Below are 135,910 nucleotides of genomic sequence, written 5' to 3' on the forward strand. Positions count from 1 at the left end.
TGATGTCTTGGAGACTCTGATAGTGCACCTGGATCAGAAAGAGCCCTAAATAAAAGCATACAAGTGAAGCTGTTGGGGAGAAGAGAGGAAAGAGAAAGGCAGGCAGTGCTTTCCTGCTTGCATTCGTCCTCTGGGCAGCAAACCTCCAACTAATTAATTATGTTAGGATGCAGAGAACCATGAATAGAGGCTTTTACTCTTTTAAAGCTAAAGACACAGACATGTGGATGGCTGCCATGTGGCAATCTCATCTCCTCACTCTAGTTTGGGGACAGGAGGTGGTGGCTGACCCAGGATGGACAAGGAGGATGACCACCAGGGAGACTTGGCATATTCTCTGGTGCTGCTGCTGCACCACAGTGCTGTGCATGTGCAGAGCCTCAGGCAGAGGTGACCTGCAGAGGACAGGTCAGTGTGTTCACATGGCAGGAAGGGTGCCCGCAGCAATGGGCTGTCATAACCATGTCAGCTCTCCAGCCCTGCTTGTGCTCACATAAGGTTTTCCCCTGCTCTGAGCCATTACCAGCCAACTTGCCCTCTCTTGCTGCCCTCTTGCTGGGAGGAGGCAGATAGGATCACCAATTCTGAGTGGTTTGGTCTCTGGAGGAACAACTAAGTTTCAGCATGGCTGCCACTTGAGCTACAGCAGCGCTCGAGACCACCACCAGTGCTATGGCTCCTGGTTACTGCTCTCTGCTACCTCTCATGTGCCAGAGGCATGTAGATACAGAGAAGATCATCTTCCACAGCCATGTGGTACAGCTAAATGTGGACAGCAGCCTGACCCTCTGCAGCAACAGTAACCCCCAGCCCACCTCTTCTCTAGCAGCTCCTCTGCTTGGCTTTGAAGGAAAATATCAACTTGCAAGCTGTTGCCCCAGTGCTGGTCCCTTCATCTCCACTGCTCTGAGTTCCTCCAGGTTCTCACACAGCCCAGCTGCCTTGGGCCTTGCCACTGGTGCTGGCTGGAGATGCTACCCTTGTGGAAAGAGGTGCTGACCTCAAGTGAGTGGTCAGTGTGGAGGTGTGCAAGAAGAACACAGTGCTGTGGCTTTGCAGTCTGAGCTTTGACAGGCAAGGGAGTGATGAAATACTTGATGTGCTCTCCAGACGGTGTTATTTATGTCCATCACTAGTTCTGAGCAGGGTGCAGGGCAGTGTCTCTTTCAGGAGCCCAACACCAGTGTCCCTGAAGCAGCTCTGATGCTTGGGTGGATGTGCTGTGCTGCTCCTTGCTCTGCCTGCTCCTGTAAACACCAGTGCTCAGTCACCACCTCACAGCCCAGTGTGCCTTCCCCAGACTCAACACTTCCTTGCAAGCCAAGAAAACTTGGAGGAAAGCATGCCAAGAAAACTTGGAGTCCCAGCCCCAACTGCCATTGCTGCAGCTGGATAATTGGAAGAGATCAGCATGGAGCTGGATACTGCAGACTCAAAGGACTGAATTCTTGAAGGAGGAGACAAATTCAGTGAGGAGTGCCAGGGCAGCTGCACATGGGATAAACTGGAGTGACTTTGCAGCAGGCTGCAGAGAACAGGCTGTTTAAACCATTGAAAAAGAGCTATCACATTTTAAAGAGAAGGTTTACAGCTGTTTGTTAAATACACACTGGGGGGGGGTGTGCAAAAAATACCCAAAGGACAAACACAAAATGACTTCAAAAATTCCCAGCTGTGCAAAGAGCAGCAGTTGTGTAACATTTGGAACTATTCCTCCAAGGTATTTTTGTATTGGAGGTCTTTGCCTGGTTTCTTGGCCTGTGTGTGTAGCTCTGAGCAGGTTAAGCAGAATCTTTGGGAGCTCTCATGGTGTGTTTGTTGTGAGCACAGATGTATGTACTAAGCTGGTGAAGGGCCTTGAAGATATCTTGCAAGGAACAGCTGAGTGAATTGGGGTGGTTTAGAGGACACAGTCTCAAGCTGCAACAAGGGAAGTTTAGACTCAAGGTGAGGAGAAAGTTCTTCACAGAAAGAATAATTGACCATTGGGATGTGCTGCCCAGGGAGGTGGTGGAGTCCCTGTCCCTGGAGGTGTTCAAAAAAGGCTTGGATGTGGCACTTGAAGCCATGGTTTAGTTGTCAGGAGGTATTGGGTATTAGGTAACAGGTTGGACTTGATGATCTCTGAGGTCTTTTCCAACCTGCTTGATTCTGTGATTGTGTGAGTTCTGTGACTCTGTTTAGTCTTGAGAAGAGGAGGCTGTGGGGAGACCTCATTGCCCTCTACAACTACCTGAAAGGAGGTTGGAGTGAGGTAGGGGTTGGTTTCTTCTCACATGCAACAAGAGGAAATGGCCTCAAGTTGTGCCAGGGGAGGTTCAGGTTGGATATTAGGAGAAATTTCTTCACAGGAAGGATTCTCATGCATTGGAACAGGCTGCCCAGGGAAGTAGTGGAGTTACCACACCTGCAGAGATTTAAAAGGGGTCTGGATGTGGTGCTGAGGGATGTGGGTTAGTTGTTGTGGCTTAGCAGCAGTGGTGGGGTCGTGAGCTCTAGGTGAGCAGCTGGGCTGATTATCTCAAAGGTTTCTTCCAACCTCAATAGTTCTGTGATCCTGTTAGCTGGCCAAGGTGGGAATATGGCACTGTGCTGCTCTGGGAAAGCTGAGGAGGTGAAATGTGTTGTGGAAAACTGAGCAAGCCATGTGCTGGCCTGAGCACATCCTGCAGGAGCAGGATGGGACCTTGGTGCTGTCACAGCTCAAAGTGGCTCCTGACTGTCACAGTGAGTCAGTGCAGCCACCCTGTCACTGTACAGAAGGAAAGAAAGGGGATTGGAAAATACTGGGGTTAGGGGACAGCCCCTGCAAGCAGGGTGTTAGTGGCTGCTGCTTTGGCTCCCAGTCCTTCAGGCTCAGGGCTGCCATGGGGGGAATGCCCTTCAGGACCTGGACCATAAATCCTTCATGGATGGCCTTGCCAAGGAGAAATGCCACTGTCAGCAGATTGTTTCAGGATGGGAGACATGGGAACTCCAGTTTATTGTTTTCCCCCACTCTTCTTTTCCCTTTGCAGCAGTTCCTCTAATACTGTTCCCTCCCACAGCTGGAAGTATGTGCCTGGGGTTCCACAGGAGCTTCTGTGAGAGACCTGGAGAGAGATCCTGAAAGTTGCTGTGTGGGGCTTTCTTGAACCCCTTATTCTTGCTGTCTTTACATAACAGGAAAATACATCTGTCTCTATATATAGCCTTGCTTTTTTTCCCCTCCCCAGATTTGGAGGCTCTCATCCTTTCCTCAGACTAACCTGTCATCTGATTTCCTTATCCCCTGGGACTTCTAGTCCCTCTTGTCATTCCCAAGCAGCTCAGCAATTAGTCACTGAAAACTTTCCACTTCCATAAGTTACCTGCTGTACTGCACTGCTAAATAAGTAGGTGGCTCAGCTACTGCAGGCAAAACTCCATCCTTCTGGCTTGCTGCTGGGGAGGAAGGACAGTGTGTTAACCACTGCCTTCCTGGAGGATGGGAAAGCTGCATGGCTTGTCCCATGATCTGGGCTGCCAAGGTAAGTGCATCACAGAATCATAGAATTGTTAGGGTTGGAAAGGACCTCAAGGCTCAGCCAGCTCCAACCCCCCTGCCATGGGCAGGGACACCTCACACTACAGCAGGTTGCTCACAGCCACAGCCAGCCTGGCCTTCAAAACCTCCAAGGGTGAGGCTTCCACCACCTCCCTGGGCAACCTGTGCCAGTCTCTCACCACCCTCATGGGGAAGAACTTCTTCCTAACATCCAATCTGAACCTACACATTTCTAGTTTTTTTCCATTCCCCTCAGTCCTGTCACCCCCTGACACCGTCAAAAGTCCCTCCCCAGCTTTCTTGTAGCCCCCTTAAGATACTGTAAGGCCACAATAAGGTCTCCTCAGAGCATTCACTTCTCCAGACTGAACAGCCCTAACTCCCTCAGTCTGTTCTCATAGCAGAGGAGCTCCAACCCTCTGCTCATCCTCACCACCCTTCTCTGGAGATGCTCCAGCACCTCCAGATCCTTCCTGTGATGGAGACTCCAGAACTGGATGCAGTACTCCTGGTGGGGTCTTGCTAGAGCGGAGCAGAGGGGGACTTATGAGGGACAGAACTTGGTGTACCACCTGTTCCTGAAGGCAATGAGTCCTTTGGGAAAGCTGATAGAACCTGCAAGCTCTGTGGACCACCCTGTGTAGGCTGAGTGATGCAGAAAACAGGCAGGTATGGGTGCCAGAGGCTGCTAGCACTGATCCTTTGGGTTCACCCCAGCTTCAGGAGATGATCACCTGAGCGCTGCTGCCCTTGTGTCTTTACTTGGCTGAGATGGGAGTGGTGCTAGCTCAGCACCTTGTGTCATTTTCCTTCTTAGCATGCAAGCAATCAGATGCTTGGCAAGAGGAGGAGGAATTAAAATAAGATCCTTAAGTCTGGAGACCTTTAGAGGTTACAGCCATAAAGTCCCAAGCCTGCATTGCAGATGGTTTGGCCCTGAAGTTTCTGTGGCTGCCTGGGAGGAGAGGACTGTCAGTGGCAATGAGGCGATGTTCTGGTTCTTGTGCTACCTCTTGTCCTGCTGGCTAACTCAGAGCAGTTTGTTGCTGGTTTATTTACACAGGAGGAATCACCCCAGCACTTGGGCTGTATTTAGTCTCCAGACTTTGCAAGGGTGGCTTTGAGATCCCTCCTCTTGGCCTGTGCTCTTCTCTTTGGCTTAGACCTGAATGCTGGCAGCGAGGCAGGGAGGCTGGGAAGATGAGGGAATGCAGCGGGGTGCCTGTGAGGAGGACTCATCTTGGGAGATTGCTGTGGGGGCAGATGAAGGATGGAAGTGGTGGTAGAGAGAGCTGCAGGGGCTGGTCTCTGCTCTGCTTGGATCCAGATGTGACTGAGTTGGCAAGCAGCCCTTCTGAACACAAATGCTTCTGATGAACAGAAAAGGTGTCCCCACTTATCCCCAGCTCAGACTCTCTAATTTTGGCTTGTTGATTTTCTTGGGGTTTGACTGCATGTACAGCCTGTGCTCAGGGCATGATGCAACTGTAGCCACATCACTGGCTCTCAGTGGCTGGCAAAAGGTTCACCATTGCTGGATTCTGTTTTTGAGGCTTAGAGAGACAGATTCTCCAGCCCATGGAAGATGTGAGGCTGTGGCTGAACCAAAGCAGTACTGACATCTACTCATGCTTAAAAAGCACTAGGGATAGCCATGCTACTGTGTGATCTAAGCTCCATTTTTACCACTTTCCTCAAACCAGAAAGCCTTAGAATCATAGAATAACTGTTAGGGTTGGCAGGGACCTCAAGGATCATCTAGTCCCAACCCCCCCTGTCATGGGCAGGGACACCTCACACTAGATCAGGTTGTGCAGAGCCTTCCTAGAGGGAACATCATAGGAATGAAACACTTCACAGGACACCACTACAGCTTCCATGTCACTGCTGAGTCCTGGCTGGGATTTGAGTCTCTGCTTCAACGTGCCAAGGTATCTTGGTGCAATGCCTTGAACCACGCAGGTTTACAGCTTGCTAGGAAACAGGTAAAGCAATCCGAAAGGCACCAACTTCATTTGAATGAGGCTGGGCAAGCCTTGAGACTGGGGACCAGATCTTGCTGCCTCCGAGGCATGTGGTGGATGCAGTCAGTTGTTGTGGGCACTTCAGAGGGAAACAAAGAGCAATTTGGGCTTATTTTCTTGGGAAACTGAGTGACTTCAGCAAGGAAGGCAAAGCTCTGTGAAGGAGGGGGAAGAAAGTAACAGGTGCTCAGAGTGGAGCTGGAGGCATGGTTTCCTCTGTGGTGCCAAAATGGTTAATTACTGTACTCATCAGAGAGCTCCCAGTTAAGCCATCTGTTGCTTAGCAAACAGTTTTGGATGTAAATGTAATAAATATTTGATGATGCTGTGAAATGACGATAAAGACTCAGCAACCAACTGCTTCACAGAGGAACCTTCACTGCTCTCCAAGCTTGGGTTGGTTTGGTTTTTGTTGTTGTTGTTGTTGTTGTTTGTTTTCTGCCACCCCTCAGCTCCTAAGGAGCAGTCTTTGGGCCTGTGCTTTTGTCCTCTGCCTTGCTGGCACTGCTGCCAGGCGTGGGTTTCTGTGCGACCCTGGGCTGCTGGTGTGCCAATCCTTTGGGTGATGCCAGCCTGCCACTGCCTCTGTCACTGTGCTGTGCTGAGCATCTTGCTCCGTGCTTCCATCCCCCCAACCCCCACCTCCAAACCAACTTCTTCATGGCTGTGCTGTCACCAAAGACCTCTGGAGGCTGCTAGGGCTGTAGTGTGAAGGCACAGTTGTCTGTGGACAAAGTCTAGCACTGTCCTTCGTGATGCTTTGTGCAGCATGCAAATTAATTACGGTTGTAATTATCCTGTAGGACCTTTCCAGTTGGCTGATTTTAGTTAAAGCCTTCTCCATCTCTCCTCCTGAGTTGGTGCAAGCCTGTGCAGCCTCCATTCATACAGGAGGCTGCAAACCCCACAGCTGGGCTTTGTGTTTGGTCTGTGTTTTCCCCATAGTCCTCTCTATGCTCAAAGGTGGAGTCTGTCCCCAGCATCAATCCATCATCTGGAGGTGTTTATGCTGCTGGGACAGAGCTGGGAACCTGGCCTGCAGTGGGAAGGTGCTTTCATTGTTGTGAGCCAGTTGTGCCGTGCCAGCACTGACTCATGAACCTGACACCAGGGACAGCATTGGGCTAAAAAAATCAATTGGTCCCACATTGTTCAACACTCCCCATGTTCAGCTGTAGCTCTGCTGCTCCTTGGCCTGCATCCTGCCCCTGGCCCAGTGCCCAGGCCCCTTGTGAGGCATGGGAAGACGTGAGCCATGGGAAGACGTCACCCAGAGATGTGAATTTCTGACCATTCAAAGGCTGCACTGTTTATTCAGCTGACAGCTCCCTCTCTGTGCTGTGCTCTGCCCTGCCTTACTTTGAACGTTGTGTTTCAGAGCACAGAGCCCAGGGTCCTGCTATTGATACTTCCTGTGCACTGAGAAACTGGGGTTAGAAAACAGCTGCAACAGTCCCTGGAGGATGGGGGAGTTGGTTATCATTCCTTCACGGGCTTCTGCCCTGCAGCTGAAGTTGTGTAAACTTCAAACCATGACATAACGTCCTGGAGTGTTTGATGGTGGGCAGAGGCACTGCAGCCTCTGGGTTCCTGCTGACAGTCAGCTGGCTGAAGCAGATCTGTGGCTGCACCCTGCCTATGGTGCACCCTGCCTAATAGTGCACCCTGCCTAATAGTGCACCCTGCCTATGGTGCACCCTGCCTATAGTGCGCCCTGCCTATAGTGCACCCTGCCTAATAGTGCGCCCTGCCTATAGTGCGCCCTGCCTATGGTGCACCCTGCCTAATAGTGCACCCTGCCTATGGTGCACCCTGCCTAATAGTGCACCCTGCCTATGGTGCACCCTGCCTATAGTGCACCCTGCCTATAGTGCACCCTGCCTAATAGTGCACCCTGCCTATAGTGCGCCCTGCCTATGGTGCACCCTGCCTATAGTGCACCCTGCCTATAGTGCACCCTGCCTAATAGTGCGCCCTGCCTATAGTGCGCCCTGCCTATGGTGCACCCTGCCTAATAGTGCACCTTGCCTATGGTGCACCCTGCCTATAGTGCGCCCTGCCTATGGTGCACCCTGCCTATAGTGCACCCTGCCTATAGTGCACCCTGCCTAATAGTGCACCCTGCCTATAGTGCACCCTGCCTAATAGTGCACCCTGCCTATGGTGCACCCTGCCTATGGTGCACCCTGCCTAATAGTGCACCCTGCCTATAGTGCACCCTGCCTAATAGTGCACCCTGCCTATGGTGCACCCTGCCAGAGGGGTGAGGGTTTAGGTGGGAATGGTTTTTACCTATGCATTGCCAAATCAGTTCAGCTCATTCCTGTGCCACCAGCCTGAAATGGGACTTCTGCCCATTATTTACTTTCTGAGTGTTGACTCAATATATTAAGATAAGCAAAATGAAATTAAAAGCCCCAAATGCCCACAGCCACCAACTGTGCTTCCTTAGGATAAATGCTACACAGAACCAGTGCAAATGTAGGGACAGTTGCCTCAAAACAAATCACACATGAAAATGTTTATCCCCTAACAAGGCTCTTTTTACTGTTTGAAACTTGCCCTTGATATATTCCCCCCCCCCCCTCCTGTTTTTATAGCTGATGGCAAAAATCTCCAGAAGTAATTAGGTGACTTAGAAGCTGAAGATTCCCTTTGAATTTGGAGCTTGGATAGCAAAAGCTTTTGAGAGATGCCTTCAGCATCTTCAGCTCTGCAACACATCATTTCTGATGTATTAATTTCAAACTAGTGTGCCTGCAAACTCTACCTGTGACCACTCTGAGGTGGAAGCACTGTCATAACCACCCCTGTTTGATTCTGTCTGCAGCAAGTTTTCTGGGGAACCACCTTCCTTGGGGGTGTAACACACATTTTTTTTTTTACCCTCCTGGTGCTCAGGACAGATCTGGCTTCCCTGCCTCTATCCCTTGGATTTCAACTTTCCACAGCCAGAAGAATGGTTTGGAACAGTGGAGCTGAGATTTCCACAGAGGTGCCACTGCAGGACGTGGCAGTGGCTTTGCCAAGCCAGCGGGAGTCTTGAGGGGAGGTATCCCACCCTCCTGTACCCGTGATTTGCCCCCGTTTCTTTTTTCTCCGCATCTCCCTGCTCCGCCATCCCTGGCAGCTTGCGGGGTGCTCCCCATCCTTACCCTGCTCCAGGTCCTGCTGATCGTACCAGGGCTCCTCTTCCTCGCTCTGAAACTCCTCCATCCTGTCGGCGCTCAGCATTTAGCACCAGCGGCCCGGGGAGACGCGGAGCATCCGCCAGCGGGGACCCCGCCGCCGCCGAGAGCGCGGAGCGGGGCTGGATGCGGGGATGCGGGCAGGGATGCGGGCGGAGATGCGGCCTCGGTGCCCCGGCAGGGAGGCTAGGGGCGGGTGACACGACGTGGCACCCGGCTCTTCACTGCTGCCCCGGCTCTGCCTGCCCAAGGAGGCCTCTTCCTCCTGCCTCCAGGACCGGAGGAGGCTCCGTGGGGAATGAAGCGGGGACGTGGCGGTCGGGGAGGAGGGGACACGGCTTGCACAGAGCTGGGGGATGCACAAAGGAAGGAAGAGGGCCCGGCGCAGCCCGGCAGATCCTCTCTCCGCAGCTCGGTGGAGACCTCTAGCATGGAAATGCTGCAAGGAAACGGGCGAGAGGGAAGGGGGAGGCGAGGAGAAGCCGGCCTCCTTCTTCTCCTCCTCCTCCTCTCCGCCCAGCCCTCCCGCGGAGCTGCAGAGAGCGAGGTTTGGAGCCGACAAGGTGGGGGTGACCTGCATGGAGGAGTGAGCTGCTCCGCAGACCTCCCCCCCACCATTATGACGGGTTCCTGCATCCCCGGAACCAAGGCTTGCTCCAGCACCGGCGGGTGTCCTGGCTTTGCTGTGGGCTTCTCGGTGACTTTGGGCAAGTCTCAAGATCCTTTGGTGGGGATGTCGGTTTCTTGGTGGGTTTGGATGGATTACTCTTCAAGATGGGTGTGTTTCTAAGCTCCCTAGCTGGGGCTATGAGAGTGCAACCCCGTATAAACTTTCCCACATCATTACCTTGGTGGTGTGTCTTGCTTAGCTCTTACTCTGACTCTATGCTCTCCTATCTTTTGCACCCTGATGAGAAATCTAGTGCAGGTTCCTTTTGAGGACAAACTCTCGTGGCTTTCTGAAGGGTGGAAGGTGCTTAAAATGGGAGAATGAGGGTTTGCAGTGTTGTGGGGGTGAGATGTCAGTTACACATTCAGAATAGACTCAGAATTCTGATAGTTGCTCTTCAGTTTAAGGGAATAAGGGTTAAAGAAGGTGGCCTTTCTCCTACTTTGTAGTGTGGAGCTTGATCCAAGGAGGTTTATCTGTCCTTGTCAGCCCTGCAATCCATCAGAGATGCTCAGGTCCAAATGAACCCATGTGACAGTGGGTGTAGACGAAGGGTATTTTTGCCACCTTGGTGGTGGAACTCCCTGGATTTACACTTGATTGCATTACCTTGCAGTGGCGCCTACAGAAAAGGCAATATAAGGTGTTAATGCAAGAGCAGCAGACTGTGCATCCTGAAAAGATGGGATCTGTGTTGGAAAATTCTGGCAGTGACAGGCAGCTGAGAGCCCCTGGGTGATTAAAGTGATGGGCAGTATTCAGCTCCAGTGTACAGCAGCAGGGAGATAAACAGGGAATGAGAAATTGTAGGTGGTTCCTTTTCCCTTCTCCCCTCACAGACCTCTCTCTACACATCTACAGGCTCCCAAATTTCAGTGACCACCTGGAAAGTCTTCTGCCTTAATGCAGCTGCAGACCAGAGTGGAAGGGTCTCTTTTAACCTGGCACTTAAGACTCAGCAAAGTTAGCCTGGGAGAAATTCAGATTGGTCTGACTTATTTTATTGTCTTCTGAGCAATTTTAACGTGGAAATTGGAAGATATTAACTGTGGGGGAAAAAAAATGCCTGTGAAAAGCATTCTGTTCCTAACAATGCCAGCATTTATCTGTACATAGAGCCACGCTGAGTGCTGGGATGCAAAGCCCCGGGCTGTTGGCAGCAGAATCCAGGTGACACACGATTCTATGGACAGATCTTGTCCTCTGTAGTTTTTGCAAGAGTGCCTGAGATCTGACCTGTCACTCGATATAATCAAATGCTGCTGGTGTCTGAACAGGTTATATGCCAACAAACGAGCACTTCCAGAGCCTGCCCCAGCTGGGGAGTCAGCACATTGCTTTCTTTTGCCGAACGAGTAGAATTACCTCATTTCCTCTGAAGAAAGGAGGTTTACAGAGCTGAGCATGTGAAATGTAACTCAGTGACACCGAGAAGACCCGCTTGCAGTTCGCTGAGCTGCTCAGCGCAGAGAACAGTGACAATAGCTTCAAAGGCTACACTGAATTGCCTTGAACAGTTGTTTTGAGGCGTTCCTTGGGGGCCAAATCCTGAATTCCCAGTCCCTGGGGTTATAAAACATCTCCTTGCAGGAGGGTAGAACTGCACTAGGGTTAATGGGCCATCACAGGCGATGAGCTCGTTATAGGGTGTTTGCGCGCTGGTTACCAGCCTGCTCACTCCTGTCCCACTTCAGCTCAGGACTACGATGAAGCTGGAGCTAGACACTGGCATCCCCCAGCACCTCTGGACCATCTATCTGGGCTTGGGGCCAGGCTGCTCAGAGCAGCTGAGCTCGGTGCTGGTGACCAGAGCGAGCGGTCATGGAGCTTGTGCCTGAGAGCAAAAGAGGTTCAGGAGACAAAGGTTGTGGGCAGAGAGGGGGAAGAAGGCAAAGATCAGGGCAGGTGAGGAGCAAAGAGGGTGGAGAGAGCCCAGGCCAGAGGGGAGAAGGAGGAAGGGTTGGAGGGTGAAGCTGAAGAAAGGAAAGCCGTGCAGAGCAGAAGAGGGAGGATGCAGGAGGAGCCCGGCCATGGGGAGCGAAGTGTGGGCAGAAAGGGGATGGAGGGAGGGAGGGAAGGGGCTGCTAGGAGGAGGATGAGAGAGGAGTGAGATGGGGAAGGGGTGGCAGGCGGAGATGGGAAAGGAAGAGAGGTTGGGAACGAGGAGGAAGGCGCCGGCGGAGAAGGATGGAGGCAGGGCTGTGGGAGGAGGAGCCACGGCCGTGGGCGGAGGAGGGGCGGGCGGCCGGGACCTGCGAGGCCGGGTTTGACAGCAGGGAGGGAGGGAAGGAGCGAGACAGCGAGAGCCGCCGGCACAGGGGCGAGGGGATGGCGGCAGCGGCGATCCGAGGAGGGGAGGCGCGATCGGCGGCGTGAGGGGACGGCCCTGCCCGGCCCTGCCCGGCTCTGCCCGCCGCGCCTGGCAGGCCGCAGCCCCCCCGCGCCGGGCCGCACCATGGGCAGCGCTGACTCCAAGCTCAACTTCAGGAAAGCGGTGATCCAGCTCACCACCAAGACCCAGGTGAGGGGCCCGCCATGTCGGGCGGTGGGTGAGGTGAGACGAGGTGAGGCGGGGGCGCAGTCTCGGGAGCCTCCCGTGTGCCCCGAGGCGCGGCCCTGAGGTGGCCGCCGCCGCCGCTCGGAGGCAGCCGGGGTGGGAGCCGACAGGTCGCTCTCCCCCGGCCCTGCCGCGCCCCGAAGCACCCCCGGTGCTGAGAGAAGGGGGCGCCCGGGCTGCTGCCCCCACAGCCCCGCGCCGGTGAGGGAGGCCTGGTGCCCAGGGACCGGGCTGCACAGCACCGCCGGGGGGCCCGCGGGGCTCGGGGCCGCGCTGACAGCACCGCCGGGGGGCCCGCGGGGCTCGGGGCCGCGCTGACAGCACCGCCGGGGCTCCGGCCGCGGGGCTCGGGGCCGCGCTGACAGCACCGCCGGGGCTCCGGCCGCGGGGCTCGGGGCCGCGCTGACAGCACCGCCGGGGCTCCGGCCGCGGGGCTCGGGGCCGCGCTGACAGCACCGCCGGGGCTCCGGCCGCGGCTGGCGGCGGTCCGAGCGCTCACGCTGTAGGCCTGGGCTGAAGGTTGAGGAGCAGATGTGGGGGGGGATCTGGAAGAGATGATCCCACCCTCCGTGTGGCTGCTCTGTGGAGGGGCAGGAGTAACGCCATAAGGCCGTGCTCCGCCTCGGGGCACCAGCTGGTTCTTGGGAACAGCCGTCAGGGCTGCATCACAGCTCTCGCCGCCTCTGACATCTTGTGCTTTGCCTCCTGTGGCAGCCATAAAGGATGTCCACAGCTCCCAGCGTATTCAGCTGCAGGTTTACATCACCACAAGGTTTGCCAGGCCCCACTTCTCTGTATCTTTTTTGTTTCCCTGAGTAATTGGTGGAACACCTTGCCGGGTTTCTGGGTAACAGCTGATTGAAAGGGCTGATGGCCAGCCGTGCTCTTGGGAGAGCTTTTTGCAGCAGAAGCAGCTTCCATCTGTGGCCTGTGAAATGATGATTTGTTTCTGCAGGCTGTAGAGGAGAAAGAATTGGTAGAAAGTCAGGATGGTGTACAGGGAGGGTGGTTGCCTCGAAGTCCAACAGATGTTGCACCTGTCCTGGGACTTAGCTTAGTTCTTAGATTGAGAGCCTGGTAGCACACTGGCAGAAAATTGGTAGACTGTCCTTCTGTCTAAAAAGAGGGATTTTGCCCTAGTGGAGAAAACACATCTCAGGTTCTTCTGAGCTGCAATTGAGAACTGCTGCTATGGTCCACGTTTGGCAGCAAGGGAATAACAGCTGCTAAGAAAACTTGGGGGTGAGGGCAGAATGATATTTAATGGTGGGGAATGAATTCAGAAGAAAAGAGTCTGGATGCTAAAGGGTAATTGAAGATCTGTGAAAACTCAAAGAGACAAAGGCTAGAACTGGGAAATGAATCACAGACAGGAAGGCTGGAAGAGCCCTTGAGAAACCATATGGATACTTTCTAAAGCAGTATCACTTCTCAGGAATGGCTTTTGTGAGCACATTCTTAAAAAACCTCCAATTGTGGCTGTTCCACAACATCCCTAGGCAAAAAGAGAAGTGGATGAATGAATATTCTTAAGGGATTCTTCCAAAGTCTCTTCTGGGTGCCAAGTAGTTAAGAGTGCCTGCAGCTTTGGTCTGGCCTTCCTCCACTGGGAAACGTGCTCATAAAGTGAGATTAGGGGTGGAAATCAGGCTAATGGGGATCTTCTCAGCCTGCTGCTCACAAAGAGAATCCTGTATGAGGCAATCCTTCGTGTTGCCAGCCAAGAAGAGCGTGCTTCCCTCCCCTGGTTTATTGACGTGTGTAATGAGAGAAGGCTCCCTGGGGCCCTGGTCAAAGGGAGGAGAAAAGGCTTCGTTCTTGGCTGGATTCATTTCACGTCAGTGTGGTCTAGGTGAGACTAACGGCCATGTGGAAAAAGGGTGGGGTGTGGGCGCTCCCATATTGACATACCTTGGAAGGGCACCAGTGTTTGCTTGTGCAGGATGCATGACTGGACTCTCCTGGAACCTGCTGAGCTCCTACCAGCAGCAGCCTCCACGTAACCTGCTGGTCCATGAGATCCTGGATTCCAAACCCGGCTACAGTAATGGGCAGAGTCAAATCCTTCCTTTGCTTTCTCAGCAGTGTGTCTCCTCTTTTTGCAGCCTTTTCCTTTAGAGAGCTGGACAAACATTTCTGTCAAATCACTGGTAACATGAAACTGTGAGCTTGGTAGAGCTCTATGCAGTGTTTCCTCAGTGCTGATGGGAGGAAGTAGTGGAGCAGAAAGCGCTGTTCACTGACTGGTAAAGGTTCAGAGTTGGCACTGAAGTTATATCCTTCTTAACAGTAAGTTCTTATGATATTCACTAATTAAGGCATGTGAGTGTTTCTGTGTGAGCATTAACAAAAACTAAAGAAACCTATAAGGAACATAACACTTGAATGCTTGTAGCACGTGTGGAGCCAAGCACTGGAAGGTTGAATCAAGTCCAGACAAGAATAGAATAGAATAGAATAGACAAGGTTGGAAGAGAACTTCAAGATCATTGTGTCCAACCTATCATCCAACACCACCTAATCAACTAAACCATGCTACCAAGCACCCTGTCAAGTCTCTTCCTAAACACCTCCAGTGATGGTGAGTCCACCACCTCCCCAGGCAGCACATTCCAATGGGCAATCATTCTCTCTGTGTAGAACTTCTTCCTAACCTCCAGCCTAAACCTCCCCTGGCACAGCTTGAGACTGTGTCCTCTTGTTCTGGTGCTGGTTGCCTGGGAGAAGAGACCAACCTCCGCCTGGCTACAACCTCCCTTCAGGTAGTTGTAGAGAGCAATAAGGTCTCCCCTGAGCCTCCTCTTCTCCAGGCTAAGCAGCCCCAGCTCCCTCAGCCTCTTCTCATAGGGCTTGTGTTCCAAACCCCTCCCCAGCTTTGTTGCCCTTCTCTGGACACCTTCCAGCAAGTCAATATCCTTTCCAAACTGAGGAGCCCAGAACTGGACACAGGACTCAAGGTGTGGCCTAACCAGAGCTGAGCACAGACTTAACTGATTTTTAATTTCTTGGTTTTTAATTGTCAGAGAGAAACTCTGAAGGCATAACAGCATTAAGAAAAGAAAAATCACTTCAGGGTGATTTCAGTGGTTAAAAAAAAAATGAAAGGGCAGTGGCAGCAGAAGGAAGGAATGAAGCTTGTGCTGCAGATGTGTATTTGTAATCACACATGGAGAGACAGGCTCTAGGTTTTTTATTAGACACAGATACTACATTCCACTGTGCACCTTCCAATTGATAGGCCCTTTAATGATATACCAGATGTGCTTTCTGCCCCAATTGCCCATAAAAATGCTGTCTGCTTAAGAGGGAAAAAGGAGGCTGTGAGCATGACAGCTAGTCAGTGGCAGAGCAGGGAACTGAAGCTGGGAGTCTCAACGGCTGGGGACACACTTTGTTTTCTCAGCCAGTTGGTGATTAACTGTAAGCAACTGACTGGAAGATAAGACATTTTAATCTTGTGAACTGGTTTGTTAGATTTTAATGCTGGCTATGCCTTTGCTGTTAAGGAGAGAGGAAGGATCAAACACTAGGGACAAGCTCTAGTCCTTCCATTTTCCCCGGTTTGGGAATGCAGCAGCACAGCAGGCTGTGAATCTGAGCTTGATAGAAGTATGCCTGGTGCTTAGAGAGAGACTGGTTTCTAGTAGCCTGTTGCTGGCAGTATTCAAGCTTGACTTGAGTGCCCAAATGCCTCAAGTTGATCAAAAGCAAAGTTGTCCTAAAAGCAAAGCTGTAGCCAGCACTTCACACAGCTGACTTTTGTCCTGGTCTTACCCTGACAGACTTCCACAAATCCTATTTTCCAGTTTCCTTTGCAGCACTGCCTGTGGAAGCAGAGAGCTGGCAGCAGACTCGTGTGGAGTCTCTCCTTAATTCTGCTCTGCTGATTGCAATGATCCTATAGAACAAAAAACCCATTACTTAGTCCTCTGAAACCTGTGTGGAGCTGCTGTCCTTGGCAGCAGGGATGAAACCTTGCTTGTTATTAATGTTTTGAAAGATCTGTCCTCAGGCTTTCCTTTTGCACAGTGGCTCAAACAGCTGTCACATAAGGTGTGTGAGTTGCCTTGTGCTAATCTACTGGCCCTGCAGGGTTGCCTCATCTCCTTCAAGTGCTGCATGAGTGGCTCTTTGCTCGTGACACTCCACAGTTCTGCCTCATTTGGAGTGGAAGGGAGCATGCTGCAGTTGCAGGTTATCTGAGCCAGAAACCGTGGGCAGGGATTCTGCTGTCCAGCCTCTGCCTCAGGCAGCTCACTACGTTTGCTGGTGTGGTGCTGGGCTGATGTGTTGGCACAAAGAGAATATAGTGATTGGGATTAGTGGTTGCTTGCCCCCTTGATGCTCTGCTGGTGGTTTGCAGCTACCTCAGAACTGGTTTAAGGACAGTCCTCCAGCAGGGAGCCGTTGGAGGAATTGTTTGGAACAGGCATTTGCTGCAAAGGTGTGAGTGCAGATTGGGAGGAGGGTGCAGACACTCACCCTGCCCGAGTTTGTGAGGGGCTGTGTCTGAAAGAGACAGCAAAGGTGGTGCTGTGGCAGCGATGAATGGGGGGAGGCTGTGCCTTGGGACCTTTTCCTGTTTATGGGACATGGTTCAGCTCCACTCTCCTTTCCTGTTCTCCATGATGTATCCTGTTTGCTGGGGGGTTGCCTGCTCAGGGCTGTGATTCTCTGAGCAGTAACCAGCAAGGTGCTTGCAAACCGAATGCCTTCCTCTTCCGACTCCCACAGTATGTGTGGTGTGCTGTAAGGAACCTGAAATGTTTATAACTCTTGGGAAAGAAAGGCTGCAGGTGTCCTGTAGGACTGGTTCCACCCTCATGTAGGTAGGTGGGGGGCCTTACACCTTGCCTGGGGGAACTGAAGGCAAAAATCTCTCTCCTTGGCTGCTCCGAGATGTCACATCACCTCAGCTCTGCCCACTGTGTTCTCAGCAACCACTCTGAGCTACAGTCATCTCACCCCTTTAGTGTGGAGACCTTGGTTCAGGCAGCAGCTCCTCTCTCTGCTGGTCACCTCTGTAACTTCAGCAGTCTCTGTGGGGGGTGCATGGCAAATCCTTTGCTCTCCAGATGTGCCAGTCATGTTTCCAGAGCAGAGCTGAGCTGCTGATCCCTCACTTCTGCCAACAGTGAAGTTTTCAGTCTCATTGAGCTGCTGGTGCAGAGCTGGTTCTCTGCTCTGTGCTGGAGGAACATCACTTCTTCCTTACCTGTTCTGCAGCTTCCTGCCCAAAAGACAACAGATCTGTGCTGGTCTGGAGGATCCAGAGTGGCCCCAGCTCACAGCATTGCTAGTGAGTGCTTAACTGATGGTGAAAGCACTGCCAAGGTTCACTGTGCTGCTGACGTTTGTTACTGCAGCCTGTGCTGTACCAACCCTTGTAACTGAAGCTTGACATTTCCAAATGCAGATACCCATGGCTGGCGAGCAGGGACTGTTCTAGGTCTCTGTGTTTCCCCTCTCTGTGAGCTAGATACAGGCTGCTGGGTGAGCTCAGCAGGAGGAAATGCCTATTTAGATCCCCAGAGATGGCGTGTGCAGAATACAATCAGCTTAAAAACATCCAGTAGTGTTCTATCAAGGAGATTAATATTATGTGGATCCAGCAGCTTCATGATGCCAGGCTGTTAATTCAAAGGGGGGGGGGGGGGGCTGTGGGGTTGTGAGTGACTCAGTGCTGAATCCCTGCCCCAGGATTGTACACGGGATACCATCTGTTGATGAGGAGCTGACTGGCTGCAGCTATGGAAGAGGAAAGACATGGTGCTGTAGTGTAATCTGCTTGCCAAGATGGCAGCCATGACATCAGTGTAGCTGCAGCACCCAACGTTGCAGCTTGGGTAATTGCTGCTTCTCTTCTTCCACCTCCTTTCAGTCACAGACCATGTTCTTCCATCCATTGTAGCTGTCGTGCTACCATCTGTGAAACAGTGCCCGTGTGCAGCCTCCGAGGGGGGCCTGGGGCTAGCAGGAGGTAAAGGAAAGGGATCTGTGCCTGCTGGAGGGAAATGGTTTTCTGCCTCCCCTCTGAATGAGAGGGAAGCCATTATTTATGCATGATCTCCAATTAGCAGCAATTGCTGCTCGCTGTTGGTGGTGGGAGTGGCTGTGGCAGGCAGCCAGGAGGTACATGTGGCAAATTATACATGTGGTTGTGGCAAGATGGTTTGAAAGGAGGTGGAGGAAGTGTAGGATGTTCCCTGCCTCACATAGATTTAGTTTCCAAATACTTGGCTCTTTTTGAGGAGTGCAATTAGAGCTGCAATTGGCAAAGCAGCTTTGCTTCCATTTAAGCATTTCATGCCCAGGTTACAAAGGCCACAGATCCTTTACATGCTCAGGAAGCTGAAAATCAGGCTGTAAACTCTTGGCTGTTCCTGAAGATGCCCTTTGAGGAGCTGTGACCTTGAGCCATTTGGAAAAAAGTTGCCCTTGCCATGGGGAAAAGGTTTGGTGAGAGCTCACTTTGGTGGCCAGGTAATGAAGTGAAGAGAATTTCAGTGCTAGAAGAGGATGGAAGAAGATGCTTAAACATGTGGGGTGTTTCAGGCTTTGTTTTTAGAGACTGGAGAGTTGCTTGTGCTGATTCACTGCATGGCTGGAAGGATCAGCGCAAGCAATAAGCAGCCTGTGGAGCGTTAAGGCAGAGAGCTGCAGGGCAGTAACCTGTTATACTGGTTATGACTGCTATCTCAGCTTGTTGGAGGCCAGCTGCCTGCCCCTCTCACTTTTTGGCCTTTGGGTGGTAGTGACACCTCACCTGCTCACGGACTGGGGCTGCTAATGCAGAAGGTGATAGCAAAGGGAAGCCCAGAGCACTTCTTGGCAAGCTGTTCTCCCCGAGGCATGGTTTAGCTTTGTTTAGCAGCAGTGTGGAACTGGGCAAGTTCTCCTGCAGCAGAGCTGGGAGAGGGCAGGGCCAGCTGAGCTTAAACACAGGCTCAGATTTTTGCCTCTTTCCCATCTGGCATGGCAGACCCACCCATGGCACTGATGACTGTAGTTAGCAAGAGCTGCTGTTTGCTCTGGAGCGAGGGCACATGACAGGCAGGAGGCTTCCCCTTGTCCCAAGCCAAGGGCTGCTCGGGTGGTTCTGCCAAATGTGCCACCGTGCCTTGGCGTGGCTGGGGGACTTACTTGGGAAAACTTCCCATTTTCCTCTTCAGGCTAGAAGGAAGAGGACCCATCCATCTCTTCACACTTAGAATAGACAGGCATTTATCCCACCCCTGCAGCAAGGCCACTGGGCTAGGTGAGCGCTCCCAGCCTTGTTGGGACAGTGCCTGTCTCTAGGCAAGTACAACCCCTCCCTGCCCGTGGTGGTGGGGGCTGGAACTAGATGATCTTTAAAGTCCCTTCCAATCCAGGCCATTCTGTGATTATCATTTAGATGTGTAGAGCTGTGCTCACTTTTACAAAGGTTATCTTTGCTGGCTATTCAGAGCTCTCAGGCTTTTGGATGTCTGAGGTGTCGTGCAATGGAGATGTGCTCTTGTTGAGCAGACAGTGCTGGCATTTTCACCTCTTGAGGAGCATCAGGTCATCAAAGTGCTTTGCTTCTGCAGCTTCCCTGTGTGCCTGAGTACCTTCTTCACCCTGAATGACCAGCACTGCCCTCTGGCTCTACAAAGCCATAAAGGGCAAAGCAAGACCCACTTTGCTTTGTTCAGCCACATATAACCTGACACCCAGGTGGTCATCGTGGTTTTGATTTCTAAGTAGGTGCCGTGGTGAGAGGAGGAAGCTGGAGGAGATAACACTGGGACTCTGCAGCCAGCTGAAGTCTGGCAGGCAGACAAACCTTATGGCCAGTGTCCCTTGCAGTGGGATTCCAGGGTGGGCTCAAGGAGAATAATTATTCTCTCACTGTGAAAAGGGAGCAACAGTGCTGATAAAAGAGGAGGAGGTTGTCTGCACCTTCAGAGCCAGAAAAGGTAATAGGAAGAAGTGTGCTGCCAGGTGTGAGGAGGAGGGTGGGTTTCTCAGGCTGTAGGTCTGAAATGGATTGCTTTTTCTGGTGCATCACTTTCCTCCTTCCATCGTCCTCTTTGAATTGCACACTTAGTGCTTTTTAAGAACAAAGCCTTGGCAGCCACCAGATGCACTGCATCCCCTTCCCTATAAATATTTGATTTGGAGTGATCAATTCTCTTGCATCTGTAAGTGCTTCAAGGTGGGTCCCTCAGATCTGTGAGTCTGTGTGTGTCCTGATGTGAGAAGTCTCTGGCTGCTTCCTCAGGAACTTAGTTACAATAGAAGTAATCACAGTGCCTGCTTAGGGCGTCCTTGGGATGCTCTGAAAGTGACAGAGCTCATCAGAGCAGCCTGGCCCATAGTGAAGACATTGCAGTACACATGCTGGGCTGCAGACAAACAGGAGGTCTCATGTGTGCTGGGATTCCATCAAAGGCTTGAGGAATTGCAGTCTGCTGCAGCTGATCACATCAATGCCTTGTTGCTCACCCTCTTGCTGAGGGAATGCTTTGGGAGGTCAGATCGGCCAAAGTCCTGGCAGCAAAGAGGTCGAGGTACGAAACCAGCTCTAGTCTTGTTGAACCTCTTCTGTGCCTGCTCCCATCCCCAAGCCTAATTGCTGATGTGTGGACCTCATGGAATGGTAGTTCTGCATCTGTGACCATGTTTGTCTCTCCACAGCCTGTGGAGGCAACAGATGATGCCTTTTGGGACCAGTTCTGGGCAGACACAGCCACCTCGGTGCAGGATGTCTTTGCCCTGGTACCAGCTGCGGAGATCCGAGCAGTGAGGGAAGAATCACCTTCAAACTTGGCCACTCTCTGCTACAAGGTAAGGCTGGGGCTCTCTGTTCCTTGGTGCTGTGCTAGCAGGGGGTATCCCTGGATCAGCAGCTCAATGGCTCCCAAGGGGTGGCAGGTACCATATTATTTCCTCGTACCACCTTGCTTGTCCCTTTTTGCTCCTGATGGGAAATCTCAGTTGTTCCTCTCTTGGTTTAGCACAGATCACTGCTGCTATTTGCTAACTTCAGAGATTTCTTTCCCTCTTGTCCCCTCCCTGTGTTTCACTCTGCCCTTTTTGGGTCTTGGTGCTGTATAAGCCACTTCCTGTCTGGGGAGCTGTGTATCCAGGCTGCATATTTGTGTTGAGGCTGGTACATCCAATTCCTTGTCTGCATCTAATTGCTCCTCACCATGCATCAATCTGGCTTCAGGCTGAGAGGTGTGAACATTGTCACTGTACAAGAGCCTGGATGAAGTTTGAGGGAGATCTTAAGACTTTTCTTTCTTCTGCTGTGACATCAGAGCCTCCCTGATGCTGCTTCTGGTACTGCCACGTCCTTGTGTGGAGCACAAGGGACATTGACTCATATTTCCTACCCTGCCAGGTCTGGCAAATGGATCAAGCTGGTGAGCAGCAGCCTGAGGCTTGTTCTGCCTGGGAAAGTGCAGGTGTTAATAATGCTCCTGTTTTGAGCTGTGCAAAGAGCAACCTTGAGTTGGTAGTATTGGGAATGTTTGGAATGGCATTTTCCCAGTTTTAAGTGGTTGTTGCCATCCTGTTTTTCTTTCCTGCTCTACAAAATGGGGGTGAGACCTTCTGAATCACACTGAAGGTACCTCTGACTGGGAGTCATGCTTCAGACAGATGACTGCAGTGGATATTTGAGAAAGAATACAAAAAGGAGGAAAACTTGAATGGCTCTTCCACAGTGCTGTCTCCTGAGTGCTGGCAGTCAGCAGCTTGGGCATCCAGGAGGGCTGAGGGGACCTGTACTGACCACACTAACTTTGTGTCCTCTTTCCCCCCAAAACCAAGACTAAAGTATGGGCTACTGAAAAAAAGATGTGTTGGGAGACCTGGTGATTGCAGGGCTGTTTGTCCAGGAGCTGTAGATTTGGGGATATCAGGACCAGAGGAGCCTGCAGTGCTGCAGCCTGCAGTGCTGCAGCCAGGCTGAGGGCCCTGCTCTGTGCCCAGCACAGCGAGCTACTGGAGTAAGCAATGCTGCATGTCCCTTGAGAGCACGACAGCATGGCTGAAGTGCTATTTGCAGTCATGGCTGGAGAGTCAGAGTGTTCAGAGTCACAAATGTGCCTGAAAGAGTGGTTGAGCTCAGCCACAGAGCAGTGTGTGGCCTGGGACTGCACCAACAGTGTTTAAATGGCCATTAATGCAGTGAGGCAGGCAGGCAGAGGCAGTGACCCAGACAATCTGCTGGGGGAATAAGCAGGGCCACATGACCTCATGAATTAAAAAGCAGCAAGGTGAATCCTTGGAAAGTGCTTTGGCTTTCACTCCCTGATCCCATGGGGAAACAAAAGGGGAATAAGAGCAAGTGGGTGCAGCTGCTGGGGGAAGGAGCTTCCCTTATCTGTGGGTAGAACCTCCTGAAAGATATTAGATGTTAGGATCTGATAGGTATTAGGAAGAAATTCTTTGGAGTGAGGGTGGTGAGGCACTGGAACAGGTTGGCTGGGGAGGTTGTCTGTGTGCCCCCTTCCTGGAGGTATTCAAGGCCAGACTGGATGAGGCCTCAAGCAGCCTGGTCTAGTGGAAGGTGTCCCTGCCTATGGCAGGGGGCTGGAACTAGATGAGCTGTAAGGTTGCTTCCAACCCAAACCATTCTATGAAGGAGAGGCTGAGGTAGCTGCCTGGCAAGACCCACATCCTGTCCTGGACAACCCAGGGATGTTCTCCAGTGTCAGTGTCAGCAGGGGGCTGCAGGGACCCAGGCCAGAAGTTCTTTCCAGAGCAGTAGCCCTCTTCACAGGGTCACTCAATAGTCACAGGCAGCCGCTTAGCTTCCACCTCCTGAGTCAGGCAAGGTCCTGCTGTAACCACCACAGCACATGAAGATCTGTCAGACTGAGTACTGTGTCCAGTTCTGGGCCCCTCAGTTTAAGAAGGACATTGAGACTCTTGAATGTGTCCAGAGAAGGGCAACAAGGCTGGGGAGAGGCCTTGAGCACAGCCCTGTGAGGAGAGGCTGAGGGAGCTGGGGTTGGTTAGCCTGGAGAAGAGGAGGCTCAGGGGTGACCTCATTGCTCTCTACAACTACCTGAAAGGTGGTTGTAGCCAGGAGGGGGTTGGTCTCTTTTCCCAGGCAACCAGCACCAGAACAAGAGGACACAGTCTCAAGCTGTGCCAGGGGAGGTTTAGACTCGAGGTGAGGAGGAAGTTCTTCACCGAGCGAGTCATTCGTCATTGGGATGTGCTGCCCAGGGAGGTGGTGGAGTCCCCATCCCTGGAGGTGTTCAAGAGGGGATTTGATATGGCACTTGGTGCCATGGTCTAGTCATGAGGTCTGTGGTGACAGGTTGGACTGGATGATCCTCGAGGTCTCTTCCAACCTCAGTGATACTGTGATACTGTGTTGTCTGTGCAGGCTTCCCCTGCCAGCACCTCACACCTCACAGCACAGTGCTGCTGCTTTGCTTCTGTCTCTGTCTCCTGTGCTTGATGCAGCTGATTAACCTGATCTGCTCTGTGCAGTGTGTGCTGTCATGGAGCAGTGCTGGAAGGAGCCTGCTGGTGTTGGAAGTGGCAGTCTCACATGGCACAACACGTGTGCTGCATGGATTAGCCCTGCCTTGTGAAGTCTCTTGCAGTGGGACTGTAGAAATGGAGGCAGGTCTGGTTAGGATCATTAACTGTAGTGTTTCAAGCAGCAGGAGCTGCAATGGCATCCTGGCCTGCATTAAGAACAGTGTGGCCAGCAGGAGCAGGAAGGTCATTCTGCCCCTGTACACTGCACTGGTTAGGCCACACCTCGAGTCCTGTGTCCAGTTCTGGGCCCCTCAGTTTAGGAAGGAGCTTGACTTGCTGGAACAAGTCCAGAGAAGGGCAACGAAGTTAGTGAGGGGCTTGGAACACAGCCCTGTGAGGAGAGGCTGAGGGAGCTGGGGCTGCTTAGCCTGGAGAGGAGGAGACTCAGGGGTGACCTTGTTGCTCTCTACAATTACCTGAAGGGGGGTTGTAAACAGGCAGAGGTTGGCCTCTTCTCCCAGGCAGGCAGCACCAGAACAAGAGGACACAGTCTCAGGCTGTGCCAGGGGAAGTTCAGGCTGGAGGTCAGGAGGAAGTTTTACACAGAGAGAGTGATTGCCCACTGGAATGGGCTGCCCGGGGAGGTGGTGGAGTCGCCATCACTGGAGCTGTTCAGGAGGAGACTTGACAGGGTGCTTGGTGCTATGGCTTAGTTGATTAGGTGGTGTTGGATGATAGGTTGGACTCGATGATCTTGAAGGTTTCTTCCAACCTGGTCTGGTCTGGTCTATTCTATTCTATTCTATTCTATTCACCTGTACCACTGAACTCGGAGACAATGGGCTCTGAGAACTTCTCATATCCCTGTGTGAGGGAATCACCAGTAGGACAGACCTGCCCAGCTCTTTCTGACTTGTGTCCTGCTAACACTACCTGCCTTGGTTTTGTTTCCTGCAGGCTGTGGAGAAGCTGGTGCAGGGAGCAGAGAGTGGCTGCCACACGGAGAAGGAGAGGCAAATCGTCTTGAACTGCTGCCGGCTCCTCACCCGTATCCTGCCTTACATCTTTGAGGACCCAGACTGGAGAGGTTTCTTCTGGTCAACTGTCCCTGGAGCTGGCAGAGGAGGGGTCTGTCTCTTGAGGCTTGTTCCTCTTTTGGAGGCTGGAAGGGAGGCTGGAGCAGAGAGACTTCCTATACTTTTGGGGGGCAACTTCATTCCAGTTATTTCTGGTGCAGTCAGCAATTAGGTGACATCTTCTAAGTTCTTTTCTTTGATCCTTGCTGTTCTTCCTCTCCCCCTCAGCTGCTTTGTTTAGCACAGGTTGCTGCATCATCTGAATATTTCACTTGGCTGTGTAGCTGTAGGAGAGCACTGGTGTGTTAGGGAAGGCTTCTCCAATGTTCCTGAAGGTGTGAATCAAGGTGAAGGTGAGGGTGGTACTAAAGGCTGTGTGACTCTCTTAAACCAAAATCCCCTTATTTCATTACCTAATATTAATTCCAGAGTCAAGTCAAACTGAAATAGGTTGTCACTTCCACTGACCATTTGTGTCACAAGTGGTGCCATAGAAGCTCTTGGCATCCTGACTTGATACCCTGCTTCTGAGCTGAGGGGTACAGTTTTAACTAGGGGCCTAGCATGATAGGTGAAGCCCACAACTGAACAAGAGTGGCTGAAGAATTAGGGTTCAAGAATTAAGATTAAAGAGTTAGGGACTGATTCTGGCTCTGTCAGTGATGTGTATAACCTCAGGGGAGTCTCTGAACCTCCCTACATTTCTCTGTCTGGAGAGCAGGCACAGTAGTCCTCTTCTGTGTCTCAGAGGAACAGAGTGAAAGTGCTTTAGGATCTCCTGCAAACACAAACAGCATTGCAAACCCAGCTGAGTTAGGCCAGGAATGCACATTTGCCTGCTTGTTCCCTTAGCAGCACTCTGCTATGACTCTCTGAATCAGGTCAGCATGGCTGTGCTGAGGCGTGGCTTGCCCTGAGCCTTCAGGGTACTGCAGTGGTTTTGGGAAGGTTATGAAGGGTTGGCAGCAGTTGGCAGAGCACAAAGCCTGCACCTTGTGCTGTCCCTGCCTGTCACCTCTAATCTGTTTTGCCTGATGTACTTGGAGGGGAAGTTCTGGGTGGTGGAGAGGGAAGGCTTTGCTATCCCTCCTGTGTTATGTCATCTGTGTGATTGGGAGGGTGGTGGTTTTCCATCCTTTCATCCCTGCAGGGGCTAGGGAGTTCTGGAGAGGCTTAACAATAGAGGAGCTTGTTTTGGGAAGGAACACACAGGGTGCTCAGTGTTCTGATTCAGCTAGGCTGCTGTTAGGGCTTTTTCCACCTTGTTTAGTACCTAGAAGAAAGAGTTTCTGAGCCTTGGAGTAGTGGGATCACCCCAGTGTGATGCAGCCCAGTGCAGCTGTGCTGGGTTTGGGAAGCCCTCCTGCCGTTTGGCCTCCTGAATGTCAGTGGAGCTGTTGTGGTTCAGTGTGCTCCATCACTTAACCATGGGCAGAAGCAGCTGTAAGGCTGATTGAGTTGCCTGGCAGAGTCTGACAAATAAAGCCCTGAGTTTTTAGGGAAGGCCTCATCTAATGTGGGAGCAAAGGCTTTGTCTGGTGGCTGATTTCTCTGTGGGAACTGGAAGGGAAGATGATGATACGCCTAGACCATTAGTAAGCATGTTTCATGATACAGTGATGGATGGCAGTGCTCCTGGAGCCTGGTGCCTTCCTCCTGTAAGGCAGCCTGTATTGTGTACAGATCTGTAGGTTTGCTGTGTGCTGCCCATTTGGGATGTGATGGCACCCAGAGCCTGCAGGGCCTTCTTCTGGCAGCTGAGGCGATGGTAGCAAAGATCATCCTTGGAAAAGAAATCTCTTTGTACCCTAATGGCTGTCATTTGATCTCTGACTGAGAGCTCAGGTATCAGCAGCTTTGCTGTGCTGGTCCATCTGTGCTGTCTGGGCCTGGCCTTCCATCCAGGAGCTGATGACAGTGTCTCTGCTGTCACCCGGAGCCACACAGGCCATTATCTCAGTTAGCTGTGATTGAGGAGCCCTGTGTCGTGTGCAGGCTTGACAGAGGCCTGGCCAAGTTAGATAAGCTCCTTCCATTCCTGCTCCCTGCTTTTCCTCCCAGCACTGGAGTGTGGTGGGAAGGCCTCCCATCCCCAGTGCTCCTTGACAGGCAGGATCTGGCAAGGTTTCCCCTGGCAACGGCTGCAGAAGAGTAGCCATGCATGATTCCAGTGATTGCTTTGAATGCTGGATATGGCAAAATCCCCTCTGCTGTCGTGTTCACTCTGCCCTGGCAGGCTGAGGCAGCCCCTTGTATGGTGCATGCAGCCTCTTTGGTTCTGTCACCTCCATTTCTGGGCAGCCCTTGCAGGGCTCTGAGAGGTTTTACACCTTATGGCTGCTGGCTGGCTTCTTCCTATTGCAGTCTCTGTGCCAAATCTTCCTCCTTCTTGACTGTCAAACCCTCTTTGTGGATGATTCTCTTTCCTTTTGTCTTCAGTAAGTCAGGCATCTCCACATGGCAAGGGCCAGTGCTGCTCTTCTCTTTCCCCAGCATCTCTAGGCCTTTGTCCAGTTTGGTGTCATTAGCTTGTTCCTGTTTAGTCAGCACCTTCCTGAGGGAATTCCTTCCCTGTCCTGGCTGGGGTTTGTGTGTTTCTCCCTCTTCTTCCTTTGGAATTTCTTGTCTCTCTGCATGTTCTCAGGGAGTGTATCTCCTAGCATGAGAAGAAATGGCCTCAAGCTGCACATTTAGGTTGGATAATAGAAAGAACTTCTTCACTGAAAGGGTTCTCAAACACTGGAAGCACCCAGGTTGAATCTCCATCCCTGGGGATGCTTAAAAGACACAGAGGTGTGGTGCTGAGAGACATGGTTTAACACCAGCCTTGGTAGAGTTAGAGAATGCTTGGACTCAAGGAGCTTAAAGGTCTTTTCCCACCAAAACAAGTCTCTGATCCTCTTGCTGTGTCCCACTACTGTGTTGCTGTGTGTTCCTTGCTCCCCCTGGGCTGACAACTCTCTTCCACATGTCTCATTTCCAGGGAGAGGAAGATGATGACAATGCCAGGCCCCTGGCCGAGTCACTGCTCCTCGCTGTTGCAGATCTGCTCTTCTGCCCTGACTTCACCGTGCAGAGCCACCGGAGGAGCACGGTGGTGAGTGAGCCAAGAGATGATCTGCCTGTGCAGATAGATGAGCTGCATGGAGGTGGGGGGGCTGGAAAACCCCAGCAGGGCCCTGCAGACTTCCAGACAGGACAGCATGGAGTCATTGAGCTTGAACCTGGACGTGCTGGAGTGTATTCAGAGAAGGGCCATGAGGATGAGCAGAGGGCTGGAGCTCCTCTCCTATGAGGACAGACTGAGGGAGTTGGGGTTGTTCAGTCTGGAGAAGTGAAGGCTCCAAGGAGACCTTATCATGGCCTTAGAGTATCTTAAAGAGGCTACAAGAAAGTAGGGGAGGGACTTTTGAGGGTGTCAGGGAGTGATAGGACTGGGGGGAGTGGAAAAAAACTAGAAATGGGTAGATTGAGATTGGATGTGAGGAAGAAGTTGTTCCCCAGGAGGGTGGTGAGAGACTGGCACAGGTTGCCCAGGGAGGTGGTGGAAGCCTCCTGCCTGGAGGTGTTTGCAGCCAGGCTGGATGTGGCTGTGAGCAACCTGCTGTAGTGTGAGGTGTCCCTGCCCATGGTGAGGGTGGTTGGAGCTGGCTGAGCCTTGAGATCCCTTCCAACCCTGACTGTTCTGATTCTAACCCACAGTAACTAATACTGGGCAACATTTTGAGTTCACTGTGTGGTGTTTGTACACAGCTGGATGTGTCTCAAATGGAGTGATTGACATTTACCCTGTACTGCAGCTCACCCCTCAGGAAAAGGTGGTTGTGCTGGCAAACAGTTGGTCTGTGGTTGCCAGCAAAGCAGAGACCTTTAGCACCTTGTTCCTTCCACTGGCAATTTGGTGCAATCTGGGGCAGGAAGCAGCTGTTTGCCTGATGGCAGGTGCAGTGACTTGAATGGGAGGGGGATGGTTTTTACTGTGTCTTTCTGCCTCCTCTCCCTCTTTGTGTCCTTGCAGCAAAGACAGATGTGTTTTGATCCTTGTGGTGACTGTCTTCAGGGGAGTTCCCTGAAGCAGGCATCTCCTACCAGCTGAGCTAATGACAGATTTTGGTCCATCTCCCTCCTTCTGTCTTTCTGTTCCTACCAGTGATGGGGTCTGATTGCAGGTTAAGAACAGAGATATGGGTAGGGCCACCTCAATCCCATGGCAGAACAGCTGTGGCCCCAGAGATGCAGAGATGGTAGCAGAACAGCTGTGGCCCCAGAGATGCAGAGATGGTAGAAAGCTGCTGAAGCAGTGTTGGGTAAAGGGGAAGAGCTGGGAGGAAAATGGGCAAAAGAGCCCCTGAAGTCAGCCATACTCTGCTGTTTGTCTTCCTAATGAAGTCAGCTGAATTATGACTAGAAACTAGGGCTGCCTGTGGCATGCACAGTGCCTGCACCTGTGTTTTGTCAGGTAGTTGCCAAGGCTGAACTCTTTGAAGACATCAGCACCTGCCTGTTCAAGCCTGGGGAACTGCTGTAGTGATGGTTAGTGACAAGCTGTCTCCTCCTGGTTCTCCTGCTTAGTCACACATGATAGAAGCAGCTTTGTGGCTATAACTGCATTCCTTGCTGTGAAACCTGTTTTTGGCAGGAGATGTTCAAGATTTGGTTGTGGAGGGAGGTCTTGGGCTCTCCAGCCTCAGCAAAAGGTGTTTTGAGGAGAGGAACTTGACAGCAGGTGAGCTCTGGCTTATTTGTAGGAAGGGAGTAGCAATGCAGAAGCCCAGAGTGTGGAGGAAGCTGCAGTTGCTTCTGTGTCAGCAGTAGCTGCTGTCAACATGCTGGTTTTGGGGAGTCATGGTTGGGGTGGGTAAGTGCACTCTGGCTGCCCTCACACCCTGCTGTCCTGAGATCAGTGCCTGCTTGAGGAGAGGTTATGCAGTGGGAACCAAGAGTGGTTGGAAACAGTCCTCTCATCTGCCTTCCCCAAGTGCAGAGAAAGACAAGGAGCAGAATTTGCTTACTTAACCCTCAGAAAAGAGACAGCCAAAGTGTACCAAGTGCACTTGAGGCAAATGCAGCCATCTGGGCCCTTGCTCCTGGTCTTTCCTGGAGGGTCAGCAGGTGGTTTTCAATGGCTCCTTGTCTCTGCAAAGCTCCTTCAACTCTCCCTGGCCATGACAAGGAAGGGCAAACTGCTGTGGCTCATCTGCTCAGGTTGCAAAGCAAGAGTTTGGGAGTCCTGCCAGCAGCTGCCAAGGGGCTGGGAGGTTTCTCACTAGGGGAAATCACGGTTTTGCAGTCACCTTCTTGCTTTACCCTCTGAAAAAACATAAGGCATGTCACAGCCATACCTGCTTTTATTTTAAATGAGGCTTAATTTGCTGCTTCTCCTGCCCTTGGGATGCTGCCACTGGGAGTCACCATTATGTGGCTACACTCAATGTGATGTGCTCTGAAAGAGGGTCAGAGTGTCGAGCAAGACTGACCTCCTGTGGGGTGCTCTGCACCTGCAGAAGAAAGCCCTGACCTGGGCTGGGTTTCAGGAGGTGTGGAGGAAGGGAGAGGAGATGGTGATGATTCCAGCAGTGAGGACAGAGTGTGGTTTGGGTCCTTTGGCAGTGGTGACCCTTCCTGGTGGAGTTGGCTAGCATTGCACCTTAGCATGCTAGAGGAAGGGCCTCATTCTGCATGGATGATGTTCAGTAGCAGCTGGAGATGAGAGGCCCTCTGTCAGAGGTGCTCCCTGGGTGGGACTGAGTGTTTGGATGATTCCTTGCTGTTTTCTTTGCTGCTGCTTAAAGACAGCAGCTGAACTGCCCTGGGTGCCACAAGTGCTGTCAACTCTTGCTCCTGCCTTCTGTGCTCCAACCTCTTCTTCCTCCCCACAGGACACAGCAGAAGATATCCACTCCATTGACAGCTGTGAGTACATCTGGGAGGCAGGAGTGGGCTTTGCCCATTCTCCACAGCCTAACTACATCCATGACTTGAATAGGTAAGAGGCTCTGCAAAGGCAGAATGGAGAGAAACTGGGCTCAGGAGAGGGGGTGGGGGATGGGCTCTCCTTGCCTTCTCTGCTATTTGCAGTTCCCAAGGGGCTCTTTGCTTGCTCCTTTCTGAGCTAACAGGACTGGCAACATGGTAAAAAAAACCCCAAACCCAAAATCAAAACAGCTGGCTTTTTGATGTGGGAGTCAGAGTATCTGCAACAGGAGGTAGCAGGACATTGCTGCTTTGCAAACATCTGGGAGCTCTGCTCTGTGTTTGTGTTCCATAAGGCAGCACTTCTGCTGAGCTTGGGGCCAGCCACATGGCTTATGAGGTGAAATGGGCTTAGCCCCATATAGGGAGGGCTTTCTAGATGAGGCTGAGCCTTCCTCAGGTCTTGTTGTGGTGATTGTGCCTCCTGTGTCTAGTTCCTACTCCTGAATAACTCCAGACCTTGGTTGTTTCTTTCCACCTTTCAGGACAGAGTTGCTGAAGCTGCTGCTGACCTGTTTCTCTGAGGCCATGTATCTGCCTCCCTCCTCAGACAGCAGCAACACCAACCCCTGGGTACAGTTCTTCTGCTCTACAGAGAACAGGTGAGGGCTGGGGCCTTCGTACCAGGGGGAGAAATACCTTCAAATCTCTTCCATGGGGTGTGTTGGTAATAAGGGATCAAGGAGGGGCTCTTGTCCTTTTTCTTTGTCCCTGTCTTGCATGTACTTCATTAGCATCTCTGCTTAGTCAGAGTTGTTCCTCAGCATCTAAAGGAGAGGCTGAGCGTGGTGCTCGCTGAGTTTGATGCAGGACTGATCGCTGGCCTGTGGGAAATGGCAGATCCTGTTCCCGGCTCCAGATCCTGTTCCCAGCTGCAGAGCCAGTTCCCTGCTGGGGATGGTGGCGCGGCCCTGCGGTGGCGGGTTTGTGGTGCCGGATGAATGCTGCCCTCTAGTGACATTGTCTCCTCCGGGACTTGAAGCCTCTCAGGTGACAACTGCTCATCTTGAAGAGCAGATGCCTGGGTGAAGGCTGACAGCTTTCTCTTTCCAGAGTCTGCAGAGCTTTGAGGTCCTGTCCTCTTTTTCCCATGGCTGCAGAGAATTCCTCTGGGAGGCCACCTGGCCTTTTTCACCTCCCTTTCCCTCATAGCTGTGTTCCAGGAGACAGGCTGAGAGCTGGAGAGTCAGCTCTTCTCTCTGGGCTGCTCAGTCATGGGACACTGTCACAAGTTAAAGATGATTGTCTTTAGTGTTGACCTGAGTACTGCCTTCAGTTTTGGGGCCATCACTACAATAAAGACATTGAGGTGCTGGAGTGGGCCCAGGGAAGGGCAACAAAGATGAAGGGCAACAAAGGGGTTGGGAGAGCAGGTCTGGTGAGGAGCAGCTGAGGCAACTAGGGTTCTTTAGTCTGGAGCAGAGGAGGCTGAGGGGAGACCTTCTTGCTCTCTGCAGCTCCCTGAAAGGAGATTGGAGACAGGTTGGGGTTGATCTCTGCTCCTAAGTAATAAGTGATTAGGATGAGAGGAAACAGCCTCAGGATGCACCAAGGGAGGTTTAGGTTGGACATTAGAAGAAACTTCACTGAAAGGGTTCTCCAAGAGTGGAACAGGCTACCCAGGGAGGTGGTTGAATCCTTATTCCTGGAGATGTTTGAAAGCTGCAGAGATGTGGTGCTGAGGGGCATGATTTAGCAGCAGCCTTGGCTGAGTTAGGTGACGGTTGGACTCAGTGATCTTGAAGGTCTCTTCCAGCCGGAGCAGTTCTATTACTCCAAACTCCTGGAGAGGGGGAATGCCAGTCCCTCTCCAAGGCAACAATTGGTGCTTCCTGTTTCTGCCTCCTGACAATGTTTTCTCCTCCCCAGACATGCTCTGCCACTCTTCACCTCCCTCCTGAACGTGGTGTGTGCCTATGACCCGGTGGGCTATGGCATCCCTTACAACCACCTGCTCTTCTCTGACTACCGCGAGCCGCTGGTGGAGGAAGCAGCCCAGGTGCTGATTGTCACTCTGGACTATGACAGCTCCACCAGCTCCAGTCCCACTGTGGATGGCATGACCACTGGAACAGCCATGGATGATGTGGATGTGAGTGACACTGGGATCTGTATTTGCTGCTCTCCTGAACTCTCTGTGCTTCTCTTGCACCAGCTTGCCTTGAACGTAGCTGAGAGAGCTGGGGTTGTTCAGCCTGGAGAAGAGGAGACTTAGAGGGGACCTTGGTATCATAGTATCAGTCAGGGTTGGAAGGGACCACAAGGATCATCTAGTTCCAACCCCCCTGCCATGGGCAGGGACACCCCACACTAGATCAGCCTGGCCAGAGCCTCGTCCAGCCTGGGCTTAAACACCACCAGGGACAGGGCCTCAACCACCTCCCTGGACAACCCATTCCAGGGCTTCACCACTCTCATGGTGAAGAACTTCCTCCTCACCTCCAGCCTGAATCTCCCCACCTCCAGCTTCATTCCATTCCCCCTAGTCACCTTATCACTCTCTACAACTACCTAAAAGGAAGTTGCAGTCAGGTGAGGGTCAGGCTCTTCTCCCAGGCAACCAGTGACAGGACAAGAGGGTATGGTATGAAGCTGTGCCAGGGGAGGGTTAGGTTAGATATTAGGAAGCCTCACAGAAAGGCTGATTGGGCACTGAGATGCACTGCCCAGGGAGGTGGTGGAGTCACCATCACTGGAGGTCTTTAAGAAAAGATTGAATGTGGCACTTGGTGGCATGGTTCAGCTGATGTGGTGGTGTTAGGTCATAGGTTGGACTTGATAATCTTAGAGGTCTTTTCCAGCCTCAATAATTCTGTGGTTCTATGACCTGTAGGGCTCAGGAGCACTCCTTTCCTTGCTGGCTACTATCTCTGGTCCAGTCCTGCTTGTTTCCTGGAGGTCACTAAACAGCTGTAGATGACCAAACCACTAGGGTTTGGTCACTGACTTGAATCAGGAGCAAGGAAGTGAAAAGCCCCTGATTTCACTCTTGCCTGAGGTGTTCTGTCTCCTGGTGTTTAAAATTGGATTAGAGAGGAAAGCTGAAGTGGGAGGCATTAGCCCCCAGAGGCAGTGGTTACCCTTTGACTTCCTGTGTGAGCTTTGTTGGCAGTAAACATTTCACTGGTTTTCTTTGGCAGCCTCCTGGACCAGACAATCTGTTTGTGAATTACCTCTCAAGAATACACCGAGAGGAGGTAAAGTGCTGCTCTCCTGAGCCATTTCCTGGCTGACTTTGTGCTGACTGCCTGAGCCCTGGGCCCATCACAGTCTCTTTCCTGGTCTGTTGGCAGGATTTCCAGTTCATCCTGAAGGGAGTGGCCCGCTTGTTATCAAACCCACTGGTCCAGACCTACCTGCCCAACTCTGCCAAGAAGATCCAATTCCATCAGGAACTCCTTGTCCTCTTCTGGAAACTCTGTGACTTCAACAAGGTGTGGATCTGCTTCTTGCTGAGATTTACCCCACTTTGCATGTTGCCCAGAGCCTTGTGTGGCCCTGGCTGGCCCAAGCCCTGCTGAAGAGCTGTGGGCAGATAGCAGTGACCCTGTTGTACGCTGCTCAGCAGCACAAGCCCCGTGGGGTGGGGTGGGGAGGTGGTCTGGCTCCAGAGAGAGCTTGTGAGAGAGGTGGCAGCTCCTGAGGGTCAGAGCTTGGGGCAAATGCAGGACCAGGTGTTAGAATAACTACAAATAACACTGGAGTTGAAGAGCTACTCTACACACCAGCCTTACAACATTCTTCAGAGAGTAATTAGCTTGAGGCTAGCTGGCCTGAGTCCTCCAGGATGGTGCAGGAAACCAAATATGCTTTTGATTGTCTGAAATCCTCCCCTTTCTTCCAGAAATTCCTCTTCTTTGTGCTGAAGAGCAGTGATGTTCTGGACATCCTTGTCCCCATCTTGTATTTTCTCAATGATGCCAGAGCAGACCAGTGTAAGTTGGCTGTTTCAGTATCTGGGATGATCTGTGCTTGGCACTTCAGCTAGAATGGTTTCAAAAGGCTTCCTCGCTAGCACTGAGATGTGATAGCATCTTGGGTGCCTGTTCCTGGCCTTCTGCTGGCATGGAGTAGAGTGGTTCAGTTAGCAGGGTGTTCATGTTTGCAATGGATTAGAAGCAGGACAGGGTTGATATCACAACACAGAGGAGGGAGACCCTTAGCATCTGTTAGCTCATTTTGAGTCCTTGATGCCGTGTGTCCCTGATCCCATGAACAGGGGGAAATGAGCCTTGGCTGTGAATCAGGCCTAACTCCATCACTAGGGAGCAGAGAGAGTAAGTTCTTCCCTGCTGCAGTGAAGAGTTCACAGCAGTCACATAATGAAGAGAACCATGATCTGTCCAAGCCTTTAACCACTGCCCTGGCCCATGGATGTGCTTGTGGAGGACACTGGAAGGAGCTCTCCGTGGGGTGCCTCTCACCAGAATGAGCTGCTCTGTGCATTTCTCTCTCAGTCCCATAGTGTTTCTCCTCTGTCCTCACTGCTCTTCTGACTTCAGGAGTCCACTGTCCTCACTCTGACGTGTGGTTTGTTGGGTTTTGGATGTGTTTTTCCCCCCTGCAGCACGAGTGGGCTTGATGCACATTGGGGTCTTTATCCTCCTGCTTCTCAGTGGGGAGCGCAACTTCGGGGTCCGCCTGAACAAGCCCTACTCTGTCCGAGTGCCTATGGACATCCCTGTCTTCACAGGGACACATGCAGACCTGCTCATCATAGTGAGTACAGCTCCAGCAGCTCTTGTCTGTCCCTCCTAACTCCTCTTTTATACCTCCACAAATAATTGTCCTGCCTCCTCTGATACACGCTCATCCTTTCCAGATTGCCAGCCCACCGAGGAGCTGGGATCTGGCCAAGCACTGGTGGGACACACTGGGGGCATGCTGTTAACCTGAGGTGACAGGGCTGGCAGGGTGCATGTGCATGAGATACCATGGAATCTACAGGAGATGATCCTGAAGAACAGGATCCTGGGTGGTGCTGGACTGGTGTCTAGAGGACTCTGGGACTGGCGTGAGTAGGATGGGTGTATGGTCTCTACCAGACATGATTGCAGGTGCTGGAGCAGGTCCAAAGAAGGGCCACAAAGCTGGTGAAGGGGCTAGAGAACAAGTCCTCTGAGGAGCAGCTGAGGGAACTGAGGTTCCTGCACAGAGAAGGGCAAGAAAGCTGGGGAGAGGTCTGGAGCACAAGCCCTGTGAGGAGAAGCTGAGGGACCTGGGGTTGCTTAGCCTGGAGGAGAGAAGGCTCAGAGGAGACCTTATTGCTGTCTACAACTACCTGAATGGAGGTTGTAGCCAGGTGGGGGTTGGTCTATTCTCCCAGGCAACCAGCACCAGAACAAGAGGACACAGTCTCAAGCTGCACCAGGGGAGGTTTAGGCTGGATGTTAGGAAGAAATTCTTCACAGACAGAGAGATTGGCCATTGGAGTGTGCTGCCCAGGGAGGTGGTGGAGTCACCACTGGAGGTGTTTAAGAAGAGGCTGGATGGAGTGCTTGGTGCCATGGTTTAGTTGATCAGATGGTGTTGGGTGATAGGTTGGACTTGATGATCTCCAAGGTCTGGTCTATTCTATTCTATTCTATTCTATTCTATTCTATTCTATTCTATTCTATTCTATTCTATTCTATTCTATTCTATTCTATTCTATTCTATTCTATTCTATTCTATTCTATTCTATTCCTGAGGGGAGACATTCTCACTCTCTACCCTGAAAGAAGGTTGGAGCAAGGTGAGTTTTGGTTTTTTTCTCCCAGGTAGCAAGTGATAGGAAGAGAGGAAATGACCTGAGGTTGTGCTATGGGAGGTTTAGATTGGACATGAGAAAAACCTCTTCTCTGGAGGGTTGTCAAGCCTTGGAACAGGCTGCCCAGGTTGAATCATCATCCCTGGGAGGATTTAAAAGATGCAGAGATGTGGTGCTGAAGGCCATGGTTTAGCAGCAGACCTGGTAGTGTTAGGCTAACATTTGGAATTGATCTTAGAGGTCTTGTCCAGCCAAAACAGTTCTGTGATTCTAAGGCAGGAGATCTGACTGCATTGCTGGCTCTGCCCCAAGTAACAAGAGCTGTGTGGAGCATGTCAGACCAGTGCTACCAAGCTCAACCCCACAGCTTTGGGCTGCTGCAAGGTTTTGTTCACCTATCAGTCTGTAGTGCTGCGGGCACAGCGCTGCCTACAAAGAGCTGTGCATTTCACAGTACCAGCCTCAGGTTCCCCTTCTGGCATGTTCACCAGAGAAGAACCTTTCAGCAGCTTCCAACAGGAGATTCCCACCAGAAGGAGCAGGAGGAAATGTGCCCACCAGAACTGTTCTTGCTGCTTTGTGTTTTCCTATGGCATTCCATTCACTTGAGATCACTGCTGTATTTTCATTATGCTGCAGGTCTTCTCTACAGGCGTACCAGCTAGAGTGGGGATGTCTGAACTGGTTGTGAAGCTGTTGAGTCTTTCCATGGCTGAGGCTATAGCTAAGAACAGTAGGGCAAACATTGGAGTTAGAAGCTTGCACTAAAATCAAGTGTGAAATGTTTGGTTCTGTGGTGTTTCAGGCAGATGTCATTGGGGTTCAGAGTCAAAATCCAATGGAGGTGGAGGTGTTTCTCACTTCCTGGTGGTTTATTCTCTGTCTCAGGCTGCCTGTGGGTTTTGGAAGAGCCGAGAGTCAGTTTCTGTTTGCAGTGTTGTGGAGCCCTAATCACATCCCCAAAGCATTCCTTGTGCTCCTGGAGCGCGAGGCTGCAGCCGGGGCAGCCTTCCCCACCTGTGTAATTGTGCAGCGTGCAGGGCCCTGCCTAGGCAGGAATGGTGTCAGGAAGCGATTAGTGTGGGGGTGGCACTGGTTTTGGTTGAGAAGGTGCTTTCAGTAAGCTGCTGCCTTGCTCAAGACCTCCTTCCTCCCCACAGGTCTTTCACAAGATCATAACCAGCGGGCACCAGCGGCTGCAGCCTCTCTTTGACTGCCTGCTGACCATCGTCGTGAACGGTGAGCACTGTGTGAAACCACAGCACGCAGAGGGGGCAGCTCTGGCTGCTCTTCCTTCCCTCTCCCTGCATTCCTACCTGTGCCCCCTAACCCTGACCAGTGCTGCTGGAAATGCATCCTTCCCAGTCTGTGCTGGAGGTGCCAGCTGCAGATTGGACCTGCCTGCAGGGCTGTGAGCCTGTGCTCAGTCAGATGGGGCAGAGTCCCTGGAGCGCTTCTGGGGTGGCGGAGTGGCATGTGCCAGAAGGCCTGGGGAAGATGGTTGGCACTGCTATCCCTTTCCAGCAGGGAGTGCCACCTCCTCGTGGTGGCAGTGGCTTCCCATGGGCTTAGTGAGTGTGCAGATGGTGCCAGTGGTGTAAGCTTTGCAGAAGATGTGTAGTTTCACACCAGTAACATCTCTGACATAAGAGCCCCTGGAAGTAGGAGTGTCTGCTTTTGTTAGGGAATATCTTTTGTTAGGGAATATCTTTTGTTAGGGAATATCTTTTGTTAAGGAATATCTCACCTCTGTTTGGAAATGCTTCTGTGAAACCCTGCTGGGCTCAGCTGTGCCATGAGACTGTCCCAGAAGTGCAGGGTGGGGAGGTGGTAAGAGAGCCATTTCTAGTGGTGTATTTAAGTGGCTCTTTCCAGTTTTCATGTTTGCCTTCCGCAGTGTCTCCCTACCTGAAGTCTCTCTCCATGGTGGCTGCTAACAAGCTGCTGCACCTCCTGGAGGCTTTTTCCACCACCTGGTTCCTGTTCTCTGCTGTCCAGAACCACCATCTCGTTTTCTTCTTGCTGGAAGTTTTCAACAACATCATTCAGTACCAGTTTGATGGTAAGAGGCTGTCTGCTGTATTTAGTGGGTTTGCACTGGTTTGGTCCAAGGGAACCTGAGATGGAGATTCAGAGAGAGATTCCAAACAGATGGGAGAAGGGGAGAAGTGCAGATACCAGCTGTGTGGAGCCTCGCCTAGGATTGAGAAGTTGGGTTAGTAAGTAATCAATGTTGTGTCCTGACCCAGGGAGGTTGGATTAGAGCTAAATGAGATGGCAGCTGATTATCAGCATAACTTCAGCCTTCTGTAGAGCATAAGGTGAGATGGGCAAGGAGAAGGGAAAGTATAGTGCTGCAGTTATCATAGTATCAGTCAGGGTTGGAAGGGACCACAAGGATCATCTAGTTCCAACCCCCCTGCCATGGGCAGGGACACCCCACACTAGATCAGCCTGGCCACAGCCTCATCCAGCCTGGGCTTAAACACCTCCAGGGACGGTGCCCCAACCACCTCCCTGGACAACCCATTCCAGGGCTTCACCACTGTCATGGGGAAGAACTTCCTCCTCAGTGATGGGCTGGACATTGCTGTGACACTCAGCAGTGTAAGTGAGGGACAGAACCACTTCCATCTCCCTTGAACGTTTAAAAGTGCCTCAGATCTGCTCTGGCAGGTCACTGGAACTGAAGACCAAACAGCTCCATCCAGACCAAGTTATGGCACTTCCTACCTTTCCAGGAATGACCCTGTGCTTTGACAGCCTTTTCCCTCAAGGGAGCAATCGAGTGAGGTGCCTTAAGCTGCTCAAGACTTCATGGTTTGCTATCAAACTGCAAAGCAGGAGTGACTGTTCTGCTTCCTTCTTGGAGACTGTGTGAGCGGTGGTCACCAGATCCTGAAGCAGCTTTTGTGGCTGTGATTTGTGGTTTCTTTTAGGAGATGGTTTCATTCTCTTCTCTGCCACCTTGCAAACAACAGCAGTTTGGCTTTGGTCTTCCAAGCCTGTTTCTCCTCAGACGGAATGCTCCTGGTCTGTCTTGTGAACTCTTTGGAAGGTGGAGAAATGTTGACTCTTGACTAACAACCTTTTCCTTCCAAAACAGGGCCTAGGATGTGCTTCACACTGTCCCTTTTCTATAAAACTAGAAATGGGGAGATTGAGATTGGATGTGAGGAAGAAGTTGTTCCCCAGGAGGGTGGTGAGAGCCTGGCACAGGTTGCCCAGGGAGGTGGTGGAAGCCTCCTGCCTGGAGGTGTTTGCAGCCAGGCTGGATGTGGCTGTGGGCAACCTGCTGTAGTGTGAGGTGTCCCTGCCCATGGCAGGGGGTGGAACTGGCTGATCCTTGAGGTCCCTTCCAACCCTAACAATTCCATGATCCTTTTCAGCTGATGGAATGTCAGTTTCTAAGCCACTTCTTGTCAGCCTTCCAACCCAGGCAGGACTTTGCTGCCTTTCCTGTACCGCTTTCTACCGGATAAGAGGCTATCAAGCTCTGCTCTTTGCTCTTGTGCCGCTGCCTCTCTGGGTGGTAGCACAGCTGGAGGGCAGAGCTCTTTGAGTCTCACCTCCCTGCTGGTTTTGTTGCTGTGTTTCCCAGGGAACTCCAACTTGGTGTACGCGGTGATCCGCAAGCGGAACGTCTTTCACCAGCTGGCCAACCTGCCCACGGACTCCCAGGCCATCCAGAAGGGGCTGCAGCGCAAGAAGAAGACTCCTGAGCCCATTTCTCGCACCAACTCCCAGGATGGGGTCTCCATGGAAGGGTCACGTCCCGCTGCCCCTGCTGAACCAGGCACCCTGAAGACCAGTTTGGTGGCTACTCCGGGTGAGCTGTGGTTCAGCTGGGTGGCGGGAGAGCGGTTTGTTTGCCCTGCCAGATACGGGCTGGACTCACCCTTTCACTGGGTGTGGGAGAGATTAAGAGTTTACATCTGTCAGTGCTTTGCTGCTTTCCACTCTGAGTTTGCCCAAGCTGATCACCAGCAAGTCAAAGTAAACTGCCTTGAGTTTCTCTTCGCTGGGACTTGGTGTCCGTGTGGATGCTGCGTTGCCATAGTGGAGCTGCAAGGGCATCAAATGTTGCCACTCGCTGGGTCACAGCGTGGTTATGGTGAATGGGGGCCTGGTGGCTTTGTTCTGTCCTAGGGACTTCCCATGGGGGTGTCCAGCTTGCCAGGCTTCTTGTTTGTTTGATCCCTTCTCAAGTCTTTGTTACAGTGGAGAGAGCATGTGTTCTTGGTGGCCATGATTGCTGTCTCTGTCTTTGTTTAGACAGGCTGAGGAAGCTGGGGTTGTTCAGCCTAGAGAAGACTCTGGGAGGACCTTAGAGCTGCCTTTCAGTACCTACAGGAAGGCTGCAGAGGGACTTTTCATGAGGGTGTCCAGCAACAAGGACAAGGGGGAATGGTTTGAAGCTGAGGGAGAGCAGGGTTAGACTGGATCTTAGGAAGAAGTTCTTGAGTAGGAGGGTGGTGAGACCCTGGAATATGCTGCTCAGGGATGTTGTGGATGCCTCCTCCCTGGGAGTGTTCAAGGCCAGGCTGGATGAGGCTGAGTCTAGTTGAAAGGTGTCCCTGCTCACATCAGGGAGGTTATCCCTGTGAACCTGTGTTCCTCTTACACCAGGTAGCATTATCCTAGAGACAAACCTTTGGGGGGAGTGAAATCCTGGCTAGATCTTGCTTCTCCATCTTTGGAGGCTTTCAAAACCTGTCTGGATGCATTCCTGTGCATCCTCCCCTAGGTGATCCTGTTTTATCAGGGGGGTTGGACTCAGTGATCTCTGGAGGTCTCTTCCAACCCCTGCCATGCTGTGATTCTCCCCTTGGAAGGAGAGCTTTCCAGTTGTCAGCTGCTGCACAAGGTGTCTGTACCTGTAGGGAGGGTAGAGAAGAACCCCCTGCTTTTAGGCATGTTGAATTCACTTGTGTTTCTTGTTCCTGAGCCTTTTCTGCTTTGAATGCAGGAATTGACAAGCTCACAGAGAAGTCACAGGTGTCAGAGGATGGGACCATGCGTTCTCTGGAGCCTGAGTCTTCACAGCCTCCTCCAGAGGGGAACCCACCCTCAGCTGGGAGCGATGGGGAGCCCTGGAGTGGGGTAAGGCCAGACACTGGTGTGCAGGGAGGCTCTGGGGTGTGAAATGAACTAAAGGGGACTGGAAGGACATCAAATATTGCCACTCACTGGGTCAAACCAAATGGTTTTGGTGAATGGGGGCCTGGTGGCTTTGTTCTGTCCTAGGGACAGGCTGAGCTATCTTTTCCAGCAGTGCTCTGGAAAAGCTGTGGGGAAAGTGAGCAGCAAATGGGTTGTTTTTCTTGCTCTTCAGTGTGGTTTGCTTTGGTTTGCTTGGTTGTGTTGTCTGTCTCTTCAGAAGTAATCTTTCTTGACAGGAGGCCTCACAGCCCCGACGGGATCGAAGGCGTCTCTCCAGCGCATCCTCCATTGGACAGTGGACCCCAACTCCTGACTGGGTAAGGGAATCTGGACAGAGGAAAGAAATAATGAGGGGGCACTGTGGCAGAAATGTCACACAACACACAGCCCCCCCCTTCCCTTGCCAGCAGAGACTCCCCTAGGGAATCATCTCCTCCTAAGGGATGTCTCTGACACGTGGCCAGAGCTCCAGATGTTGACTGCCACCTGCAGAGGAGGCTTCTTTTACCTATTTTAAACTACCCTGCCACTAGTTTCCTTGAGTGGCTCTTAATTGTGGTGCTCCAGGATTGATGGCATTGCTGTTGTGCACTCAGTTCATCCACCACCTCCATGATTTTGGCAAACCCCATTCATTGTGGAGGTAACTGTAGAAAAGCTGCTACTGCAGAGCACTGATTTCCCTGTGGGCTTTCCTACTTCTAGGTGATGTCTTGGAAGTCAAAGCTTCCCCTGCAGACAATCATGAGGCTCTTGCAGGTGCTGGTCCCTCAGGTGGAGAAGATCTGCATTGACAAGTAAGCACATGTCTGGAGAGAAAGGGCTGTGCAGTGTGAGAGGAGCTCTGTGAGGCTGGCACTTTGGATTTGAAGGGTCTCCAGGAGACTCCTTGTAAAGTATAACTGAAAGCACTGGGGGCTCAGCAGAGGAGATGTTATTTTGTTTGCCAGGCTTCCTGTTTGTTTGATCCTTTCTCAAGTCTTTGTTACAGTGGAGAGAGCATGTGTTCTTGGTGGCCATGATTGCTCTCTCTGTCTTTGTTTAGACAGGCTGAGGGAGCTGGGGTTGTTCAGCCTAGAGAAGACTCTGGGAGGACCTTAGAGCTGCCTCTCAGTACCTACAGGAAGGCTGCAGAGGGACTTTTCATGAGGGTGTCCAGTGACAGGACAAGGGGCAATGGTTTGAAGCTGAAGGAGAGCAGGGTTAGTCTGGATCTTAGGAAGAAGTTCTTCAGTAGGAGGGTGGTGAGACCCTGGAATATGCTGCTCAGGGATGTTGTGGATGCCTCCTCCCTGGGAGTGTTGGATGAGGCTGAGTCTAGTTGAAAGGTGTCCCTGCTCACATCAGGGAGGTTGGAGCAGATGACCTCTAAGCTCCCTTCCAGCCCAAGCCATTTAAGAATTCTGTGTTGCTTCGTGCTGCAGGAGCTCTGGGGATGTCTGTGGGACATGCTAAGGCTCTTCCTGATCTCTCTTTCTGCAGGGGTCTCACTGATGAGTCGGAGATCCTCAAGTTCTTGCAGCACGGCACCCTGGTGGGGCTGCTGCCCGTGCCTCACCCCATCCTCATCCGCAAGTACCAGGCTAACTCGGGCACTGCCATGTGGTTCCGGACCTACATGTGGGGAGTTATTTATTTGAGGTAAACCAGCTGGGTGCAGCCTGGCTTGGGCTTGCCCAAAGACCCTTTTTGGGGCCTGTGGGGAGAATTGCATGCACTTGGCTGGCTTTAGATTGCCTCGTCGTTAGAGGGTAGAAAGGTGGCACTGCCTGGGCCAAACCAGCTGCTCCAATCCTTTTGCTTGAGAGGTGATGTGGCAGGAGTTGGTCTGGCAGTACTGCTTGTTTGGGAACTGGCAGCAGCAGGGAATAGCAAAGCTGCCTAGAGGAGTGCCAGCTCATGTAAACCACACTATCACCTGGAAGGGTTGGACCAGATGATCCTTGGGGTCCTTTCCAACCTGGCACTCTGTGATGTGTGAGCTGGTGCAGAGACTTCCTGCAAAGCTCTGGCTCTGGGGGATGCTGTAGTTGCTGTTGTCCCTTTCAGGTGCATTGGCTTTCCACCAGTGATTTCCTCATTTGCAAAGCTGATGGCATTCTGTGTAGCCAGCTCCTGTAATCTTGGCTGTGATTTGAATTCCATGTGCCTAGCCACAGAGTAAAGTGGCTTTTCTCTTTCTCCCTCAGGAATGTGGATCCCCCTATCTGGTATGACACAGATGTGAAGCTGTTTGAAATTCAACGGGTCTAAGAGAGCACTTACCTCTACAGAGAGAAATACACTGGATCTGAGGACTGCTGTGTGCTGCTTCATCACAGCTATTCCTGCATTTCACATCCAGCTGAGAGACCAAAAGGACAATCACTTCATTTACCTCCCTGTCATTTAAAGCTTTAATTGGGACCTGCTTGGACATCCCTCCCCCTAGCTCACTTCTCTTCCCTCACCCTTCACCTTGAACCTTGAGTGAAAGATGTCTAAGGGATTGTCCATCGTTGTGGTTGCACTAGAAATCAGAGTTCTTAGCTCTTCTGTAACTCTTTTGCTCCTGGATGTGGTTTGGAAACCAATCTGACCCTGTCCTTGCCCTGCTCAGAGTCAGCATGTAACTGGAAAAGAAGAGCTGTAAACTGGGTGCAAGGGGGAAGCTGCTACTCCTGCAGGAGATGGGGGTTGGAAACTGCACTTACTTTCATGTGGCTCCATGAAGTTTCCAGGGCATCCCTTCTGGCTGCAGGTATCTCCCTGGTGTCTCAGCTGCATAGTGGCAGGGAAACCTTTCCCATCCAAATGAAAAGGAGAAGATGCTGAAAGAAAACATTGTGTCTCAGTTCTGTCTCAATCTCTCTACTCCTTTCCTGGAAAGCTGCTTAAGAAGTTTTGTAGTGGCCAGTGCTTTGGTATCAGGCATGAGGAGTTTTACCTCAGCTTCCAGGCCCAGCAGCTTGTCCTTCATAGGGGGCTGTGGCAGTGGAGTGTTTGTCACTTTGGAAAGCCCTGCTTAAGCCATGTGAGCGCACAGGGAGGAAGGGACTGGCTCAGCAAGAGCAAGAAGAGGCATGACTGTTACATCCTTTCAGTCTTCTCCTGATGGCTGAAGGGACAGTGCCACCTGGGGCCGAATGGAGCCATATCCTTCTGTCTTTGCCTGGCAGGCTGATGGAATGCAAGGAGCAGAAGGGTCTTTTGCACACTACTGTCTAAGGCAGGGGATTGAGGGAGGCACTCAGGGAAGTTGTGTGAGGAATTTGGAAGTTGTAGGAGGAAAAGCATCTCCATGTCAGTAGGGAGTGGAGAGTGCTGAAGCAAAGTGCAGGTCTTCAGGGCATTTTGCTAGTGACCAAGATACCAGATCTTGAATGTATTGGGTCCCAAGCACATGGAGTTTGGGAAGCCAGAATGAGAGTTGGTGGGAAAGCTGCTGTTGCTGGCTAGGCTCAGCAGCATGGGGCTGCACATTGGTAGGTGGAGACAGCCTGGGGGTTTGAATCCAATTTGATGTCCTGCTGGGAGGGTCTGCTGTCATAGAGCTGGGTGGTCTTTAGACAATGAAATGTGAGGGGTCCTGTCATGAGCTGAAACCTTTCCCTCGCCACCAAAACTTAGCCCTTTGGGCTCTTGGGAGGATCCCTGGCTGTGAGCTGTTTGCCACAGCTTGGAACCAGTGAGATCAGAAAAGTGCTCTCACACATGAAGAGAGGGGACAGGTATGGCACAGACTTGTGTGTCTCCTTAACCCTTGCCTAAGGTTGAAGCTCAAGTGATAGCAGTGTGACCATTCTCTCCTGGAGACAAGCTGCTCCAGGCTCCTGCTGGCTCCTGCTGGCTGGCAGTCAGGTGGCTTCCTCCTCTGGGCACTGAAAGTGGACCAAAGTCCCAGGCCAGTAGAAAGCTGCCACAAAACCTGGCTGGTTTTCTGAAGGATAAGAAGTATGTGAATTAGAGAGAAGTTATTCCCCCACCCATCTCCAACCCACTTTGCCTTCTAGCACTGCTCCCGTTCTGACCTCATCTCTGTTCCAATGTACACAGGGTGAGGTCTCTGTTTCACTTGGAATCTCTTTTAGTGTGTAAGAATATGATGTGGTGGGGCAGCCTCTGATTGTGCGGCACGTGCACCTCGCAGCTGGAAAGGGGCATCCCTGTGTCCCACGTGCTCGCCCCTCTCCTCCCATGGATCTGCTGGTTCTCATGATCTCTTCCATCCTCTCTTTTCTGCTTTGTTTCTTTGTGAGTTTCTCTGGAAACCTTTCTTTTTTTCCTCTTTTTTTTTTTTGGTTGCTGTTTTGTTTCTTGGTGTTTGGAGTCTGATCCTTGTCCTGTGGAAATCAACTTGCACTGTAAACTATTTGCTTACTTACAGAGAGAAAGATAAAGATTATCTGAAACATGCACTTGGTTGCTTATTTATTTCCCTGAGAGAGGTTTCTAATCTTGTTTGCCTTGTGCTGGGGTGATTTGTGCTACCAGGAGACCAGGTGCTGGCTTCCTCTGCAGAGTGAGCCTGGACTCTGTGGGTTTGGCTGTTTCTGCCTTTGCAGCACGAGACGCCTTCAGATGTAACTGCCTCAGAGGGTACAGAAAGGGAGCTAGACCAAGCAGGATCAGGTGTCTGTGGAGGGGCTGGAGAAGCAGGTTGTAGGAGTGGCTGAGGGAACTGGGGTTGTTCAGCCTGGAGCAAAGGAGGTTGGGAACTGGCTGGAGGGCCGAGCCCAGAGAGTGGTGGTGAATGGTGCCACAGCCAGCTGGCGGCCAGGCACCAGTGGTGTCCCCCAGGGATCAGTGCTGGGCCCTGTGCTCTTTAACATCTTCATTGATGATCTGGATGAGGGGATTGAGTCCTTCATCAGCAAGTTTGCAGATGACACCAAGTTAGGAGCAGATGTTGGTCAGTTAGAGGGTAGGAAGGCTCTGCAGAGGGACCTTGACTGACTGGACAGATGGGCAGAGTCCAACAGGATGGCATTCAACAAATCCAAGTGCCAGGTGCTGCACTTTGGCCACAGCAACCCCATGCAGAGCTACAGGCTGGGGTCAGAGTGGCTGGAGAGCTCCCAAACAGAGAGGGACCTGGGGGTACTGATCAACAGCCACCTGAACATGAGCCAGCAGTGTGCCCAGGTGGCCAAGAGGGCCAATGGCATCCTGGCCTGCATTAGGAATAGTGTGGCCAGCAGGAGCAGGGAAGTCATTGTGCCCCTGTACCCAGCACTGGTTAGGTCACACCTTGAGTCCTGTGTCCAGTTCTGGGCTCCTCAGTTTAAGAAGGACATCGAAACACTTGAAGGTGTCCAGAGAAGGGCAACAAGGCTGGGGAGAGGCCTTGAGCACAGCCCTGTGAGGAGAGGCTGAGGGAGCTGGGATTATTTAGCCTGGAGAAGAGGAGGCTCAGGGGTGACCTCATTGCTCTCTACAACTGCCTGAAAGGTGGTTGTAGCCAGGAAGGGGTTGGTCTCTTCTCCCAGGTAACCAGCACCAGAACAAGGGGACACAGTCTCAAGCTGCACCAGGGGAGGTTTAGACTCGAGGTGAGGAGGAAGTTCTTCACCGAGCGAGTCGTTCGTCATTGGAATGTGCTGCCCAGGGAGGTGGTGGAGTCACCATCCCTGGAGGTGTTCAAGAGGGGATTGGACATGGCACTTGTTGCCATGGTCTAGTCATGAGGTCTGTGGTGACAGATTGGACTTGATGATCCTCGAGGTCCCTTCCAACCTTAGTTATACTGTGATACTGTGACACTGTAATGGTATCACCTTCATCATCATCATCTGAGGCTAAGGGGACGCCTTCTCCCTCTACACCACAAGAGGTTTAGGTTGGCTGTTAGAAGGAATTTCTTCACTGGAAAGGTTCTCAAGCACTGGAACAGTCTCTCCAGGGACATGGCTGAATCCCCACCCCTGGAGGTGTGTAGAAGTTGCAGAGATGTGTTGAGGGACATGCTAGAGTTGTAGAACATTTGGACTTGATGATCTTGAAGGCCTTTTCCAACCAAAAGGATGCTCTAAGTCTCCTGACTTTGTGAGCTGTGTGCTAACACCTTTGTGCAGTGTGGACCCACAAAACAAGGCATGATGGCAAAAGATGGGGGAGCAGATGACACAGGAGCAGGTGGGCCACTGACCTGTCATGGCTGTGGTAGGTGCAGGAGTCATGCTCACTCCTCCCTAGGCTTTTAGATTCCTGTGCCCCAGCCCTGCTGTCAGTCTTCAGTTTTAATCACATGCAAACTGTCTTCATGGTTTTACCCTCCTGGAGGTACACACAAATTGGTCCAGAGGCAGAACCCTCCTAAGTGAAAGGGCTGAAACCTTGGCCCCCGCCTTTCCCCTTGGCCCCCGCCGTTCCCCTTGGCCCCCGCCGTTCCCCTTGGCCCCCGCCTTTCCCCTTGGCCCCCGCCTTTCCCCTTGGCCCCCGCCGTTCCCCTTGGCCCCCGCCTTTCCCCTTGGCCCCCGCCGTTCCCCTTGGCCCCCGCCGTTCCCCTTGGCCCCCGCCGTTCCCCTTGGCCCCCGCCGTTCCCCTTGGCCCCCGCCTTTCCCCTTGGCCCCCGCCTTTCCCCTTGGCCTCTGCCTTTCCCCTTGGCCTCTGCCTTTCCCCTTCGCCCCTGCCTTTCCCCTTGGCCTGGAAGAACGCTTTTACTGTGGCCTGGTGGGGGATTTCTTTCCTTCATCTGCAGTATTAGAACTGGGTGTGTTAGGAAAGGACCTAGAGGACACTTGCCTGATCTATAGTGCCTGTGGGTAAGAGGTGGAGCCTATGGGCTTCACTCCTGCTCATGCTAATCAAGTATTCAGATATTCCATCTGTCCACCAGCAAGAAATCACCAGCTGGCCTCTCCTACAGCCCACCCTTGCACACAGTACCTACAGGACTTGGTGTTTATAGCTCCAAAGGCACCTGCTCACTGGAGTCTCAGTCACTTGGAGTGGTTCATCCATGACACTGCAGATAAACTCCATCACCTGGATTTGCCCATGAAGAGCATCATTGCTTGTCCATGACTAGGAACAAGCTTTGAGGTGTTTATCATCTGAAAGGGCCAGAGCTTAGCACGTCCAAACTGTGACATCAGAATACTAATTCACTTTATTGGAGCCTAATTTATCCAGCTGTTCTTTCTCATGTCAGAGTTCTCTTGACACAGGCCTAAGTAAAAACACGTGTGGGGCAAAGTTCATGCTCCTGGAGGGGTTCTCAGTGAGTCAATGCTGAATCCTGAGGGGAATGAGGGGTGTGTGGTCAGGAATGTCTTAACTGTCATCACTCTTCCTGTTGTGGGAGAATTTGCTTTTCTAGCTCACAGAACACTCCATACCCAGGCTCTGCTCCTAAAGCCTGGGGTTGATTTACAGAGGAACAGAAGCAATAACCCAGATGCCTTTTGCACTCTGCCACTTTGGCCTTGGTTGAGTCCTGAAGGATTTTGCTTGTAAAACAAGGCCTGCCCTTACGTCTCACATAACCTCTGCTTCCAAGAGCTGTGTCACTGTGTGCTGGCTTTGAGTGCAGAGCAGACCCAGAGAGCTCACAAGATGCACATGAAAACTCAATCTCTCTTTATTTCCATTCACCAGGCTCTGGCTGTGGGACCCACAGCCGGAAGCTCTTTTGCTCTCCCTTGGGCTTTCAAATCCAACAGCTGTGGAATGAGTGCTAAGAGTCTTTGGTCAGTCACTGCAGGGTGCAGCTGCCTTCCCTCCCACATCACCCCCCTCCTGAAATGTTGGTGGATGTGCAAAGCTGTGCTGCTCTGAGGAGCAGGGAGGGATTCACAGTAGGGTTGGCGCTAGCTCTACGGGCAAGGGTGAGACGTTTGCTAGGACATCATGCACAAGGAGCATCAAGTAGAGATCAGATTGTCTTCTGCTTCTCACCTGAGGCTCTGAGTGATGTGTGGAGCAATGGTGTTCATTCCCAGTAAGGCAAAGTACTGTTCTAGCTTCTGGTTTTGGTAACAGGAAAAGATGCACTGAGCCAGTGCAGGGCTGAAGGCCTGTCCTGCTCCTTGGTACCCAGCCCTGCCAGAGCCTGGCCCCCTTGGGACAGGGTCCTATGGGACTCACACAAGTTGGTGTGCCAGCTGTCAGCACCAAGAACAAGCAGAACTAGTCCCTGTGCTGAAAACTGAAGCAGCTGCCAGCACCTCTTTGGAAATGACACCCAAACCCTGCATGTTTGGTTCATTTCTGAATGGCTGTGGCTGGGAGTGCTCCTGGGTGTGACTGCTGCTGCCAGGGCACTCTGCTGCGGGAGGGTGGGTGAGTTGGTGAGCAGTGGTGGGGCTGGGGATCCTGCAGGGTGGATTTTTGAAGTCCTTTGGGGATTAGGTCAGTCTCTGTTGCTTCTGTTGAAGGCTGCTCTTGCATTCTTCTGTCTGGAAGATTTCAAGAGGAGCTGATGATGTCCTGCTTGCTGCCGTGCAGCACCCCTGGCAGACTACCAGCAGGCATGGCTCCACAGAGCAGTAAGACAGGGCCTGTTATGGGCCTTGAGTCTATTCTCTATGGAGAGAAAAAAAAATGCTAATGCAAACCACCCTCCTGTTCTCCTGAAACTCCTGGAGACGTTGTGCAAGGAGGAGCGAAGGCAGAAGCTGGAGGGGGAAGGTTTGCAAGCTTCCATGTGCATATGCGTTGCTTCCTGCCCCTTTGTTCAGCACTGTGGGTTCACCCCAGCCTCTGGAGTGTGGAGACTCAGCTTGGTTCAGGCTGTGACGTAGATCTCCAGGAGCCCCCCGACAGAGTGCATTCGGTAGAAGACCCCCAGGGGGAGCCCGAAGTTGACGATCACAAACCAGGTGGAGTAGCCATAAAACGACTTTTCCAGTCCGTTCTCAAAGGCAGGGTGAGCCCCGAAGGTGGGCATCACCCACAGCTAGAGAGGGGGGAGGGAAAGAGAGAGGTCAGAGGAGGACAAACTGCCTACTACCTCCACTCTAATCTCAGCACTGGCTCAGGGGCTGGAGGAATATTTCAGGAGTATCAGAGGAGTCTCCCTGCCAGCAAAGACCCTGGAACAGGTTGCCCAGGGACGTGGTGGAAGCCACATCCCTGGAGGTTCACAGAATCACCAAGGTTGGAAGAGACCTCAAAGATCATCAAGTCCAACCTGTCACCACAGACCTCATGACTAAACCATGGCACCAAGTGCTACATCCAATCCCCTCTTGAACACCTCCAGAGATGGTGACTCCACCACCTCCCTGGGCAGCACATTCCAATGGCTAATGACTCTCTCAGTGAAGAACTTTCTCCTCACCTCAAGCCTAAACTTCCCCTGGCACAGCTTGAGACTGTGTCCTCTTGTTCTGGTGCTGGTTGCCTGGCTACCACCTCCTTTCAGGTAGTTGTATACAGCAATAATATCTCCCCTGAGCCTCCTCTCCTCCGGGCTAAACACCCCCAGCTCCCTCAGCCTCTCCTCGTAGGGCTTGTGCTCGAGGCCTCTCACCAGCCCTGTTGCCCTTCTCTGGACATGTTCCTAAGGATGTGGCTCTGGATGCTGGATGTGGCTCTGAGCAACCTGATCTAGTGTGAGGTGTCCCTGCCCATGACAGGGGGTTGGACCTGGATGATCCTTGAGGTCCCTTCCAACCCCAGCGATTGTAGAGGGAAAATGCTCTGCTCATGCTGCTGACTCCTTGCTGCAAGTCAGATACTGCTCAATTCCTGGAAACCTAACCATGGCCAGCTTCAGCTTTCCACAGAATTTCACTGTTTGCTTGGTCAGGCTGTTTTCACTGGCCTGCAGGGGAGATGTGTGTTGATTCAAGTGCCCAGAGCACAGTGTACTTTGTTGGGTGAGTTTCAACCCTGGAGGTTCATGTTTACAAAGACTTACTGCCGCTGCCTCATGCTTCTCTGCTTATCTCCTGGAACACCCTTAATGACTTTGCTGACCTTTCCAGAGCTTAAAAGTTTGCTGCATAAAGATTTATTCAGAGAATCACAGAATGGTTTGGGTTAGAAGGGATCTTAAAGATCACCCAGTTCCAACCCCCTTGCCATGGGTAAGGGACACTTTCCTCTAGACCTGGTTGATCAAGGCCTCCAGCCTGGCCTTGAACACCTCCAGGGAGGGGGCATCCATGACCTCCCTGGGCAACCTGTCCCAGTGTCTCACCACCCTCAGTGTAAAGAACTTATTTCTAATCTCCTGTCTAAGTCTGACCTCCTCAAACTTCCATCCATTCTCTCTCACCCTATCACTACAAGCCCTCACAAGAAGTCCTTCCCCAGCTTTCTTGTTGCCCCCTTCAGGTCCTGGAAAGCTGCTCTGAGGTCTCCCTGGAACCTTCTCTTCTCCAGGCTGAACGGCCCCAACTCTCATAGCCTGTAGGGGAGGTGCTCCAGCCCTCTGATCATGTCATGGTAAGATCATCATCCTATCAGTTGTCTTCTTCCTGCACCCAGGAAGCCCAGCCAGCTTTCACTCTTGGCTTAATCAAAAGAGACCTTACCATGATGGGAGTGGGGGGGCTGACAGCACAAATGGGCTTGGCTTGCCTCACCAGCAGATTTAAACTTGGTGGGCAAAGGTTTCTTGCATAGAAAAGCAGCCCAAGAGAAAGACAAGGAGAGCATGTTTGTGTCACAGATCATCATGACAAGGCTCTGACCTAGTGGAAGATGTCCCTGCTCGCTGCAGGGGGGGTTGGACTAGAGGACCTTTGGAGGTCCCTTCCCACCCAAGCTCTTGTATGATTCTGTGATCATGACTCAGCTGGGCTGTGATGTGGAAGGCAGAGCAATACTCACTATGATGTTGCACAAAACCAAGAAGAAGGAGATCTCCCTTAATGCTCTTCTCTTCCAGGTCAGGACTGAGTAGCTGTGGATGTAGGACAGAGAAACCTTCCGGAGCTCCTGTCCCAGCTCTATCACACTCACTCGTCTCTGGTCACAGCCTTCATGATTCTGCTCTTCTTTCATGTCTTCCTCGTTGCTAGATGATGTCTGTGTCTCCTCCTGTTTGCTGCCTGCCATGGTTTCCTCTTCACTAGGTAGCTCTGAAGCGTGTTGCCCATTGTGCCCTGGGTGTTTGGCCTCCACTGCTGCTACAATGTGCTGCCGGTGGAGCCCATCAATGATGAAGACATTCTGGGTGATGTTCTGGAAGATGAGGAGGACAGAATAGGACAGGATCAGACTATTCAACAAGTCCACGGGGTCAGTGGCCACAAGGGCAACAATGGAGAAGTAGCACATGCCGATCTGGCCGAGGGCTGCCCCCATCAGCAGGATCACGTCCAGGCTGCGGGTCGGGTTCTTCAGCGTGTCCAGCTCCCTTTTCTCCAAGGCGTGGATGATTGTCCCAACCACTGCCCCCACGCTCATCAGGGGCAGCAGCACAATGTAGTAGGAGTAATACATCACAAAGACCTGGCGGTCTGGGACCGAGCCCGTGGCCTGGATCTGGTACAGCATGAAGACGCAGGTCCCGGTGATCACCGCAACGGCGCCCAGCAGCGGCCCAAACACCACCCCCTGGAGCCTGAACTTGGGCTTGGCTTGGGAGATGTCGGCGTGGCTGATGCGTCTGCCCACGTTCTTCCACATGACGTACAGCACTGAGCAGCAGACCAGGCAGTACTCGGTGTTGAAGGGGTAGAGCAGGATGTAGCCCTTCTGGAAGACTTTGCAGATGGTGGTGTTTGGGCATGTGCAGGAGGTAGTCTCATTGCCTGCACCGCGAGGAGAGAGAGGCAACAATTAAGAGGGAGCTGGCCTGAGTCCTGTGTCCAGTTCTGGGCTTCTCAGTTTAAGAAGGACATTGAGACATTTGAAGGTGTCCAGGGAAGGGCAACAGAGCTGGGGAGGGGTCTGGAGCACAGCCCTGTGAGGAGAGGCTGAGGGAGCTGGGGTTGTTTAGCCTGGAGAAGAGGAGGCTCAGGGGAGACCTTATTGCTGTCTACAACTACCTGAAAGGAGGTTGTACACAGGTGGGGGTTGGTCTCTTCTCCCAGCAAGCAGCACCAGAACAAGAGGACACAGTTTCAAGCTGTGCCAGGGGAAGTTTAGGCTGGAGGTGAGGAGAATGTTCTTCCCAGAACTGGCCATTAGGATGTGCTGCCCAGGGGGGTGGTGGAGTCCCCATCCCTGGAGGTGTTCAAGAGGGGATTGGATGTGGCACTTGGAGCCATGGTTTAGTTGTCAGGAGGTGTTAGGTATTAGGTACTAGGTTGGACTTGATGATCTCTGAGGTCTTTTCCAACCTGGTTGGTTCTATGATTCTGTGATTTCATGGCTGTTTTGGGGAGTTTCTTGTGTGCAGGCACAACCTCTGTCTCTGTGTACCTCAGAAACAGTGATGAGCAGCAAGTTAAGGGATTGCCACTCGGTCCTCAAGCTGCCAGGGTTCAGAATAGCAGTTTAGCAAATGTCTTTTCCTACATTTGTAGTGCTCCTCCTGGTCAACACTATAGGTACTGGGCCACAGAGACACCTTTTCTTCACAGTGAAGCCTGCTCTATCTCTACCCCTGGAGTATTACAGAATCACAGGATGTTAGGGGCTGGAAGGGACCCTGAGAGATCATCCAGTCCAACCCCCCTGCCAGAGCAGGAGCACCTAGAGCAGATCACACAGGAACTTTCTATTTCCTGTGTCCTCAGAAAGACAAGCACAGCACATCATAGAACCACAGAAGGGTTTGGGTTGGAAGGGACCTTAAAGATCATCTGCTTCCAACTGCCTCTCCTACCATGGGCAGGGGCACCTTCCACTAGCCCAGGTTGCTCAAGGCTGTCTCCAACCTGGTCTTGAATACCTCCAGGGACCAGAGAATCAATAAGGTTGGAAAAGACCTCAAAGATCATCAAGTCCAACCTGTCACAGAATCACAAAATCACAGTATCACCAAGGTTGGAAGAGACCTCAAAGACCACCAAGTTCAACCTGTCACCACAGACCCCATGACTAAACCATGGCACCAAGTGTTACATCCAATCCCTTCTTGAACACCTCCAGGGATGGGGACTCCACCACCTCCCTGGGCAGCACATCCCAATGGCCAACAACTCTTTCTGGGAAGAACTTTCTCCTCACCTCCAGCCTAAACTTCCCCTGGTGCAGTTTGAGACTGTATCCTCTGTGCCCTGGGGCATCTGTGGCCTTCCTGGGTGAGTGTGTGAGTCTCTTTCAATCTGGCAATCTTTTGCTTGCAGAGGAGAGGTAAATATGAGGGAAAATGCTCGTTTATCATGAGCTTTCCCTTTCCTGGCCCTCAGTTCCAGGCTTACACAGCAAATCCCCCCCAGACAGATGGAGATGTTCTCTCCTTGTAGCCCATCTCTTCAAAACAACTTCCAATGATAGGGTAGCTGCAGCATTTGGGGGAACTGGTTGTTACAGAATCACACAGAATCAAACAGATTGGAAGAGACCTCCAAGATCATCAAGTCCAACCTGTCATCCAGCCCTAACTAATCAACTAGACACTGAGTGCCTCATCCAATCTCTTCTGAAACACCTCCAGGTATGTTGACCCCACCACCTCCCTGGGCAGCCCATTCCACTGGGCAGTCTCTCTGTCTGTGAACACCTTGGTAGCTGAACAGCTGAGATTAAGAGCTGTTGCCTCCCCAGAAGCCAGCCATGGCAGCTCACACCAAACAGGGAGGTGAGAAAGGAGCCTTGCCTGCAAATCGCTGCTCCACCTCCCGCAGCTGAGACTCGATCTCCATGTGAATGGTGTCGTTGGTCACTGCCAAGAGCCAGAGGAGGAGGTTGGTGGCTATGGTCAGCATCAGCCCACACCTAGGAGAAGAGAAAGGCACTTCCTCAGGATGTGACCTGTGGAGATTGTTCCTGACCTCTGTGTCCATGTGCCACGTCATGCTGCCCTTTGCTTCTTGCCTACCTGAGCAAGCATGTGTGTGCACACCCCGGCGTATGCACCCCCCAGTGTGCCTGGGGATTTCCCCATTGGTGCCTGCTCTGGGACTTTTTACACCCAAATATGCCTGAGGATGTTCCCATGTGAGCATTTGCAAAGGAGCAGGGCAGGTACTGGCCTGGATTGAGGAAGGTAAGGCTGAGACAGCTTCCAGTGACAGGAACGGGGAGGCCACCCCCACCTCATCCTCCAGTAAATGGACTGCTCCCAAAGCCAGGCCAGCAGGAAGGTGTTTGGGGGTAGGAGGAAGCAACAAGCAGCTATTCAAGGCATGAGTGAAAAGGAAAGGTAGCTGGGGAGCCCAGGAAGGAGGATGGGTCTGGTCAGGTCATAGCTCATGTGTGGTGCAGGATTTAGAGAGTGTGCAAAATCAGCTGAAGACAGTTCTGGCAGGAGTAAAGGACAGCATAAGCAGAAGGAAAGGAAGAGTTTAGAGGAGCTGAGGGCTGGGATGTTGGGGTTTTTTCCCCCTTTATCATACCTGGTCAAGTTGTGCTGGACTTGAATGCAGTCCTTAGAGTGATGCCACAGGAAAAGAGCCTGCAAGAGGATACCAAGAATGAGGTGAGCAGGGCAAAGCAGGCAGCTGGCCAGGCACATGGTGGAATTGGGGCAGGCAGGCAAGCAGACACGTGTCCCACAGGAGCAAACCTGCCTGGGAGCAGTGGCGCAGGGCATGTGTGAGCCTGCAGCTCAGTGCTGAGCTGTGTGCTGGCATCCCTGGGTGACTGCAGCACGTGTGAGCCTGCTCCCAGTGGGCATGGAGAGGGACTTTTTACAAGGGCCTGTGGGGACAGGACGAGGAGTGGCGGTCTGAGACTGGAGCAGAGCAGACTTAGATTGGATATTAGGAAGAAGTTCTTTACTATGAAGGTGTTGACACACTGGAACAGGCTGCCCAGAGAAGAACCTGTGGATGCTTCATCCCTGGATGTGTTCAAGGCCAGGTTGGATGAGGCTTTGAGCTATCTGGTACAGTGGGAGGTGTCCCTGCCCATGGAGCTAGATGACCTTTAAAGCCTCCTCCAGCTCAAACCATTCTGTGGTTCTGTGATCTGGGAGTTCTGCTTTCCTCTGATGCTGTGTACAGAGGTATTTGCTGCTGAGATGGGAGCTAGTTTACTTTTCAGATATGGCTTTGGATGTGGAAAGAAGAGGGCTAGTATAAGAGGAACCAGCTGCCAGACAGCTGCTTTTGGTGAGGTGTTTTTTGTGCCCCGAAGGGCTTTGCTGGGGGGATGCATTAGCAAGCAGTGAGGCTGGGTCTCTGGGCTGAGTCGCTCCAATGACATCTCTGGCAGAGTCCAAAACTTGCTCTCCTCTCTCCCTACTTTGATGCTTCAAAACACACTCCTGTGGCTCCTGCAGTAGGTCAAGTGCTTCTGGAGTGATTTCTGTCTGCATTTTGCTGCTTTGCTGCTGAGTCTGGCTCTGGAGGAGCATGGGTGGTGTTTGAAGCACACCACAACGCTTCCATACCCTTAGCGCTCATGAGAATCCCTCATTTCCCCAAATCTCCTCACTTCCTCCCTCCCCCTTAGGCACCCAGGAAGGGGATAGGCAGAATAAGCAAGCTCCCAGAAGCTGCAGTACCTGGGTGCAGATAAAGAGGATTTCAATGCTGGGGAACAAAATGTCCACCTTGGACTTGCACTGGATGAGAATCACGCTGTAGCCGATCTGGAAGGCGTTCAGGAGGACGCTGCAGCTGCCAAACAGCAGCACTGACCCTGGGCAAACAGCAAAAGCACCACTCAGTGATCAGAGATGTGTCTGTGCAGCACCTGAGCCCAGCTGGGGACCTCATGCCCCTTGGATTTTGGTGGAGCTGGAGGCCTTTGCATTTGGAAGTCCTGTGATGCCTGGATGCGTTCCTGTGTGACCTGCTCTAGGTGACCCTGCTCTGGCAGGGGGGATTGGACTGGATGAGTTTTTGAGGTCCCTTCCAGCCCCTAACGTTCTGTGGTTCTGTGATTTGGAGAGCAGGGGACAGAAGGCAGCCTGATTGCTGAACCTGGTTGTGTGCTTTGGTTGGTTCAAGGTGTTAAGAGAATTTGAGGTGTTGTTTTGTGCTTGGATACAAGGTGGGAACAGGGTTTGGGGCCTCTTCTATCCAATTTGAAGTAACAGTCTGGAGAAAAGAAGGCTCCAGAGAGACTTTATAGCAGCCTTCCAGCACCTGAAGGGGGCCTGCAAGAAAGCTGGGGAGGGATTTCTTACAAGGGCTTGTAATAATAGGATGAGAGGGAATGGATTGAAGCTTGAGGAGGGCAGATTTAGACTGGAGATTAGGAAGAAATTCTTTCCAGTGAGGGTGGGGAGACACTGGCACAGGTTGCCCAGGGAGGTTGTGGATGCCCCCTCCCTGGAGGTATTCAAGGCCAGGTTGTACAGGTCCTTGAGCAACCTGGTCTAGTGACAGGGGGTTTGGAACTAGATGATCTCTAAGGTCTCTTCCAACCCAAACCATTCTATGATTCTGTGGCAGGAATAAGCTAAGGGCAAGTGATAGCTTCTGCCTTGGGGAGAGAGCAGGTCTGCTGAGGCTTTCCACAGCACCAAACTGCAGAAGTTAGGACCCTTTGATTCTGCCTTTCTCCTTGGACACCTCTGCAGTTTCAGGTACTCAGGTGCCTTGCAGCTTTCTTCCCTTTCATTGCCTGTACTTAGTTAACACAATAGTGCACTAATTAGAAACTGCTTAATAAACCAGAGGCAGGGCTGTGGGAAGTGCCATTCCACAAAGTGGGGCAACTACTGATAGCAAAGCCTGGGTGTCGCTGGAATGTGACTCACTGGGCAGCAATCTTTCCCTGGGAACAGCACTGCTGTGATGTTAAACAAGGACAAGGGTGGCTTGGGCATGCTGATGCTTTTGCTGGGTAAAAGTGGTGGTTCTCTCACTTTGCCAAGTGGTCATTGCCTAAAACCTTTCCTATGCCTCTTCCAGCATGCTCAGTTGCTGGGCTGTAGGTGGGAGGTACCTGGGTTGTGCTTTGGGAAGAGACCACAGGGCAAAGTTGGACTGGAGGCTGAAAGGAAGCCAAGCTCAAGACCCTCCTGGCTGCTCTGCTTCCTCTCTGAGGCATCCACTACGTCCCTGTCTTCCCCCAGCCTTGCACCACAAGCTGAGATTCCCAACACCTCAACTACATCTCCTGTGGCCTCTACCTCTTTTGGTAGCAGAGGGAGAATTTCTTTCTCTTCCAAGCACTGGGAAGGTGGTGAAAGGCACAGGAAGACGCCCCAAAGCAGAACTTACCCCTGATCCAGATGGGCCCAGCGTGGGAATCGCGGTGCAGCACAGCGTGCGGCTGCCGACTGGTGCCCAGCAGGTAGTAGACAATCCAGCACAGGCACAAGACCTTGAGGATGGAGAGCAGGATCCAAACCTCTGCCAGGGTGATGGCCATGTGGTTGAAAATCATACTGCTGATGAAGGCACAGCCCAGAAACACCACGTTCATGGCCAGCAGCCCTGAGAAGAGCTGCCCAGCTTTCTGAGCTTGCCTGTCCCTCTGCTGCACCGAGGAGCAGTGGCGGTACAGCCAGAACTTCTCATAGTGGATCGTGGAGGTGTCTGGTGGGGCTGCTGCTGGCCTGCTCATGCAGTGGTGGCAGGGCTTCTGCCTTGAGACTTTGTTGGCCAACATGGCTCATCTGCCTGGGGGTCACCTGCTGTGTTGAAGAAAGGTGGGGTCAAAAGTAAGAAAGATGGTGAGGAACATACACCACCTGAAGGTGTTCAAGGCTGGGTTGGACAGGGCTTTGAGCAACCTGGGCTAGTGGGAGGTGTCCCTGCCCATGGCAGGGGGGTTGGAACTAGATGACCTTCAAGGTTCCTTCCAACCCAAACCATTCTATGACATGCTGAGATGAGAGGCTGTGAGCTGTGCTGTCCAAGCCACTTGTATAGTGACCTCCCTTCCTTGCTTTGCAGCTTTCCCCATCCTCTCCAGAGCTGGATGAAGGGGGAAAGAGCTTGGTCTTTAGCCCAGGTTAGGCATTAAAAATTTCCTGGTGGGCAGAGTCATTGCAGGGCTCTGAGAAAAGGCTCTTCTGCCAAAAGCTGTCCAGAGACACCTGCATTAGAATGGACATTTGATACCTCTGCCCTGTCCCACCACAACTTGGAGATGTGGGGACCAGAGGTGCCCCAACAGTTCCCATCCTCACCTTTCACTCCTCCTCTGTGTCCAGCCCTGGATTCAGGCTTCCTCCCTTCCCTTTGTTGTCCCTCTGAAATTCAGAGCTGCTTGATTTTGGTTGATGGGCCCAATCTGTCCTTTTAGGCTGTGAGAGCTACACCACACTCTGGGTATGGCCACACAAACTGGGACAGAGCTGGAGATAATAAAAAGAAGGTCTGTAAAGTTTTGCTCTGAGCTGCTGGGAAAAGATCCAACCTGCCAACCACGTGAGCTGAGACTGGGACAAGGCTAAGCCCCAGGTTTCTCTCTTTTTCAGCTTGTAGCACAGAGGAAAAAAAAGCAGAGAGCCATGAGCACAGCCAGAGCCTGGGAGCTTTTCTGACCAGCTTTTGGAAGAATCTCAGTGGGACCATGCTGCCCATGAAAGAAGTCTCCTTGCTCATGTGGAGCGATCAGCCTCTCTGCAGACTTGGCATATGGAAAGGTGCTTGCACTCCAGAGAGAGACTCTGGCTGCAGTGGGGGGTGGCTGGAGTGAAAGGAGGAGACCCCTGAGATGTGTTTGAGAAGGGGAGAGAATTATATGGAGGTGTCTTGAGGCTTTGGGGGAGACATTGTCTAAGAAGGGCTTGAAATGTCAGCGCTTCCCTCTTCCCATGCACGTGCACTGAAGTGCTCTGCCCTCTTTGCTCTCATGGGATTCAGGGAACTTCTGCTAACTAAACTCTTCCCCATTTGGTTCCAAACACTCCCAACATAGCAGTGCAAGAGCAAATACCCTCCCCTCACTGAGAGCCATAACTCCTCTGCTTCAGGATCAGAGGCAAGAGGTGAGAGGCCATAAAGTCAGAAGGATCAGATGGAAACCTCTCAGCAGTGCCCAAGCAAGGCTGCAAGCAGCAGTCGCTGCCAAGGACCCACCCTGCTGACCCCATAGCTGTGTGCTGCTGGAAGCAGCCAAGCCCCAGCCTTTACTTAAGCCCCAGCCCTTACCTCCCTGCAGCCTTCCCAGTGGGAGCAGCTCCTGGCACAGCCTCTGTTAGCTTCACTCGCTGGGGTTCCACCAGGGTGCATCTGAGTCTTCCCACCGGACGAGAGCCCTTGGCAGGAGCAGCCAGGACTGCTCCCCACTGAGTGCAGCCTCTGCTCCCAGCCCATTGATTTATTTTTTTCCCTCCTTGTTTACTTTGGGTCTATTATTGTCATTACCTTAATTACTCAGTGAGAAGCTCTCAGCTCTGCCAAGGGCAGCCAATGGGGATCGGCTTCTTTGTACACTTGCTGGGTTGCCCCATGCCAACGGCCTGGGCAAAGAATGTGCCAACTGGTAAAACCACAAGCTGGTGGTGACTAATTTGTGCCATGGCTCAGGGGAGTAAAGAGCTAATCGCCTGGCACAGCCTTGTGCTGGGAGTGCTTGGCCACATTGCTCTGGCTGAAATCCACCTGAGTTCCCAACTCCCTTGGTTTTAGGTAGATCCTAAGTTTCCTCTCCCCCCACCTCCAATATATCTTTACCTTGTGCCCTTATCCAGGGCATAGGTACCCAAACTGACCCCAAAGGGCAAAATCTGCAGTCCAGCCATGTTGCTAATTTGATGAACTTCTGGCAGAAAGGTTGCTTCTTTTGGGGGTGTGTGTGTGGATGTGTGTGTGTGATAGCCACAAACTGTTAATGCTGACTTAAGAGCAGGACTCTGTGCGAACCTCACAGGCTCAGTTGTGTGGGGTCAGGGATGCTTTTGGTCCAAGCTGTGCTGTCCCTCTCCCCTCACCCTGTCCTGGGACTTTGTGGTGGGCTGATCCCTCTGGTTTTGCGGCTGGCAATGGGGATTTGGTGTTCACAGCTGAGCTGGTGAGCCTAGAGGGTCTGCCAGGAGAGGATGGCTCCCTCCACAGAAGAAGTAATTTGCATGTCCCAGGATGAACTCCCTAAGCCCTGGGGTTCTGGCAGCTGGCAAAACCACGTGAGTTGAGGTGCAGAGCCATGAAACACTTTTCAAGAAGCTGATTAGGGGTAGGAGTGGGTGGGGGAGCACAGGTTATCGTGCGTGGGGATGTGACGACAGGGATGGAAAACAAGAGTGAAAGGGCCCCATTGCTGCTGGGTGAAAACACCCAGTGTGCACTGCTTGTGGTTAATGTCTGCCAACAAACCAGTCCTGTTTGATGTCTGACCTGGCCCTGCTCTGGTGGAGCCTGGACTCTCTGCTCTGGGCAGCCTTTCATGAATACTCAAGGCTAGATTTGCTCTGCCCTTCAGCAAAGCAGCAGTATCTCCAGCCTGCTTGGATGACCATGTCCTTGCTGCTTACTTTGATGCTCTGGGATCCCCTGAGTAGAGCCAGGCTCTCCTTTGGGTGCCTGGCTCTAGCTCATACCCCATTCCAGAGCTCAGCAGAGAGATTTGGTGGCCTCTTTGTTGAACAGAGCAAACAATCTCCACGTGAGACTTTGACACAGCTGGCTGATTTTCAGTGCCTTGGTCCTAAATTGGAGTGAAGGTGCAGAAGTGGGAAATGGAATCCAGGAGTGGGAATATATCTGGGGGAAAAGAAGTTTGGGTGAAATTGGAGGTTTTTGCTTGAAAGATGTGCCTGAAATTCAATCACAGAATCACAGAATAGTTTGGGTTGGAAGGGGCCTTAAAGATCATCCAGTTCCAACCCTCCCTGCCATGGGCATGGATACTTCCCACCAGCCCAGGCTGCTCCAGGCTTCATGCAGCCTGGCCTTCAACACCTCCAGGGAGGGAGCATCCACAACCACCCTGGACAACCTGTTCCAGTGTCTCACCACCTTCACTGTAAAGAATTCCTTCCTAATCTCCAGTCTAAATCTATTGGGGTCTATAGAGCCCCAGTCTAAATGTTAGGGTCTGCCATGCCCTGGTGGTTTTGCCAGTGGGACTCTGCATCCAGGCTGCAAAGATGAGGCATCCTTCCTAGTCTGGCTGCCTTTGGAGCTGGGATGGAACCCAGAGGGGTTGTGAAGCCCTGGGAGACTAATCCTCCTAATTTAGCCTTTCTGTTGAAGAAGAGCATCTGTTTCATTGGAACATATTGACACAAGTTTAACCAAGTTATTAAGGAAGCAGGCGTGAAGAAGAGGGGCAGAGTGGGGTTGGTCTCTTCTCCCAGGCAACCAGCACCAGAACAAGAGGACACAGTCTCAAGCTGTGCAGAGGGAAGTTTAGGCTGGGTCTTAGAAAGAAGTTCTTCCCAGACAGAGAGATTGCCCATTGGAATGGGCTGCCCAGGGAGGTGGTGGGGTCAGTGTCCCCGGAGGTGTTTAAGCAAAGCCTGGATGAGGCACTTAGTGCCATGGTCTGGTTGATTAGTTAGGCTTGGGTGATTGGTTGGACTTGAGGATCTTGGAGGTCTCTTCCAACCTGGTTGATGCTATGATGATTCTGTGATGGAACAGGATCGATCCCATAAATCACTGCCCTGGAGAAGCTGCCTTCACTCAGAGCCTAGGAGCAAGCTGCTGAAGGTTGGGAGCGATGTTTGACAGCCCCCCTGCTGCTATCAGCACTGTGCTTATTAATGGCCTTATCTGTGTGCTTCCCAGCAATAACACCCAGGCTGGGCCTGAGCAGGTCTGTAAACAGGCCCAGGGGAGGAAGCATGTTGGTGCCCAGCCGCCCTGTTTGCCCAGCGGCCGGAGCAGTGCTGCAAGCCTGCGGCTCCCACGCCCTGCCCTGCGCCGGCGGCTAGAACCACGCTGCTGACTCCTCCCCAGGGGCTGAGGAGGGAGCACAGGCTTTTGGGCTGACCTGGTCAAATTAGCTGGGAAATACAATTGCTGAGATCTCATAAATCATATTCACATTGTATCATATCCATTTGATCATAAATTATAACACCCAGGAAGAGCAGCCTCATCCAGCAGGAGTCCAACGTGGCCGTGGAGGTCCCTGCAGGTATTCAAGGCCAGGCTGGATGAGGTCTTGAGCAACCTGGGCTAGTGGAAGGTGTTTGTGCCAGTGACAAGGGTTTGGAACTAGATGACCTTCAAGGTCCCTTCCAACCCAAACCATTCTGTGACTCTATGAACATGGGTGAGGGGAAGCCGTGGTGCAGCACCCCAGTGCTGGCCCTCGCTGCAGGGTGTGTGCTGGCTCTGCTCATGGTTGTGTCTAGAGCACAGGTTTTGTGAGGAGCAGCTGAGGGAGCTGGGGTTGTTTAATCTGGAGAAGAGGAGGCTGAAGGGAGACCTTTTGGCTCTTTACAACCTCATTAATTGCTCTCTACAACCTCATTAATTGCCCTCTACAACCTCATTAATTGCCCTCTACAACCTCATTGCTCTCTACAACCTCATTTCACTCTACAGCTCCCTGAAAGGAGGCTGGAGTGAGGTGGGGCTTGGTCTCTTCTCCCTAACATCAAGTGTTAGAATGAGAGGAAATGGCCTGAAATTGTGCCAGGGGAGGTTTAGGTTGGAGATTAAGAAAAATTTCTTTGCTCCAAGAGGGGTCAGACATTGGCACAGGCTGCCCAGGGAGGTGGTAGAGTCCCCATCCCTGGTGGTGTTCAAGAAACCTGTGGCCATGGCACTCGGGGACATGGTTCAATGGCCATGCTGGTGGTGGGCTGATGGTTGGACTCGATGACCTTGCAGGTCTTTTCCAAACAAAACAATTCCATGATTCTATGTCTCTTGGTGCAGGTCACTTTGACCTCCTCCCTGTGCGGAGTTGCTCCTTCCTCTGAGGACCACTGTCTTGGCGCCTTGGAAGTGTCTCCTCCGCCTCCTGCCCTGACTCCCAGCACACCTCACAGCCAGTCCTGCTTGCAGTCTGCACCTTGCCTCGTGTTGCAAACCCATCAGCCTTGTGACCTTCTCAATGCATCACTTTCCAGCTGCTGCAGTGACAGATAATAATTAACTTGGATTCCTCCCCTGTCCCTGACACGCCTCAGAGCAAATCACCCAGATAAAAGACTTTCTTTTTGTTTGTTTTGGGGTTTTTTTTCTGCTCCCCTAATAAAACAAAGCTCATAATACAACAAAGCTCGCCCTCAAATAACAGATGATTAAGAAGCAGAGGAGTGGATGTGAAACTGGTGGTGGTGGGATGATGACTCAGTTCTGGTCTTGGCTATGGCCTTCCCTGCTCTTTTCATTTTCCTGAGCAGTGATTTCTGATCTCCTGCTCTTCATCCCCTTCTTGCTGCTCTCCCTTGCTGAGTCTGGCACTGTGTGCCTCAGGCCTGGGTCTGTGTTGGGACCTTTTTAGCACTCACACAGTGGCTGGAGTCCTGTGCCTGGATCTGCAGGATTGGTGCTTCCTGAGCTCAACCAGAGCTGGACTCTTAACCCTGTCATCAATTCAAGAGTGAATTTTATTGGTGGACTTCAGTGTCCCCACCAAAGCCCTGCAGCACAGCAGGTCTTCAGATCCCTGGGAGACCAAGGAGGCTTTTATAGCAAAGGATTCATCCCAAAGTGGCTTTATACCAGAGAATGGAAGCCTCTGGCAAGACCTGAAAGCCGCAGGGCAGCCCTTTTGCTTTCCTGTAGCTCTTCATTTTCAGTGGCTACCATTTAAACAGACACCTTGAGGCACATTGCTGTCCCTGTTCCTCATCCCTTAAGGTGGATCTGATCTTGGCTCCATAGCTGATGCAAAGGCAAGTGAGCTCAGCAGGAGGCTGCTGGTGGCCTGGGGGCCCAACTCCATTCTCTGCTCTGGCACAAGCTTTGTGTTCACTCAGCTCCTGTGCCTCAGTTTCTCTCCTTGCAGGCGTGGAAGGTGGAGCTGACAGCAGGGCTTTTCTGCAGGGGCACATCATGAAGACATGGGACATGGACACCTCTCCTGTGAAGAAAGGCTGAGAGACCTTGGGGCTGTTTAGTCTGGAGAAGAGAAGGCTGAGAGAGGATCTTATCAGTGCCTTAAATATCTGAGGGGTGAGGGTCAAGGAGAAGGTGCCAGGCTCTTTCTGATGGTGCCCAGTGATAGGACAAGGAACAATGGATACAAGCTGGAACATAGGAGGTTCCACCTCAACACTTCTTTACAGTGAGGGTGATGGAACACTGGAACAGGGTGTCCAGAGAGGTTGTGGAGTCTCCTTCTCTGCCCACCTGGATGTGTCCCTGTGTGACCTGCCCTAGGTGATCCTGCTTTGGCAGGGGGCTTGGATTTGACGATCTCTGGAGCTCCCTTCCAAGCCCTACCAGTCTGTGATTCTGTGTCTGTGGGAGGTCACAGGAGCAGGTGGGACCTGTTCACATTACTCAGGTGCTCTGCATTTGGAGTGTTCTCCCCTTCCATAGATCTCTCCCTCAGGGAGAGATGTCCTACGCTTACAGTGGGCTATGAGGAGATAAGCCCTAGGGCTTCACTAGGGTCTCCTCCTAGTGCAGGGAGAAGTGAGGGAGCAGCCAGCATTGCCTGGCAGCTCAGAGTCCCAGAAGAGCACAGATCCATGTGGCTAGGATGTGGCTGTGCCTGCCCTGTTTGTGCACTGGGTTTAGGTGACACCCCTGGGACACTGCCTGTGCTGAGGAGCTGCCTAGGGGCATCTGGATGATGCTCCATCAGCCTTGTGGAGCTCTGCTTTGCACAGTTAACTGACCATGAGCTGACACCTTCTAGCAGACAACGCTTGAGCACATGGCAGGGGCCATGTGAAGCTCTCTTAGGGTTTGGGATTTGAGTTTCTTCTTTGCTTTTTGGACTTGTGGGTGCTCCCTTTCCCTCTGTCCCCTTTATTTGGGTATAGAAATAGGACTCACTGATGCTTCCCTGTCTGCTGCCTCTTCTGAGACATATACCTGTGGCTGGAGGGCAGAAGAAGAACACAGCCCTCAGCTAGAACCCTCTCCCTTTGCAGCCTGAGGAAGGCTCAGGTAAGCAAGGGGCCCTTGTGGAGCTAGTGCTGCCCCCAGAGCATTTTGGTTTATTCCAGTGTGATTCCTTGTGTGTGGATGTTGTGGTTCCTGCTGACCCAACACCCTGGAGCTTTAGCTTTGGGGTTGTTACCTCTCTCACTACTGCTTGGGCTGTCTTGGGGTTCTCCTTACACCCCTCCTGGGTTTATTTAGCCCCAGAAGTGGCTCTGCAGTTGCTGCCCTGAACAAAAGAGCACTTCAGACTCTGTCCTGCCCGGCTCGAAGTGCCCAGCCCTGGGAACCTGGGAGGAGGCACCAGCAAGAGCATGGAGGAGGCAACCCCAGTGTGCCCCCCAGGAACAGAGTAGGTGATTTAGTCTTTTCTGCCCCTGCCAGGGCTCAGCAGCTTGGGCTAGAATAATGTGTAGGGTGTGTGTAAGACTGACGTCTGTGCACCCTTTGGGTCTCTTTGCTGCCTTAATCTGTGGCTCCTTTGGCTGCAATTAAAAAGGCTTTTGTTTTAGGAGAGGTGAGGTTTCTAGGCAGAGATTGTATCTTTCCCAGGTCAATGGGCAAAACAGAACCAGACCTTTGCAAGCTTGGTGGGGCTGGGAGAGGCCATCTGGCAGGAGTGACCCACTCCAGAGATGCTGGGGGGCAGGGGAAATCAGGGTTTATCCCACCTTCTACCCTCCTCAGAGCAAGGCAGCTGGCAGGCAGGCTGGGATCTGTGGTCAGACCAGCTGGAGGCACTGGTCCCTTCTGCTTTGGTGATCTAGGATGGGAGGGGAAAGGTGGATTGAAACCAGCCTGGGCTGGCAGTTTGGGCCATCAGGTGGAAAACTACATCACTCCATCTCCAGTATCATATTTTCCTTTTATTTTCTCTCTCTCTTTCTTTCTTTCTTTCTTTTTTTTTTGATGGATGCTCAGAGGTCCATGGGAGCAGGCTTGATGATTTCTGCCACCTCTGCAGTTTTCTTTATTGGAATGATAAACCCTGAGGGAACAATGAACCCTCTATTGGAACCATAAACCCTGATGCCTCAGGATACAGACCAAGCTCAGCTATGCCGTTGTGGCATGGCAGCGTGGGCTCCCTGAGGCTCTGCTTGGACTCTGGGTACAGCAGAGGGGCCCATTTCTACCCCCCTGGAGCCCAGGAGCCCTGCTCTGAAAGCCCCCTCAATTGTACAGTGGTTCATGGAGAGCTGCAGGCACCCAGAAACCTGTTTCAGGGCCCTGCTGGGGCTGCACTCGCAGCCTCAGAGCACGCACAGGGCTGAGGGCGCAGCTCAAGCATCCCTTCAGGGCGAGGAGATCAAATTGGCCGTGGTGTTGCATTGCTTTCTCTCTCCTGGAGGACAGAAGGTCCCTTCAGGAGTTCAGTTTTACAGTGCAAATCAATAAATAACTTTTGTGTACAAAAATGTTCATATATATTTAAAAAAAAATATTCATCATTATCTATTAAACAAAAAAAGAAGAGAAAAGAAAAAAAACAACCCCTAAGCTCTCTGCCACCCCCCAGACTGTATTGCCCATGTGAGCTCCATGGTTCTTGAGCCCTGATTCTCCTGAACTAGGAGAAAGGGAACCAAGTTAGGCTCAAGGTGAGGAGAAAGGTGGTGGCTGTTGGGATGTGCTGCCCAGGGAGGTGGTGGAGTCCCCATCCCTGGAGGGGTTCAAGAGGGGATTGGATGTGGCACTTGGTGCCATGGTTATAGTAGTCACAAGGTCTTTGGGTGACAGGTTGGACTTGATGATCTTTGAGGTCTTTTCCAACCTTATTGGTTCAATGATTCTATAAGTGTGCTTAGAGCAATCCCAGAGCAGGGCCAGCCCAGAACCAGAGGCACAGCTCTCCTGCAGGGATGTCCTGTCCCTTAGGAAGAGGAGGCTGCAGTGAACTACCAACCCCACTCAGCAGCACTGATGCCTCCCTGGAATAGGCTGAAAACAGGGAAGGGTCAAGAGGGGGATGGGCAATACAGCAAGCTGAAAAAGTTTCCCCAAGCCTTTGGTGCTCACTGGTTTGTTTTCACATCTCTGCAGGGCAGTGATTTCCAACTGGCCATACCGGAAGCCCAAGCGGCTTCCACGTCTTTGCCTCCACGCCTGTGTTAGCCCTTCCTGCCTGCTGGGTCTTGGCACACAGGCAGGCACTGATGATCCAAGGGTGCTGAGCACCTGCTGGGGACCACATCAGTGGCATGGAGTGCACAGGCTTTGAAGAGGGAAGGTGAGTCAGTGTACAAACCAAAGGTAATTACCGTGATGCTACTCTGGGCACCTTCCTTTATCTTCTTGTTTGGTTGTTTGGGTTTTGGTTGGGGTTTGTTTGTTTGGTTGGTTGGTTGGTTGTTTGGTTGTTTTGGTTTGGTTTTCTTTTAAGCTTCAAGAACTCCAGACACACACATGCACACCCACACACAAGTAGCAAAAATAGAATCTGGACTATGTTTGGGTGATCTTCCCTGACAGCTCATGAATGCCCCAACCCTGCAGGAGGAACACAGTTCAGGCAGCGCTGGGGGACCCCTGGGGATATCTGGGCACTCTCCCAGCCCTGGGGTAGGAAGGAGGTGGATGGATTTGATTGAGGAGGATCCCATCTTCCTTGCAAGAAAGTTCTTTAGGACATGATGTAGACCTCCAACAAACTGGCCACGGCGTGCATGCGGTAGAAGATGCCAAAGGGCAGGCAAATGTCCACGATGGCTGGCCACATGGAATCACCATAGAAGTTCAGTTCTGTGTCATTGTCAAACTGGGGCCGGGCACCGAAGGCTGGCATGATCCAGAGCTGTTGGAGGGAACAGGAGAACAATGCTGCAGTGAGCAAGGTGAAGAATAGAATAGAATAGAATAATAGAATAAACCAGGTTGGAAGAGACCTTCAAGGTCATCGTGTCCAACCCTTCAACCAATCCAACCCACCCAAACAGCTAACCCATGGCACCAAGCACCCCATCAAGTCTCCTCCTGAAAACAGCCAATGATGGTGACTCCACCACCTCCCCGGGCAGCCCATTCCAATGGGCAATCACTCTCACTGTGAGTGGCAGAGCCGGCACCCCCCAGCACAGCCGCCAGGAGATGGGGCTGATTGTATGACCCTATGAATAGAGTGTCCTGACTTGGTCTCCCCAGTTCAAGAGGGACAGGGATCTATGCAAGAGAGTCCAACAGAGGGCTACCAGGGGGCTGTCCAGGAACTGGAGCATGTGCCCTGTGAGGAGGGGCTGAGAGCCCTGGGGCTTTTTAGTCTGGAGAGGAGAAGACTGAGAGGGGATTTAATAAATGTTTGTTACTATCTGAGGGCTGGGGGTCAGGAGGCAGGGGCCAGGCTCTGCTCAGTTGTGCCCTGTGATAGGACAAGGGGCTATGGATATAAACTACAGCACAGGAGGTTCCACCTCAACATGAGGAGGAACTTCTTTACTGTGTCACAGAGCACTGGAGCAAGCTGCCCAGAGGGGTTGTGGAGTCTCCTCTAGAGACTTTCAAGTCCCTTCTGGATGCATTCCTGTGTGACCTGGACTGGATTCTGTGGTCTTGGTCTGGCAGGGGGTCGGACTCAATGGTCTCCAGAGGTCCCTTCCACCCCCTAACATCCTGTGAGCCTGTGAACCTGTGCAAAGGGCAACTGTGGTAGTTTTAGGCTGTGCCTAGAAAGTTTTCTACAGATCTTGACCAGAAAAGTGGTAGAAGGTAAGTGAATTACTATGGGATGTGAAAAGGCAAATAATGATGAGGTCTAAATAATCCCATTGGCCTGGTACCCAACACCCAGTTAGCTTGGGACAATAACTCTCTCCATTTTTGGGCTGCTTCTTTCTAGCTGGTGCTTCTGCTGGCCTTGCTGACCTTGGCTGTGTTCTTTCTTGTGGTTAAGTGCTAGCAGCAGCTCTCTGCTCTTCTTTCTCCTGTCCCATGTACAGGAGGCAAGGGGAGGAAGAGGAGGAAGCTGTTGGTAACCCCCTGGTTTTGTCCAGGGGGAGTTTCTTGTGTTGTTCAGAAACTGCAAATCCATGTCAATATCATATATTTTGTACATATTCCATTTCTAGACAGTAGGTTTTGCTTGTAAATAGAGCTTCATCTGCTTCCACCTGAGCTGGTCTGGCAATTTTATATTGGGGGTGTGCGGGGTGTGTAATTTCAACCCACCACAGGCAACCTTCTGAGCATGGGACCTGTGCCAGCATGATCTGGGGTTGTACCTTGAACCCACTTCCCATTTGTGCTCAGAAACAGGCCTGAACCAAGTGCTGAGGCACTCATCAAGGGAAGAACTTGAGCGTGTTGTGTTGGCATGACCCTGGCCTGCTCAGACTCTTCGGATGGAGCAAGTGTGGGCAGGCCTGAGCTGGCAGCAGCTGGGTCACCCCAGGCTCTGTTTGTGTTTTACTCAGGAGCCCAGCAAGTCTGTCTGCTTGCATGGGGGTTATCAGCTCATTCTCTGCCAGCTTAGGTGTAAAAGCAGTTTGAGGACATGGTGTGACTGACTAGCTGAGGCTTGGAGCTTCTCTAGAGGCAAGAACCTTCTTCCCTTGAAAGGATTTTCAAGCCCTGGAACAGGCTCCCCGGGGTGCTGGTCAAATCCCCATTCCTGAAGGTGTTCAGACACAGAGATGTGGTGCTGAGGGACATGGCTCAGCACCAGACTTGGTAGCGTTAGAGAATGGTTGGACTCAATGAACATTTCCAACCCAAATGATTCTGTGATCCTACACCAACACGTGTGTGGCTTCTCTGGCCACGCAGCTTAACCCTTTGTGTCTTTTACAGGTAGATGTGGTCCCCTGGCTGCTCACTAAAGTGGAAACCCCACCTGAAGTTGCCAGTGACCAGTTTCTCCTCACAGAAGCTGGGATCAGCCTTTGGGCTCTGAGAAGAGACATGCTGCTCTTTCTTCAGAACACCCAGACTTCAACCCAGGCATTTGCCACTTTATGCCCTTTCTTTGGGAGTTGAAGGGGAGGGTCCAGTGTCTACTCTTGCTCTAATAAGTTCCCTTACACATCTTCTAATGCCAGCTGAAACACTGGAACTGATTCTTCTCTTGTACCCACTGATTTTCTTATCTGCTGTTCTGGTGATAAGGGACAGGTCCATCATCATGGCCTAAAATATCTTAGCCCAGGACAGTTGCTCTTGCTTTGAGGTGACAAGGGAATCCCATCTGTGCACCCATTCCATGTGAGTGTGCTGTCTGTATGGTGGAGGCACAGGAATAACTGGCTTTGCATGGGGAGCACCCTCTCCTTCACAGACACTTCACAGGATCCCAGCATGGTGGGGGTTGGAAGGGTCCTCTAGAGATCATCTAGTCCAACCCCCCCCTGCCAAAGCAGGGTCCCCCACAGCAGGATGTCCAGGTGGGTTTGGAATCCCTCTGGGCAGCCTGCTCCGGGGCTCCAGCACCCTCACAGCAAAGAAGTTTTTCCTCACCTCGAGGTGGAACTTCCTGTGCTCCAGTTTGTGCCCATTGCCCCTCCTCCAATCCCAGGGCACCGCGGAAAAAAGACTGAGCCCTTCTTCTTGACACCCACCTTTAATGCATTCTCCCTCGTGCTTGCCTCCCTCCCCCCAGCCCTGACAAGCTCTTCTCTCTGCAGGTACTCACTATGATATTGCTCAGCAGGAGGAAGATGGAGATCTCCTTTAGGAACTTCCTCCTCCAGTTCATCCTCTTGGGGGCGGTGAGGGACCGCACCAGCTCGGCAGGGTGGATGGCTTCGGGGCCAGAGGCAGCGCTAGGGGCCAGGGCGCCGCCGCCGTCGGGCACACGGAGGGACACCGCATTGATGTTGACAAAGGTGAGGCCATAGAGGTCCTTCTGGTGAGAGTCCTGCTTGTGGTCTTCCTTGGGGGGTTGCCGATGGAGGCCCTCGATGATGAAGATGTTCTGGAAGGTGTGCTGGGCGATCATCAGGAGGGCATAGGTGAGGTTGAGCGCGCTGATAGCGTCCCTCGGCGTGCTGGCCACGATGGCCACGATGGAGTAGTAGGAAATAGCATACTGGCCCAGGGCTGCACCCATCAGCAGGGCCACGTCCAGGGTCCTGGTTGGGTTCTTGTGCCGGTCCATGTCCCTCTTGTCGAAGCGGTAGATGACGGAGCCGCCGATGCAGACCAGAGACATCAGGCCCAGGCAAACGATGTTGAAGATGTAGTACATGGTGAGTGCCTGGCTCTTCTTGCTGGCCTCGGTGCTGGAGTTGACCTGCACCTCGTAAAGGATAAGGACACCCAACCCGCTCACCAGAACGATGAGGCCCAACATGATGCCTACAAAGAAGGTCCTGCGGAAAAGCCTGAACTTCAGGCGCTGGACGTGGTGGGAGTGGTGCTCTATGAAGCGCCCAACGTTCTTCCACATGACATAGACCATGGCAGAGGCAAAGAGGCTGTACTCAATGTTGAAGGGGTACAGCCAGAAGTAGCCATTCTTGAAGATCTGGCAGATTTGGCTGTTGCAGTTGCACTCTTCAGCTGAGCTGCTCCTTATTCCCGCTGAAACCAGACACAAACACAGAGATGCAGTCAGAGCAAAACTCGGAGCCAGCACTTTACAGCAGCCCTGCAGAGTGGGTGCTTAGGGTCAGTGAAAAACAAGACCAAGGCCAGAAGAATACCTGACCACTTTGACACCAAAGCCACTTCAACGTTCTGGAGCGTGTCCAGAGAAAGGCCACGAGGATGAGCAGAGGGCTGGAGCACCTCTCCTGTGAGGACAGACTGAAGGAGTTGGGGCTGTTCAGTCTGCAGAAGAGAAGGCTCCCAGGTGACCTCCTTGTGGCCTTCCAGTATCTGAAGGGGGCCTACAGAAAGGCTGGGGAAGGACTTCTCAGGATCTCAGGTAGTGATAGGACTAGGGGGAATGGAATGAAGCTGGAGGTGGGGAGATTCAGGCTGGAGGTGAGGAGGAAGTTCTTCCCCATGAGAGTGGTGAAGCCCTGGAATGGGTTGTCCAGGGAGGTGGTTGAGGTCCATCCCTGGAGGTGTTTAAGCCCAGGCTGGATGAGGCTCTGTCCAGCCTGATCTAGTGTGGGGTGTCCCTGCCCATGGCAGGGGGGTTGGAACTAGATGATCCTTGTGGTCCCTTCCAACCCTGACTGATACTAACCTCAGCTTTCTGGTACTCATGTTCTTTCTGAAGAAGTTAGGTGGCAGATTAAATCTCTTCCCCCCTCCCCCCCCCTTCTCCTCTTTATTCCCACTCCATTTGTGCAGGGCCTTTCGCCTTTCTGACTCTTCTGAGATGCATTTTAAGAAATGAATCATAGAATCATGGAACCATAGAATTGTTTGGGTTGGAAAAGGCCTCTAAGAACATCAAGTCCAACCATCAACCTAACATTCCCAGCATTCAGACCTGGGTTTCAATGTACCAGCTCTGTTAAAAGAGCCTTCAGCTCTAGCCAGGCCTTCTGAAAAGGGACAAAACCTGACTTGCAAACCAATTTCTTCCTCATGGGCTCCCTCCCTGGATCAGCTGGCTCCATAAATGGGTAGATTACCTCTCAGGAGCCACCTGAAGAGTTCATCTGTCATGTTCTTCTTCAGCTTTGAATGTGCTTTGTGAACAGACTCATCTGTCACTGCTGACATCCACACTGCTAAGTTGGTAGTCAGTGTGAGCATCAAGCCACACCTGCAGAAGACAGAGAAGGTTCATGAGGTTGAAGCAATGGCTCTAGGTCGTGCTGCTGTTGTCCATGTTATAGATGTACACATGCCCAGAGGGACTGCAGGAGCTGCCTGCAGTGGTGCAAGGGCTCTGCTGATCAAGGCTGGGAATCCTGACCCTTGCTTTGCTGCTCTTGCTCTCATCCTATTTTCCCTTCCTGCTCATGAGAGTCAGCAAAGCCTGATTCCTCTTGCTGATTTTGGAAGAGCTTCCCAACAGTGAGGAGATGACTAGGTCTGGATTGGTCTCCAGTAGATCCAGTCTTGCAAAAATGGCCAAGATGTGATTTTAGCCTGAGGCTTGCTCACTGTGTCATCATCTTCCCCAGAGAAGCAAAAGTCAGCTCTGAATCATTTTATTTAACACTAATTATTTATTTAAGGCTAATCTGCTTTGAGTAATGCCTGTGTTTGTGAAGTGAATCCCAGCCCTGACAGATCCACAGGTCATGAACCTCAGCTGCTGGAGCTGGGATCTAAGTTTAACTGGAGTCTGAGCAGGTTTAGTTTTGGCCAGCATTAAGGGTGGTGGTGTGGATTAGTTCTTTGTTGCATCTCAGCTGTGTGAGAGCGTGCACAGGGTTTGTGGTGGCCCAGGTGGGATCCCAAGAGCAGCAGAGCTCACCTGGTAACGTTCAGGTGTACGTGGACACAGTCTTTGGCAGAGATCCACAGGAAATATGTCTGGCAAGGGCAAGAGAAGAAGTTGTCATTTCCAGCAAAGCAAGAAAGCAAATCACATCATTCTGCAGGAAGCAAAGAGCAAGCTAGAGCCTCTTTCACCTGAGCCCATCTGGGGCCATAATCCTGGCCATTTGCTGGAGGTGGTCTGCTCTTTCTTTGCTCCTCCTGCCCTGGCCCGCTGCCATTCTTCTGCCCATGGCCAGCCCCTGTTCCTGTCTAAACTGACACTCCTGATCTCCTCCCACCTTGATATTCTCCCAGAGCAGGTGGTTCTCCATGCAGGACTTCAAACTGCAGGGCAGTCCCTGCCATGCCTGTCCTGCTCCTGCCCTGCCTGTCCTGCCCCTGCCCTGCTGTCCTGCCCCTGCCCTGCCTGTCCTGCCCCTGTCCTGCCTGTCCTGCCCCTGTCCTGCCTGTCTTGCTCCTGTCCTGCCTGTCCTGCCCCTGCCCTGCCTGTGCTGCCTCTGTCCTGCCTGTCCTGCCTGTCCTGCCCCTGCCCTGGCAGTGCTGCCCCTGCCCTGCCTGTCCTGCCCCTGCCCTGCCTGTCTTGCTCCTGCCCTGCCTGTCCTGCCCCTGCCCTGCCTGTCTTGCTCCTGTCCTGCCTGTCCTGCCCCGCCCTGCCTGTCCTGCCCCTGCCCTGCCTGTGCTGCCCCATCCTGCCTGTCCTGCCCCTGCCCTGCCTGTGCTGCCCCTGTCCTGCCCCTACCCTGCCTGTGCTGCCCCATCCTGCCTGTCCTGCTCCTGCCCTGCCTGTGCTGCTCCTGCCCTGCCTGTCCTGCCCCTGCCCTGCCTGTCCTGCCCCTGTCCTGCCTGTCCTGCTCCTGCCCTGCCTGTGCTGCCCCTGTCCTGCCTGTCCTGCCCCTGCCCTGCCTGTGCTGCCCCTGCCCTGCCTGTGCTGCCCCTGCCCTGCCTGTGCTGCCCCTGCCCTGCCTGTGCTGCCCCTGCCCTGCCTGTCCTGCCCCACCTGTCCTGCCCCTGCCCTGCCTGTGCTGCCCCTGCCCTGCCTGTCCTGCTCCTGTCCTGCCTGTGCTGCCCCTGCCCTGCCTGTGCTGCCCCTGCCCTGCCTGTCCTGCCCCTGTTCTGCCTGTCCTGCCCCTGCCCTGCCTGTCCTGCCCCTGCCCTGCCTGTGCTGCCCCTGCCCTGCCTGTGCTGCACCTGCCCTGCCTGTCCTGCCCCTGCCCTGCCTGTGCTGCCCCTGCCCTGCCTGTGCTGCCCCTGTCCTGCCCATCCTGCCCCTGCCCTGCCCGTCTTGCTCCTGCCCTGCCTGTCCTGCCCTGCCCTGCCTGTGCTGCCCCTGTCCTGCCTGTCCTGCTCCTGCCCTGCCTGTCCTGCCCCTGCCCTGCCTGTCCTGCCCCTGCCCTGCCTGTCCTGCTCCTGCCCTGCCTGTCCTGCCCCTGTCCTGCTGTCCTGCCCCTGCCCTGCCTGTCCTGCCCCTGCCCTGCCTGTCCTGCCCCTGTCCTGCCTGTCTTGCTCCTGTCCTGCCTGTCCTGCCCCTGCCCTGCCTGTGCTGCCTCTGTCCTGCCTGTCCTGCCTGTCCTGCCCCTGCCCTGGCAGTGCTGCCCCTGCCCTGCCTGTCCTGCCCCTGCCCGTCCTGCCCCTGCCCTGCCTGTCCTGCCCCTGCCCTGCCTGTGCTGCCCCTGTCCTGCCTGTCCTGCCCCACCCTGCCTGTCCTGCCCCTGCCCTGCCTGTGCTGCCCCATCCTGCCTGTCCTGCCCCTGCCCTGCCTGTGCTGCCCCTGTCCTGCCCCTGCCCTGCCTGTGCTGCCCCATCCTGCCTGTTCTGCCCCTGCCCTGCCTGTGCTGCTCCTGCCCTGCCTGTCCTGCCCCTGCCCTGCCTGTCCTGCCCCTGTCCTGCCTGTCCTGCCCCTGCCCTGCCTGTCCTGCCCCGCCTGTCCTGCCCCTGCCCTGCCTGTCCTGCCCCTGCCCTGCCTGTCCTGCCCCTGCCCTGCCTGTCCTGCCCTGCCTGTCCTGCCCCTGTCCTGCCTGTGCTGCCCCTGCCCTGCCTGTGCTGCCCCTGCCCTGCCTGTCCTGCCCCTGCCCTGCCTGTGCTGCCCCTGCCCTGCCTGTCCTGCCCCTGCCCTGCCTGTGCTGCCCCTGTCCTGCCCATCCTGCCCCTGCCCTGCCCATCTTGCTCCTGCCCTGCCTGTCCTGCCCTGCCCTGCCTGTGCTGCCCCTGTCCTGCCTCTCCTGCTCCTGCCCTGCCTGTGCTGCCCCTGCCCTGCCTGTCCTGCCCCTGCCCTGCCTGTCCTGCTCCTGCCCTGCCTGTCCTGCCCCTGTCCTGCTGTCCTGCCCCTGCCCTGCCTGTCTTGCTCCTGTCCTGCCTGTCCTGCCCCGCCCTGCCTGTCCTGCCCCTGTCCTGCCTGTGCTGCCCCTGCCCTGCCTGTCCTGCCCCGCCCTGCCTGTCCTGCCCCTGCCCTGCCTGTGCTGCCCCATCCTGCCTGTCCTGCTCCTGTCCTGCCTGTGCTGCCCCTGCCCTGCCTGTGCTGCCCCTGCCCTGCCTGTCCTGCTCCTGCCCTGCCTGTGCTGCTCCTGCCCTGCCTGTGCTGCCCCTGTCCTGCCTGTCCTGCCCCGCCCTGCCTGTCCTGCCCCTGCCCTGCCTGTGATGCCCCTGCCCTGCCTGTCCTGCTCCTGCCCTGCCTGTGCTGCCCCTGCCCTGCCTGTCCTGCCCCTGCCCTGCCTGTGCTGCCCCTGCCCTGCCTGTCCTGCCCCTGCCCTGCCTGTGCTGCCCCTGCCCTGCCTGTCCTGCCCCTGCCCTGCCTGTGCTGCCCCATCCTGCCTGTCCTGCTCCTGGCCTGCCTGTGCTGCCCCTGCCCTGCCTGTCCTGCCCCTGTCCTCCCCATCCTGCTCCTGCCCTGCCTGTGCTGCCCCTGCCCTGCCTGTGCTGTCCCTGCCCTGCCTGTGCTGCCCCATCCTGCCTGTCCTGCTCCTGCCCTGCCTGTCCTGCCCCTGTCCTGCCTGTCCTGCTCCTGTCCTGCCTCTCCTGCTCCTTCCCTGCCTGTGCTGCCCCTGCCCTGCCTGTCCTGCCCCTGCCCTGCCTGTGCTGCCCCTGTCCTGCCTGTCCTGCCCCTGCCCTGCCTGTGCTGCTCCTGCCCTGCCTGTGCTGCCCCTGCCCTGCCTGTCCTGCTCCTGCCCTGCCTGTGCTGCCCCTGCCCTGCCTGTTCTGCCCCTGCCCTGCCTGTGCTGCCCCTGTCCTGCCCGTCCTGCCCCTGCCCTGCCTGTGCTGCCCCTGCCCTGCCTGTGCTGCTCCTGTCCTGCCTGTCCTGCCCCTGCCCTGCCTGTGCTGCCCCTGCCCTGCCTCTCCTGCCCCTGCCCTGCCTGTGCTGCCCCTGTCCTGCCTGTCCTGCCCCTGCCCTGCCTGTCTTGCTCCTGCCCTGCCTGTCCTGCCCCTGCCCTGCCTGTCCTGCCCCTGCCCTGCCTGTGCTGCACCTGCCCTGCCTGTCCTGCCCCATCCTGCCTCTCCTGCCCCTGCCCTGCCTGTCTTGCTCCTGTCCTGCCTGTGCTGCCCCTGCCCTGCCTGTGCTGCCCCTGCCCTGCCTGTGCTGCCCCTGTCCTGCCTGTTCTGCCCCTGCCCTGCCTCTCCTGCCCCTGCCCTGCCTGTCCTGCCCCTGTCCTGCCTGTCCTGCCCCTGCCCTGCCTGTCCTGCCCCTCTGTTCATGGGAAAGGAGACCTGACTGGCTGGGGACTGCTTAGAGTTTGTGACAAACCATCCTGGCCTAAGCCAGAACGTCACAGGATGGGAACAAGTTGTAATCCTTGAGGTGAGCTGCCACAGCTGGAAGCTGTCTTGGTTGGAGAGAAATGTGTGCTGGGTGGGGGCTGAAGGAAGCCACTTTGCATTTGCTGCCTGAGAAGCTGAACTACGTCCCTGAGGTCAGAGCTCCTTCTGCTGGTGGCTCTGCCTCTACTTCTCCCCAGGACAGAGCACAACCCTCTCACCTGGACCACGACGAATATTGCTTGCACAATGGGGTAGATGATTTTGATTGCAGACAGGCAGCTGTAGAAGCTCGAGTAGTAGCCTATTTTGAACACATCCATGACAAGGCTGAAAATGGCAAAGAGGATCAGGCCTCCTGTTGAGGAACCAAAGTATCTGTGGTTGGGCAGATGCAGGCACTTGTGGACAATACAGACAGAGGAGCAGAAGAAGAGGAACTATTGCCATGGAGAGGCTTTGCTTCTACCTCTCTCTCTTTTTCTTTCCCAGCACCAAAATTACTTTGATATCAACAGAATCATGTGATAATTGTGGCTGGTAAGGATTTTTAGTCAGCTCCTTACTCTGACTGGGGCTAGCAGCTCTTGCAAGAGCTGTGGCAAGGCTGGGGAGGAACTTGGAGTAAAGTACCAAGAGTTCTTGAAACATCTGGAGGTGCTGGAGTGTGTGTGGAGAAGGCCCAGGAGGATGAGCAGAGGGCTGGAGCTTCTCTGCTGTGAGGACAGACTGAGGGAGTTGGGGCTGTGCAGTCTGGAGAAGAGAAGGCTCAGAGGAGACCTTACTGTGGCCTTCCAGTATCTTAAGGGGGCTCCAAGAAAGCTGGGGAGAGACTTTTGAGGGTGTCAGGGAGTGATAGAACTGGGGAGGATGGAAAAAAACTAGAAATGGGTAGATTCAGATTGGATGTGAGGAAGAAGTTCTTCTCCAGGAGAGTGGTGAGACACTGGCACAGGTTGCCCAGGGAGGTGGTAGAAGCCTCCTGCCTGGAGGTGTTTGCAGCCAGGCTGGATGTGACTGTGAGCAACCTGCTGTAGTGTGAGGTGTCCCTGGCCATGGCAGGGGGGGTTGGAACTGGATGATCCTTGAGGTGTCTTCCCACCCTAACAATTCTATGACTCTATGATTCTATAAAGGGAGACCTGGCAGTGCAAGCAGTGGAGAGACTAGGAGCTAACCTTCTGAGGAGGAACTTCTTTAAGGTAAGGGTGGCAGAGCACTGGGAGAGGCTGCCCAGATTGGTGGTGGAGTCTCCATCTCTGCAGATATTCAAAACCCACAGGGACATGTCTCTGTGTGACCTTCTCTTGGTGAACCTGCCTTGGTAGGGGGTTTGGACTCAATGACCTCCAGAGGTCCCTTCCAACCTCTACCATTCTGTGGTTCTGTGTGATTCTGTGAGGCAGGGCATGGTGCCATGCCCAGCACAGAAGACTCTGCCCTGGGTGGTTGCTCTTTCCAGTGTCACAACTGATGTCTCCCCTCCATCTCACCTCCAGCCCTCCACCCCCACGAGCTCCTACCTCGCAGCCAGATGGGCCCAGCGTGGGAATCTTTGCAGGGGATGGCGTCTGGGCACCGGGAGGTGCTGACAAGGTAGAAGATGATCCATATGATGACCACCAGCATCATGACAGTCAGCAGGAAGAAGACGTCGTAGTCGTGCACGGCGATCTTCTCGAAGGCTCCGCTGCTCACCAGCGTGCAGGCCAGCAGGGCCAAGTGCACGGCCAGCAGGATGGAGAACATGCGGCCACCCTTCTTCCACACCTCCTTGGAGGCAGGAGTGGAGTGGGGCTGGTGAGGCTGGTGGCCAAAGGAGGCTATCTGGCCGGAAGCACGGCTGGCTTTGTCATCCTTGTGTCCACAGCCCATGCTGGAGGGGGAGCCTCTGATCTCGCTGTCCTTCCACACGAGCTCGCCGCTCATGGTTCGGCTGCTGCTGCTGCTTCAGCTGAGGGCTAGTGCTGCTGGGAGGAGAGAGAGCCCCATGAATGAGAGGGCTCACTCCATTCTGAACAGCCCAGGGCTGGACCAAAGCAGGAGATGTGAAGAGGAGGAGAGGACGCATCAGAGGGACCAGAAAGGCTGAGGTAGGGAGAGCAAAAGGAGGGATGTGCTCATTTTCAGCCTCTCTTTTCCTGCTTCCCTGAGGGCTGTGCGCCTGCTTAAGATGCTTCTGGCTGGGGAGGTCCCAGGACAGTTTAAACAAGGCCTGCCTAAGCTGTCACTCAATTGGGTGTTTATTGCTGTAAGATTCTGGAGGAACAGCAGAAAAGAGCTAACAGGATCAAATATCCTGGGGGCAAACGGCCAGTGTGGTTTGATTTCTAAACGTCATCCACTAAGCACACTTCCTGGCTGAGGAACGAGCAACTGAAAGGTAAGAAAGCCCCAGGAGCCTTTGCAACATCACATCAAGCTTTGTACCACTTCCTGCAAGAAGGATGTGAGCTACCTCTGCTGTCACTACCTCTAAAACCCCTTACCCATGCCAAGCTTGGGACTCTATTGGTTCTCAAGGGAAAGTCTAACATAAATCAAGTTAACCATTCAAGCAAAGCTCTTCCACCCACCTGTTCTGCTGCCTGGGATCCAAAGCTCTGCTCTTGCCAGGCCCAGAGGTTGCCCTGTTGCTGCAGCTTGGTCAGCCAAAGAATTTACACCCTTGGGGATGTCTCTGTGATTTATACCATGTCTGGAGGTGACAGCAGTGCTTCCTGGGCTTCTCAGAGGAGCTCATGTGATCCATTTTGTGCAATAGCTGATTTTGGGGAAGGCAGGGGAGAAAGGAGGAGATAAGAGTTATTTACCTGAGGAGGGCATGAGGTGACAACACAGCTAAGCGCGGCACAGACCGCTTGGTCACAGGGTCATGGTCAGCAGAAAGCAAAGCCACCCCCTGCAAACCCATCTCCCCACAGGCAGGAGACCTCCTTCTTTGAGAGAAGATGGTTGAGATGATGAACTTTGTCTTTGCTGACCATTTTGGGCTTGGCTTTTCTGCTTAGCTGAGCACAATAAATACTGTGCCTCCCCCCTGCTCCTGCTCCCATCAGGCTGCTCCGTGCCTGGAATGTTTCTGAGGGAAAGAAGCAATCTGCATTTGTAGCTCAAGCTTTTCCCACCCGTGGTGGCAGCAATGAGGAAGGTCTAGCACTAAGGGCAGGGTGGGACTTGGGAACTGGAAGGCACATTTGTCTTTGCTGACGCACTGCCTTGGGCGTTTCTGGGTGGAATCACCTTCCTCTGGTCCTCAGGAGCTTAAGTTGAAACAGAAAGTCATGTCCCAAACCATGGGGTGCAGGTGGGATTTGCCAGGTGAGGGGACAGCTTTTGCTTGAGACTTCTCTTCCCCCAGCTGTTAGGGTTTGGTGGGGAGACAGGGTGACTAGGGGGAATGGAATGAAGCTGGAGGTGGGGAGATTCAGACTGGAGGTGAGGAGGAAGTTCTTCCCCATGAGAGTGGTGAAGCCCTGGAATGGCTTGTCCAGAGAGGTGGTTGAGGCCCTGTCCCTGGAGGTGTTTAAGCCCAGGCTGGATGAGGCTCTGGCCAGCCTGATCTAGTGTGGGGTGTCCCTGCCCGTGGCAGGGGGGTTGGAACTAGATGATCCTTGTGGTCCCTTCCAACCCTGACTGATTCTATGATCCTATGAGTGGCTAAGGACAAGTTTTATTGCTTCCTGAGGATGGCTCTGCTGGAGGTGTCCCTGCTCTTGGATGCACACAGAGATGGGGCTGTTTGTTGTGCATTTTCTCAGTCCCATTCTTTGCCTGCTCACTGCTGTGCTCCTTCTTGCACCCTGGCCTCTTGTGGACCCTTGGGGATTCCTCGTTGCAGTGAATGGTTGATCAGAAATGGCCTCAGGTTTCCCCCAGGGGAGGTTTAGGTTGGACATTAGAAGAAAATTCTTCACTGAAATAGTTCTCCAACACTGGAGCAGGCTCCCCAGGGAGGTGGTTGAGTTTCCATCCCTGGAGGTGTTTAAAACCCCCAGAGATGTGGTGCTGAGGGACATGGTTTATCACCAGCCTTGGTAGACTTAGATAAAGGTTGGACTCAGTGATCATAAAGGTCTTTTCCAAACAAATGATTCTATATTTCTGTGATCTTTTCTTCGTCTGGGGAAGCCCAGACCCCTGTATGGTGAACCTGAGCTGATAATGATCATGTTTTGCAGAGGTCAGAGGATGAGAATTTCCCTGAGCACTACTTCCTTCTCTCTCTTTTGTCCTCAGCAGCCAGCAACAGGGCAAAGAGTGTTTGCTGCCTTGGGCAATGCTCCCAGCCCCCACCCCGGGAGCCACCCCACAGCATAAGAAGCCTAATTAGTTAGTACTGCAAGAATCATTGAAGAACCTCAGCAACAAATTACAGACATTATGGTGTTGCTCTTCACCTGGAAGGGTCCCAAACACCTCCATCTCTCCTACATCCCAGCAGCTCTCCCAGGGAGGCTGAGTGGATGAGTACAGATCTGCTGCCATCAGCAAACCCCGCAGGGAGCAGACCCCATCGCTGGGGCACTTCCAGAAGTCCCCAGGCAGCCAGAGTGATGACTCTGTGTGGGTCACTCAAGGGTTAATTCCTGCAGCTTGTGTGGATGCATCTGGGACCACTTGAGGGCCACCCTGCTGTTTGGGACATCTCTTTGCTTACAGAGATGTAGGGAGGTCTGGTTTTCTCTTTTCTCTGCTTCTGCCTTTCCCCATTTTTCTGCTCTTCCCTCCTTTCTCACCCATCTGCTGTGGCTGCCTCACCCTCTCCAAACCTCGTGTGCTGTCCCAGAGCCATGGTGGCAGCCACAAGTTCCAACCCAGGACATCTCCATCGCCAGAGCCAGGACACGGTAGACAAAACACAGAAGAAGGGAACAAGAAATTGCTCCTTCATGACAGCCCATCCCAGGGGACAGCATTCACTGTTGGGTGCAATATGCTCTGACAGCTTCATGCTTTGGGCAGTGTCAAGGCTTGGCTTCATCCCTCCTGACAGCAGAGGGTGCCCGGGGCCTGGGAATCCTGCACTGGGGGCATGGCCTGGGACTCCCCACAGGGCTCAGCGGGAAAGGCACCAGGGGTCAGACGCTGCCCCTGGAGCACACCACAGGAGAAGTTCCAAGCTACAGACAGGAGCAGGTTTTGGGGGTTTGTTTGTTTGATTGTTTTGTTTTGGCTTTTTCTTTCTTGGTTTGTTTTGTTTTGTTGCTGTTTTGTTTGTCTGGGGTTTTTTTTTGGTGGGGGGGAGGTCTTTTTGTCTCCAAAAAGGGGGAGAGGGGGAAGGAGGGAGTTCTTCAATCTGTGTGAGTTGCTCTGGGTTATCATGGATTCCTGTTGTGCAGTCTGTTGCACACTTCCCTGGGAAGCAGAGTCCTGCAGGCACAGGCAGGGTAGCTGGGGGACAGGGATGGGGACAGGGTCTGCCCTTGTCTGCCTAGTGTCACTAGGGAGATGCCAACAGCTATGTATCTGCTCTTTAATATACATAACCAGGAACACCTGAGCTGTCAACACCCCTGGTGCCGCTTCAGAATCAGGGGTGGTCACCAGACTGCTCTCCACCATCTCTGCAGGGAGCAGGAGCATCCATCTAGGTCCCAGGCTGTGAGTGGGGACACTGGGGACTTGTGCTCCGTCAGCCCACACATCCTCCTCTGGCTGCTGCCCCTCACTCCAGCTGGGGTTGCTCTGGTGAGGGTCATGCAGGGATATCGAGCAGGATACAGCCCAGGAGCCTTCCTGGCAGCCTGCTCCACTTAGGGGACATTTGGACCTGGCAAGCTGTCACCGTGTGACCCTGTGCCCACGGCACCCGGCTGAGCCCAGCGCTGCCCTGCTGCTTAATTGGAGCTTCTGATGTGCAGCGGAGCTGATGCGTGAAAGGGTTGTGGTGAGGAGTTCTCAGGGCTGGAGGATGCTTAGGACCCAGGGAAGCACTGGAGAACCTGGCTGGCTGGGCTTGGAGGAGCTCCTGCCTCCCAGCCAGCACTTCTCAGGTATCCTGCTGTTGCAGAGCTGTGCGAGGCGAGCTGGGCTCTCCTGGCAGCTCCCCCTTCCCCGCCTCCATGCCCATCCTCTGAGCACCCCTGGGCACCCATGCACCCTCCCGGGGACCACTCTGCACCATGAATGACCAGTACCACCGAGCAGCTCGGGATGGCTACCTGGACCTCCTGAAGGAAGCCACCAAGAAGGACCTGAACTCTCCGGATGAGGATGGGATGACCCCGACGCTATGGGCTGCCTACCACGGCAACCTGGACGCCCTGCGCCTCATCGTCAGCAGAGGGTGAGTGCTGCTGCCTGCCTGCCTGCCTGCCGCTGGGGCACGGGGGAGCTGGGGCCCCCTCTTCCCCCTTTCCCTGCTTGCAAGTGTGGGTGCAGGTGCCCTCCCCGCCCCCAATGACGGTTTCTGTCCGTAACAGCCCTGCTCTTGTCCGCCCCTCTGTTATTTTTCAGACCTTAGGGGGCTTTGAGTCTAGCCCGGTGCTGCTGAGAACTGCTCTTGTGTGTTCCCAGCTCCTCTGACCCTCTAACCAACCCTGCCCCAAACCCCTTTTGAGATGGGGCTGGGTCCCCCCTGCAAGTGTTTGGCAGTCTTGAGGCAGGTCCTGCAAGGACAGCCAGAGCTGAAGTGCAAGCACATGGGGTCACTGCCACGAGGGAAAAAAAAAAGCCCCTTTAAATGAGGGGACAGAGAGGAGAGCTGCTCCTTCTGCCCCAGGAAAGGCTCACATGCTTGCAGTGCCAGCAGGCAGTAGGTGACACTTATCTGTTTCACCCAAAGCCAGGTCTCAGTACATGACCCCTGGGCAGTCTGTCATGCACCTGGAGCCAGGAAATTCAGGAGCAGGTTCCTCAAGAGCAGATTTCTTGAAGCCCAGTCCTGTTCCCCCACCCCAATGGATGCTGCTCGATGCTGCTGTCTCTTGGCACCTCAGCCTGGGCTGCCAAGTCTGAGTGTCTCTGGCTCTGTAAACACAGATATGGGGTGGGACTGAGGGGACTCAACAGACTGGAGGGCTTTACATCTTGGTTTTGGGAGAACCTCACCAAAGGGCTGTGCTGAGGCAAGAGCTGCCATGCCTAGCTCCTTCTCGAGTGGTGTGTGTCTCTCCTGTCCTTAACAGCCTCCCAGGGGAGCATGTGCCAGTGCTTCCTTCTGCTCCAGCAGCTCTTCTGAGCACCTCATCTAAGGGTGGGGTGGCCTCTGCTGTGTGTTGAGAGCTTGCTGGTGGTGCTCATTTTGGTTTTTTTCTTTCTTTCTAATATTGAGGAACAGTGCTGAGGTTGGCAGCCAGGATGGCCATCATGCCTCCTTGGAAAGGCTTTGCTCTTACAGGCTGGGTTGAGGCTCAGTGAGGGGATTTCCTCTGTCCACCCTGGGCTATATTTGCAGGTCTTGCACCTGATCAGCTGCATCTCCACTGTGCAGAATCTCTGGGGATGACACCCTTGAAATGAGAAATGGTTCCAAAGACTCTTTGGTGGCCTAAAAGTCAGTCTGAAAGGCCCATGCTGTGGATGAACACCCCTCCAGAAAGGCTCTGCCTTCCTCATTTGCTTTCTGGAGGGGAATTCATCCACAGCATGGGACTTTGAGACTGACTTTCTATCTCTCTGTGTCATATTTCCTCATATCTCCTGCCTCCATCACAGGACACCCTGCAGCACCACTGCCTGCATCCAACCTCTGCATCCAAGCCAGCAGTTTCTGCCTCTCCCCGAAGCCCAGGGGCTGCTTTCCAATGGAGAATTCACACTGGATTAAAAGGTCCTCTGGGGCTCAGTCATGTCTGAGCACAGCTTGGCTGCTCTTTAATTAACAGCCTAATATACATTTGTTCCTGACAGGGAAAATAGCCTGGCAAAAGCCTGCTGCCCTTTATGTGATGTATGGGGGAGCAAAGTGTGTCTCTGTGGGATGCACTTAGCTCCACGAATCCATCTCAGACTCAGCATTCACATCAGATCCTCACCCAGGACCAAGCAGAGATCAGTGAAGCCTCCTCACCCTCACTCAGCTCAGTCTGGGGACAGACACTCCTCTGCTCCCCAGAGCCAGCTTGGGGGGTTGTGAGGGGCAGGAAAGCCTCAGTGTGGGGACAAGGGGATCAGAGAGAGCAGGAGAGACCATGGTCAGACCCTGTCATTTGCTGCTAGAGCTTAGGGCAGCCCTCAGTGGCGCTGAGGTCTTGTTCAGGGGTGACACTGAGCTCTGCATTGGATGTGATCCAATTCCACCTGCACTGTCACATTTGGAAGGCAAGAGAGAGGACCTCCAAGTGTCCCCACAATTTCTCTCTGGCCTCTGCTGCCCAAATGTCCCTCCTTTGGCACAGACAGCCCTGCACTGCAAGGCAGAGAGCGTTGGACCATGGCATGGAGCAGTGTCTTGAGGGAGTGAAGGCTTCAGGGCTGGGCTGGCTCCCTGCAGGGGTGAGTTGGGAAGCAGCTTTGGGGGCTGAAGCCTCTGAATGGTTTGCAGGGGGAGGCTGAGGCACAGAGGGTGATGCAAGAGTCTTGGGGCAGCAAAACCTGCCATTCCTCCTTGCCAGTGCTGGGCAGTGGTACTGGTGCCCAAACAAGCTGGGAGATCGAGTGCTGAGGCACCCTGAGGAAGCAGGGCTGTGGGAGGCAGGTAAAAGTTGTGGCTCTGGTTGTTGTGTCCTGCTGCAGGCCAGGCTCTGTCATCAGTTAAGGAGCTTCATTCATGCTCCCATGTGCTCAGCAGCTCATGGTGGAGTGCTGGAATGGGGAGGGGGAAAGAAACTATTCTAGACCTGTCGGGGGATCCCTGAGGGAAGTTCATTCTCTCAGCCCCCACACAAGGGGTTAAGAAGCCTGTTTATGGCTCTGTCCATAGCAGCTGGTGATGTGCCTGTGCCTCTGTGCCACTTTTGCCCAGTGGAATGTGCTGCCCAGGGAGGTGGTGGAGTCACCATCCCTGGAGGTGTTCCATAAAGAGTTGGATGTGACACTCGAAGCCATGGTTTGGTTGTCAGGAGGTGTTAGGTGTTAGGTAAGAAGTTGGACTTGATGATCTCTGAGGTCTTTTCCAACCTGGTTGATTCTATGATTCTATGATTTTGCACTGGGATGAAGAGAGAGTTTGGGATGGAGGGAGCAGCAGTGGCTCATCCTTCTTGTTTGCAGCACAAAAAGCCTTTTTCTTCCTCCTGGCTGGGCTCCAGCAAGAGAAACAAACTCAATTAACATGATGGCTGGGCCAGGGCAGGCCAACTGGCATTTAGCATTGCAGCTTTTCAGAGGCTGTAATTCTTCAGTGTGGTTCATTATGAACTACTGTGGCAGGGACAGGCAGCAGGCCAGCTCCAGTTAAACACAGGTCTGGGGGCCTCAGCTGGGAATGGCCAGGACTTTCTTGTCTTGGAGAGGGCTATAGGAGAGGGGAGGATGTGTTGTGCTGGTCTGCAGCTAGCTTCTGTGCAGAGATGTGCCTCAGTTTCCCTTCTCACACAAAGGGAGGTCACAGCTGCTTTGGATGGTGATGGCAGAGGGGGGGTGAGTGGCTGAGTGCTGGGTTGGAGGGGATGAGATGGCTCCTGCCGTCAGCCAGACTGCTGGAGGGAGGCAGGTCAGCCTGGCTGGGGCAGGGCTGCAGCAGAGGTTGCAGCAAGGCACGTGAAGGTGATGTGCATCCTCTGCATGCCACAGAGCTGATGGCCCTGTGGCTGCCAGCAGCAGCCTGGCTCTGGTGGTGGGAACCTTCCCCTGGGCAATGACCTGCAGGAAGGTGAGGGAGCAGGGTGGAGCTGTCACAGCTTCGTTGCTTCCGGCGCCTGAGCTGGCTGCTTGGAGTCAGCATGGGCATGGTGCTGAGCCAGGAGATGTGCCCCTGGGCACTGCCAGCCGACAGCCACTGGTAATAGTCACCAGGAACAATAACTGCTGGCCTCGCTTTTTGCTGCTGCAAGAGGCAGAGAGCCCTGAGATGAACCTCAGCTGCAGCAGCTGAGCTGGGTTAGACAGGCTTGGGAGAGCTGGAGTTGTTCAGCCTGGAGAAGAGAAGGCTCTGGGGACACCTTAGAGCAGCCTTCCGGTATCTGAAGGGGACCTACAGGAAGGCTGGGGAGGGACTGTTTAGAAGGGCTTGAAGTGATAGGATGAGAGGCAATGGTTTGAAGCTACAGCAGGATAGATTTAGGTGGGACATCAGGAGGAAGTTCTGCTCAATGAGAGTGGTGAAATCCTGGAACAGGCAGTCCAGGGGCCCCAACCCATAAGACATTCAAGGTCAAACTTGATGAAGCCCTGAGCAACCTTGGTCTAGCTGGGGATGTGCTTGCTCACTGCAGGGGGTTTGGACAAGATGACCTTCAAGGCTCCTTTCCAACCCAAAGTATTCCAAGACTTCATGATCTGGGGGGCATCTGTACTTGGAGAAAAGCCAAATCCTTGACCTACCACCCACTAGATAACGCTTGGGGTACAGGACTCAAGGCTCAGCTCTGGGTCCAAACATCTGTTCTGCTTACTTCTAGCCTTTGCTTAGCTCCTTGCCCTGACTGGCTGTGCTGTAGCTGGTGGTTGTTTTTAACCCCTCAAGCCATAAATGATTTCCCCCCTCTCTTCCTATATCCAAAACTGTTTTATGGGAACCAGAGACACTCTGCACCTAGCTGGCTCGAGGTCCAGCGCCTCAATCCTTCCCACACACACCCCCATGAGGCAGGGCTGAGCCAGCCCTTTGCTATCAGAGGCACTTCCCACGTGCAGCCAGGGGAGGACGTGTAAGTGCTGCTGGATTCCCTGGCTAATTGGGAGCCCATGGGAGAAGTGAGGGGGAAAAGCCAGCAGGAAGGGAGTGAGCCTGCGTGTGACGGTGCGGCCAGGGTGACTCAGGAGGTGCACAGGTCCACCCAAGGGGCTCAATTAACAGCATTTTTCATGATGGTCATTACAGGAGTTGACTCAGCACCGGGAAACGCTTTGAAGCCCGGCAGGGCTGCGCTTCAGACCTGTCATTAAAATAGGTTCCCACTTAGTGGACCCTGCAGTCAGCATCTCCTTGTGCGCAGCACCCCGGAGGGGAAGTTTTGCTGGGACAGACACCTGGCCAGAGGCAGGGCCTCATGTTTATTATCTGTGCTGGATCAAACACCTCTCCTTTGCAAGTCACCCTTCTTCTTTCCTCCTGCTGCATTTTTAGCACCTCTGGCAAATATTTAGAGCACAAAGGGACTTAGAGAGTGAACGTTGCTCTGATATTGTTGTTTCTAGACAGTGGAAATGTCCAGGGAGAGCTGAGTTTGGTGCTCCCTTTCCCCTCACTTACTCTCAGAAATAAGCAGACCTTCAAATGTGAACCCACCAAAACCTCCCTGGCATTACCCTTTGCCACCTGACAGACACGAGGATGGGCTCTGGGAGGTTCTTTATGGGTTGAGCATCCATACACTTGGCTTGGGGGAGCAAGGTTATTTCCAGGAAGCTCACTGCTACATCACTGTCCACATCATGAGCCTGTGTCCATGCTGGGACCCTCATGGTGCCCTGGCTCATCTGCCCACACATGCTGGGCACATGTGTGCCCATTCAGAGCACATGTAAACAAATTAAGAACTCTTCACACACTGGAGTCCCACCACCAGTGCTGGCAGTTCCAGTTTCACTGGCTCTTTAAGCCAGCTCCATCAATAATTTACTCTTCTCTTGCAATTCATCAAATATTTATCCTCCCCATGAATTTCCCAGCCTGGACATGTCACTACGAGGGTGGAAGCAAGGGCTGGGGAGTTACCACTCCTGGAAACTCAGCTGCTCCTTCCTCTCCTGCTGGTTTCACGGCTCCTTGACCCTCTGCTGTCCTGCCCTTCTCCTTCCTAGCACACCTCTGCTTCCGTGGGAGGTATCAAAGGCTCTGGATACAGAAGTCCTGCAGGCTCTGTGAGCCTTTTGGGGGCTTTCCATAGTTTTGAACCTTTTGACTAACTTGCTGAATTTACCAGCAGGCTCCAGGTCCTACTTACTGAGCTTCTACAAGTTTTGTGGTGGAGCTACTGCTGATGCTCCCATGAGGGGAAAGCTGAGCACACTTCATAGCCACTTTGTGGGAGTACAGCCACGAAGCTCACTCCCTGTGCCCAGATGATCTCCAGCTTAATGTTTGGACTCTCTTTATTACTTCTGCTTTCTGCAGAATCATTTCCCTTTGGTATTCCATGGCTGAGATGCTGGCAAAACCTGAGGTTTGCATGCTGGTCATTACACCAGCTGGTGGCCCTGCTCTGGCTCTGCTGTCCCCTGACTAGCAGTACCCAGGGAGCCTGCTGGCAGCATGGGAGGATGAATGTGCTGGTAAAGATGCAAAGCAGGAGGGGAAAGAAGTCCCTCAGGTCCTGTGGTCTCCATGCTCTTTCTATGAAGCAGTTTTCAGTCTCTTAGGTGACATGGGCTGTAGCACAGAGCTTGTGGGGTTTGGGAGAGGGTTCTGGGCTCTGCTGTTCCCAGCTTTGGTCAACACAGGTCCTAAAGCAGCAAGGAGTAAAGTAATGCAGGCTGAAGGTCTCAAGTGTGCAACCTCTCACAAGTCTCCTTGCCTTCCAGAGTCCTGGTGGCACCAGGGCTTGGAGCTAAGGCCTTTGAGCTGGAGGGACAGTGCTGGCTTCCTCTAGAGCTCCCTGAAAGGCTGGTATGGAACTGGGCAGGAGCTGTGCTGGGCCAGAGCTCTGCCAGAGCCATGCTGCCCGTGGGGAGTTGCTCTTGAGGGTGGTGGAGCTGCCCAGCTTTAATAAAGGGCTTTGCTTTGCCTGTGTGTGCAGAGTCTTGTTGACAGATACTGCTGCTGGCTGCATATCATTAGCACAGCGCTGGGGCCAGGGCTGCTGCCAGCAGGGGTGTGAACTCTCTCTTGTTTCAGTAGATCACAAATAGAGAGGAATGCCAGGAGGACAGACTTCCCCTCAACCCTAGGTATGAGTCCTTGCTGTCAGGGGAAGCAGGAGATGTGGGCAAGCAGTTGTGTCCCATCAGCAGCTCGCCACACCGGGGGCCAGCGCGCTGCCAGAAGAGTTGCTGGTGGCAGTAGTTGAGTGTCCAGCTCTTGAGGAGTGCAGAAACCTAATCTCCACTTTCTCTGAAACTGGATTCTCAGGATGTGCTAATACCAACGTGCTTCAGGCCGTGTAATCGAGACCAGGCGTGGCACAGCAAACCCCCCACCCCCCAAAACCCCAACCCCAAGGCCAGTGCCAGCCATTCTGCTTGTTCTCTCCTGCCAGTGTGCCCTCTTCTGCCCTCACTTTCTCCAGGCACTAATGGGGAGCTGCAGCACCTCCTGGGTTTCAGGACCTTTGCTGAGGATGACCATTCCAGGGTGATACTTTCATGGTAGGACTCCATGGTGTCCCACACGGAATGTGGTGTGGAGAGAGGTACTTTGGGATGTCCCTCCACAGGATCTAAATGAAGCTAAGATCTGCAGGTAGAACCTGACTAGGATTTAATGGAATGATTGAGATTTGAAATTCCAGAGTGAGCTGGAATCAGCCCCATAGCTCAGTTCTGGGCATTTCAGAATCAGGCCCATATCTCAGCTTTGGGCTTTTCAGATCCACTCTCATATCTCACTTCTGGGCATTTCAGATCCAGTCTCATACCTTACTTCTGGGATTTTCAGAATCAGGCCCATAGCTCAGCTTTGGGCTTTTCAGATCCACTCTCATATCTCACTTCTGGGCATTTCAGATCCACTCTCATATCTCACTTCTGGGCTTTTCAGATCCACTCTCATATCTCACTTCTGGGCATTTCAGATCCAGTCTCATGCCTTACTTCTGGGATTTTCAGAATCAGGCCCATAGCTCAGCTTTGGGCATTTCAGAACCAGTCTCATGTCTCAGTTCAGGGCTTTTTAGAAAGTGGCATACCTCCCTCCCAGAAGCTGGTTTAGTGCAGGTACAGAGGTCTCCTGACAGCTAAATTCACCTGATGGGAATCACTGTGGACTTGGTTTGGTGCAGGTACAGATGTCTCCTGAGAGCTAAATTCACCTGATGGGAATCACTGTGGACTTGTGTGTCAGGCACATGATTCCATGTCAGTGGTGCACCCCTCCAGAAGACCCCCTTCAAACTGAGCTGTGGGGGGCCAAAGGCATGGAATTCATAACTCCATATTTCAAGGTGGCAGCAGTTGGTGCTGGTTAGACCTCAGCAGAGACTGTCAGCCATGCCTGCATGCTAACTGGTTGTTCTTCCAGGGGAAGTTTAGGCTGGAGGTGAGGAAAAAGTTATTCCCAGAGAGAGTTGTTAGCCATTGGGATGTGCTGCCCAGGGAGGTGGTGGAGTCACCATCCCTGGAGGTGTTCAAGAGGGGAGTGGACGTGGCTCTTGGTGCCATGGTCTAGTAGTCATGAGGTGTTAGGTGACAGGTTGGACTTGATGATCTTAGAGATCTTTTCCAACCTTATTGATTCTGTGATTGTATTCTTGCCCTCTAGGGGTGATCCAGACAAATGTGACATCTGGGGGAACACCCCTCTCCACCTGGCAGCAGCCAACGGCCACCTGAACTGCCTCTCCTTCCTCATCTCTTTTGGGGCCAACATCTGGTGCCTGGACAACGACTACCACACCCCTCTGGACATGGCGGCCATGAAGGGGCACATGGAGTGCGTGCGCTACCTGGACTCCATCGCCGCCAAGCAGAGCAGCCTCAACCCCAAGCTGGTGAGCAAGCTGAAGGACAAGGCCTTCCGGGACGCCGAGCGGAGGATTAAGGACTGCGTGAAGCTGCAGAAGAAGCACCACGAGCGGATGGAGAAACGGTACCGCAAGGAGATGTCAGACAACTCGGACACCATGAGCTTCTCCAGCTACTCCAGCAGCACCCTGAGCAAGAAGTTCCAGCACATGTCTATGGTGACCTCCCTGCCATACTCGCAAGCCACCCTCCACGGCACAGCCAAGGGAAAGACGAAAATCCAGAAGAAGCTGGAGAAGAAGAAGCAGGTGGATGGGACCTTCAAGATCTACGAGGACGGGAGGAAGAGCGTCAGGTCCCTGTCCGGCCTGCAGCTGGGCAACGACATCATGTTCGTGAAGCAGGGCACCTACGCCAGCCCCAAGGAGTGGACGCGGCGCAACATCAGGGACATGTTCCTGACGGACGAGGACGCCGTCTCCCGTGCCATAAGCGACCCGGGTTTGCACATGGACTCTGCCCACTCGGAAGTCAGCACCGACTCCGGCCACGACTCCCTGTTCAACCGCCCGGGGCTGGGCACCATGGTGTTCCGGCGCAACTACGTCAGCAGCGGCCTCTTCGGCATCGGCCCGGAGGAGCCTGGCGCCCTGGGCGAGGACCATGCGGAGGGGGTAGGAGTCCAACTGCGCAGCCGCCTGCAGCGCTCGCCAAGTCTCAACGACAGCATTGGCAGTGCCAACAGCCTGCAGGAGAGGAACGCGGAGGAGCTGCCCTGGGACGAGGCGGAGCTGGGCTTAGACGACGACGACGAGCCGGACACCAGCCCCTTGGAGACTTTCCTGGCCTCCCTGCACATGTTTGAGTTCGTCTCCATCTTGAAGAAGGAAAAGATCGACTTGGAGGCCCTCATGCTGTGTTCAGACAACGACCTGAAGAGCATCAATATCCCCTTGGGCCCCAGGAAAAAGATTGTGGATGCCATCCAGAGGAGACGGCAGACTCTGGAGAAGCCAGATGTCATTGTAGACACTGAGCTGTAAGTAGGAGATGGAGCCTTTGAGTGATTAAACCCCTCAGCGGGCGGAGATGGGTTGATGGCTGGACTTGATTTTAAAGGTCTTTCCCAGCCTAAAGTATTCTATGATTCTACCTGCAGCATAGCAGGAGTTACCCTCCCAAGTATAGCCAGCAGGTCAAGGGAGGTGGTTCTCCTCCTCTACTCCACTCTGGTGAGACACCACCTGCAGTACTGCATCCAGTTCTGGAGCTCCTATTACAGCAAGGATCTGGACATGCTGGAGCATGTCCAGAGAAGGGCCATGAGGATGAGCAGAGGGCTGGAGCTCCTCTGCTATGAGGACAGACTGAGAGAGTCGGGGCTGTTCAGTCTGGAGAAGAGAAGGCTCCGAGGAGACCTTCTTGTGGCCTTCCAGTATCTGAAGAGGGCTACAAGAAAGTTGGGGAGGGACTTTTGAGGGTGTCAGGGAGTGATAGGACTGGGGGGGATGGAGCAAAACTAGAGATGGGTAGATTCTGATTGGATGTTAGGAAGAAGTTTTTCCCCATGAGGGTGATGAGACACTAAAACAGGTTTTGAAGGCCAGTCTGGATGTGGCTGTGAGCAACCTGCTGTAGTGTGAGGTGTCCCTGCCCATGGCAGGGGCTTGGAACTGGCTGATCCTTGAGGTCCCTTCCAACCCTAACAATTCTATGACACTATAATGTAAGGTCTTGTTTCCAACCCTCTTGGAAGAGTAGGAGTCCAGGCAACCTGAGTGCTTCTGTGTGTGGGCAAATTCCTGCTGGTGTGGAAACGATGAGAGTTTGGAGAGGTGGCAACGGTGTCAGTTCATTACTCAACAGCTCTAATGTGGCTGGGCAGGATGTGAAGCCCTCGTTTTGTTTCATAACCTCTATGAATGCAGCCTGCTCTGTGGTCTGACTCTCCTGAGTCCCTGTAGTTGAGATTTTCAGCCATGCCCAGGCTTCTCTCCACTCTTCACCCTCTGATGGTGTTAGGAAATCCACCACAGTTCCCGGCGGGAGCCGGCTGATGGCAGTGCCCAGTAGCATGTGGAATCCAAAACTCAGACCTTTGGAGGTTGCATCTCTGGGTGGGAGATGGTGGTGGTGGTTCCATGGTTTGGCTGGTTTGAAGGACCATCTGCCTACTGTGCAGATGGAGAAGGGAAGGCACAAGTCTGGGTCTCCCCACTGTCATGGATGTTGGCACCCCAGTCTGCTGTGGTGTTTGAGCTTCCAACCTCCACACAGCTGTGTGCTTCCTGCTGGGCTTACAGTCATCCAGTAGAGCTCATCCTTGGCTCTTTGGGGTGTTGACTGATTCCTCTCATTCCTTTTGCAGATAGCAGCAGCATTTTTACTTGTATTTTTTAACGCTGAAGAGTCAAACCCAGTTCTAAGTTGCCAGAAAACACAAGCCAGAGGCTCCTTTCCTGGGGCAGCTGAAAGCTACAGCCATCCCCACCAGTCCCTCTGGACAGCACTCCTGCCCCCTCACTCTGCTCCCAGTCTGTGCAGTGCTCCCAGGCAGTGCCTGGTACGGAGGGATGACTGCTGAGATACCACCAGGCAGCTCCAACCTGCCAACCCTGAAGGGACCACGGCCACCTGCTTGTTGGAGGAAGAAGTGTGCTGCACAGCTGGCTAGGATGCTGAGAGACCACACAAAGCCATGAATGGAAGGAGAGACGTGATGGTACTTTCAAAAGGACCCAAAATAAATACTTGCAATTCATTCTATCTGGAGCCAAGAGGTTGATTTGGGCTTTGGGCTGGGGGAGCAGAGGGCTGGGGAGCCCTGATGTCTCTCCTGGTTCTTGGTTCTGGTTTTATTTTTGATGCTGAGTTTTTGGAAGGGAGTTTTGATTGCTGTGGCTTGGGACTGCTTGGTTTGAGATGTGGCAGCCCTGACTTCAGTCACTAGGTGCTCATCACTTGCATGAGTCCAGTCTGTGATGTCTTGAGGGCAGCAGTCTGAGATGAAGCTGGTGGTTTGAGCATGTCAGTAGTTGCCTTCTAGTGGTCAAATGACTATCCCCAGGAGGCAATGTTTCTGTCCCGTCCCTCCAGGGCACTGGGCTGTATTAGCAGTTTGCATGCAAAGGACCTTGACTTTCACCTTCAAGAGCTTCCCAGGACCAAGTGTAGCACCAGGCTGCAGCCAAGAACCTCTTCCAGGCCTCCACGCTCCAAACACAGTTTTGAACCTTAGTGCCAGGTCTTCTTCTCAGACCCATTAGCATCTCTCACCGACCATTGCACATCGAGCCCTCAGCTCCCAGCTCCACTGAACTCTGTACTTGATCTCTGGGTGGCTCCTGGGTGGCAGGAGGGGTTTTGGGTGCAGCAGTAGGATGGAGACCTGGGCAGTGACATATCCTAATGGGAGAAAGTCAACAGCCCCTTGCCATGGGCTGCTGGCACCACGCCTGTGGTGGTGCAAACTGAGATCAGAGAGCTGCCGCACATTGTTACTGGCACTGCTTATCTCGAGGATGCAGATGATAAGGGATGACCTGAGCACTGTGACTTCTGGCTGTCTGCATGCACATGCCTTGGGTCTGGTTGGGATCTGAACCACCCTGGGTCTGGCTGGGATCTGGACCACCTTTGTCCCTCTGGAGCTGTAGCTTTGCTGTTTGGAGGACAGGATTTGTTTGGTGTGAAGCTGTGCTGCTTCCTGCCTGTGTGTGTCTGTCTGGAGTGTGTGTGTGTGTGTCTGTCTGGAGTGTGTGTGTGTGTGTCTGTCTGGAGTGTGTGTGTGTGTCTGTCTGTCTGTCTGGAGTGTGTGTGTGTCTGTCTGTCTGTCTGGAGTGTGTGTGTGTGTGTCTGTCTGGAGTGTGTGTGTGTGTGTCTGTCTGGAGTATGTGTGCGTGTCTTGGGGGGAGGAGAGCATGAAAAAGTCTCTCTGCAAGTAAGAAGCACCCCTTGGAAGGCAGCTCTCTGTCCTGCTGTTCCCTCAGTGGCTGAAGTCCCACCAAGAAAGGTGAGGGGTCCCAGCCCTGTGCCACAGCACACAGAGATGCTTTGCTATCAGCTGAACACCACTGCTGCACCAAAGGTCTGAGATCTTTCTGCATGGATGCAAGCCAAGAAGGAGACCTTTTAAAGTCACTTTTAGACCTAAACCAGTTTTACATTTGAATTTGCGAGTCCTGCATAACTCTTGCCTTGGTTTCTAGGCCAAAGGGACAGCTCAGATGTGCTGAGTCAGGGACCTCTCCGTGAAGGCTGTGCAGCACTGGGGCCCCAGCACTGTTTACTTTGGTCCCTCTCCAAAGCCAGAGGTTGCTGCCCCAGCAGGGAGAGCAGTGGCTCTGCTCGCTAATGTCACAGCTCCCTCTGCTGGGACCGCGTCTGAGAGAGGAGGATAGGACCCACTGCCCACTGTGGCTGTGAGGGATGCAGCACGGCAGAAAGATGCTCACCAAGTCCTGCTGTCAGCAGGGTCTGCGACCTGTGCTCGGGTGAGGTTATCGTGGTTAAACTCGCCCCTTCCTCATGCACACGTGGGACTTCACTCAAGCCCTCCACCCCTGCTCTGGACAACCAGCAGACCACCAGCTGCCCACCACAAATCAGCTCCCAGCTCTGATTCCCCTGGGCATTGTTTTGTGCTGGACATAGTGAGGAATTGATTTGCCCTGGGCCAGGTGGCTGTCACTCCAGGGCAGTGGAGAACAGTGTATCCCAGCAAAGGACAGGGAGAAGTTGATCCCTTAGATTGGCACCTGCTGAGGCCTTTTGTGGGCTGGGCAGAGGGATGTGGTGGGTATTTGGGGGCCTGTTGGGTAGCTGGGGTTTGCATGCTCCCTAACTGTCTTTTCATTAGGAGCACCCAAGCTGTTCCTGGTATTGGGCTGATGCTGACCAAGATCCCTTCTCCCAACTTGTCTTTCCTCCCAAGAGCTGGTGAGAAGGTTTGGTGACATGATAATACCCAAGCACCACTCCCCACGCTGCTAAGACCAAGCCCAGAAATGCCACTCAGGATTGCTGAGCCCCAGTACTAGCCTGGCCACCTGCATGACCACAGGGGGAGATGAAAACCGAGCCATGGCACCAACACAGAGCTGCAGAGCCTGAGAGATGAGCTCAGGCCCACAGCTGCCCAGATAGGGTGAGTAGGATGTTCTGTGGGCACAGGGGTGGTTGTCAGAGGTGCTGCAACCCCAGAGCAAGCACCTGCTCTTTGGGCTCATGCATATTACCAGAGAATCACAGAATTGTTTTGGTCAGAAGAGACCTTTAAGTTCATTGAGTCCAACCTTTAACCTAACAGCACCAAGTCCTGAAGCACCATGTCCACATATTTCTTGAACACCTCCAGGGATGGTGACTCCACCACCTCCCTGGGTTAGCCACTCTACATGTTGCTTTACTTTGGGTTTGGTCTTCAGCTTCCAACCAGGATGGGGTGCTTGGTGCCATGGTTTAGTTGATTAGATAGTGCTGGATGATAGGTTGGACTTGATGATCTCAAAGGTCTCTTCCAACGTGGTTGATTCTATTCCATTCCATTCCTATTCCCATTCCTATTCCTATTCTAAATGTGGGCTGACAGCCCTTGCAGTACAGAGTGTTCAAACCTCCCTGCCCAGGAGACATCCACTGGTTTCCAGCTGCCCACAGCTGGCTAGGCTGCTGCATCCCACCAGGCTGATGATGGAGCCAGCCCTGGGCATGAGGAGGGGACAGAGCAGTGCCCAGACCCTCAGCAGATCCTCCATGGGGGAAACCTTGCTAGTGCTAATTGCATCTGCTGCACAGCTGAGAACAACAAGCTCCTTTGGGAGAGGGTGCTTATGAAAGCAGGGTGGAGGCCAGGGCTGGCACACCCTGGAGAACACCCTTAAATCCCCTCCCAAACAGAAACCAAGGCAGGTGGCAGTTTCCCTGACATGGTGCTGCCAGAGAGCAAACAGCCTCTGCGCTGCCCTGGCACAACTCCTGCAGGCACCATGGCAGGGGACTGCCATCCCTTAATGCCCCAAGCCACAAATGCCAAAGTGCCCTCTGGCCCTGGGAAATTTGGTTTCCCAGCAAAGCCAGTCCCCTGGGTTCAGCTTGGAGAGGTTTTCCTTGTCCCCTGTGGTGCAGCAGGTGGTGTGGAGAGAGCAGAGCGAGGCCAAGGGGCTGTGCCTTGGCCCAAGCCTGGACCAGATGGTCTGTGGTTGGGCTTGATGATCTTAAAGGTCTTTTCCAACCAAAATGACTCTTTGGTGCTATGTGCCAGTGGTCTGGCTGTTGCATGGACATCCCACCCTGGAGCTGTACAGGCCTGACTTCTTGACCAGGGCAACATCACTCACTGAAGTGATGCTGATTCAAGGGCTCTGCCGTTATCCCCCTGCAGCTGCTGTGAGGGGCCTGTTTTGTCACTTGCTGTCACTCAGCTGCTTTTGTCTCCTGGTACTTAGGAGCTGGTTGAGTCCCCAGACCACATTTTGGAGGAAGAAGAAGACAGAAGGACCAAGAATGTGCAGAGGTGATGTTGGAGATGCAGGTTGCAGATGATGAGTGAGCACTGCAGCATCCTTGCCAGGCTGCTGGGTACCACAGCTGGCCCAGCAGGGACATGACTGCTTCCCCCAGGCTGCTCCCCTGGGATGTGCTCAGCCATGCCACCTAGCCAAGAAAGAACACTGCTCACCAGACACCAGACAGGTTCAATGGGCAGAGTGGACCACAAGGAGGCAGCTCCCTTGGGCTGGACTACCCTACGCCTCAGGCCTGCCTGATGCCCCTCTCCTCCAGTCTCACCTGGTGCTGGTGCTGGCCACGGTGCCCACACCAGAGGTTGGCACTGGGGTCTGGGACCTGCCAGGCCAGCAAGGGCCATTGCACACCAGTTGCTTAATTATTTCCTGCCCATCCCACCAGGGATTCACTTCCTGGATGAGCGGCTGAGTAACGTTCGGTGGCAGGAGCAGAGGCAGGGGCTCTGTGCAAGCACCCATGGAACACCCCAGCTTTGCCATGCTTAGCACTGTGCCCCCCACACTGCTCCCCAGCAGCTGTGTGTGGGGCTGGATGTGGCACTGGTTTGACCTGGCTTGGCTGCAGCACCTCACAGGGGCTTTGGGATGGCTTTTGGGACTCTCCATGGTAGTTCCCCAAACCAAAGTGCCCAGAAAGGCAGCAACGGGGACACAGCTCAGCTCTCCCTGGGAGAGAGCTGCTGGGAAAGTGGAAGAGGTGGAGCATGGCTTGATTTTAAAGTTGGCTTTAGGTCCTAACAGGGCAAGTTATTGCCTGCTTCTGCTTCATACAGTTCAGAAATGCTCACAAAGTATCAGACAAGGCCAGGGACTCTGACACCAAGGGTCTCAAGGATGGAGTGAGCTCCCTGATGATAGAATGGGTCGGAAGAGACCTCTGGAGATCATCTAGTCCAACCCCCTCCAGCTAGGGCAGGCTACAAAAAGGAAGCATCCAGATGGGCCTTAAAAGTCTCCAGAGAGGGAGACTCCCCAGGCTCCCTGGGCAGCCCTCTCCAAGGCTTCATCACCCTCACAGTAAGGAAGCTTTTCCTCATGTTGAGGTGGAATCTCCTGTGTTCTGTTTTGTGTGGTGATGTCCATCAGCCCAGTCCCCATTGTCCTGGCTTGCTCTCAGGCAGGGTGGCCAGAAGAGCACAGGGACACACCTGCAGATGGCATTGAGCATCCCTGGAAGCAGCCAGGGTAGAGCAAGTTGAGGGGCATCACCAGTGCCCCAGGCCCCTGTGCCTTTGGTGGTCTGGCCACAGTGCCTGGAGCAGGTAGGGTGCTCACTGGAGGTGTGGGGTAGGGAGACGTTCCCTCCTGGATGTTAAACTAAATTCCCTGACTGAGGCTGAACAAAGGTCAGGAGCAGGGCAGCAGCTCCCACGGGGCTCAGTGCTGGGCCAGAGAGCAGGTTTGCTCTGGAATTGAGGGGCTGTGGCTGCAAGAACCATCTCCAGCCTCAGCAGAGGTGTGGAGCTGCTCCTGCAGAAGTGTTCAAGGAAATGCCCCTACTGTGAGACTCTCCAGGGCCTCTCAGTGCTCAGGCTGGGTGAGCTGAAGGCTAATGGGGAGCTACAGGGTTGCCTGGAGCTGGAAAAGCCACATGTCTTGTCCCAGGCTCCTGCCCCAACAGCACAGAGAGAGGAAAGGACTTAAGAGCAGGTAGCTGAGGACTTCAGGCTGGGGTTGGGGTGAAGATGTAGCTGTGGACAGGTGTGTGGTACTGGTCTGGATTCATCCCAATGAGCACTGATGGTGCTGCTGGGGATAAATGTGCTTTGAGCATAGGCAGCACTGATCCCTGTCCCTAGCTTGATCCTGTGACACCCAGGCTCCTGGCTCACTCTGGCATAGCCCTGACACCAGTGGACAGGACAAAGCTGAGAAGCCAAAGCTGCAGGGAACTGTGTCTTAAAAGGGCTTAAATCCAACCCCAGTGATGAAATTGGCTCCATGTGCCAGGGTGAGGGCACTGAGCAGCCCTGCACAGCCCCCAGTGAAAGGACATCTGGGTGAAAGAAAAATCAGCTCAGGGGACACACAGGTCCCAGAGGTGACGGCGGGTGGGAAGAGGGTGGGAAACCCTAGGGAGCTGGGACAATACCAACACCAGCTCCTCAGGAGCACAGCTAGTTGAGACCATGTGGTCAGCAGGTCACCACAGGACTGGTGCCCCAGACAGCCTGGACATCCTGCCCCAGAAGCTTCAGTGGGAGGAAGGAGGGCAGTGAAGCTCCTGGGGGGATGTGTGACTCCCAGCTGGCATGGGAACAGCCAGCACCCATCAGCACACATGCCACAGTGCTGCCTCCCCTGTGACAACACCTGCCCTGTGGCACAGGGGACCCTGGTTGCAACAGAGCCCAGTGATGCCAGCCAGGACCCTGGGATGGCTCCAGAAGTGGGTGGCAATCCTGATTTTCTTCAATACCTCCCAGCTTCCTGCTTTTTCAGAGGGACAGGGACAACCTTCCTGCTGCTCCTGCTCCCTGATCTTTGAGCTTTAACTTGTTAGGGTGCACTTTGAAAAGGACTCTGTTTCCCTGCTGCAGGACACTGAACTCCAAATCAACAGCACTTTCCAAAGCCAACAGAGCCACTCAGCTCTGAAGGTCCTGGTGAGACCAGGAGCAGCCATCACCACAAGAGTCACCCAGGCAAAGACTGGACCAGCTGATGCTCCTGGGGCTGCACTGGGAGCAGCAAACACAGGGCTGCAAGGGGTGATCCATCCCAGAAACCACTTAACCCCAGACAGAAAGGCCTAAGCAATCCTTTAAACCCTGGTTGAGAATGGATTTGGGGTCCTCTCCCCAGCTCTGGCAAGGCTACAGCACACTGGTGCCCAGGTTGAGGTCGCAGCAGGGCACTGCCAGCAGCAGGCTCAGCACGACACTGCTGTCACCCAAGGACAGGCTCTGCTCTGCAGGAGGTGCCAGGGACAAATCCAGCTGCTCCAACATCCCTTTGTTCCCTACCCATTATCCCACCGTTGGGAAGTGGTGGAGCTTGGCTGGTGTGGTCACATCACAGCAAAACCCAGTGCTGGCAGTGGGGACCCTCCCCTGCACTCACCCCCCTGGGATGCTGCCCCTGGGCTCTCCATGCCCACAGATGGGGTGGGCAACCTCCACGTTTCCCTGTCTCTGCTGTGTCGTGCCACCAGCCATGAGCAGTGCTGGGGGGAAGCACAGAGAAGCCCACAGGAGTTCCAACGAAGCGGGTAAAGGCCAGAATGGGACAGAGGAAGGAACCTGGCAAAGGGCCTGGATGGTGCCTTTGACCTCAGCCATGACAACCCCCAGCCTGCCCTTTCTCCACAGCCACAAACAACCCCTGGGTTTGACACTGCCCACCTGGCTGCCGTGCCAGCATCCAGGGGTGGCTGAGGGCCACGGAGCCAGGGCAGTTGCCCCCAGACGCATCTGGGCTGCCAACAGAGAGCTCCCACACGAGTGCCCGCTTATTGCGGCCACCCCTGGCCCCACTGGTGCTTCGGAGCACACCTCCTGGGCAAGGGGTTGCCACGGGGTTGTGCGAGGCCAGGGAAGGCTGAGCAGCTCATCCATCCACCCGAAGAGGGGCACGGAGATGCAAAGGGCAGGCAAGGCCTCACCTGAGCTGCTACGTCCAGAGAAGGGAGCCCAGCCCTCGGCCCCGCTCAATAACGCAGCTAACGAGAGCCGCTGTCAACAAGTCCGCAGCTCCCCGGCCGCGGGGAAGGACGCCTGCTCCAGCCACCCGGGAGGAGAAACCTGTTTCACTGACCTTGCTCCATCACCACCTTCCTGGCCGCGCCGTGGGTGCGTTTGGGGGGCTGCGGTGGGGGGACTTGGCTGCCCCTCAGGGGCACATTGAGGAGGAAGAGGAGGAGTGGAGCTGGGACCTCATTGCCGTCGGTTTGAGGCGCTGTGGGATGAAGCGGGCCGGAGAGCAAGAGCCAGCTCCGTCGATGCTGCGCCTCGGCGTGGCTCCTGCTGCGGAGCCTCGCTCCACCCCTCCCCGGCTAATAAAGCCTCCGCCGTGCAGGTCCCTCCTTTGCCACTGACTCACTGGGCTGACCCAGCCCAGTCCCTCACTGCCCTGCGCCTCCATCTTCTGACCTACAAAGCAGGGCTCATCCTCACCGCTGCCTTACATAAGAGCACCCAGCACCGGAGCAAACCCCACGGCACTTTGCAACCCGCGGGTGATGCCCGAGGGGCAGCAGAGGGTGCTTGACTGCAGCACCTGGGTTCAGACACCCGTGCCCAGGGGCACACTGACTCCGGCTGTGGGGTTTGTGGGTGCTGCACAGCAGCCTTTGAGGGCACGGACGAGCAGGCACTGGTTGCACCCACAAATGACATCTCCCCAGGGGTTTTGCTTGGGTTTTGGGGGCTGGGAAGGGGAGGTGAGCAGCATGTGCTGTTCTTGGCACAGTGTCCTGTTGGCTCTGGTGCCAGGGAATGCCTTCATGCTGCTGCCCTGGTGCTTTGGCACACCCCCAGTACCCTGAAACCTGATCAATCGGGTTTGGAAAGCAGGCCAGGAATGGCTGGGGAGGTGGAGGCTTTCTGGGTGCCCATCAGGCTGGGCTGGGCTATGCAGGGCTCATCTCCACTGCTGGTCAGGGAGCAGCCCTGTCCACATCCTGCCTCCTCTTATCCCTGAAAAGGTCCCTTTTGGTTGGGTTGCTTTCAAAGACAATGGCACAGGCTGCCCAAAAGGGTCCTGAGGTGGAGGACAAGCACCAGATGACAGCAGCTGCCAGCATCCCCATGGGAAGGTTGCTGGACAGGGGTCCTGTAGGTCACCCAGCAGGTGTGGGGATACCCAGACAGCTGGACTCCAGAATTTTGGGCCCCAGGATTGGGCTGGTGCAGGCTGGGAGAGAAGCAGGAGCTGGTTCGGCCATGGCCCGGCGCTGCCTGACGTAAGAGGTTATACAAGCCCTCATGGGCAGGGTGCTGGCAGCTCTGTGACCAGAGCCCTGCTCTGGGATAATGCCTGAAGGAATGGGGACAGCCTGGCTCCCCACCCGATGCTGGGCATCCTTCATGAAAGCCTCTGGCGGCAGTGGCACCCCAGAGCAGTGCCCGTGACGGATGCATTGGGCTTGCTGGGGGAGCGTGGTAGTGCTGGGCAGCTCCAGGCAAAAGCCAACCTGGAGAAGGATGGTTTTGGTGATGTCCTTGTGCTGTGGCTGGGGTAGAGGGCAGCAGGAGGCTCAGGGGTTGTTTCAGAAGGAGAGCCGCTTGGCTGGAGCGAGTGGATGGGAGAGGGTGCAGAAGACCGAGGAGAGGCTGGACAGAGCTGGGATGTGGTGCTGAGCTGGGTCAGCCTGTTCTCAGGGAGAGGACCCCTGACTCTCTCTGGGAGGAATTTTGGAGGTGCCAGTGGGGGCCCACGGGTGCCAGGGTTGCAGCACAGCTCCTTGCCCGCTGGCAGCAGGTGATGGATCGAGCCCCAGTATTCGAAGCAGCCGGCTGAAGGTGTTACTCACCCAGCCCCAGGCTGCTCTCAGCTCCGTGGGGCAGGAATGCCACGTGCCCAAACCACCTTTCCCCAGGGAGAACCAGCCCCGTGGCCTGGGACAGTGTCCTCCAGCTGGAGCTGGTTTGACCCTGCCTGAGGTGGAACTACTGTGTGCTGTGGGTGCCTCCTGGGTGGCTTTCTGTGCCAACGAGGATGAGAAGGTTCCCAGCCCTCCCTGGGCATTCTGTGGACACCAGGAACTGGAGAAGGTGACATGGGATGGGTGCATTTCTCTCTGAAGGGGATGTGAGCTCCTTTTCTCACCACCCAAGAGCTGTCCCAGTAGGATAGGGCTGTGTTGGGAGTGAAGACCAAACAAAAACACCTTTCCCCTCCAAATCACCAGGCAAGTGAGGAAGGAGGGGGAGCCAGTAGGACTTGTCATCTCTCCTCAGATGTCCTCCCCACTAGTCCTACCATCAGCAGAGCCTTCCCAAGGCGCTGAGGGCAACACACTCATTGCTTCAGTGGGACAGGGGATGATGGGTGCAGGAACCCACTGTGGGCTTGTCTTCTAGAGAGGTAGTTTTGTTGGTCACAGGACTTTTCACTATGGGAAAGGGAGACCTGAGTTCTGGGGACAACAGAGGTCATGGGAATGGTTTTTGGCATGGCTAGCAGAGGGTTTTTCTAGTATGGGGCAAGTGGAGTGAAATGGTGGGGGAAATCCTCAGCCCACGTGCAGGCTCAATCCCAGCTGCTCCAAGGGGATTTTCCACCAGCTCCAAGGAGCCCAGCTTCACCCCTTCTCCCAACAAACCCTCACTCTTAGTCATGCCTTTCCTAGCAAATTGCCTGGTTTTCCAGGGCTATTACCTGTTCCCCATGTGACATTGTGCTCGGGAAGCAGCCGTGGGCAGCAGGGCTATTCCCAGCAGCGCCTCCAGCCTGGCTCTGTAAATGCCACTATCAGCTCCCTGCCGTATCCCAGCCTGCCTCCAGCTGGCTGCAGCCCAGCCGGGGATGTGGCCCTGGGACAGCTCCCGTGTTTGCCGGCGGATCCAGCTGCCCATGGGCTCCTCGGGCTGGCAGGGTGGTGCCAGCAGCACCTCGTGAGCCCTCTGCACGTTTCAGGGGGACCCTCCAGCCTGTGCCAATTGCCCGGTGACGCTGGTCCTGTCACTGTGAGTGCGGCAGGGGGTTGGTCTTATCTCACCTTGCGCTGAGCTTGGCTGATTTTCGATTGTTCTTTTTTTCCCATTCAGGAAGAAAAGGAAAACAAAACATCGACTGTTTGTTTTTTTACTGCAGAGCTGCTGAGTCTCTGTTTCTGAGGAATTTCCATCCCAGAGCCCCAGGCATGGCTCTCCTGGGGCAGCAAACTCACTCTGGACAGGCGGTCCCAAACCCTGGCCATCTGATGGACTGGATGAAGGGGATAGTTTTAGGGCTGAACTCTTATTCTCTTAGTCCCCTTGTGGTCCCTCTCCTACTGGAATCTCCAGCCCAGTGAATCCCAGTACTAGAGAGCTGTCAACCCTGCAAGTTTAGTGGGGATGCTCAGGGTAGCTCAGAGTCCCCAGGTCCCCTGAGCTGGAAATGGCAGCCAGCTCCACCTGCCACGATCGCTCCTACCACCCACAGTTCAGCCTTAACCTGGTTTCTATTCTAAGCTCTTTCTTCTTCTTCTTCTTTTTTCTTTTGTTTTGTTTGTTTTCTTTCACGGGCATCCCCCCTCTTTTGCTGTGCCCCACTTTGCCCTCCTGCTGGTGAGCTCCAGCTGCCACTGACCCTGCTCCCATGAGGACCTTGCTGAAGTGGGTAATAAAACACACTGGTGAGGTGACTTGGGTCAGGTTGGCTCCTGCCTCCCTGGGCTGGGATTAAGGAGCAACACTTGGTTGTGCCTGCAAGGGCTCATGTTGGGAAGGGAAGAGCTGGAGGAACAGGGCTGGAGAGAGACTTTGCTTTTGTGGCAAAAGCAGTTGCAGGATTAGCAGCTTTCCTGGCGTTCCTCTCTTCCTAGGGGATTGCCAAATGCCAGGTCTCGAGGTGCTGGGGATGGAGGTTGGCTCCTTCACCCAGTGCTGGAGATGCAGCTGTGTGCTAGCTGGGGCCGACCAGCAGCCTCCTCCAGGCTCCTCCAGATGTTCCCTTGGTGGACTGGGATCCAGAGCACCACTGCTCCAAAGGTATCATTAGGATAGTCCCTGTTTTTCCAAGCTAACTGGTTTTATAGGTCCTGCTGTGCTGATGAAATAGCTGCCAGGCTGCGTGAGTTATCCCTCTGGCTGGCAGGCTGCTTCTGGGCACTTGCTCTGAAGAAGAAACAAAAACTGCCCTCAGTGTGGTGGCACTCATTGAGAGAAGGTTTGTCCGGGCTCTGGTGGGCTGCCTGTGCCCACCAGGAAGGATAGCCTCTTTCCTGGGGTGGGCTTGGGGCAGTTCTACCCCAGAAAGACAGTCCCCCTGCCCAGGGCTGGGGGCTGTGGCATGCATAGTGGGCAGGGTGGACACGGGTGGTATTGGCTGGATATGTCCCCAGCCTGGCAGGGATGGAGCCCACCCGTGTCCAGTGGAGCTGGGACAGCAGACCCTCTCTCTGACCCCTCAGCTCAGCCCTCGCCTCCTCCACAGCAGCTGAAAGTGGGGAAGTAGGTTAGGGCTGTGCAAGGGCTGGAGAGATGGGGGTGCATTCTTGGAGTCCGTCTGGATTTGAGCAGCCCTTTGGCTCCCAACCAAAATTCCAGCCCAGAGGAGTGACACAGCGCGTTGGCTTCCCAGCCCGGCCGGGCGGCTCACTCCCTTCCAGGCACGGCTCCCGGGCACGGCAGGTTACGTCAGGGCCCCGGCTGCCCTCACCTCCCCTCCTGCCGGGGCAGCCCGGCTCGGGAGCCTGCCGAAGGACCACGGCACCCCACCGCTCACTGCACCCGGGGTGGCTCCAACCCACTGCGCCAGGGCAGAGCACGGTGCCGTGCTCGGCAGAAGGCAGTGCCCTTCCTGGGTCAGGTTCAACACCGTGCAACCCCTCCTCTTGCCGGTTAAAGCTGTAGATGCGCTTCTTGACGAGCAGGGAGCTTTCTGTCGTGCAGGAATTCCTGGTTTCCACGAATTCGGCATCTCCTGGTCCCATAAAGGGCAGCAACAGAGTCAAGATGGACGTACTGGTCTGTGCCCACCTTAGTTCTGGTTTCTCATACCTGGCAACAGCCAGGTACCACAACAGCCTTGCCAGAGTGTGACCAAGCACTTCTGGCAAGGGGCTCTTGGCCCTGAGCCCTGCCTTCCCTCACAGCACCTTTCCCTTCTGGCTACCAAGCTGGTGGAGGGAACTGGCAGGGAGACCTGGCCCCAAAAAGCAGCTGTGGGTAGTGGCCCTGAGTCACCTCAGCAAATGGTCCTTGCTTGGCCATGAATCAATTCAAGGCAAAAAGTGCTGGGTAGTGCCATCCCCAGCACAACCTCACTGGGGTCCTCATCCTCCCTCTGCATGCAGGGAGGTTGGAAATGTTCTCTTTCCTAGAGAGGACAGAGACTGGAGCCTGGAGTTACCCTGCCTGCTCTGAGCGGTAAAAGTTTCGTGTGGGTGGCAGCCGGGGAGCTGTCAGGTCTGGTGTCTGCCCGCAGGGACACGTGCATGGATGGCCTTGGTGGATCTGGGTTGGGGACCAGGAGGGTGCCTGGAAGCTGGGAGGAGCTGAGGGTTGGGTTAGTGCCATGGTTACAAGGGGAAAAAGAATCACAGAATCACAGAATGTTAGAGGCTGGAAGGGAACTTGAGAGATCACCCAGTCCAACCCCCCGGCCAAAGCAGGAGCACCTAGACCAGGTCACACAGGAACTCATCCAGGCAGGTCTTGAATATCTCCAGAGAGGGAGGACTGGAGGTGCAGTGTTGTGCCCAGGAACACCTTCCTGATTGCTGGCTGACAAGCAGTGCTGGAGAGATTCCTGGATTCCTCCTCAGTGCCAAGGTGAGACCCCCCCCAAACCCTCCAGGGTGGCCAAAGAGCTGCCAGGCTGGCGGTCAAGAAGGCTGTGCCTTCCACTGGTTGCAGTGGCAGCAGCAGGCTTGGCAGTTTGGAAGCTGAGCAGGACAGAGCCCCTGGCACCTCCGCCGCGCACCCGCGTTGGGTAACACCTGACCAGGCGGTGACGCCAGGCACTGAGGGGTGGGGGCAAGCAGTTTCGGTCGGGGCAAGAGCAGCGGCACCCAAACCAGTGATTACCCTCACCCTGCTAAGTGGAGGAAGTCTGTGATTAGTTGACACCTCCAGCCAGGCTTTGGAAATGAAGCCTGCTGGAGCAGGGGCCAGATGACAACTGCTTTATTCACTGCTGGTACGGAAAGCTGCAAGCGTTGGTCTGGCAACGGTACCAGAGCATCCTGGTGATGGCCTAAAGGACTGCTGGTGGGTGCACAACGAGTGCCTAGGGGCAGCTGGGGTGTTTGTGGGCAAGGATGGGTTTTGCTGTTGTGACTTTGAGCCCCGGGCAGGGATGTTCAAGGGCTCAGGGCCAGGCTTTGTGCTGGGTTTGGTTTTACCTTGCAACTGGCTTTGAATAAGCCCGCACCAGCTGCTGCCTCAGGTCTCACCTGGCCCTGCAGCCTCAGGAAGGGAGGGACCTACCCCTGGGGCTTGCCCCCTGAGCTTTGGGGTTCTTGTGTTTGCAGATGGCTATAGAACAGAGGTGAAGGAAGGTGGTTACCTCCCCCTTGGTGTAGCTGATACCAGGTGTGTGTCCAGACCCACACAAGGAAGAGCCTCCTGCTCTGCATGGGCAGTCCCATGGCTCAGTCCCCACTCTGCAGGTAGGGAGAAGCTTGTGGTCCATCCCCACAGCACTTTGGCTTGGCCAGGACCTGGAGGACCATCACTCCAACTTCAGAGCCAGGAGGACTCAGGTCCTACCACACTGTGTAACCATAAAACTCGAGGTACCAAGGAGCTAAGCTGATGTCTCCATACCTGGCTGCTGCTGGCATCTACATCTTACAGAGTCACAGAATCACAGAATTGTCAGGGTTGGAAGGGACCTCAAGGATCAGCCAGTTCCAAGCCCCCTGCCATGGGCAGGGACACCTCACACTACAGCAGGTTGCTCACAGCCACATCCAGCCTGGCTGCAAAAACCTCCAGGGATGAGGCTGCCACCACCTCCCTGGGACACCTGTGCCAGTGTCTCACCACCCTCATGGGGAAGAATTTCTTCCTAACACCCAATCTGAATCTACCCATTTCTACTTTTTGTTCCATTCCCCCCAGTCCTATCACTCCCTGACGCCCCAAAAAGTCCCTCCCCAGCTTTCTGGCAGGTCTTGGCTCTTCTGACCTCAGGGTGAACATCACTGTGGTTTAGCAGGGCAATTCCCCACCCGTGGCCCACCCCCAGCACCCACCTGGGGCTCAGACAGAGGTGAGAAGAACATAACAGCAATACAAAGGGTGGTGTGGATGGCACCGGGGTGTGGGGCTTGTGCACCCTTTCTGACTGGGCAATGCCCTTGGTCGAGGCTGTGCCTTTTGGCTGCTTCCCTCCGGAGGCGTGGGGGCAGTGGGAGGTGACACTGGGCCCACACAGCACCTAGATAAGATATCAGCTTCCGTTTGCGGTGCTTCCCCAGCAGGCTGTGTGTGACCCTAGGCAGGGCAGTGTGGCTTTGTGTGCCCTGTCTCACTGCCGTCCGGTGTGTGCCCTGCTGGCTGGCACAAACAGATCGCCCAGATTAGCCTGCACGGGATCCTGTTCCTTCCCGGAGCTGCCGGGCATGGGCGGGAAGTTTTCCACCCCCCCAGGGTGACCACTGGTGCCCTTCCAAGGGTGGGAAGTCCCAGGGGGGTATTTATTTGAGTTTAAAAGCGTAACCTTGCCACATCCTGGCAGGGCTGGGAGCGTGTGGGCTGCTGAACGGCCCCGGATGGATTGGGCATCTCGCCATCCTTGCCAGTCCTCTCCCAGCTTGGCACTGCCAGAGCTCAGAGGGAGGCTGTGGCTGCAGCCAAGGTCTTGGTCCCTGGGAGGTGACTTTGCACCCATGGGCTGGGCTACAGTGGTTGTTCCATTGATGGTGCCCTCTGAAGTTCCTTGCCTCAGCACGGGGACCAGGCTGGCTCTCACGCTTTGGGAGCCCACCAGGCAAGGGCTGAGCATCCCAGGCTTTGGGCAGAAGGACAGTGAGAACAGCTCTTGCACGGAGCTGTGACTCCATCTGGTGCCTGCCTCAAGGTTTCTGAGCTCATCCTTTGCACCTTCCTCATCCCCCAGCTCCAGGAACGTAGGGTTTGGGGGCAGCCCCAGTGTGGGTGGGTGGCTGAATGTAAGGACTGGAGGAGAGCTCCCATGTTGGCAGCAGCTTTAGGAGCTGCTTGGCCACGGAGCTTGGGATGTGTCACCAAGTGCCCTTATGCCAAAGTCTGAAACTGGGGGCACAGAGCTGCTCTCGGAGGTGATGCAGGCAGGGCTTTGCCTGCAGATGGAGCTCCGAGCACAGCCGTTGGGCCGGGGAGAGCATTGGGACGAGGTGGTCAACCCCACGAATTTCTGCTGGAGGACCCCATGGCTCTGCCAGACCCCGAAAGAGAACCAGGAGAAGGCTTAAGCTCTCCCTGCTGGGGAGGGGATTGAGTAATTAATCCCTCATTAAGTTAATTACCCAAATGTGTCTGGTCTGAAAGAGGAGGTGGAAACCCCACCCAAACCCAGGTATTAAAAAGTGAATCCCTGCAGACCCAGTGATGTATTGGGAAGGGGGGATGGGGGAGATGGTTCTGCCATGTCTGGCTGCAGTATCAGGCAGCTGAGAGTGCCCCACTGCCAACCTCTGCAGCCTGCTCCTTCCTGAGGGAGGAGGAAGAGGAGGGTATGCAGGGTGGGTAGCAGTAGGGATGGAGGGAGTGCTAAGGGGGCTCTCTTCCCCCTCCCCAGACCTGGGAAGAAAATATTGCAGCTTTGGCCAACAGTTCCTGTATTAAGAGCTGGAAATGGGGGCTGCAGGGGCCTGGGGGAACCCTGTGGGGATCAGTCAGAAGCACTTGCAGCCACTGGATCCTACCAGCCCGGTGTGTGTGTCCTTTTGCCATGCTAAAATGGCTTTCCCCACCCCCTCCATGTGGGAGCAGTGACATGGGAGGACCCTGGTGGGAGCCAGATTTGGCTTTTCCAGGTGCCAGCTGGGGTTGGGGTTGGGCTTGGTCCTGAGGGCAGAGGGGCTGGAGGGTGGACAAAGGCAGCAGTGGGGGATGGATCCTTGGGGCTGGCAGCTGCTGGAAGAGGTAGTGGTGTCTGCTCAGGTGACCCTCATGCAGTGGCTGTGGGGTCAGAAGCCACAGGGGAGAACTTGCTGCTGCAGGGATTAGGCTGATCCCCTCCAGCTGCCCTGCTGTGCCCAAGGATTTCAGAGTCTTTAACATGGTTTTCCTGCTAAATTGGAGGTGTTTCTGTCCACGGTGCCAGGGCCTAGTCAGGTTTTCCTATCATCCCTAAGCTCTCAGCGGGGTCAGTGGAACTGTGTGGCTTGGCCCCTGCCTGGTGGAAAATCAGGGCTCCACTGGGAGTTGCAAGCAAGCAGATTTAGGGCTACACCCCCAAACCCACCAGCATTTGCAGAGTCTCCTTATGGCTGCTGCTCTGCCATGAGCATTGTGACTCCCACCTCTGCTGCAGCTCAAGGGAAGAGGCTCTCCCATGTGGTTTCAAATCCATATTTCTTCCCTTCTCCCACCTGGTCTCTGGTGTCAGCAGCATCACGGGACCGAGTGATGCCACACACTCGCCCGTGCACACTAGCATGCTTGCTGCCAGCTGTGGTGAGATCCCGATGGCTCATGCTGGTCTTGGATCCCTACCTCCTCCTTCTCCTCATCTGCCACCACATAACCAGTTCTGCCCCATTCTGCACTGGTGCAGTGGCAGCTCCACCACCGCTCACCTTTGGCCCCACCAAACAGCAGCCTGGCACACGGGGAGCAGAGCTTTGTCACCCTGCTGCCACCATCCCTTGTGATGATGTGATTAAGGAGGGCCAGGAAGGTGACAAGAGGGGTGGAGAACCTCCCCTATGGGGGACAGGCTGCAAGACTTGGGGTTGTTGAGCCTGGAGAAGGCTCAGGGGAGACCATGCAGCACCCTCCCAGTACCTGAAGGGGGCTACAGGAGAGCTGGGGAGGAACATTTTATGAGGGCTGGTGGCGGTAGGCTGGGGAGGAATGGATCAAAGCTGGATTTACACTGGGTATTAGGAAGAAATTCTTTACAGTGAGGGTGGTGAGACACTAGAACAGGTTGCCCAGTGAAGCTGTGGGTTCTCCCTCCCTGGAAGATTTCAAGACCAAGTTGGATGAGGCCTTGAGCAACCTGATCTAGTGGGAGGTGTCCCTGCCGATGCCAGGGGGCTTGGAACTGGATGATCTTCAATGTCCCTTCCAACCCAACCTGTTCTATGATTCTGTAAGGTAGTGAAGGCATCATTCAGGAACAGATCCACCAGCAATGCACCCTTTGGGTCTGACACCCACCTTCCCTGCCCCAGTAGCACCCATGGGTGCTCTGCTGGCCACAGGCTTCTCTTGTTAAGGAGCAGGTGATGGCAGCCATGCTCAGCATGAAGCAGTGACCTGGCCACAGCCAGCCCTGCAGCTGCTGGGCTTTAGATGCCACTGCCATTTGTCAGTGCCTCTGGCTCCAGAGATGACCTTTCATAATTCAATTCCTACAGCAGAAATGAAACCTCAGCAGGTCTCCAACACCAACCCCCCCCCCCCCCCCCCTTGGTTCTGCCTCTTGTTTTTTTTGGCAGCAATTGTGATTTTTTAGAATTGTTCTTAATTATTTTTTCCCCTGGGGCTTGGCAACAGCTCTGGTGTGAGGTTTGGTTCCCTGCAGTGATGGATTGTTCCTGGAGGCACTGCCAGTTTGGGGCTGGGGTACCCCAGTGCTGCCTGGTGTGAGAGCTCACTGAGGTTTTGATGCAGGGAAATAACAAAGCAGAAAGAAACCCAGCACCCCAGTGAGAAGTGATCTGCTTTTAGCCTTCCTCCATAAAGAAATGGGACTCAGGAGGTCCCAGTCTTTGCATTGGCATCCCCCACAGTGTACTGGGGGGGGCTGTGCTGTGTCTGGGTGATTAACTGGGAATCAGTTCTGGAGCCCCTGTTACAAGAGGGATCTGGAGGTGCTGGAAGGTGTCCAGAGAAGGGCCACAAGGATGATCAGAGGGCTGGAGCACCTCTCCTGTGAGGACAGACTGAAGGAGTTGGGGCTGTTCAGTCTGGAGAAGAGAAGGCTCTGAGGTGACCTCATTGTGGCCTTCCAGTATCTGAAGGGGGCCTACAGGAAGGCTGGGGAGGGACTTGTCAGGATCTCAGGTAGTGATAGGACTAGGGGGAATGGAATGAAGCTGGAGGTGGGGAGATTCAGGCTGGAGGTGAGGAGGAAGTTCTTCCCCATGAGAGTGGTGAAGCCCTGGAATGGGTTGTCCAGGGAGGTGGTAGGGGCCCTGTCCCTGGAGGTGTTTAAGCCCAGGCTGGACGAGGCTCTGGGCAGCCTGATCTAGTGTGGGGTGTCCCTGCCCATGGCAGGGGGGTTGGAACTAGATGATCCTTGTGGTCCCTTCCAACCCTGACTGATACTATGATACTATGAAATTCTTACAAAATTCCTGAAAACAGCATGGGAGAGAAATGGGCCCCTGGGGGGGTCAGGACCAGATGCCACAGCTGCTAGGCACAGATTCAGGGTTGCCTGGTGCCTGGAAGGCAGCCCTGGGCTTGGTGATACTGACACCACCACCACCACACCCCCTCCTAGCAGGGTGCCAAGCAGCTCGGTGGCAGCAATTTGGGCGGGCAGGCAGCTAAGCAAGCAGTGCAGCCCCCATGCAGCCACACTCTGCCTCCTCCTCCTCGCTGGGAAAAAAAAGCAGGGTTTCTCCCCAAAACAGCTTCCTCGTGGGCTGGGCCACGTTTGCTCCAGCTCCTTGGCAGGAGTGAAATCCTATCCTCGCCCTCGACGTTCCGCTTGGGTTTCTCGGGGCTATTTCTGGCACTCGGCTCCTTCATCTCCAGCCTTTCCACTGCCTCTCTCCCTCTTTTTTTCCACTCCTGCCCTCTCCTCCCGGTGTCCTCGGCCGAGCGCCCTCCCCGCGGCCCCGCCGCGGCGGCTGCTCCCCGAAATGGGCCAGCGAGGCGGATTATTGCCATCGCTAATCTGCATTCGCCCTCCTCCCGGTCCTCCCCTGCTCCTCCCTTCTCCCAATCGCTGCCGTTCAGCCCTGCTGTGCGGTGCCGCACGGGCTGGCCGCCTGCCCCGGGCTGGCCAAGGCTGGCACAGCCGCCGTGCCGAGGCTGGCGTGAGTAGCTGGGGGCTTTGGGAGCCGGGTGGTGGTGGCTGGGGTGTCCCCAGGGTGGGTGGCTGGGTGGATCTTTGGCCATCTCTGCTGGCTGCGTCCTCCTCGGGTTGTTTATTTATTTTCTCTCTCTCCCCATCCCTGCCCTTCCCGCGTCCTTCGGCGGTACCGGCAGCCCGGGAAGCCCTTCTGTCATGGGCTGAGGTGCTGCGGCTGCTGCTCTGCGGGTACCAGCCTGCCCTGACCCTCTGCTCGGCAGGGAAATGCCGATGGAGGACGGGGACGCAGCAAGGTGGAGGGGACAGCAGGACAGTGGCGAGGTCAGCGGCAGCCTCCAGCACGGGAGGATAGAGGATCGGCCGCGCTGGGGCACGGCAGTGCTTAATGACGGCAGGACAGAGGTGATGGCAGAGGGTCGAGAGCTGGGTGACGGGGACGGGACCCCCGGGAGAATCCCTCAGCAAGCAGGGCAGCAAGAGGAAGCCCTGATGGCAGAGCTCTCGCAGCTGGTGCAGAAGGTGGTGAGGAGCAGCAGCTGGTGGGAACGGCACGGCGTGGACATCAGCATCCTCGCCTGCAGCATCCTCCTGCTCCCGGCAGGTAACCCGGCTCAGCCCCCCTAAACCACGGCCAAGGCGATCCGGGGGGGAGGGCGAAGCTGCTGCCTCCTCAGGGTAGATTCTGCACCGCTGGTACAACTTTGTGCCGGAAGCCTATTGGCAGCTCATTTAAGGCTCTAACAAAGCTGCAATAACCCCTTCACCCCGTGCCATGGGGCACCCTGGCCCCTCTGGGAGCCCACAGCAGGGGATGGTGGCACCCTAGCTACAACCTGGGGTGAGGGGATAATGGCACCCAGGGTACAGATGAGAGCAAGGGGATGGTAGCCAGGCAGATGGGCACAGGCAGCATGCCCCATCCATGCCCCACCACGGGACAAGGAAACCCTGATGGCTTTGGTGATAATGACCCTGGCTGTGGTGGGTGGGTGGGGACACAATCAAGCATGGGCCTCCAACAACACAGCTGGAAAGCCACAGCTGATATCTTCTCTTGTTTTTGAACTCCTGGGGATGCTGGAATCCTGGCAGGGTCATACTTGTCACCAGTGGGATCCCAGCCAGAGCTGTGGGATGCGACCTGGCACCAGCAGTGCCTGGTGCCATGGTGGCTGGAAGTGGCCAAACCTTTGCATAATGATGGGGGTGGCTGGGACAGCTGTGCAGGGCGGTGTGGAGGGAAGCTCTCCAGCTCAGGCAGCTTAAGTACCTGTAACTACCTCTGACAAACAGGTTTGGGGCAGCAAGTGACACGTCTGGGTGTAGCAACCCCTCCAGCCTGGCTCAGAGCTGAGGCTGCAGCCTGTGTGCATGGACAGACTCCTGCCTGGCTGGTTTCTCCACAGGGTTCCTGTGCCTGCGGTCAGCCCAGGCCATCCCTTTCCTGGTGGGTGTCCTCACTCTTGGCGTGGTGCATCACACCCTGACTGTGAAGGGCAGCCACCTGGCCAGCCACAATGCCTTGACTGAGTCCAAGTCCTGGGGCAAAGTGTGGGCCATCTTCTTCATCGAGGTGAGCAGGGCTGGGGGATTTGGGTGTCAGCCCCCCCAAAAGTCCCTCCAGCACCTCACCAAGCCCTGTAGGAACACACACTGGAGAACAGGGATCCAAGCCCTTCTTGATTCATGTGTAGCAGGGTTAAATGAAAAACAAGGCTACACCAGGGAGCACCAGGAGCATCCCTGCCAGTAAGGTGGGGGAACGAGCTCCCAGCTGGGGACAGCCCCTATGGTGTGCTGGGCTGTGGGGTTTTGTGTTGATCCCCTTGGCTGTGGGGCTACAGAGCAGGTTAATGTGTTGTGGGAATGTTTACCAGTGCTTGACTCTTAAGGTGTTCATTTTCAGACTGGTTTGGAGCCTGTGGGGTGCAGAGCATCTCCCCTGGGTACCTCTCTGGCAAGCCCAACCCAAACAGTGCCCAACTCTGGCACTGCTCCCATAGGCATCTCCCCTCCTTTCTCTTCCCTCTCAGCTCTGCTCAGCTTTCACAGTTGAACAGGGCACCTACAACCACGTGAAGATCCACCATGGCTACACCAACATCATTGGCATGGGGGACTCCAGCACCTGGAAGGTTCCTTTCCTGAACCGCTACGTCTACATGTTCGTTGCGCCTCTGGCAGTGCCCATCATAACCCCTCTGGTTGCACTTGGTATGTGTCCCAGCTGCCTTGGGATGGGGTGCTAGGTATGGTGAGCTCATTACTGTCCAGGTCTCACCTCACCAAAAGGTTGTGTTTTCTTTGGAGGCATCACATTAACTCCATCAGCCCATGGTGGGCCATGAAGCTGCAGCTGAAGGAGGTGATGCTGCATCTGCTCCAGTGAAGGCATCTGCTGCATCTCTCTTGTCTGATGGTGCTCAGAAATGTTTCACACCTCCCCCTGTTGGGCCAGGTGTTGGGAGCTCTGACAAAACCCATCATGAACCTGAAGCCCCCCAGACTTGGTCTCTTTTGATTCAGATCCTTGGCCAAAGCAGGGTTCAGCATCATATATAGGTCAGAGTATCAAAATGATGTTGCTGACTGTGGAGTGGAGGTGTGGGGGTCTGGGGGGGCCAGGACACAGCAAGCTGGGGCAGACAGGGCAGTAGATTGGGGGAAATAATGGTAGTAGGGAACCATCAGGTGAAGAGCCTAAAAAACAGTGGCCCTTTGGGCTGAACTCACAGCTCTGGGCAAGGCCAGCAGCACAGACAATGACTTGGCAAGTTGTATGCTATGAAGATGAAGCCAGATCCCTGGGTGATGACAGCCTGGATCACAGCTGCAGCTTCTGCACCACCATCCTTGGTGGGACTCCAGACCCCAACCCCAAACCCCACTGCTGATCAGCAGGGCTGGGGGATTTGGGCCAGCCTGGAGGATGGGGAAAGGAAGCTGGGAAATGGGGTGGTCTGTAGCTTCAGCACTGTGCCAGGCAGCCTGGCTGCTGGAGCAGCGGTGGTGAGGAAGCATCAGCACCTTGCCCACGTGCTGCCTCTTCCTCCTCCTGCAGATCTGCTGAGGAACGTGGAGTGGAAGGCAGCTCTCCGCACCCTCTGCTGCATGTTTCTGGGTCTTTACTGCCATTACTGGCTGCTGCTCCACGTCTCAGGCTTCCAGTCGCCGTGGGCTGCCCTGCTCTGCATGCTGCTCACCCCGCTCCCTCCTGGCCCATCCCTACATCCACGTCAACATATTCCAGGTAGAGACCTAAAGCTCTGAGATGTCTCAGTGGTGCCAGAGATGGGCCAGCCACAGCCCTAGTGCTGGTGACATAGCCTTGACACTGCTGGACACTAACTGTAGAGTTAGGTAATGGTTGGACTTGATGATCTTAAAGGTCTTTTCCAGCTGAAGCCATTGTCTGACTCTAAGGCAAGTGGCCTCAGTTGTCACATCCCTTGTGCCGACGTCATCACAGGGAGGATCAGGCTGGTGGTGATGGGGTGGAAAGTGGTGTCCAGGGCAGGTGGGTGTAAAGGGCTGGAGAGTGGTGTCCCAGGGCAGGTGGGTGTAAAGGGCTGGAGAGTGGTGTCCCAGGGCAGCTGGGTGTAAAGGGCTGGAGACTGGTGTCCCAAGGCAGCTGGGTGAAAAGAGCTGGAGAGTGGTGTCCCAGGGCAGCTGGGTGTAAAGGGCTGGAGAGTGGTGTCCCAGGGCAGATGGTTGTAAAAGGCTGGAGAGTGGTGTCCCAAGGCAGCTGGGTGTAAAGGGCTGGAGAGTGGTGTCCCAGGGCAGCTGGGTGTAAAGGGCTGGAGGGTGGTGTCCCAGGGCAGCTGGGTGTAAAGGGCTGGAGAGTGGTGTCCCAGGGCAGCTGGGTGTAAAGGGCTGGAGAGTGGTGTCCCAAGGCAGCTGGGTGTAAAGGGCTGGAGAGTGGTGTCCCAAGGCAGCTGGGTGTAAAGGGCTGGAGAGTGGTGTCCCAGGGCAGCTGGGTGTAAAGAGCTGGAGAGTGGTGTCCCAAGGCAGCTGGGTGTAAAGGGCTGGAGAGTGGTGTCCCAAGGCAGGTGGGTGTAAAGGGCTGGAGACTGGTGTCCCAAGGCAGCTGGGTGTAAAGAGCTGGAGAGTGGTGTCCCAGGGCAGCTGGGTGTAAAGGGCTGGAGGGTGGTGTCCCAAGGCAGCTGGGTGTAAAGGGCTGGAGAGTGGTGTCCCAGGGCAGCTGGGTGTAAAGAGCTGGAGAGTGGTGTCCCAAGGCAGCTGGGTGTAAAGGGCTGGAGGGTGGTGTCCCAGGGCAGCTGGGTGTAAAGAGCTGGAGAGTGGTGTCCCAGGGCAGCTGGGTGTAAAGGGCTGGAGGGTGGTGTCCCAAGGCAGCTGGGTGTAAAGGGCTGGAGAGTGGTGTCCCAGGGCAGCTGGGTGTAAAGAGCTGGAGAGTGGTGTCCCAAGGCAGCTGGGTGTAAAGGGCTGGAGGGTGGTGTCCCAAGGCAGCTGGGTGTCCTCCGTGGTGGTCTTGAGGGACTGGGAGGTTGGTATGCTTGCAGGTGTCAGTGCAGTTGGGGTAACAGGTCCTGGGATGGTGAGAGGCTGATAGCTCAAAGGTTGGGTGTGTTGGGTGCACAGAACCCAGGTGCCCCTCAGCGGTTGCTCAGCCAGACCAGTGCAGGACGGAAGGACTGTCAGGATGAGCCTGGCTCTGGTTTGACAACCAGACTCCAGAATGTGCCTCAGCCTGGCTGGCACACTTGTGCCCTCACGTGACCAAAGCTGCGGCAGGCTCTGCCAGGAAGGGGCCGGGGGTGGTGGCAAGTGGCCCAGGGTGCACAGCTCCTTCTCCGGCAGCACATCGGCCTCCCCATGTTCGCGCCCGAGCGGAAGCCCAAGCGGATCCGGCTGATGAGCCTGGGGGTCCTCAACCTGCCCCGCAACCCCCTGCTCGACTGGTCCTTCGGCCACTCGCTCATCAGCTGCCACGTGGAGCATCACCTCTTCCCCAGCCTCTCTGACAACATGTGCCTCAAGGTGAGACAGCCCCACGGGGGACAGCTGAGTGTGTTGGGAGGTAACGCGGGCATGAGACCATCCATTTCCTCACCACCTCCTCCCCCCACCTCTGGACCTCTCTGTGCTGCTCACCCCCATGCTAAGGACCTCTCACAGCTCTGCAGCAGCCCCTAAGCCACCCCCCTTCATCCCCACTCCTCTCTCTTCTGAGTTTCTGCTCCCTGCTCCCCCTCCTGATCCCAGTTCCAACCTGCCACTGTGCTGGGTTGAAATTTCCTGCCCCCTCCCCCCACCCCCATTAACTTTGCCAGACCAGCTCAGCTGGAAGCAAATGAAAGCTGCTATTTACAGGCAAAACTACAGTCTACAATGGAAAGCAATGACTATGTACAAAATGCACAGTATTTACAACATAGAGAGGTATTTACAATTAATAAACAGCACAAGAACCACAGCCACAGCCTCTTGGCAGTCAGGGTTCCTCCCATCCCTTCTCTTGGCAGCATCTCCAGCGCTGTGCAATCTGGATTTTGGTTCAGCAGGCATCCAGGCAACCCTCCTGTAATTTTGGTCATGCCCTTACTTGTTGCTCTGAGGTGTGGGGTGTGTTCACAGCATGGGCTTCAAGGGCTGCCCCAGCTCAAGGAGATCCCAAGGCAGGTCCACGTGCTGCCCTTTGGTGTAGGATCTCCACCCATTTATCATAGAATCACAGAACTGTTAGGGTTGGAAGGGACCTCAAGGATCATCCAGTTCCAACCCCCCTGCCATGGGCAGGGACACCTCACACTACAGCAGGTTGCTCACAGCCACATCCAGCCTGGCCTTCAAAACCTCCAGGCAGGAGGCTTCCACCACCTCCCTGGGCAACCTGTGCCAGGCTCTCACCACCCTCCTGGGGAAGAACGTCTTCCTAACATCCAATCTCAATCTACCCATTTCTAGTTTTGCTCCATTCCCCCCAGTCCTATCACTCCCTGACACCCTAAGAAGTCCCTCCCCAGCTTTCTTGTAGCCCCCTTCAGATACTGGAAGGCCACAAGAAGATCTCCTCGGAGCCTTCTCTTTTCCAGACTGAACAGCCCCAACTCCCTCAGTCTGTCCTTGCAGGAGAGGAGCTCCATTTCATGCTGTGCATTTATTTTCAGTCTCAAGTCTGGGGGAAAAAAAAACTGGGGGAGAAGATAAACTAATGCTAACAGAAGGAGTGGGAGCACCAGAAGGTTTCAGGTCATGACCTTTGCTCGAGCTGATGGGGCTGGTAGGACTTGCCTCTTGCAGAGGCATGTTGCTGGGAAGGGGTAATTAAGCTGGTGGCAACTTCCCAGCCCAGCTGCCGAGCCAGCTGTGTGGGCATGTGGGGATAACTCTGGGTGCAAGTGATGAGCATGCCTGGTTGGTCCTCTCTAGGACATCTCTCCTGATCCAGAGCCCTGCCAGGGACATTTTGCCAGGGTGAGCTCCCTGTGTTGCTGTAATCAGGAGCCACCTTCCTCTGTTCATGGTAAAGATGTCACAGCTGCTGCTGCCTCCAGCCCCATTTGGGGCACGTGAGATGATTTTCTGGGCACCTTGCAGGGAGCTCAGTGATGCCTCAGGCTGGGAGCTTTGTACAAACACGGTGGGGGTGGGGGGATCCTGCATGGAGATCACAGTATCACTAAGGTTGGAAGAGACCTTGAGGATCATCGAGTCTAACCTATCAACACAGACCTCATGACTAGACCATGGCACCAAGTGCCACGTCCAATCTCCTCTTGAACACCTCCAGGGATGGTGACTCCACCACCTCCCTGGGCAGCACATTCCAATGAAAAACGACTCGCTCAGTGAAGAACTTTCTCCTCACCTCGAGTCTAAACCTCCCCTGGCACAGCTTGAGACTGTGTCCTCTTGTCCTAGTGCTGGTTGCCTGGGAGAAGAGACCAACCCCTTCCTGGCTACAACCACCCCTCAGGTAGTTGTAGAGAGCAATGAGGTCACCCCTGAGCCTCCTCTTCTCCAGGCTAAACAATCCCAGCTCCCTCAGCCTCTCCTCATAGGGCTTGTGCTCAAGGGATGCTTGTGCATCAAGAGATGACTCTGCCTTTGCCTTTGCAGATCAAGCCTGTAGTCTCCCAGTACCTGAAGCAGAAGCAGCTGCCATACAATGAGGACACCTACACCTCCAGGCTGCGGCTTTTTCTCCAGAGATACGAAGAGCTGATGGTCCATGCTCCCCCCATAACGGAGCTAGTGGGCATCCAGTGAGGATGGGGCCCCAGGACACGGGGGGCTGTTTCCTGCAGGGACTTGTGGCAGGGGTGGTTTTAGCAGCATCAGGCCTGCACAGATGCTGGCTTCCACAAAGCCATTGTGTAGGAAACATCTCTCCCCCATGTCTTGCTTTTGGCTAATGATGCTCAGAGCCACTGTGGGAGGAGAGCCGGGCAGTGTGCAATGCCAGGGGTGGAAAAGGAGGGATCCTTCCCCCCATTATTCCAAGCCAGGGCTTGTTTTATCCACTCTGCTTTCATGCTTGGGGAGAGAAACACCCACCCACCCCCCCCATCTCCTGGCTGGGGCCTCCTGCAGCAGGACCAGGGGGGATGCAGCACCGTGTGTGGAGCACCCAGAGCTGAGACTGGTTCCCAGCTGAGAGCTGCTGGGATCTGTAGGGCAGGGCTGCAAATGTGTGGCTGGGGGCTCAGGGAAATGGTGGCTCATGGGGGTGGGGCTGTGTCACTGCTGCCTGTGCTTTGCCTGACTTTGGGATAATTTAGTCCCTTCTAGAAACAACAGTTTGGCAAATTCAGCCTTAACACATTGGAATGCATCTGCTTTATTCCTGGGGGGCATTGTTGGAGCAAGTTGTACAGTGCCCAAGGCAGGGCTGGGGCATGACTTCTGTGTGGGGTATCCATATGGAGGTGCTGGAGGTGACCCCAGAGCAAATAATTGCTATTACAAATTTAGCAGGAGAATCCCCTGGCAGAGGTGGGCAGGTCTCCAGGGCTTGAGAGATGTTCCTTATTTAGGGAGAGAGAACTCAGCCCACTGAGCTGCTGCCAGTGGGTGGGAGGCTCACGTGGTTGGTTCCAACCCCCTCTGGGACACTGTGCCTGGCTTTCCTGGGGCCCCAGACCTGTAGGACTGATGCCAAAGTCCAGCTCAGTGTCACAGTGCAGTACTGGCAGCAGAGAAAGGCAGCTGGTCTAGCTGGGACCAGTGTGGAAGTTGCCACTGGAGTTGGGCTTTGCAAAGCTTTGCTTTGAGCTTGGAGGTTCACTCCCCTGATTTGTGCTGTTCCCCCCTCCAGAGCTGGACACCTCCCAGCTCCACAACTAGGATTTATAAGGTTCCACGTTGCAGATGTGTCCCAAGGCACAGGGATGCTCTGTCCTGGCTGTGGCCTGTGGCAGTGTGAGGGCTGCAGCAGGCAAGCCATGATGTCAGTCCTCCTGTGGGCATTGTGTGCCTTGTTCTCTTTCACCAAGCATGGACACATCCTCTGGATGGGACCCACTGGAGAAGGGTCCCCATTTGGCTGCTGAGACATGGGGCTGGAGCTGGGGTGACCATGGCATGTCCTTGTGTAGCAGAGCCAGACTGAGGGAAAGCTGGCCCTGGAGCTGTCCATTGTGATTTCTCTGACATCAGACAGAAGGAATTAGTGATTTATCCTGGTCTGGGGCCCAGGAGATGCTGCTGCCCTGGGCTGGTGACATTGCTGTGTCACCTCTAACTGGCCCCATGTGAGTTTATCCATCTGGGACATTGTGAAATATCCAAAGGGTAAACTTTGCCCTTTGAGCATGGGTGACACCAGGTCTGATGTGCAGGTGGCTGGATCAAATGGCTCCTGAGGGGCACCTGGGACTCGAGGATGGCAGAGACCTCCTTCCCAGAGCCACCCTCTTGCCCATGGTTAGCATTTCAGTTGAGCATCAGAGCCAAATGATGTCAAATGCACCAAATTAATGGTGCTCCTGGCTCCAGAGAGGGGAGGGAGTGTGCAGCAGCAGTGCAGTTGGTTCAGACAGGGTAATCTCAGCTTCATGTGGCCCTGCTTGTGGGCACAAAATGCTCTTTCTCCTCTCCTGTTGCATAGAGATCGGCTACAAAATGTTTCTAAGTTGGTGGGACGACCCTTTCTGCAGCTGAATCTCACGGATGCTGTTTAATACAGTGCCATCTAAAAGCAAGGGTCTGAAAGTCCTTCAGCCAGCAGGAGGTGGCTCCTGTTTTGGGAAAGATGTGGATTACTCCCCATCAGAACTGGCAGCTACAGCAGAGGTTAATGGAGAAAAGGGACATTTCTGGGGACAAGGGAGATTTCTGACCTGTGCTCAGACACCACCCCACCACCCCCCAAATTCTCTCTTGAGTGGTGCCCCAAATTTAAACTCAGCTCATTTTGTGGATGATCTCAGTGCTGTGGTATGGAACTGAGCCTCCAGCATTGCTTCTCTGGGCAATGGGTTGGTGATTGTTAGGCTGAGCTCAGACTGGAAGCTCAGAGCACAGGCACAGGCTTTAAAGCTGCCAGAAGTCCTGGTCCTGGCCACAAACACCCTGAAGGAATGGGTACAGATGGAGGCATATGGCCAGCTGCCATTCTCAGCACGCCTCTGCAGAAAGCCAGGAACTCATTTGCAAGACTGTGAGAGAAGGCATGTGGGGTTTATGACCCTTATTATAAGCAGCTTCTAGCTGTAAACTCCTCTTGGTCTTAATTGCTTTTAAAAAGCCCTGTTAGTGCCTCTGTACTTGGCATCTGTACAAACCTTTAGCTTCTCCTAAAATCTCACAATTTCCCTGCGTGATGTATTGCTTGGGGGCTGAAGTGGGGGGGGGAGGACGCTCTTGCATGAGAGGTGCAAGTAGTTGCATTTGAAATGAGGTAAGCAACGGGCATTAAGGAGGAAATAGAGAGCAGGAGCTCTGGCAGCTGCATCTATCTACCGCCTGTGGCACTAATGTTTTACCCTGTACTGGGGGGGCGCTGTGCGTTTCTCCTGGTAAGGAGCTGTTTAAAATCACTCTCAGCTTCGGCATCCCCTGGGAAGCCTCCCCTGTTGGTGATCAGGGATGTCCGCAATAAGCAGTCACTGAGAAGATGCTGGCGAGGAGAGCCGCAGGCAGGCAGTGGGTACCGCGGAGGCCTCACCATAGAGAGCGGCGGCGCGCACGGTCCTGAGGCAGTCTCCTTGCCCGTTGCTTACTCCTTCTCTATGGTATTGCTCCCTTCCGGACAGGCGGGGCAACAGCCGCAGGCCGCCATTGGCTGCCGGCTTGGGGGCGGGGGCACCCTGCTCTGTAGGGGCGGGGTTATGCTAAACGTAGCGCTGTCCCTTTTCGCGATTGGTCTGCGGGAAGGAGGGGCGGGGACAGCGGCTGCAGCGGCGGCGGCAGCATGGGACCAGGCGGCGCGTGCTGGAGAGGCGGCGGCGTCCCGGGCGGTGAGGGGCGGGGCCTGGTGGCGTCCCGGGGCAGCCGGCACCGGGGGGAAACACGAGTGCCGGGATCGAGGGGCCCGGGGGCTGCAGGGGCAAGCGGGGCTGCGGGGGGTAGTGGGACCGGGAGAAACGGGGCTGTGGGCCCTCATAGTTACGGGGAAAACCGGGGCTGGGGGCCCGAGGGGCTGTAGAGGGAACTGGATCCGACACTCTGGGCTCGGTGGGCTGTGGGGGGACCTGGGCCTGGGGCAACCGGAGCGGCGGGGGGAAGTGGGAGCGGGAGAACCAGGACTGTGGGCCCCAAGAGCTATGGGGAAATCTGGGGCCGGGGAAGCCGGGGCTGTGCGCCTGAGCGACTGTAGGGAGAACGGAGCCTAGGGGAACGGGGGCTGCGGGCCTGAAGGGCTGCGGAGGGATCCGGTGCCCAGGGAACAAGGCCTTCGGAGGAGTAACGGGGATCGTGGCAGCGGCTGCAGGAACCGTGCCCAGCAGGCCCGTGCTCCAGCCCTGGAGGAGCGAGGAGCGCAGGGCTGGGGGCAGGACCATGCCCTGCGTTGGGGGTTGAGAGTGCTGGGATGCCCCGTGCCCCTCCGGCTGGCACGGGGACCCTCCGGTGCACGGGGGTACAGTGCGTTCTGGTGCAGTTCTGTGGGGCAGCTGACAGTCCCTCTGCACCACCGCCCACGGCCTTGGCCGAGTGTGGAGGCCGCTGCCCTTGACCTCGGGGTGTTCCCGCCTCGATCCTCTCCTCTGGGCTGCGCCGCGGGGCCGCTACATAAACCCCGGCCGTCCCCCGCTGCCACTGTGCGCCATGGCCGGTGCCAGGGGAAGAGCCTCTCTGGGTCGGTGCTGGCTGGGAGGGAAGGGCGGCGGCTGGGCCGGGGGCAGCCCCGCCTGTGGCATCATCTCCTCTCTGTGCTTCATGCCTGCAGGGCTCAAGCGGTGGCTGTCCTCAGCTGCCCCGGCACCTCGGGTCTGCGTGGTGGGCAGCGGTCCTGCCGGCTTCTACACGGCTCAGCACATCCTCAAGGTACTGGGCTGGGCTCTGGTGGCAGCAGAGGGCAGGGACTTGCCCACTGAGGGAGACATCCCTGCGCTGTTGGCCTCCAAAGGGAATTGAGAGGGGGTTTGTGGGCTCCTGGCCCTGCTTCAGCTGGCTTTGTGTTGTTGGGTGTCTGCTTGGGGCAGCCCTGACCCCATAGAGTCCTACCCTGGGCCCCTTCACCTTGGGTGGGCACCCCTGGACCACCCAGGCCTGGCCAGGTTGATGGGAGTTCAGCCCCTGTGATTTTTCCAGAATCAAGTAAGCAGCAGAGGCCTGACCCTGCCCGTGGCAGAGGGGGTGGGACAGGGGACTAGATGATCTTTAAGGTACTTTCTGCCCCAAACCATTCTGTGATTCTATCTGCCTCACTCAGAGCCATTGACACCCAACAGGGACGACTTGAACTGTGTGTTGATGTGCAGGACCTGCTCCCCCACCTCCTCCTCCCCTGTTGAGTTAGGTCCCAGGGGTGGTCCTTTACCTGCTGTCTGTACGTGTTGGAGCCTTGGGCAGTTGTGTCTGTCGGGAAATGAGGCTTGAGCACGAAACTGTGCTGCTGGCACCCACCAGAGATGCAGCAGCTTATCCCCATCATTAAACTGTGCTGTGTTGTCTCCAGCACGTGTTGGAAAATAGCTGTCACTAAGCCTCAGGGACAAAATTCAGGGCTGTTTAATCTCCAGGAAGAGGCTGACTCAAAGTACAAGATAACAAAAGCCTTGCGGCAAAACGTCTGTCTGGAGCTCCAGCCCTGGGGTGACTCAGCCCAGGGGGATCTCAGGCCGTAGGCACCTCCTCTGGGGGCTGTCAGGCAGCCTGGCAGGTCCACCAGCACCCAGGGTGGTGCAATCTTACCCAGCCAGTGTGGGGGCTCTACTGTCAGCCCCCAGGGTACTAGATGGCCACTGGGTTACTGTGGAAGACAAGCTGCAGAGGGTGGGGGGAGGAGGATGGAGCTTGCCATGAGATCTAGATGGTGGTTGAGGTCATGTTTTCTGCTACACCTCGTGATGTGAGCTGGCAGCGACAGGTACAGCATCATCCTGGGTGTGGAAGAGTCTGGAAGAGGCTTTTTCTGGCTACAGGATCTTGCAGTCTTCCCCTCCTGCCTCACATTTTCCCCAGCAGCAGGCAAGCATTGTGTCTCCCACCTGAGCTGCTGTGGCCTTTCTGTCCTTGTCCCCTGACTGTGACTTCCCCCTGCAGCACCATGGTGGGGCCCAAGTGGACATCTACGAGAAGCTGCCTGTTCCCTTTGGGCTCGTCCGTTTCGGGGTGGCCCCTGACCACCCTGAAGTGAAGGTTGGTGCTGGCTTCCTTCCCTTGCCTGTGTGGTTTAACACAGTGATGGTGGTGGGTGCAGGTGAGGAGTTTCTGTCCTTTGTGGTGGCTCAAGGCTTGCTGTGGTGTGGAGTTGTCGCACTGGGGGGGTCCAGATTTCCTCCTTGTCTATGCTGAGAGGCAGAAGGGCTGAGGGTAGATGGTGTGGAACATCTCACCTTAGGGCTCTGGACAGCGTGTCAAAACCAGGGGCTTGTGATGGGAAATGCTGCTCCTGGTGCTGGTCAGCCTGGCCTAGAGCAAGACCAGGGAGCACAGATGCCTTTCTTTGTCCAGGAGGCTTTATGCTGGCAGGGTCTTGTCCATTTGCTGCAGCCACTGTTTGCCTCAGCTTAGTGTGTTCCTGATCTGAGTGCCTGGAAACACACAGATCTGCTCTCAGGGGTGATGGAGCTGGCTCATAGGTGCACTTCTGAGCAAGGAGAACTTTAAGCAAGGAACTCTTTGAGGTGAACCATCTTCCTTTGCCTTGCAGCAGGCTTGAGCTCTCTCCAGGGTTATCTGATGTTTCTGAGCTGGGGTGGAGGTGTTTGGAGTCGTAGGACACACAACATCTGGACCCAGACATATCTTGTAATGGTTTCTTCTAGTCCCTGGAGATCATTAGACATGATGGCTGGATCCCTTTGAGCTGAGAGATGAGGGGTGGACATAATGGGTGTGGGGCAAGCTTCTGCAGTATAGTGGCATTCGTCCTTTAACCAGGTGAGGCCAGCTGGAGCTGCGGAGGAAGAAGTGGTGGTTTGGCTGTGTAGCCTCAGTTGCTCAGAAGAAAAGGGCTTTGGCTGCCATCCTGCCCTGTGTCTCCTTGAGCTGAAAGGGATTTCAGGAAGGGTTGAGATGAAGGGCTCATCAGGCAGCACCCTTGATAGAAGGGCTGCATTGGTGGGACTCCCTTGCAAGCCTTGCCTTTGGGAAGGGCTTTTCCCCTCATCCCTGGCAGTGTTTTAAGATGAGGCTGGATGAGACTCTGGGCAATGTGGTCTAGTTGAACATGTCCCTGCCCATGGCAAAGGGGTTGGAACAGGACTGTTTTTAAGGTCCCTTCCAATTCAAGCCATTCTATGATTGGAAAGGTCCTGCCCTCCCCTGGTGAGTGCAAAAGATGGATTTGCCTTTCCACAAGGGCTGGTGCAAAGCGTGCCAAGTCCCGGCTGCCCTTATCTCTGTCGGGAGATAAGAGTCTCAGAATAACTGCCTTGGAAAGGGCGAGAAGCATCTCAAGGCTGGGCCTGGGGACAGAAACAGGGACCTCCTGCCAGCAGCAAGCCTTGGCCCTGGCTGGGGCTTGGCCATAACTCCCTGGTGCTTGTTTGATCTCGGCAGAACGTGACCAACAGCTTCACGCAGACGGCGCGCTCGGAGCGCTGCGCCTACTACGGGAACGTCACCGTGGGGAGGGACGTCACGGTGCCAGAGCTGCAGCAGGCTTACCATGCCGTGGTGCTGGTGGGTACTGAGCCCCAGAGCTCCCCTCAACTCCTGGGGAAGGTCTGCAGGGTTATTCCCCCCTAGGCTCGTGGGAAGAGGGTTTGGGTGAGGCGTTACTGGGTGCCTTATTTCGGTGGTAAACTCTCCCCAGCCTTGGGATGTGCTCTGAGGGTTGGCCAAAGCCTTGCAGGGAGCATGTGCTGGAGCATGGCATCAAATGAGGTCTCTGAAACTTGGCTGCAGGGGACAGCAGTTGAGGAACCATTTCCCTGGGGTGGCCAATCCCTGTGTTAGCCTGACATGAATTTGTCCCTCACATTCAGTCCAGCTTGTCGTGTTGTGCCTTGCTCCAAGGAGGACAAGTTTGACTCTGGAGCCCAGGGGGTTGGGGGTGTGTAACCCCTCCAAGCTGTGGGTAACCCCTCCATTGACTGTCCTGGCAGTCAGGAAGGGTTGCCAGCCATGCCAGCTCCCTGGCAGCAGCTGGATGCATAGCCAATAGGTTGGTTAAGGGAGGTGATTCTCCCCCTCTGCTCCACTCTGGTGAGACCCCACCTGGAGTACTGCCTCCAGTTCTGGAGCCCCTGTTAAAAAAGGATCTGGACATGCTGGAATGTGTCCAAAGAAGGGTCATGAGGATGTGTAGAGGGCTGGAGCTCCTCTCCTATGAAGACAGACTGAGGGAGTTGGGGTTGTTCAGTCTGGAGAGGAGATAGCTTCGAGGAGACCTTATTGTGGTCTTCCAGTATCTGAAGTGGGCTACAAGAAAGCTGGGGAGGGACTTTTGAGGGTGTCAGGGAGTGATAGGACTTGGGGGGATGGAGCAAAAACTAGAAATGGGTAGATTCAGATTGGGTGTTAGGAAGAAATTCTTCCCCATGAGGGTGGTGAGACACTGGAACAGGTGTCCCAGGGAGGTGGTGGAAGCCTCCTGCCTGGAGGTGTTTGCAGCCAGGCTGGATGTGGCTGTGAGCAACCTGCTGTAGTGTGAGGTGTCCCTGCCCATGGCAGGGGGGTTGGGACTGGCTGAGCCTTGAGGTCCCTTCCAAGCCTGACAATTGTATGATTGTGTGGTTTGTGTTTTGTTAGCACACAGTGACACCTCTGACTCTTGTCTGCTCCCTCCCCAGAGTTATGGTGCTGAAGACAACCGGGTCCTGGGGATCCCTGGGGAGAACCTGCCCGGTGTGCTCTCTGCCCGCGCCTTCGTGGGCTGGTACAACGGGCTGCCCGAGAACCGCCACGTGAGTACCCCAGGCCCTGCCCCTGCTGCCTCCCCAGCCTCCATCCAAACTGCTGGCAGGCAGCTCCAGATTAAGTTCTGAAAGGCCTGCAGTTGGAAAAGATTAGCAGGCACCCTGTGAAATCCTTCTTAGATGGTAGAGATGTGAACAATTTGCACATCAGTGAGAGCGGATTAGCTGGCACTGTAGGTTGGCAGCACGTTTTGGCCAGGCCAGATGGGAGCTGAGGGGGGGTGTTGATGCCCTGCTTTGGCCTAAAGAGCTTTTTGGGCCAAAACAGCTCCTGCTTTCAGAGATGCCATCACAGGGAGAGGAGGAGAGGGATCAGCTGGAGTGGCTGTGTTGTTTTGTCCGCTTGGGCAGGAGGCTGGTGTGGAGTTTGCACACCTGCACCACCTCTTGCTGGGGAAAAGAGGAGTGGAAGGGAGTCTGGATGGTGGGAGGGTCTTTGTGAGGGGGAAATCATGGAGATTGGGTGGCTTCACTCACAAAATGGTCTTCCTCCCCCTGCAGCTGAAGCCTGACCTGAGCTGTGAGACGGCACTGATCCTGGGGCACGGGAATGTGGCGCTGGACATTGCCCGGATCCTCCTGGCCCCGCTCCCGCTCCTCAGGGTCAGTCATGGGGGTACCATTCTTGCCTTGCTGGGGGGCAGCAAAACTTCCAACTCTTTGGGATCTCTCTGTTGCTTCTCAGGTGCACCCTGTGGATTTGCAGTCCATAGGAAGTGATCCAAGGCTGCAGCCATGCCTCAGGGAATGCTGTAGAGCTCTCTGGATTCCTGCTGCCTCTTGGGCTGCTGCTACCTAAAACGTTGGCAGCCGAGCTTCATCCCTTCCTGTCCTACAGGAAGCAAAAGAGGAGCTGCTTGTCCTTTTCCACCACCAAACTAAAAGCTTCTGGTGGGGTTTTTGTTTTTTCCCTCCTGTAGCTGAGGACAGCAGCCTGGTTTCTGCTGGTAGCAGTGGGCACACCGGTGGCTTGTCCAAGCTGGTGGACCTCTCATCTTGCTGAGTGCTCCCTTGTAGATAGCTGAGAGTTGGTGTGCACCAGCTGCTCTGTACAGCTGCTGCCCCAGATGTTGGAGGAATGCCACAGGGTTTGTTACAGCTGTGCAGCAGCTTACTGTATTTATACCTAAATTAAATTCACCCCCTCCCACACCTGGAGGCACTGCCTACCAGTGCCCAGAGCCAACTGGGAAGCACAGCTAGCAAGGGCACAGTGCTGGATGCATTAAGAATGTTGGTCTGGAGTGGTTTCTTCTGGTTACCTCTCTGGCCCTCTCATTGCATCTCTTCTGGAAAAGATCTAGTGATCTAGATGCACACAGGTGATTGAAACCAGGGGGTTGCTGCAAGATACCCAACACTGGGTGAGCCCTGGCCATGAGTGTGTGTGAGCTGGGGGCTGCCTGGGGTGGGCAGGCAGGGGTTTGAGCTGTGGTTTGTGGTGGGTTTCACCCGGGTGCCTGTTACATCCTGACCTGAGAAGTGACCCAATAGCATCTGCACCCTAAAATGGAGATGACTGGAAGGCTTTGCCCAAGGTTACCCTGCCTGGCTGGGTCCCTGAGGCAGTCTCCTGGGTCCTGGCTCGTTCCCTCTGCCACGTTACGGCCTCGAAAAGAACATCCAGCACCGAGGAGCCAGCTGTGCAAATGGCTCTGTGCAGAGGAGATGACTCCTCCTCTGTCCTCTCCCAGCTCTCTGCCTGCACAACTTGCTTTGATGATGATTTTTCACCTTGAGAGGCTGTGCCTTTCCCCCAGCTCCCTCCAGGTCTGCCCTCACCCCAGCCTCCTGTCTCTGTCTTGCAGAAGACAGACATCACTGCGGGCTCCCTGGCAGCTCTTGCCTGCAGCAAGGTGAAGCGTGTCTGGCTGGTTGGGAGGAGAGGACCTCTCCAAGTTGCTTTCACTATCAAGGTAAGGGTGTGGGGGTGTTGGAGGGCAGCTGTGTTTCCCAGCCTTGAGCCTCAGGCTGCCTGTTCCTGGTGAACAGAGATGGTCACCAGGGATGGGTGGGGATCCCTGGTGTCCTTTTCACACCCATTTGCTGGCTTCTGCCTTGGAGTGCTGGGAAAGGGGGCCTGGGGTTGTGGGACAGCCTCTCTGTGCTGGAGGTTACATCTTCCTGTCTACAACTCCCAGGAGCTGCGGGAGATGATAAACCTGCCTGGTACCAGACCTGTCCTGAGCCCTGCTGACTTCACAGGCCTTGAAAATGCCATTAAAGGTGAGGGGAATGTGCCATGCTCCAAAACATGCCATGGCCCTCTGGACAGGGACTCACCTTGGAGTGATCTGTTGATGCTCAAAATGTGCCTGAGATTAACTCTGGCCCTGTGCTTAGTGCCTGGTGTGTGAAAGCCAAGTGACTATGGCATGGCTTGTCCTCATAGTGCTGGGAGGGAACAGACAAGGGAACAGCCTCTGGCTCTCTTTGTGCAGCCACTTTGCTTCTTGGGCCTGACACTAACTCTGAGTGATGAGGGCAGGAGGTTCAGCAGGGCTGGGGGAACCTTGCAAGAGAGGTCCCAAGGCTGTTGATTTAAGAGCTTCCTGCAGAGCTAAAAAGCAAACACCAAGTTCAAGGGTGTCCAGAGACTTGCTCCTCTCCACAGGCTGCTGCCTCTGAGCAGCAGCAAGACAGCAAAATTGCAGGCTTTGATTTGTGTGTCCCACTGGCCTCAAGCCTCAGGAGTTCTCCTGGTCACTTGGACTTAGCAGTTTGTCATCTCAAAGGCGTCAAACTCCCATCAGCATGACAAACTCCAAAGGGTCACTCTCATACCACTGGAACTGCCTTGACACGGCCCTGGCTCCGTGACGCCTCCCAGGGGGCTTCTGCTGAGGTTCCTGTCCTGAACCTTTGTCTTTTTTCCTAGATGCCCCAAGGCCCAGGAAGAGGCTGACTGAGCTGATGATCAAAACAGCCCTGGAGAAGCCTGTGGAGAAGCCTGTGGAGGTGCAGGCAGCAGCTGCCCGGGAGTGGGGGCTGAAGTTCCAGCGCAGCCCTCAGGAGGTGCTGCCCAGCGCTGACGGGACGCGAGTGAGAGCGGTCCGCATGGCCCTGACACGCCTGGAGGTATGGCCTTCTGGTGGGGCTGCAGTGGTCCTAGCAGGCATGGAGCAGGACAGATTTCATCCCTGCAGCCCTTGGGGATCTCTCCAAAGGCAGCTTTGCATTCCCTGGCTGGTTGGAGGGGCCGCTGGCAGGCTCTGCCTCTTTTAGTTCCAAGCCATCGCCACCTTGTTCTTCACAAGAGGCCCTGCTCACAGGTCTGTCCCCAGCTTTCTGATCAGCCCCTTGAAGTCCTGAGAGACCACAAGAAGGTCTCCCTGGAGCCTTCTCTTCTCAAGCCCCAACTCTCAAAGCCTGGCCTCACAGCAGAGGGATTCCATTGTTGCTGTGGCCTCCTCTGGCCCAGCTGCTACAGGTCCCTGTCTGTGCTGTGCTGAGGATTCCAGGGATGACCCCAGCAGTGCAGGGAGGGTCTCAGCAGAGCAGGGGGGCAGAATCACCTCCCTCCACCTGCTGCCCATGCTGCTGGAGATCAGCCCAGGAGACTGTTGGCTCCCTGGCTAATGCTCAGCTTTTCATCCATCAACACTCCCAAGTCCTTCTCCACAGGGCTGCTCTCCATCTACTCATTCCTCAGCCTGTGTTTGTGCTTGGGGTTGCCCTGACCCAGGTGCAGGACCTTGCTCTTGGCCTTGTTGAACCACATGAGGTTCAAGGATGGCAAAGGGGACCAGGGGAGGCTACTGCTCTGCATCTGGTGACTGGTGGTCAGCAGCCTCTTCCTCCCTCTCTCAGGGCTCAGGTGACTCTGCTAAAGCCATCCCCACTGGAGATGTGGAGGACCTGGAGTGTGGGCTGGTGCTCAGCAGCATTGGCTACCGGAGCCTGCCCCTGGACCCAGCAGTGCCCTTTGATGCCCAGCGTGGTGTTATCCCAAACACCTCTGGCAGAGTGGAGGGTGTCCCAGGTCTGTATCCACAGGGGGGTGTGTGGTCTGCAGGAGAACAGCTGGTGGGCTGGGGGCTTTGGGGTGGGAAGCTCCATTCACCAAGGCCACTGGAACAGGGAGTGGAAACTGAGAACATGAGCTGCCTCTGTTAGGTGTTAAGATCTGGCCTGTCCCCCATCCCCAGCTCACTTTAGAGGTGTCTGGTTTGGCAGCAAACAGTGCTGAAGGGTCTGGGGGCTTGCTGGGTTTGTTACTGGGGCAATACAGCCCCTGTGGCTGCTGAGAGCTTGTCTGCAGGCACATGTGCCCGTTGAAGGGCTCCACTCTGCTCGTGTGACACCCAGGGGCAGGGCAAGGGCTAGCAGCCAGAAGGGTCTGCAGCTGAGTGGTGAGCCAAGCCTGCTGTTGTGTGCCTGTGCAGGTCTGTACTGCAGTGGGTGGGTGAAGAGAGGACCCACAGGTGTGATCATCACCACCATGAATGACAGCTTTGACACTGCCCAGTCTGTGCTGGAGGATCTCCAGGTGGGCACTCTGGACGTGTCCAGCTCCAGGGAAGGCTTTGGGGCCGTGGAGAGCATCCTGCGCAGCCGAGGTCAGTGTGTGTGGGGCGTGAGCTGCCACAGCAGCCAGCCTGAAGGGGTGATGAAGCCAAACTCCCCCTGCATCAGGGTATCCTGGGGCAGCAACTCCCACAAGCCACTTTTGGGAAGTGGGAGCCAGCCCAGGGAAACCTCTTGTGCTGCTGTTTTGTTGCTCCAAAGAGCAGGGAGAGCAGGACTTGAACTCCTTCAGGCTCAGTGTGACTGCTGAGGTTAATGACCACCTTCTGGGAAGGGCTGTTAAAAGCAGCATGGACCTTGGGTAGAGGATGTCACTGTCAGCTGCCTCCACAGCCAGCTGTTGCTCTTGAGTGGTTTTCCAAGCAATCCAACCAGGCCATTTGGGGGGAAAGATTAAAATGCCCAGGAGAGTAATTTGCTGTTGCTGTGTTTAAAGGCATTCAATTAAAGTCTGTTGTGTTTTGCCTTTCAACTCTGTGAGGTTTAGCAGGGAACTGGGAGCCTTTTGTCCCCCAA

The 135,910-nt window shown here is 54.4% G+C and overlaps 7 protein-coding genes across 15 annotated transcripts in view; 4 read left to right on the top strand and 3 right to left on the bottom strand.

The window, feature by feature from the left end:
- The window catches only part of CDR2L (cerebellar degeneration related protein 2 like), a 23,372-nt gene extending 14,222 nt beyond the window's left edge, over positions 1-9,150 (bottom strand). Inside the window, exon 1 of the mRNA XM_068151575.1 lies at positions 8,706-9,150. Coding sequence (XP_068007676.1) covers positions 8,706-8,784 — 79 coding nt within the window. The 5' untranslated portion in view covers positions 8,785-9,150. The remainder of the gene's footprint in view (positions 1-8,705) is intronic.
- Positions 9,151-11,684: 2,534 nt separating this feature from the next.
- On the top strand, positions 11,685-45,795 carry HID1 (HID1 domain containing). The gene is made up of 19 exons (XM_068151576.1): positions 11,685-11,929; positions 20,627-20,776; positions 24,395-24,565; positions 27,497-27,610; positions 30,393-30,499; positions 30,972-31,088; positions 32,356-32,578; positions 33,627-33,683; positions 33,780-33,920; positions 34,331-34,421; positions 35,054-35,205; positions 37,396-37,474; positions 38,133-38,297; positions 39,837-40,064; positions 41,205-41,338; positions 41,635-41,715; positions 42,104-42,195; positions 42,881-43,039; positions 43,588-45,795. The coding sequence occupies exons 1-19, from the start codon at positions 11,864-11,866 to the stop codon at positions 43,649-43,651; spliced, it is 2,391 nt and encodes a 796-aa protein (XP_068007677.1). The 5' UTR covers positions 11,685-11,863; the 3' UTR covers positions 43,652-45,795.
- A 2,709-nt stretch (positions 45,796-48,504) lies between these two features.
- Positions 48,505-60,563, bottom strand: OTOP3 (otopetrin 3). 2 transcript variants are annotated; one of them, XM_068151578.1, is made up of 8 exons: positions 60,442-60,563; positions 59,475-59,642; positions 58,561-58,973; positions 56,892-57,028; positions 55,780-55,838; positions 55,041-55,159; positions 52,160-53,085; positions 48,505-50,276 (listed from the first exon to the last, which is right to left on the bottom strand). In XM_068151578.1, exons 3-8 carry the CDS (start codon positions 58,949-58,951, stop codon positions 50,106-50,108), a joined length of 1,803 nt encoding a protein of 600 aa, XP_068007679.1. In that variant the 5' UTR covers positions 58,952-58,973; positions 59,475-59,642; positions 60,442-60,563; the 3' UTR covers positions 48,505-50,105. The 2 variants fall into 2 exon arrangements, with proteins under 2 accessions (XP_068007679.1, XP_068007678.1); XM_068151577.1 differs by having other exon boundaries at positions 58,561-58,976.
- Positions 60,564-67,182: 6,619 nt separating this feature from the next.
- Positions 67,183-80,319, bottom strand: OTOP2 (otopetrin 2). The gene is made up of 6 exons (XM_068151723.1): positions 79,914-80,319; positions 78,612-78,748; positions 74,618-74,676; positions 73,824-73,957; positions 71,927-72,816; positions 67,183-69,100 (listed from the first exon to the last, which is right to left on the bottom strand). Exons 1-6 carry the CDS (start codon positions 80,317-80,319, stop codon positions 68,930-68,932), a joined length of 1,797 nt encoding a protein of 598 aa, XP_068007824.1. The 3' UTR covers positions 67,183-68,929.
- Positions 80,320-83,497: 3,178 nt separating this feature from the next.
- Positions 83,498-95,805, top strand: USH1G (USH1 protein network component sans). 3 transcript variants are annotated; one of them, XM_068151725.1, is made up of 4 exons: positions 83,498-83,538; positions 84,404-84,679; positions 92,855-94,096; positions 95,426-95,805. In XM_068151725.1, the coding sequence occupies exons 2-4, from the start codon at positions 84,516-84,518 to the stop codon at positions 95,427-95,429; spliced, it is 1,410 nt and encodes a 469-aa protein (XP_068007826.1). In that variant the 5' UTR covers positions 83,498-83,538; positions 84,404-84,515; the 3' UTR covers positions 95,430-95,805. The 3 variants fall into 3 exon arrangements, with proteins under 3 accessions (XP_068007826.1, XP_068007825.1, XP_068007827.1); XM_068151724.1 differs by lacking the exon at positions 83,498-83,538 and having other exon boundaries at positions 84,281-84,679; XM_068151726.1 differs by lacking the exons at positions 83,498-83,538; positions 95,426-95,805 and having other exon boundaries at positions 84,281-84,679; positions 92,855-94,100.
- Positions 95,806-115,147: 19,342 nt separating this feature from the next.
- FADS6 (fatty acid desaturase 6) lies at positions 115,148-123,161 on the top strand. Its single transcript, XM_068151579.1, is given in 8 exon segments — positions 115,148-115,380; positions 115,637-115,977; positions 116,783-116,949; positions 117,410-117,590; positions 118,438-118,580; positions 118,582-118,626; positions 120,195-120,374; positions 122,457-123,161. Coding segments are annotated over 7 exon segments (1,203 nt in total). The 5' UTR covers positions 115,148-115,380; positions 115,637-115,640; the 3' UTR covers positions 122,607-123,161.
- A 2,552-nt stretch (positions 123,162-125,713) lies between these two features.
- The window catches only part of FDXR (ferredoxin reductase), an 11,049-nt gene continuing 852 nt past the window's right edge, over positions 125,714-135,910 (top strand). Inside the window, exons 1-12 of one of the 6 annotated variants that reach the window (XM_068151581.1) lie at positions 125,714-125,797; positions 126,727-126,824; positions 127,857-127,970; positions 128,046-128,141; positions 129,507-129,629; positions 130,742-130,855; positions 131,369-131,470; positions 132,676-132,783; positions 133,009-133,093; positions 133,746-133,945; positions 134,678-134,849; positions 135,253-135,426. In XM_068151581.1, the coding sequence (XP_068007682.1) occupies positions 125,752-125,797; positions 126,727-126,824; positions 127,857-127,970; positions 128,046-128,141; positions 129,507-129,629; positions 130,742-130,855; positions 131,369-131,470; positions 132,676-132,783; positions 133,009-133,093; positions 133,746-133,945; positions 134,678-134,849; positions 135,253-135,426 (1,432 nt within the window). In that variant the 5' untranslated portion in view covers positions 125,714-125,751. Of the gene's footprint in view, positions 125,798-126,048; positions 126,825-127,856; positions 127,971-128,045; positions 128,142-129,506; positions 129,630-130,741; positions 130,856-131,368; positions 131,471-132,675; positions 132,784-133,008; positions 133,094-133,745; positions 133,946-134,677; positions 134,850-135,252; positions 135,427-135,910 lie in introns of those variants that run through there. The other 5 variants (XM_068151582.1, XM_068151584.1, XM_068151580.1 and 2 more) reach the window with 5 other exon arrangements.

The sequence above is a fragment of the Melanerpes formicivorus genome, unplaced genomic scaffold (genome assembly GCF_026170545.1).
Source record: "Melanerpes formicivorus ecotype bairdi unplaced genomic scaffold, bMelFor1.0.p_v2 SCAF_21, whole genome shotgun sequence".
In the NCBI taxonomy this organism is placed as follows: Eukaryota; Metazoa; Chordata; class Aves; order Piciformes; family Picidae; genus Melanerpes; species Melanerpes formicivorus.

Bases quoted from the DNA above. Each gene is read 5' to 3' on its own strand.
- USH1G (XM_068151725.1), top strand. From the start codon at position 84,516: ATGAATGACCAGTACCACCGAGCAGCTCGGGATGGCTACCTGGACCTC. The intron at 84,680-92,854 runs GTGAGTGCTGCT...CTTGCCCTCTAG, and splicing joins CGCCTCATCGTCAGCAGAGG to GGGTGATCCAGACAAATGTG.
- OTOP3 (XM_068151578.1), bottom strand. From the start codon at position 58,951: ATGTTGGCCAACAAAGTCTCAAGGCAGAAGCCCTGCCACCACTGCATG. The intron at 53,086-55,040 runs GCAAGGCTCCTT...CTCGCGGTGCAG, and splicing joins GGTGGAGCAGCGATTTGCAG to GCAATGAGACTACCTCCTGC. The intron at 50,277-52,159 runs GTGAGTATTGCT...CCCCCTCTCTAG, and splicing joins TGGTTTTGTGCAACATCATA to CTGTGGGTGATGCCCACCTT.
- HID1 (XM_068151576.1), top strand. From the start codon at position 11,864: ATGGGCAGCGCTGACTCCAAGCTCAACTTCAGGAAAGCGGTGATCCAG. The intron at 11,930-20,626 runs GTGAGGGGCCCG...GTCTCTCCACAG, and splicing joins AGCTCACCACCAAGACCCAG to CCTGTGGAGGCAACAGATGA. The intron at 35,206-37,395 runs GTGAGTACAGCT...TCCTCCCCACAG, and splicing joins ATGCAGACCTGCTCATCATA to GTCTTTCACAAGATCATAAC.
- OTOP2 (XM_068151723.1), bottom strand. From the start codon at position 80,319: ATGAGCGGCGAGCTCGTGTGGAAGGACAGCGAGATCAGAGGCTCCCCC. The intron at 78,749-79,913 runs GTAGGAGCTCGT...GTTCCTCAACAG, and splicing joins TGGGCCCATCTGGCTGCGAG to GAGGCCTGATCCTCTTTGCC. The intron at 74,677-78,611 runs GTGAGAGGGTTG...TGCCCTTGCCAG, and splicing joins CAATATTCGTCGTGGTCCAG to ACATATTTCCTGTGGATCTC.